General features: G+C 40.5%; 2 protein-coding genes and 2 long non-coding RNA genes across 10 annotated transcripts; all 4 read right to left on the reverse strand.

The window, feature by feature from the left end:
* Nucleotides 1-1788: 1788 nt before the first annotated feature.
* Nucleotides 1789-11732, reverse strand: LOC131937438 (prostaglandin D2 receptor). The gene is made up of 7 exons (XM_059294870.1): nt 11636-11732; nt 10759-11040; nt 9994-10138; nt 6811-6948; nt 3834-3981; nt 3379-3525; nt 1789-2517 (listed from the first exon to the last, which is right to left on the reverse strand). The coding sequence occupies exons 1-7, from the start codon at nt 11730-11732 to the stop codon at nt 2134-2136; spliced, it is 1341 nt and encodes a 446-aa protein (XP_059150853.1). The 3' UTR covers nt 1789-2133.
* A 10239-nt stretch (nt 11733-21971) lies between these two features.
* LOC131937452 (uncharacterized) lies at nt 21972-24634 on the reverse strand. Its single transcript, XR_009386228.1, has 4 exons — nt 24601-24634; nt 24308-24334; nt 22635-22798; nt 21972-22247 (listed from the first exon to the last, which is right to left on the reverse strand). It is a non-coding gene; the product is annotated as an uncharacterized LOC131937452 (long non-coding RNA).
* A 6867-nt stretch (nt 24635-31501) lies between these two features.
* LOC131937453 (uncharacterized) lies at nt 31502-43893 on the reverse strand. Of its 2 annotated transcripts, XR_009386230.1 has the most exons (5): nt 43794-43893; nt 42969-43062; nt 33231-33373; nt 32236-32303; nt 31502-31520 (listed from the first exon to the last, which is right to left on the reverse strand). It is a non-coding gene; the product is annotated as an uncharacterized LOC131937453 (long non-coding RNA). The 2 variants fall into 2 exon arrangements; XR_009386229.1 differs by lacking the exon at nt 42969-43062.
* Nucleotides 43894-52044: 8151 nt separating this feature from the next.
* On the reverse strand, nt 52045-95720 carry LOC131937445 (uncharacterized). 6 transcript variants are annotated; one of them, XM_059294891.1, is made up of 24 exons: nt 78006-78168; nt 76026-76486; nt 71968-72057; nt 71338-71406; nt 70412-70516; nt 69666-69853; nt 69335-69585; nt 67649-67712; nt 66803-66933; nt 66198-66400; nt 65307-65496; nt 64975-65135; nt 64458-64564; nt 63688-63845; nt 63077-63288; nt 62400-62629; nt 61844-62002; nt 61538-61673; nt 60862-60961; nt 60447-60733; nt 56168-58155; nt 54541-54932; nt 53971-54088; nt 52045-53744 (listed from the first exon to the last, which is right to left on the reverse strand). In XM_059294891.1, exons 2-24 carry the CDS (start codon nt 76251-76253, stop codon nt 52925-52927), a joined length of 6387 nt encoding a protein of 2128 aa, XP_059150874.1. In that variant the 5' UTR covers nt 76254-76486; nt 78006-78168; the 3' UTR covers nt 52045-52924. The 6 variants fall into 6 exon arrangements, with proteins under 6 accessions (XP_059150874.1, XP_059150872.1, XP_059150875.1 ...); XM_059294889.1 differs by having other exon boundaries at nt 77828-78168; XM_059294892.1 differs by lacking the exons at nt 76026-76486; nt 78006-78168 and adding an exon at nt 95562-95720.
* Between the last annotated feature and the right edge of the window lie 19612 nt (nt 95721-115332).

The following is a 115332-nucleotide window of genomic DNA, read 5'->3' on the forward strand; positions in this document are numbered from 1 at the left end:
ATAGCGCGCGCGGCGTTGGCTGAGCTAGATAAAAATACAAGATGTAAACAAATTCAAGTGTGCCTTCCCTCAGATATCAAAGTTCTCATGTTTACATTATGTTTGGTTGGGTGGAGTTTTAGAAATCATTTCTTTAAGAACAGTATCGGGTAAATTTAACAGTTACACAAAGTGCTTTCTAGTAACGTGTTTTTGAACCTCTCCTCCCCCCCCCCCCCCAATAGAAAAGTGAACCAACTACCGATATGTTTGACTACAGTAACGGCTGCTCAGGCTACAGTAATGGCTGCTCAGAGAGTCAGACCATAGACTGGCACCTAACGATGTGAAAACTACACAGACCTAGCATCTGCCCTAACATCTGCACCTGCCCCGATAAAGTTTAGGTTCGTTTATCATCGACCGCAAGACGGCCCGACTTTTTGACTAGCTCGTCTGCTACAATGTGTGTTTACAAAGGTTCAACTTTTATTTCCACCGCGGATAGGAGAGTAGAAGAGGGGAGGTAAGCGTCAGAAATAATATGGGGTAACCTGTTTATGACGATCTGTTTATTGATGTTAGTGGTGAAAGGTATAGTGCTTGGTACCTATGGCGTCACTGGGGGGGGGGGGGGGATGCTCTCTGTCAAGGTATACACTTATCTTTCCCCCAGGTAAATATTTAGTACATGGCTAGATCATACTGCGCAACTATAGGAATCTTCTGGAGAATCAAAGATAAGTCAGAGACCACCCCCCCCTCATCCCTCGTTGTTGTTTCCCGTGTGAAATGATAGAAAGTTTTAAAGTTTATTTTCTTCTCTTTTAGAAAAGTTAAAAATGTATTGCATTGAGCAATTGGAATATGTTTTTATAGTAATTCTTTTAATTAGTGTTTTACTATATTTCTTTTAGTTATTTACAACAATTCTTGTTATTAATGATTCTGTAGTAATTATTGTTTTATAGAAATTCTTTTAATTAAAGATTTACAGTAAATCTTTTAATTCGTGTTTCAAAACTTTCATAGCGGGACACGATTTTAGTGTTTATCTGATATAAAGATGGATTGAATAAAATGCGCACACACACACACACACACATACACACACACACACACACACACACACGCACGCACGCACGCACGCACGCACGCACGCACGCACGCACGCGCGCACGCGCGCACGCGCACGCGCACGCGCACACACACACACGCACACACACACACACACACACACACACACACACACACACACACACACACACACACACACACACACACACACACACACACACCCACCCACACCCACACCCACACCCACACCCACACCCACACACACACCCACACCCACACCCACACCCACACCCACACCCACACCCACACCGACCCACACCCACACCCACACCCACACCCACCCACACACACACACACACCCACACCCACACCCACACCCACACCCACACACACACACACACCCACACCCACACCCCCACACCCACACACACCCACACACACACACACACACACACGCACGCACGCACGCACGCACGCACGCACGCACGCACGCACGCACGCACGCACGCACGCACGCACGCACGCACGCACGCACACACACACACACACACACACACACACACTCACACACACACACACACACACACACACATACACACACACTATATATATATATATATATATATATATATATATATATATATATATATATATATATATATATATATATGATAAATTCACACACTTGCACACTTATAGAGATTAGAGGCACAATACGTTTCCAACTAATTTTATTCTTAACCGGGTTAAGACATAAGCAACTCTCTAGAAAAAATAATCACATCTATTAATGATATTCAAAGGTCAAAGTTCATGAGCCACTCTATTACAAGTGGCGTGTAGTTTACAGGCGCAGTCACTCTATTCCTTCCTTCAGTCCTTTATTCCTTCATTCATTCCACCTTCCAAGCCATTCATTTCATTACGTCATCCACAATGATCCAAAAGTTTTACTCTATCATTCAAGCATAAAAGAATACTTTAACTACACCATTTACACATTCAATAATTTCCTTATGTCATCCACACATAAGACGATAATTTCATGACGTCATCCATGAATAAGACGATATGACGTCACCCACTGGAGCACGTGAACATCTCGTGCGAGCTCGAGTACATGGACACCTCCGTCTCCCGGCGGGGTAGACCGTTGCCACCATCTAATGACGTCACGGCGTCCCGGTCGGGCGGGACCTTGACCCTAGCCCCAGCCCTGCCGTCCCTGTCCGTGTAAACCCCGGTCGTGAACCCAACCCTCAGGCCGTTGCCGGTCATCAGGTTGGGTTTCTTCACCGGGGGCCGGAACATGGCGAACAAGGTGAGCCGGAACTGCCGGTTGAAGACGCCGTAGACGACGGGGTTGAGGAGGGGGCTGAGGAAGAGGAGGCTGAGGGTGACGGAGTGGACGGGCGAGTCCTGGTGGTCAACGTCCTGGATGGTGTCAATGACAAGCCGGACCTGCGAGAGACGAGATGAGACGTGCAGGCTTAAGGGGAAGTAACTGATGTTAAATCTTATCAGACAAACAGGGGCTACTATCGTGTACATTATATCAGTTTAAGGGGACAGAGGACCAAATTACTGGTGTCTGTCTAATGGTGTTTACTGGTGTCTGTCTAATGGTGTTTACTGGTGTCTGTTGGTGTTTACTGGTGTCTGTCTGCTGGTGTCTACTGGTGTCTGTCTAATGGTGTTTACTGGTGTCTGTCTAATGGTGTTTACTGGTGTCTGTCTAATTCTGTTTACTGGTGTCTGTCTAATGGTGTTTACTGGTGTCTGTGTGCTGGTGTCTACTGGTGTCTGTCTAATGGTGTTTACTGGTGTCTGTATAATTGTTTCTACTTGGTTCTGTCTACTAGTGTGTACGGCTCTACGACTAATTCCCGAAAGACATTTGCCGGAATGCGTCAAATGCCCGAATGGACACTTCCTTTAGGGTATTTGTCGCATTCGGTCAAGTGTCCATTCAGGCATTTGTCGCATCCGGGCAAGTGTCTTTCGGGAAACCGTCCGGCTCCCGTGTGTAATAGTGTGTACTGGTGTGTACTTGTGGCTACTGGTGTCTTTCTACTGGTGTCTACTTGTATGTATGGTGTCAGCAGTGTTTCTTCCAGACGTTTTTATCCGGGGGGGGGGCGGTAGACTTTCTTCGGGGGGGGGGGGGGCGGACACTGTTAAAAGTATATATTTTCTATATAAATTATATAAATTTCATTTCGTTCGGGGGGGGGGGGGAGGTAAAAAATTTTCGGGGGGGGGGGGGCTTAGCACCCCCGAAGAGATGCCTGGAAGAAACTCTGGGTGTCAGAGTTCACTTACCACAAAGGGGGCGTAACACAGGGCGTACACGAAGGAGACGACAAGAGTGACGTGCCCGAAGATCCGGCGCTTGCCGTGTACATGTGTCCGTGTGGAGTCACTCCGGCTGTGGGTCACTTCAGACCGTATGGCGTTTCTCTGCCTCAGCTGGTGATATATATATATATATATATATATATATATATATATATATATATATATATATATATATATATATATATATATATATATATATATATATACATATATTTGTAATTTTGAAACTAAGAGCTTTTAAATCAATAAGCGCATGCAGTCAACAGTGGCTGTATATCGTGAGGCAGCCATAATTCATGGGTACTATGGGGGGGGGGGGGGGTGATGGGGGGGGGGGTTGGGGGATGTTCAAATCTCCCACAACACCCCGCTACCTACGCCTCTGCTCACCAGTCTCACTAAGGTCACGTGGTACTCACCGTTTTGACTATGGTCATGTTGCACACCAGGACGTGCACCACAGTGAGGCACCCTATGACCCCGGTGGCCCCAATAAAAATTCTTTGGCCAAGTCCAGCGCCCCCTGGTGCGAACTGTGTGGCACAGATGTGGTTGTCTTGGTAGATGCTAGACAGCGAGATAGCAAAGTTTGTAACTAAATCAAAATGCGCTTCTTAGTAACTACAAGTAAAATTAAACTACCAAACATCTACAAAAATAGAACAACTAAAGACACCGGTTATTGGTCAGTTTTTCTAATGGACAACGACCATGGTCGGTCATTAGGGTCTAATTTCTATTTATGTAAAAAAAAAATAAGTTGAATAAAATATAAATTGCAATCGCGCTTTTCGTTTTTATTTTAAGACAATTAATTTTTATTTATTAGTGCACAATTATATAAAAGATTATTATGAAAATGTTTTAATTATATTTTTACATATTTTATATAGGAAAATGTACTTAATTCTTTAAAAAAAGCCCCAATGAAACATCTAATTAATTTAAATCAGAGGAAGCAAGTTAAATAAATTCTAGTAAAAAGTAATCTGCAAACTTCGCTTTAATAAGACTGCAATCAACTGAAGTCCATTTCACTGAATTTACGAAAGCCCATAGCACATAGCTAGTCGATGTAAGTTTTATAGGGGTGAGATTTCTTTGTTTTTAATTATATTTATTAAAAGGTGTTTTAATGGCGTATTAGGCTAGTATATATTTTAAACTTCGTCCTTAAATTTTTTAACAGGCTTATAATTATTGCACGGTATAATTTTAACCGTGCAATAAATTTTAATTTATTTTAATTTAAAATTTATAATTTTAAATAAACTCAAAGTGTCAACAGTCTAGCCCGGGGCGCCAAATCGCACCATGACGACGTGCGGCGTAACCGCCCGATTCAACTTAGTAATAACGACTATAGTACCTAACTTATTCATAGTCTTTTGAACTCACTTACGCGAACGTAGGTACCTTAGCGTACACGGGAAGGCCCGGGGCGCCAAATAGCACCCTGTCGGGGTGCCGGAGGACGCCCGGATTTGATTCACTTAAAGACTATAGTAACCTTTCTTATCCATAGTCTATCGCACTGTTTAAAACTAAATTATGCAGCATAGCGCTCACTTGATAGCCCATGGCGCCAAATCGAACCCTTCAGGGGCGCCGGCGGACGCGCCTGTTTCAATGTAGTGAACAAAATTATAATACTCCAAGCTTATCCGTAAATGGAAAGAAATAAACATAGCATTTGTAGGACCTGGCTTATTAAATGTTATTGATTTAAAAAAAAAATTAGTGAACAGTATGTTCAGTGTATAGAATAAATAAAAGGCAGTATTAAAAATACCAACGACATTGCACTTAATCAATCCCCGCTAATTATGTTTCTTTTTTCTTAACACCAAAACAAAGTAATAAAAAGTAAATTCTTTCTTCCCCCGATTTAATGATTTTTTAAAGGGAAGTAACTGTGTAGTCAATACATTTCAGACACAATTTTAGAAGTTTTATAAACGTTGATACACTTTTTAAAAATCGTATGTAATGTTCATAATTAAAAATTATAATTCTAAGTATATAAAATGAAAATTGTTTTTAAAGACTTTCAATAGTAATTTTTTAACTCATAAATTTAGACCTTGAGCACTATAATAATCTAACACTTAAATCCATCGAAGTATCCACGACAAACTTATTACAAACATACAAAATTGAGCTTTATCTAATACTAGCCGTCCCGGCCAGGCCCTGCTCTGGCTTCTGTGAAAAACCTTTCTGTTAAAGACCATTACCTGTGTGTTTAGTAATCATCATAAACCCGGCATTGCCCACCCAAACCACAACCAACCAAAACCAAAACAACAAAACGCAAACATAACGCTAACACAATTACAAATACAAACGAAAACAAAAACCTAACAACAAACCCAACCACAACCACAAACACCAATACAAACACAAAGAAAAAAAAAACAAAAAAGCAAACGAAAACAAAAACCTAACAACAAACCCAACCACAACCACAAACACCAATACCAACCAATAACAACACACAAAAAACGAAAAAGCAAACGAAAACAAACCAAACCCAAACGCAAAACCAACCAAAAACACAAATACAAACCCAAAGAAAAAAACACAAACAAAAACGAAAAAAAGAAAGAACAAAAACGAACCAAATCAAACCGCTACCACTAACGCAAACCCAACCTAAACACAAAGAAAACACTAACGCGAACATAAACGCAAAGTGCTCACAGTCTAGCCCGGGGCGGAATCGCCTGTTTTAGCTTAATAAACGACTATAGTACCCCAACTGATTCATAGTCTTTTGCACTCACTTAAACGAACGCGCCTGTTTCAATTTAATGAACAATTATAATACTCCAAGCTTATCCGTAAAATACCTACAACATTTGCACTTGATCAATCCCCGCTAATTATGTAATAATTTTTTCCCCAACACCAAAACAAAGTAATAAAAAGTAAATTCTTTTCCACTAATGCAATGGTTTTGTAAAGGGAAGTAATTGTGTTTTCCTACTTTATCAAAGGGAAGTAAGTGCTATAGGACTAAATAAAGACATAATTAGAATTTTTGTAAAAGATGATATTTTTTTTTAAACTTTTGTTTAATGAACATGCCGACAATTATTACTATCAGTTTGAAAAATGAAAATTATTTCCCAACACTTTCAATAGTAATTTTTTAACTCATAAATTTAGACAAATGCGCACGATAATAGTCTAACACTTTAATCCATCGAAGTATGTCAACGACAAACATGTATTTTTACATACAGAATTGAGCTTTATATATTAGATTTAAACTAATCTTTTTCACCGAAAGATTTTAAAGAAAGAAATGAAGATCAAAAGACAAATTTCCTGATTTCTAAAACTTCTAGTGACCAAAAACTCACGTGAACAATGCTGTGACCAAAAACTTACGTGAACGGCGCCGTGAGTCCGGTGAAGGGCCAGATGAAAAAGAGCAGACAGAAGAGCAGGGTGCCCACTGCCCCCCGGGTCACTGTCGTCACGGTCACGTGGGTCCTGTAGTACAGAGGCTTGACCAGGGACAGGTATCTGTGGAGACAGAGGTTCTCACACTAACTCAAAACTACACGGCAACTTAGAGAATTCATAAATTTGTTGATGGTCATGACGACGATAATCTTTTAATCCCAGATGACCTCACGATGACGATAATCCCACCTGACCAAACGACTTACCTAAAGCTGGTCATGATGACAATAATCCCAGCTGACCAAACGACTTACCTACAGCTGGTCATGATGACGATAATCCCAGGTGACCAAACGACTTACCTACAGCTGGTCATGATGACGATAATCCCAGCTGACCAAACGACTTACCTACAGCTGGTCATGATGACGATAATCCCACCTGACCAAACGACTTACAGCTGGTTATGATGACGATAATCCCAGCTGACCAGACGACTTACCTACAGCTGGTCATGATGACGATAATCCCAGGTGACCAAACGACTTACCTACAGCTGGTCATGATGACGATAATCCCAGCTGACCAAACGACTTACCTACAGCTGGTCATGATGACGATAATCTGACCAAACGACTTACCTACAGCTGGTCATGATGACGATAATCCCAGCTGACCAAACGACTTACCTACAGCTGGTCATGATGACGATAATCCCAGCTGACCAAACGACTTACCTACAGCTGGTCATGATGACGATAATCCCAGCTGATCAAACGACTTACCTACAGCTGGTCATGATGACGATAATCCCATCTGACCAAACGACTTACCTACAGCTGGTCATGATGACGATAATCCCCGCTGACCAGACGACTTACCTACAGCTGGTCATGATGACGATAATCTGACCAAACGACTTACCTACAGCTGGTCATGATGACGATAATCCCAGCTGACCAGACGACTACCTACAGCTGGTCAAGATGACGATAATCCCACCTGACCAAACGACTTACCTACAGCTGGTCATGATGACGATAATCCCAACTGACCAAACGACTTACCTACAGCTGGTCATGATGACGATAATCCCACCTGACCAACCGACTTACCTACAGCTGGTCAAGATGACGATAATCCCACCTGACCAACCGACTTACCTACAGCTGGTCATGATGACGATAATCCCAGCTGACCAAACGACTTACCTACAGCTGGTCATGATGACGATAATCCCAGGTGACCAAACGACTTACCTACAGCTGGTCATGATGACGATAATTCCAGCTGACCAAACGACTTACCTACAGCTGGTCATGATGACGATAATCCCCGCTGACCAGACGACTTACCTACAGCTGGTCATGATGACGATAATCTGACCAAACGACTTACCTACAGCTGGTCATGATGACGATAATCCCACCTGACCAAACGACTTACCTACAGCTGGTCATGATGACGATAATCCCAGGTGACCAAACGACTTACCTACAGCTGGTCATGATGACGATAATCCCACCTGACCAACCGACTTACCTACAGCTGGTCATGATGACGATAATCCCAGCTGACCAAACGACTTACCTACAGCTGGTCATGATGACGATAATCCCAGGTGACCAAACGACTTACCTACAGCTGGTCATGATGACGATAATCCCAGCTGATCGGACGACTTACCTACAGCTGGTCATGATGACGATAATCCCAGCTGACCAAACGACTTACCTACAGCTGGTCATGATGACTATAATCCCAGCTGACCAAACGACTTACCTACAGCTGGTCATGATGACGATAATCCCACCTGACCAACCGACTTACCTACAGCTGGTCATGATGACGATAATCTGACCAAACGACTTACCTACAGCTGGTCATGATGACGATAATCCCACCTGACCAACCGACTTACCTACAGCTGGTCATGATGACGATAATCCCAGCTGATCAAACGACTTACCTACAGCTGGTCATGATGACGATAATCCCATCTGACCAAACGACTTACCTACAGCTGGTCATGATGACGATAATCCCAGGTGACCAAACGACTTACCTACAGCTGGTCATGATGACGATAATCCCACCTGACCAACCGACTTACCTACAGCTGGTCATGATGACGATAATCCCAGCTGACCAAACGACTTACCTACAGCTGGTCATGATGACGATAATCCCATCTGACCAAACGACTTACCTACAGCTGGTCATGATGACGATAATCCCAGCTGACCAGACGACTTACCTACAGCTGGTCATGATGACGATAATCCCAGCTGAGAAAACGACTTACCTACAGCTGGTCATGATGACGATAATCCCAGGTGACCAAACGACTTACCTACAGCTGGTCATGATGACGATAATCCCAGCATGACCAAACGACTTACCTACAGCTGGTCATGATGACGATAATCCCACCTGACCAACCGACTTACCTACAGCTGGTCATGATGACGATAATCCCACCTGACCAGACGACTTACCTACAGCTGGTCATGATGACGATAATCTGACCAAACGACTTACCTACAGCTGGTCATGATGACGATAATCCCACCTGACCAACCGACTTACCTACAGCTGGTCATGATGACGATAATCCCAGCTGATCAAACGACTTACCTACAGCTGGTCATGATGACGATAATCCCATCTGACCAAACGACTTACCTACAGCTGGTCATGATGACGATAATCCCAGGTGACCAAACGACTTACCTACAGCTGGTCATGATGACGATAATCCCACCTGACCAACCGACTTACCTACAGCTGGTCATGATGACGATAATCCCAGCTGAGAAAACGACTTACCTACAGCTGGTCATGATGACGATAATCCCAGGTGACCAAACGACTTACCTACAGCTGGTCATGATGACGATAATCCCAGCTGACCAAACGACTTACCTACAGCTGGTCATGATGACGATAATCCCAGGTGACCAAACGACTTACCTACAGCTGGTCATGATGACGATAATCCCAGCTGATCGGACGACTTACCTACAGCTGGTCATGATGACGATAATCCCAGCTGACCAAACGACTTACCTACAGCTGGTCATGATAACGATGATCCCACCTGACCAAAAGACTTACCTACAGCTGGTCATGATGACGATAATCCCAGATGACCAAACGACTTACCTACAGCTGGTCATGATGACGATAATCCCAGCTGACCAGACGACCAGTGCACTGCCCAGCCAGCCAAACAGGCCACAGTAGACCGGAAGTTGGAGCAGCTGGTCACATGACGCCCAGCCGGAGACCCACATGAAGGTGAAGAGGGCTGGGGGAGAAATATGTGGGGGGTTAGTGTGGTGGGTGGGGTAAGAAATGTGTGGGACAAGTGAGGGGGCTGTGGGGGGTGAGAAATGTGTGGGGCAGTAGTGTGGTGTGTGGGGTTGGGAGGGTGAGAAATGTGTGGGACTTAAGTGTGGTGGGTGGGGTTGGGGGGGGGGGGGGGTTGAGAAATGTGTGGGGCGTTAGTGTGGTAGGTGGGGTTGGGAGGGTGAGAAATGTGTGGGACTTTAGTGTGGTGGGTGGGGTTGTGGTGTGTGTGTGGGGGGAGTAGTGTGAGGGACTTTTGTGTGGTTAATGGAAGCTGGGTAAAAGACGGGTGTGGAAGTGGGGGGGGGGAGGGAGGAAGGCAGTAGCGTGGTAGTGGAGAGGTATTTGAGGCATTAGTGGTAGGTGCTGATAGGGGCGGGGGGGGGGGAGGAACGTTATTATAAGAAGAGAAGGTAACTGGTGGTGAGTTAATTTGTTTTTTTTAAAGCTGACATGGACGGTGAACATTACACATCCCCACCCTTCTATTTACATTGTCTTACATTGTCTTACATTGTCTTACATTGTCTTACATTGTCTTACATCGTACTCACGTGCAGAGCTCGGCTCTGACCTCACCTGTTGATATGAGATCATTCAAGTTGAGCAGCGACACAAGGTGGTGATCCAAGGTGTCACACGTGCCGCGCATGCGTAGCAACACGGCCAGCGCCAGCAGGTTCACGGACAGTGTTATCAGGAAGATGACCGGAAGTTCAGCTTTTCTCAGGTCAAGGCCACAGTAGCTGCTGTTGGCGATGTCCGAAGTTTCGTTTTCCGTCAGTTTCGAGAGGAAAAGCAGCGTTGGTGCCGTTGTAGTAGAGGCGGCTTCGTCTGGGTTGGTTGGACGGTTACAGGTGTCTGGTTACAGGTGGCAGGTGGTCGGTTACAGGTGACTGGTTAGAGGTGGCAGGTGGTCGGTTACAGGTGACTGGTTAGAGGTGGCAGGTGTTTGGTCGCAGGTGTCTGGTTACATGTGTATGTTCACAGGTGTATGGTCACAGGTGTATGGTCACAGGTGTATGTTCACAGGTGTATGTTCACAGGTGTATGGTCACAGGTGTATGGTCACAGGTGTATGGTCACAGGTGTCTGGCCACTGGCGACAGGTGAATGGTCGCTCGGAAAAGATGTAAGATTACAAGTGACAGGGGCTGGGTCGCAGATGACAGGTGTATTATCACAGGTGGCAGGTGTAAAATTACAGGTAACAAACGTTGGTTCAAAGGTGACAGGTGTCTTTCACAGGTGTCATATAGATGGCCAGGTGAGTGATCAAAGGTAAAGGTGTATGATCATAGGTGTATAGTACAGCACGCAGGTTATGGTCACAGGTGTGATCAAAAGGTGACAGGTGTCACGTCACAGGTTAGAGTTGTTGGTTCACAGGTGTAGGATCAGTATCGACAGGAGTCAGGTTAGAGGTGCCTGAATAGACTCTCACACAGTCTTTTACTTGAAGACAAAACTTTCCGTGGCTGTCGTCGCTCTCTTCCTATTGTCGGAGTGTGTGGAGGTCCTCTAGCATTGTCCACAGCTGTGCCAGGTGTCATCACACATCAGGATGTCTACAGTAATAGCCCAGCACACATCAGGATGTTTACAGTGATAGCCCAGCACACATCAGGATGTCTACAGTAATAGCCCAGTACACATCAGGATGTCTACAGTAATAGCCCAGCACACATCAGGATGTCTACAGTGATAGCCCAGCACACATCAGGATGTCTACAGTAATAGCCCAGCACACATCAGGATGTCTACAGTGATAGCCCAGCACACATCAGGATGTCTACAGTGATAGCCCAGCACACATCAGGATGTCTACAGTGATAGTCCAGCACACATCAGGATGTCTACAGTGATAGCCCAGTACATACAGGAACAACGCGACATCAGGTCTGAAACAACAACAAAACTAGTTTTAGTTCTAGCGTAAAGAACAAATACAAGAATAAACTGATTAAACAATTTTAAGGCACAAAGAAATGTTGACCAATCCAGACTTTGACCAATTTACTGCTGACTATTTCAGAATTGATCAGTTCACTTAGAAATTTTGACCATTCCAGAATTGACCAGTACACTAGAAATGTTGATCATTCCAGAATTGACCAGTTCACGTAGAAATGTTGACCATTCCAGAATTGACCAATTCACTTAGAAATGTTGGCCATTCCAGAATTGACCAGTACACTAGAAATGTTGACCATCCCAGTTTAAAACGGCATCAAGCAGTTGACCATATCATATTTCCCCAGTAGAACGTCCACGGTAGCTGGAGATTGTTTTCATTGAATGTTTGTCTAGAATCAATACCAGGCATTACTGCCTGTCACACGACCTTTGCATTAAAACCCTTTTGGCCTTCATTAAATGCTGGGACAAGTTGTTAGGACAGGGGACTGAATCATGATTGCCCGGTGAACATTGCGAGGATCAATGAATGAGTTGCGGGGCTTGTTGACACGGGGACAGGGGCGGAAACTCGGCTGGTCTTTAAAGCTTTGCGGGACAACTCAACCGGGCCAATCTCGTATGGATTGAGTTGGTTTATTTTCATGCGTTCTGTACCACGTGATGCAGTTGGAATCACGTGACCCAAGATACAGTCACAATGGCGAATAGGCTCAACTATGATATCCGATTTTGCAGGGTAATGGCGCCATTTTTTTTGGTCTTATTTTCTAGATCCGTCTTGCGGTGGCAATTTTGTCTTCACACGATTTTACTGTCTATCGAGTGTGCATCGCTTCTGTCTGTTCGTCTCTCGAGTCACAAAGTTTCCTTTGGTTCTGGTTTTTGTTCGTTTCTCGAGTCACAAAGTTTCCTTCTGTTCTGGTTTTTGTTCGTTTCTCGAGTCACAAAGTTTCCTTCGGTTCTGGTTTTTGTTCGTTTCTCGAGTCACAAAGTTTCCTTCGGTTCTGGTTTTTGTTCGTTTCTCGAGTCACACAATTTCTGTCGCCCCTGTCTGTTCGTCTCTCGAGTCACACGATTTCCATCGCTTTTAGTTAACTAACGTCTTACTTCCATCCGACTATTCCTGAAGGAAACCTACACCTAGCCTGTGATATTAGTCCAGGCACTGAGCGCGCAACGCAGGGACGACAGAGAAACACGATCTCTGCTGAACGCCGTCTGCACCGGAACACTGACGCTGAACAAACGCGGTTTAACGGCCTGTAATTGTCGCTGTGACGTCACTCTCGTCTGCCCAGCCAAACGGTAGAGTATCAAGTTGTCTGGCACCACACGGTATTTTCACCTGGCTTTTGATGGTAATGACGTAATGACTTCTAATGAGTCTTGCTTTCACTTAAGTAAAATTGTTTTAAAGTATCCGCGTATGTATTCCGTTTATTCATTCAACAAACCATCTATAGAAGCCACACCTTTACAGCATCCAAAGACAACATCCATATATAATATCCATTGGAGTTAGACAATACACCAACGTGTATACATCTTCTGTAAACACCATTCATTGACGTCATTTATAGACACCATTCATAGAAACCAACCATAGAAAACATTGCAGGAGGTAGTTTTTATTTCAACAATTCTATATATAATGGTAGCCCTTAAATCTACCTACATTTGAATATAGCATACCATCTCACACTGTATGCAACAATTGGCCACATTATTAGCAAATCTATCATCCGCGACGTAACATTTGGGTCCAATGGGATTTAATCAATGAACAATTTTCTTTGGTGATCTACCATCGTTTGGTGCCCTCGTGTTATTTTGTTGGTAATCTCGCGTTATTTTGGTGGTTATCTCGTACTATTTTAGTCATATTCTCACGTTATTTTTAGAGTTTTTGATATTATTTCAATGTAGAAACCTTCGATGGAACAAAACAAAGTCTCGTAGTAGTGAGTCATTGAACTGAGAAGTGAATCATTGAACAGAGATTGTAAACAATCCCACGACAGCTGACCATTAAGGAAATTTTATTATTAGGAGAACAATTGATGTCGTGTCAAGTTATTTTAGATAATACTTTAAAAATCAATTTCTGTCGCTTTGAAGTCAGCTGACCATTAAGGAAATTTTATTATTAAAATTAATTATTTAAAAGGTGTTCGTCTTTAAAAACACTGCATAAATTACAAGAGTCTTTATAAAAACAAATACGCATCTACATAACAAATAAGACGAAATAAAACCAATGGTTAAAATAAAAAAAAAATAAAAACCACTGTTCAATATTTTCGCAGAGATTAATTAGAATGACGTAATTATTTGGAGAACAATTGATGTTGTGTCACGTTATTTTAGATAATACTTTAAAAATCAATTTCTGTCGCTTTGAAGTTAGCTGTACCCGAATATGGTTTTCCTAATGGTGTAATGGCGAGATTTGATAAACAAACCCGACCAATAAGATCTTTCGTTGATGGTTACTATGGTTACCATGGCACGAAAACGCACAAACTAAATAATTCTATGGTTTGTTACCATAGTAACACATTTCAACAAAACCAAATTTTTGTAACAGCGGTCGGTCGTTTTAAACATGATGTTAAAACTAGCGGTTGAGTAAGCTTACAGGTGTAATGTAGGCGAGGGTTGTGTAAGTCTTCAGGTGTAATGTAAGCGAGGGTTGTGTAAGTCTTCAGGTGTAATGTAGGCGAGGGTTGTGTAAGCCTACATGTGTAATGTAAAAAAAAACAATGGTGTAAACCTACAGGTGTAATGTAGACGAGGGTTGTGTAAGCCTACAGGTGTAATGTAGGCGAGGGTTTTGTAAGCCTACAGGTGTAATGTAGACGAGGGTTGTGTAAGTCTACAGGTGTAATGTAAAAAAACAATGGTGTAAACCTACAGGTGTAATGTAGGCAAAAACTTGTGTAAAACTACATGTGTAATGTAGGCAAACAGTTGAATGCCACTACACATCCAGCCTAACACAGCCCAGCCCGTCCAGAACATTCTGCCATGCCTCACCTGCTCTAATGACTGATGCATCGGGAAATAATTGCTGCTGGCCGCAGGTCTTCAATAATTGATGCAACTCATTAACTAACAACCTTAACAGCCAGCAAACCCCAGCTACTGCATCAATCACTGACCCCAACAACCACCAGCCACAACAAACACCGACCCCAACAACCACCAGCCACAACAAACACCGACCCCAACTACCACTACCACTGTCTGTGTGCCTGTCTGTCTGGCTGTCCGTGCGTCCGTCTGTTTATCTGTCTGTTTATCTGTATATCTGTTAATGCTGTTTTTCATCATTATACGTACACATATCAGTTATTCGTACGTCAATTAGTCTTTCAGTTTGCCTTTAACATGAAATCAAGGTACAAGACGCATATTTTTGACATACGATAGACACTGAACTAAATATAATCGACACGACATAGAAGTGACAAGTCAGTGGCATGCTAGTGGTACATGTAACTGGCAACTACGAGAGAATCTTACCTGGAGTTATTATATTCTAATGGTGTACCAGCAATATGTAAAACTTTATCCTAAAATGTGTACTTACTACAGTTAAACTTTATCCTAATTGTGTACCGCAACATGTACAACTTAATCCTACAATGTGTATTTTAGACCCCGTACAAGTTTATCCTAATTGTGTAACAGCAACATGTAAAAGTTTATCCTAAAATGTGTACCACAACTTGTACAAGTTTATCCTAAAATGTGTACCACAACATGTGCAACTTTATCCTAAAATGCGTACCATCCTAAAATGTGTACTTACGACCCCTACAAGTTTATCCTAAATGTGTACCAGCAACATGTACAAGTTTATCCTAAATGTATACCAGCAACATGTACAACTTTATCCTAATTGAGTACCAGCAACATGTACAACTTTATCCTGATTGAGTACCAGCAACACGTACAACTTTATCCTAAATGTGTACCAGCAACATGTACAACTTTATCCTAATTGTGTACCAGCAACATGTACAACTTTATCCTAAATGTGTACCAGCAACATGTACAACTTTATCCTAATTGTGTACCAGCTACATGTACAACTTTATCCTAAAATGTGTACTTACGACCCGTACAAGTTTATCCTAAATGTGTACCCGCAACATGTACATGTTGTACAGAGTGAGAGGGCGACGGACAGCACTAGCAGCAAATGGTCGAACATGGACCGTCAGCAGAGCTATGTGACGGTCGCACGACTCACCAGACGGAGGAGGGGTGGGGGACGTGGGGAGCAGAAGACAGGGGGGGGGGGGGTAAGGCGGCAGCGGGAGGGGGAGGTTAGTGAGGATTTCGGTAGACGTCTTTCTGACCTCAGCTTAAGCTAATTAAAGATTACAGCTAATGTCGCTGAAGTCCCTCTTGTGGTTGTGTACGTTTGATGCAGCAAAGAAAAAATAAACAACGAATCTAATATATAAAGCTCAGTTCTGTATGTAATGCATTTGTATGTCGTTGGAATTGTACGATTTTAAGTGTTAGAAAAATTATCGTGCGCATTTGTCTAAATTTATGAGCTAAAAAATTACTATTGAAAGTGTTGGGAAATAATTTTCATTTTTCAAATTATAGTAATAATTGTCGGCATGTTCATTAAACACAAGTTTTAAAAAAAATATCATCTTTTACAAAAATTCTAATTATGTCTTTATTTAGTCCTATAGCACTTACTTCCCTTTGATAAATTAGGAAAAACACAATTACTTCCCTTTATAAAACCACTGCATTCCGTGAAAATAATTTACTTTTTAATTACTTTGTTTTGGTGTTGGGAAAAAAAAATAATTACATAATTAGCGGGGATTGATCAAGTGCAAATGTTTTAGGTATTTTACGGATAAGCTTGGAGTATTAAAATTGTTCATCAAATTGAAACAGGCGCGTTCGTTTAAGTGAGTGCAAAAGACTATGAATAAGTTGGGGTACTATAGTCGTTCATTAAGCTAAAACAGGTGATTCCGCCCCGGGCGTTTATGTTCGCGTTAGTGTTTTCTTTGTGTTTAGGTGGGTTTGCGTTAGTGGTTGCGTTTTGATTTGGTTCGTTTTTGTTCTTTCTTTTTTCGTTTTTGTTTGTGTTTTTTTGTTTGGGTTTGTATTTGTGTTTTTGGTTGGTTTTGCGTTTGGATTTGGTTTGTTTTCGTTTGCTTTTTCGTTGTTTTTTTTTTTTTTTTTTTTGGTATTGGTGTTTGTGGTTGGGTTTGTTGTTAGGTTTTTGTTTTCGTTTGCTTTTTTGTTTGTTTTTTCTTTGTGTTTGTATTGGTGTTTGTGGTTGTGGTTGGGTTTGTTGTTAGGTTTTTGTTTTCGTTTTTATTTGTAATTGTGTTAGCGTTATGTTTGCGTTTTGTTGTTTTTGGTTGGTTGTGGTTTGGGTGGGCAATGCCGGGTTTATGATGATTACTAAACACACAGGTAATGGTCTTTAACAGAAAGGTTTTTCACAGAAGCCAGAGCAGGGCCTGGCCGGGACGGCTAGTCTAATATATAAAGCTCAATTCTGTAACGCATATGTTTGTCGTTGGCATTTCTACGGATTTAAGTGTTAGATCAATTATCGTGCGCATTTGTCTAAATTTATGAGTTAAAAAATTACTATTAAAAGTGTTGAGAAATCATTTTCATTTTTCAAATTACAGTAATAATTGTCGGCATGTTCATTAAACACAAGTTTTAAAAAAAATATCATCTTTTACAAAAATTCTAATTATGTCTTTCTTTAGTCCTATAGCGCTTACTTCCCTTTGATAAATTAGGCAAACACAATTACTTCCCTTTATAAAACCATTGCATTAGTTGAAAAGCATTTACTTTTTAATTACTTTGTTTTGGTGTTGGGAAAAAAATAATTACATAATTAGCGGGAATTGATCAAGTGCAAATGTTGTAGGTATTTTACGGATAAGCTTGGAGTATTATAATTGTTCATTAAATTGAAACAGGCGCGTTCGTTTAAGTGAGTGCAAAAACTATGAATACGTTGGGGTACTATAGTCGTTTATTAAGCTAAAACAGGCGATTCTGCCCCGGGCGTTTATGTTCGCGTTAGTGTTTTCTTTGTGTTTAGGTGGGTTTGCGTTAGTGGTTGCGTTTTGATTTGGTTCGTTTTTGTTCTTTCTTTTTTCGTTTTTGTTTGTGTTTTTTTGTTGTTTGGGTTTGTATTTGTGTTTTTGGTTGGTTTTGCGTTTGGATTTGGTTTGTTTTCGTTCTTTCTTTTTTCGTTTTTGTTTGTGTTTTTTTGTTTGGGTTTGTATTTGTGTTTTTGGTTGGTTTTGCGTTTGGATTTGGTTTGTTTTCGTTTGCTTTTTCGTTTTTTTTTTTTTTTTTTTTTGTTGGTATTGGTGTTTGTGGTTGGGTTTGTTGTTAGGTTTTTGTTTTCGTTTGCTTTTTTGTTTGTTTTTTCTTTGTGTTTGTATTGGTGTTTGTGGTTGTGGTTGGGTTTGTTGCTAGGTTTTTGTTTTCGTTTGTATTTGTAATTGTGTTAGCGTTATGTTTGCGTTTTGTTGTTTTGGTTTTGGTTGGTCGTGGTTTGGGTGAGCAATGCCGGGTTTATGATGATTACTAAACACACAGGTAATGGTCTTTAACAGAAAGGTTTTTCACAGAAGCCAGAGCAGGGCCTGGCCGGGACGGCTAGTTTATTATAAAACTATTTTAGTCCTCACCCACTCAAAGGTAACAAGTAACCATTCAAATAAAAGAAAAATATTTCTAGGCAAAAAGTGGGATTCTTTCATTAAAGTTTCCATTGGCTCAAGGCAAGCCGTTATTAGCTGAAACAAAACGACAACATCAAAGTTATCTAGATATATTGCAATGGCAAATCAAGAATGTTTAAAATATGAACATGTAAAATAAATAAAATATACACAAAGTAAGATAAATTCCAGGTAAAATTTTGTACATTTTGTAAATCAGTGGGGGAACATGACGGGCTTTAGGCAGTTGATGCAGAGTTCACCTGTCAAAGGATTTTATGCCCAGACACCCTAAGGACTCGGTACTGTCGGATTAGTATATAAATATCAATATATATATATATATATATATATATATATATATATATATATATATATATATATATATATATATATATATATATATATATATATATATATATATATATATAACAATATGCTTTATTGGGTGACAGGACAAATTATCTCAGGATTAATTATCTCAGACAAAATATCCTAGCCATACGGACAGACGCACCTACAGACGGTCTAACAGACAGATGGACAGACGGACAAGATTTCAAACCGACACAGAATTGTGTAAAATATCGGGGTTTGTTAATAAGTGGGCTGGGTATTGATAGACTACTAGGCGAGATGGAAATAGAAGCAGTTTTCGAGATAATTGAAAACTAAATATCTCTGGATGGGGCACGTCTTAAGAACAAATCCAGATGATATCGCATGAACGGCGCTAAACTGGACACCTCAAGGGAAATGGAAGCAGGGAAGGCCAAGTGAGACGTGGAGGCGCACGGCGGGGAAGCAGCTGACAGAGGCAGGATTGTCATGGGGGACTGCCAGGAAGCAGCTGGCAGAGGCAGGACTGTCATGGGGGACTGCCAGGAAAATTGCCGGAGATAGACAAAAAGTGGAGGGAGCTTTTTGTGAAGGCCCCCATGTGTCTTGGGCACACAAGGAAAACGATGAAGGAAGGTGTTGACTCTGATGACAATTATTTAAGCACAGTGTAAAAAAAAAAATAGCATTATAAAAATGTTTTGTGTAAATGTTTACCGAAAAGAAATCAAACGCAAAATAAAACAGTCGTTATGAAAATAAGAAATATATAGATAGATGATGCTCAAATCATAATAATGTTTTTAGTATTTCAAATCTTGCCTATACAATAACATTTTTTACTCTATAACGTGACTCTAGCTATTTGTCCACCTACAATACCGTGACTCTGGCTATTTGTCCACCTACAATACCGTGACTCTGACTATTTGTCCACATATCAGACACACATAGAGCAGATGAAATAATAAAAAAAAACTATGGCTATTTTGACTTCTTACGCCAACCCTCTCTTACCTAGTCATGTGACGTTCTTGACTATCTATTTGAGTACATTAAAAAGCTACAGAGGAAAGACAACTCCACTCGTGAACTGGGTACCTCAGGAGTTGCCGATCCTGATGTCCTTAGTTCCTCGATGACCTTTGTTGGGGGGTCAGACAAGGTCGCTGACCCCGAGTGAGATCAGTGGAGTGAAGTTTCCTGTCTCCGCCTGCTTTGAATATCAGACCTCGCGCCGTCTCGAGGAAGACAAATGACAGCATCCATCAGGGCGAGTTGAACCAGATTCAGGCGAGTTCTCTGCTCTTTCAGTGGGATTAAGATGTAGATTATCTCCCTTATTCCTAGCCGCTAAATTTGCTTGATGAGTTGATATTTGCTTGATTATATATATATATATATATATATATATATATATATATATATATATATATATATATATATATATATATATATATATATATATATAACATATGTAAAAACATCTATACAACATCTCTTGCACTTAAATAGTTCGGACGGATGCAGTGACTATACTAAAACCATCCTTAAAAGCCTTTACTCCGTTGTTAGTTTGTTGATTGTTGATTGTGATCACCTCCACAGGTTTCACATCACTTTGATGATTTTTATTCATTGAAACTCTCCGCCCCCTCATACAAAACCACGTTGGAATCTTTCCTCAACTATTTTCCCTACCCCCGGGACTGAGTCAACCTGGTAGATCTGGACACGCCCACAAAACCAGATCCGACTGGCTGGCAGGCCGCCATTAATCTGACGTCTCGTGACGACATATAGTTTGACATCGTCATTTCCGGTTGCGCATCGAAGCCTTTTGGTGTATGCATAAACATCGCATCACAAGTCCACTCTAGGTGGCCGTGGTAATACAAGTTTGATGGCCATCACGCTCTTGTGTTGTGGCCAGTGTTTCTTCCAGGCATTCTACCGCCCCTCCCCCGAACGAAATGAAATTTATATAATTTATATAGAAAATACATACTTTTTAAAACATCGATATTTTTCCAAAATCTTGTCTGAATTTTGTCAAAATAGAGTATTTTAATCAATTCCTGTTACAATTTATTGAAACCGTTTTCTAACATTGCTTTTTTAAAATGCAAAAGTGTGACGTCGCACCATCTGACCCCCCCTCCCCCACACCGTCACAAAATTATGGCCCCCGGCCCCCCTACGAGTGTGACGTCATTTTTGGACGACCCCAATGTTGTGACCATCATGCTCTAATGTTGTGGGCATCACGATCTCATGTTGTGGCCGTTAATGGCCATCTGCTCTAATGGTATGGCCATCATGCTCTAATGTTGTGGCCATCAATGGCCAACATGCTCTAATGTTGTGGCCATCAATGGCCATCATGCTCTAATGTTGTGGCCATCAATGGCCATCATGCTCTAATGTTGTGGCCATCAATGGCCATCATGCTCTAATGTTGTGGCCATCAATGGCCATCATGCTCTAATGTTGTTGCCATCACGATCTCATGTTGTGGCCGTTAATGGCTATCTGCTCTAATGGTATGGCCATCATGATCTAATGTTGGCCATCAATGACCATCATGCTATAATGTTGTGGCCATCATGTTCTAATGTTGTGGCCATCAAAGGCCAACTGCTCTAATGTTGTGACCATCATGAAGAACACAACGCCACGGCCAACAAAAGCCAACACATCGACACAGATTTAAACAAACTGACACACAAACACACAGAGAGACACACTAACTTACAAATGAACACACAAAAAATGCACATTACTTCTGTAATCAAGTTTATTTGAGGAAATAGAAGACAACAATCTTGCGATGACCGAAACATGTTTATTGTGTTTTTCTTTAATGATAATTCACCATTTCATTTCAATCGTTCTTATTTTATTTGCAGACTTGTGAACATTTTAACTGTTAAAAATTAAAAGATATAATTTTTATTTTGTGAAGCAGAATCTTAAAAAATGGTTGCCTAGTTACGGATTTAAGCCTGTCAACAGCAGTTGCCATGGAGACCATAGATACAGCTCCCCAAAGATTGTGGCAATCTGCAAGGGAAATTTGTGGAAGGATTGGTCGTGTGTCACCTTTCTAGTTGGTCGTGTGTCACCTATCTAGCTGGTCGTGTGTCACCTTTCTAGTTGGTCGGGTGTCACCTTTCTAGTTGGTCGTGTGTCACCTTCCTAGTTGGTCGTGTGTCACCTTTCTAGTTGTTCGTGTGTCACCTTTCTAGTTGGTCGTGTGTCACTTTATAGTTGGTCGGGTGTCACTTTATAGTTTATCATTGTGTTAGTGATGTCTATCTCACCCTCTGTCGTGATTAACTTTTCTAGTGTCCCTGTATTATAATTAGTGTCACCTTTTTAGTTGTATTGTATCACCTGTTAGTCATGTGTCACCTTACAGTGAGACCTGTCTCACCATATACAGCTCACCTTTTCTACCAAGTGTCACCCTCCTGCTCCCTGCCGACCCTGCCAACAGGCCCTGTCAGCTGAAGCATCTCGCTCAGTTGCCCGTCATGAAGGGGAGAGAACCGACCGTTTAAACCAATCAAATCGTCGCTTCCATATCGCTCATCGGATGACTCAAGAGGGCTCTGGAATTCAAGGGAGAACACTGTGAACACTGCGACATTAGGCACGCGGATTGCTTTCAACGACTTGACGAGACATAGAGATGAGTAAAATGGGATAGCACGCAAAAATAAAACGGGATAGCTCGCTAAAATAAAAAGGGATAGCTCGCTAAAATAAAATGGGATAGCACGCAAAAATAAAACGGGATAGCTCGCTAAAATAAAATGGGATAGATCGCTAATTGAAAATGGAATACCTCTTTAAAAATGGGATAGCTCGCTAAAATAAAATGGGATAGCTCGCTAAAATAAAATGAGATAGCTCGCTAAAATAAAATGGGATAGCTCGCTAAAATAAAATGGGATAGCTCGCTAAAATAAAATGGGATAGCTCGCTAAAATAATATAAAAAATGGGATAAATCGCAAAAAGAAAATGGGATAGCTCGCTAAAATGAAATGGGAATAGCTCGCTTAAATAAAATGGGATAGCTCGCTAAAATAAATTGGGATAGCTCGCTAAAATAAAATGGGATAGCTCGCTAAAATAAAATGGGATAGCTCGCTAAAATAAAATAAAAATGGGACAGCTCGCTAAAATAAAAAGGGATAGATCGCAAAAAGAAAATGGGATAGCTTGTTAAAATAAAATAAAAAGGGATAGCTCGCTAAAATAAAAAGGGATAGCTCGCTAAAATAAAATGGGATAGCTCGCTAAAATAAAATAAAAATGGGACAGCTCGCTAAAATAAAAAGGGATAGCTCGCTAAAATAAAATGGGATAGCTCGCTAAAATAAAATGGGACAGCTCGCTAAAATAAAAAGGGATAGATCGCAAAAAGAAAATGGGATAGCTTGTTAAAATAAAATAAAAAGGGATAGCTCGCTAAAATAAAATGGGATAGCTCGCTAAAATAAAATGGGATAGCTCGCTAAAATAAAATGGGATAGCTCGCTAAAATAAAATAAAAATGGGACAGCTCGCTAAAATAAAAAGGGATAGCTCGCTAAAATAAAATGGGATAGCTCGCTAAAATAAAATGGGACAGCTCGCTAAAATAAAAAGGGATAGATCGCAAAAAGAAAATGGGATAGCTTGTTAAAATAAAATAAAAAGGGATAGCTCGCTAAAATAAAAAGGGATAACTCGCTAAAATAAAATGGGATAGCTCGCTAAAATAAAATAAAAATGGGACAGCTCGCTAAAATAAAAAGGGATAGCTCGCTAAAATAAAATGGGATAGCTCGCTAAAATAAAATGGGATAGCTCGCTAAAATAAAATGGGATAGCTCGCTAAAATAAAATAAAAATGGGACAGCTCGCTAAAATAAAAAGGGATAGCTCGCTTCACCTCTGACTGCCACAACCCACACAATTCTCTCCCCATGAACATTTTGTGACACCCCCCCCCCCCCCCCCCCCCCCCCCACAGATCACTTTGAACAACGGTCGTCACTTGACCGATGACAAGACCAATTGTACAACATTTAGTGGTTAAAAAAATGAGAATTTAAATGAACTTTGACCTACCCTTAATGCTTCAGCTCTCTTAGATGGCTGTGATAAAAACAAGGGAGGCAATTAGTAGGAAAATAAAATTCAAAATAATGCATGAATTATTTCCCTTACATTTAAAATTACAAAATTTAACTACAACTTAGTAATAGAGTTTATGACCCAGAATTAATATTTAAAAATATCATTTATAATTGTTTTCACATAACACTTAATATTAAGATTTAAACACAATGTTCTCTATAGTCAGGCTATGGGTTTGAAAAACTAAAACAGTCAAAGGTTGAAATAAAAAAAAACATACTTACACGTTCACAATTCTGCGGAATCGATAAGAAAAAGATGTTTATAAATAGAATCTAAAAGAGGAAGGTTCGGTATGGACCACACATGACATATCGATATAGTGCTTCTGATTTGTGAGATGTTGCTTCATAGGGGGGGGGGGAGACGGGGGGGGGGGGGACAGACGTTGTTTAGAAGTATATTGAAAGTGTGGGGAAAATGTTTATTTTGTCAGAATTTGGTTTTTAGGGTAGTGCAGAAGTGTTGAGCTTCGTGATATCATTTTAGACGGTGTGGCTTTTGGTGAGGGTGAATAAGGATGGGGGTTGGAGGATGGGGGATGAAGATGAAAGGAGTTCACCATTCATGTCGTAAGGTATATATGAAAACTTTCAGACATAGAATGTTAACAACAAGCTCTGAATGTGTAGAAAAGTTCAAAGGTTAGTGAAATATGTGACGTTCTACATCAATACTCGTTAGATCACACACAAAAATGTATATTTCTAATTTCTAATTTGAAAAAAAAGCTTTATATATTATTAACAGGATTCATATTTAAAAGCAAACATCAAAACATTTACATGCAAAATAACAGAATGGGAAGCTACTCTAAATTATATTTTTGTAACGCAGCAGCTGGAAGTTTTTGTACTTGAAACATCCTTGTTTCAAGTTGATTTCAGGACGTTTTTAATTAGATATTTAATGGCTATTTTTTATTCAACTATCTTTAATATTTTACAAAAATATCAAAAGAAATAAACCCATCTAAGTCATATTCATTAGGTACTAAGTGATTCGGCATAAAATTAGGTAAGCTGAATGAATTGAAACGTTGTATTAACATTTTATCAAACTATGACGTATAACATTTTAGTAACAAGACCCAACGTAAGCTTTTATAAATATACACATCATCGGAAATTCCCATATAACACAAAACATTACATAAAAGATAAAATAATCACAAAAAATAATAATCACAAAATTAAACATCGTCACTTACAGAAAACATCACCTCAATAAACATTTATCCCCAGCACATGATCACTCCAACACAACATCAACTAAATAAAACATCACTCCAACACAACCTCATCTAAATAAAACATCACTCCAACACAACCTCATCTAAATAAAACATCACTCCAACACAACCTCATCTAAATAAAACATCACTCCAACACAACCTCATCTAAATAAAACATCACTCCAACACAACCTCATCTAAATAAAACATCACTCCAACACAACCTCATCTAAATAAAACATCACTCCAACACAACCTCATCTAAATAAAACATCACTCCAACACAACCTCATCTAAATAAAACATCACTCCAACACAACCTCATCTAAATAAAACATCACTCCAACACAACCTCATCTAAATAAAACATCACTCCAACACAACCTCATCTAAATAAAACATCACTCCAACACAACCTCATCTAAATAAAACATCACTCCAACACAACCTCATCTAAATAAAACATCACTCCAACACAACCTCATCTAAATAAAACAGCACTCCAACACAACCTCATCTAAATAAAACATCACTCCAACACAACCTCATCTAAATAAAACATCACTCCAACACAACCTCATCTAAATAAAACATCACTCCAACACAACCTCATCTAAATAAAACATCACTCCAACACAACCTCATCTAAATAAAACATCACTCCAACACAACCTCATCTAAATAAAACATCACTCCAACACAACCTCATCTAAATAAAACAGCACTCCAACACAACCTCATCTAAATAAAACATCACTCCAACACAACCTCATCTAAACAAAACATCACTCCAACACAACATCAACTAAACATAACATCACTCCAACACAACATCAACTAAACACAACACCACTCCAACACAACATTAACTAAACACAACATCACTCCAACACAACATCAACTAAACACAACATCACTCCAACAAAAATCATCTAAACACAACATCACTCCAACACAACATTAACTAAACACAACATCACTCCAACACAACATCAACTAAACATAACATCACTCCAACACAACATCATCTAAACACAACATCACCCCAAAATAACATCACTCCAACACAACATCATCTAAACACAACATCACTCCAACACAACATCAACTAAACACAGCATCACCCCAATACAACATCAACTAAACACATCATTCCAATACAACATCACCACAACATCACCACGACACAACATCACCCAATAAATAAATGACACTTAAAAGCTAACTCGCTAGTCAAAAATATAAAATAAAATACTTACCCTCGGAGCCATCTAAAGATGTAAAAATAAACCATGTATGTGTTATTCAGTACTGCTGTATCTCAAATTATTGTATTTAATTTGGTTAATTAATGAACATAAGCTCGCCATAGGATATGATTAATTATTATAGAAAAGTATATGATAGAGTAACCCCATAACTAAGTACCCCCCCCCCCCCCCTCCGACTCAATGATCCCATGACATAATGACCCCATGAAAGAATGGCCCCGTGAGTACAAAAAGAAACTCACCTGACAAATCTGAAAACAACGACCGTGTTTTGAAAAAAAAAGTTAACGAGGATTAGAATGACATGTGTTTACAAAAATATTTTAATATTAACATCTGTATTAATAAATGTTTTTAATTTAACTGAATTCAGTTAACTTTTTCTACTAGGTTTTTTAAAAATAATTTCAGTTTTTTGAATTCAAGTATATTATAAAACATTAATGACCGGCTTGGTGAAATGTCAACCAAATGTCCGGTTGGACCAGAGATTAACGACAATTTTACAATAATAGCTGAGCCTACAATACTCAAGCAGATAAGTTAATTGTAAGTAATGCAGAACTAAATGAATGTTTCTTAGATATGTTGAAAATGTACATCCCTTAGTCCTCATCATAAGATATTGAAACAATTCTTTTTTAAAGTTGTGAGCAAGAAAAAAAACTCAGGCAATATCTTCTGTCAAACACTTGTTATATTGCCCGTCGGAGCTAGTGTTTCTATTTTCATCATTTTTTGGGAGTAAGAGTTTAAAGGTACAATATTGACATTTAACTGGGGAACGGGAACCCTTTGAGAGGAAGCTATCATGAGATGGCTCGGTACTTGAAACTGGAGGTCTCCTTCAAGGGACGTAATCATAAATTGGTGGAGTTGTCGGTCCCATGTGAAACATCCTCTAATAGCCGATAGGTAATAATCTTTTACTGAATCAGTTAATTATTTTGGACGTAAACAAAGACCATATATATATATATAATTATATATATATATATATATATATATATATATATATATATATATATATATATATATATATATATATATATATATATATATATGTACACGATAGGAATCAGTAAAGATGTCATGTCTATGTTCAACTAATTATTAAAATCAGTGCGATTTGTTAAAATCTTACAAAGACAAATTACTGGGACAATGATCAGTTAAAAGCTGGTTTCTATTAATAAATAATGTAGCCTAAGTAGCTCTTGCACTGAGTATGATGGTGTGAATTCCAAAAAAATGGTAACAAGATTCCAGTTGGATGACAAAATTAGAAAAAAAGTTTCACAACTTACCAACTGTAGCGGCAGGGGAAGAAACAAAAACTATTGACATTAGTTATTGGGTCAAGTTTGTTTAGTCACATACTAATGTCAGTCACAGTAGACAAGTTTTTTTGTTACTGACGTATGTCAAGTCTATTTAGAAACTTTGAATTGTTAGTTGTTTTTTTAATACTTCCAACGTTATGCTAAAAAGTGAAATACATTATATGTTTGTTGTGGATAAAGTTATTGTCTTAGGTTGTTGATTGTTAACATTTAAACAGTCGAGAAATTAGTTAGATCGTTCCAACATCAACACACACAAGAATAAAACAACAATACTTTACAACACAACAGTACAACACAACAGTACAACACAACACTACAACACAACAGTACAACACAACATTACAACACAACATTATAACACAACACTACAACACAACACTACAACACAACAGTACAATACAACACTATAACACAACAGTACAATACAACACTATAACACAACAGTACAACACAACACTACAACACAACACTATAACACAACAGTACAACACAACAGTACAACACAATAGTACAACATCCTTTTAACAAATATTTAAAGCGTCCCATTGGGTGTAGCTGTTTAAAAATCCATTTTAGAAACCAAATGAGACATAGGGGTAGGGTGTGGGGGTGGGGAGGTGAGGGGTAGGGAGATGAGGGGTGGGGAGGTGAAGGTAGGGAGATGAGGGGTGGGGGTGTGAGGGTGGGGAGGTGAGGGGTAGGGAGATGAGGGTGGGGAGGTGAGGGTTAGGGGTAGGGAGTGGGGGGTGGGGAGGTGAAGGTAGGGATGTGATGGACATGAGAGAATGTAATCATGCATATCGTTTCGGGGGGGGGGGGGCGGGGTGCACATTCTCAGGTGCATACATATACATATACCTATACATGGGTGCACATTCTCAGGTGCATACATACACTTGTACCTATACATGGGTGCACATTCTCAGGTGTATACATACACATGTACCTATACATGGGTGCACATTCTCAGGTGCATACATACACATGTACCTATACATGCAGCTGTAGATATACGTACCCATCCGCCCTGTACGAAGCCGCCAGGAAAGAAAATTTACATTAGAAATAATTAACAGTAACTTTCATGATCTTTACAAACAATAAAATGTGGCGCACATTTATTTTATGGGGGCGCTGGATATTTTCGTGGGGGGGGGGGGGGGGGGGTGAACAACACTGGGCAATGTCCAGACCAGATATAAAATATGAAGACTGCAGTTACAGACGAACACACCAACCAATAACACTTATGAGAAACTACTGCACCTATCCTGGTAACGTTAAAAGTTTTAGAAAAAATGTTTAAAAAGTTCAATGTGGAATTAAAAATAAAATCCAACACAATAGAATGCTTGCTAACAGATAGATAAGAGTATTGCATGATTAAAAACATTTTGATTTGTAGTTTGATTTTATCAATGTTTATGCATTTGTTATTTACATTTTATTTCTTTGTCGATTTGTTACAGTTGGTTTTTTCGCGCATTCTTTGTTATATATATATATATATATATATATATATATATATATATATATATATATATATATATATATATATATATATATATATATATACACATATATATATATACATAAATATATATATATATATATATATATATATATATATATATATATATATATATATATATATATATTCGTGTTTCATTGTGTTTTGTTTCATTGTCACATTATTTCATTTTCCCCAGTTTTTACAAGCTTTTATTTAACTTGTCTGTCTGTCGTGTTTTTTGTCTGTCTTCCTGTCGTCATAGATCGAAACTGCCGAGAAAAATTTCGAGTACTTCTAAATGACCGATTCGTTTCAAACTTGGTACGTGGGTCAAGACCCAATGACAATGCAATATGACATCAATTTTGACATAATTGGATGCCTAATTAATTTTTTAATGAATGAATTAATATTTTCTGAAATTAGTAGGGTGTCCAACTACTTTTCCGCACTTTTATACACGATTCATCATGTTCATTTGGTGTACGATAGTTTTTAGTCATGAAACTCAATTGTATTAACAATTATGGAAAATAAAGCGGGAGTGATCTCCCCTAAACTTTCTCGTATATAATTATGAAACAGGTGCCACTTTCAATGCAAGCGGACTATTAAATTATATATATAGAAGTTTGTGCCAAAACCATTCGGTTAAAAAAAATTAAAACAAAAATGAATTTTTTTATTTGAGCGGGTGAATGTTTTATTGAATGTATTTTATAATTTGACGGTAGTTTGCTGTAAGTTGTATTTTCATATTTTGTCTTGTGTAGATAGATCTACTTAAAATATCAATTTCGTTATTATTTTGTATTGTGTAGATAGATGTACAGATGTTTTTTTTTGTCCCTTTTCAGAACTTGTCCCCTGCTTTCATTTTTTCACGTTGTTTCTTGTGTTTTTTTACTTTCTCGTATACGAAGTATAGAGGAAGTATTGTAAACGTGAAATAAATCGAAATCGAGATTTTCACAAATCTCAACGTTTTACACCTCACTGAGTCGGAAAAACATAGTTTTGCAATTTCGTCCGTATGTCTGTCTCTGAATGTGTGTGTCTGTGTCTGTGAACACGATAACTTGAACAGCTAGGTTGATGAAATTTCATATATAAGGATTAAATTAAATATACTGTTCTGTATCATCTTTTCAGCGATTTCCGGTAAAAGAAAAACTTATTTTAATTTTGGTTTTTCAAAAGTCTATAACTTGAGTACTGTTTCAGATAGATAGACAAAATTTCACATAAAAGTAAAAGATCTAATTTTCTGCCTTCTGTCAAATTTTGAGTGATTTCCGGTGACAGGAAGTAGTACTTAATGCTATTTCCGATATCTAAAAAAAACGCATATGAATTTATAAAGTACTAATATTCTGCACTATTATACACACATTCTTAGCTGTTCACTGGGTGCGCAATTCTTTTTTTAATGATATTCTATTCTACTTTTAAAAGTTTAATTAATTAAAAATCGATCAAAAATCGTGTCTATATCCCGAATTGCTATCCCCTGTAGTGTTTTATAAGTATTATCGAGAAAGTTTAGGGGAGATACTCCCTCTTTATTTTTCCTTTGTTACATGTATTTCTCTGGTACATTTGTTTCTTCGTTCCTTGGACCAAACTATTTGAAGTACTCAGTCAGTACAAACCTACCTAAGGATAATGTTTACTTATTAAGATCACTCTTGTGAAACTACAACAGACAATACAATCTTTTAGACACAATTCAACAACCGCTGATAACCACAACAAAACTTACCCCACTTCCCCGTCTTGACTAGTAGAAAAAGAAAACAGTTTAAAATAAATTAAATATACAATATATAAATTAATGTAATTATGATTCAACAGTTATGTTAATTAATAAAATATATATAGGCTCTATGCATCAATGTGGTATTGAGCATATTTAGTTAAAATGAAACTTAGAATCGCGCATAAATCAATTCCAATTAATGGAGAAAAAAAAACGTTTTAATAACAAACTTTTATTCATGAACTAAAAGAGATTAAAGAATATTATAGAGAACCGCCCTGTACACATCTATAAAAGAGCATGGGTTCATGCATCGAACCCCCTTAGTAAAACTTACTGAGCGAACCATGCTTTTTTGTTAGACTGCTAACTCAATAGTTTCGAATTCGGATCCCGGGCTCTAGTCTGTAGAGTGCCCCTGAGTTCACCCAGCTCTGATGGGTAACTGACACATTTTAATGAAACAAAAGCTGCTGGGCATGATGCAGACCCCACTATCCCCTTGTATGTCGAGGTAAATGAAACAGATGAGCTCTACTTCAGCTGTCCCATGTGTTACTTGAACACAAACGGAAAAAGATGATAAATTAAATTTAAAAAAATGTACACCACATATTGGACGTTATCCAGCGGACGACAATGTCGTCTAGTATACTCTGAATTTTAACAGGGGTTGTACGTATACAGTTGTATATATTTTTAAGTACGTATGTATGTAACTATATATTAGTCTCACCGATCGTTGATCGTTCTTCTTGTTAGTTGTGTGGTATTGTGGTTGCACGCCATCGATAAGTATGTAAGCTGCAACATCAAGCAGTTAAATGTGAATTGTTGGAGGAACCAAAGGCACATACTCACACTTCGACATATTGTTGACATGGATCAGATTCGTTTAAAAAAATCATTTAGACTTAAAAAACAACAACTTAAGCTTAAAAATAATTAAGAAATTTAATGTTTTTGAAATCTAAGTTCAATACAGTGGTGTAGGCAGGGGGGGGGGGGTGGTAGTTAGTGGGGGTTACAACTTAGTTTGAGGCTACATTTCTATTTATTTTCATCAAGCCCAAGTTAAAACCGGATGTTTCACTTTCGTAAGACAAACATTGATTGGCTGTACAGGAACTCAGTGATCGATAGTTATTTACAAAACTTTGCAGAAAAAGTTTTTGAATAGCATAATGCTATTTTAAACCACATGACCTAGTTCTGCAATTATTTCTTTTACATTTTGTATACTAAAATTTATGCTAGTAACCACATTGCTTTTGCCAATTTAAAAAAAAAAAATGCGTTTAATTACCAAAAATACTAAAACGTCAAATACATCCACTCTTTTTTAAAGTCCGAGAAAAAAACCAGTCAGGATTTAAAACCATATTAATTAAAATTACACCATACATGCTTTTTAAAATATTGAATAGGCCTCTCGAATAGAGACTATTCTTGCTAGGGTCAACCGAGCTACATTATTTGGTATTCAAAGTATGTTTTGTTAGATATTAAGTTGTTTAGGTCAATTACCATGGATACAGTATCATGGAGAAAAATTGAGTAGCAATATTAAGAAGAATCAGAAGCTTTTATCGCCCCCCCCCCACCCCGGAACCTGACAGCGATCCCTTGGTGGGAATATGGCCGACTGCTAACTACTGGTTTACATGAGCAAATGTTGTTCTACCAAAAGTAAACATGGGATTTGAACCCATGACATGTTACAATACTCACAAGATATAGAGGGCAGCACGAGGAGACAACACATGACAACAGCAAAGACGTCAGCAATTCTCGGGTACACCATAGTTATTTTTAGTTCTTAGGTTATTTATAGCTTGAGTGTTGCTTATGTATATCTGGTAGGTCAAGTAGGACTGAAAAACAAAAGGATAGAACATGGTTAGTCCTTGGATTGTAGGATGGATGGTTATAGAAATAGGGGGTGGGTGCAAGGGGGGGGGGGGGGGTGAAGGGGGTGCAGGGGTGCTTAGCTACCCTCACCTGACCTTCAGATGGCCCATGCTATACCTAACCTAAAGATGGCCCGTGCTACACCTACTGATGGCCCGACCTAACCTACAGATGGCCCGTGCTACACCTAGCCTACAGATGGGTCAACCTAACCTACAGATGGCCCGACCTAACCTACAGATGGCCCGACCTAACCTACAGATGGCCCGACCTAACCTACAGATGACCCGTGCTACACCTAACCTACAGATGGCCCGTGCTACACCTAACCTACAGATGGCCCGACCTAACCTACAGATGGCCCGTGCTACACCTAACCTACAGATGGCCCGTGCTACACCTAACCTACAGATGGCCCGTGCTACACCTAACCTACAGATGGCCCGTGCTACACCTAACCTACAGATGGCCCGGCCTAACCTACAGATGGCCCGACCTAACCTACAGATGGCCCGACCTAACCTACAGATGGCCCGTGCTACACCTAACCTACAGATGGCCCGTGCTACACCTAACCTACAGATGGCCCGTGCTACACCTAACCTACAGATGGCCCGACCTAACCTACAGATGGCCCGACCTAACCTACAGATGGCCCGACCTAACCTACAGAAGGCCCGACCTAACCTAAAGATAGCCACATATATCAGCTTGTCTAGAGCTGATGTTGACTCACGCAGCTGAAAGGGGGTAAAAAAAATGTCACGTGATCTCATCCTACACATGTCCATGTTTAAATGAAGGAAATCTGTGAAGTGTGATAAATCACATGTGTCTCACGTCATCGATGTGTTTTCTTGTACCGAATTTGGGTTTTATTTTTAACCCGCAGGGGTCACGTCCCTGGTTGAACGGGGGTAGTGTGTTATCGGTTTTTTAAAGGCATTTGTTTAACTTGCTCAGTATGTTTGTGTGTATTGGAATATTAATTTAACCCACTTCCCTTTGTCAGATTGAGCTGACATTTGGCACAATGGTAGGTCTTGGATAACAATAAACGAATATCCGATTAAAAAAAATAATTAGATAATTAGTCATTAAATTTAATTTAAAATTACTACTTTCAAAAATGAAAGGGGAGATAAACAGATTTTTAAAAATAGCGATAGTCCGATCAGACGCCATCGAGGCTGAACTTTCTTCAGTTCACGGTTGGCTGATTTCGTCAACCAGGTATTCAGGGGCAGGTAACTGAATGACAGATATCACAAGCTACTGTAAGGATCCTGGCGCAACATTTTTTAGTCTAAGCTTAACAAAAAAAAAGTGGGAGTGATCTCCCCTAAACTTTCTCGAATTTTCTAATATAACACTACGGGGATGGCAACTCGGGATATAGACATGATTTTTAAATCCATTTTAAAATACTTAAACTTTTAAAAATATAATAGAATCTCGTAGAAAAAAATAATTGCGCACCAAGTGAACAGGAAACAATGTGTGAGCGACGTTAGTGCTTTATAAATTCACATGCGTTTAAAAAAAAAACAACGGAAATAGCGTAAAGTACTACTTCCGGTAAACGGAAATTACTCAATATATGACAGAAAACAGAGAATTATATATTTTACTTAATTGTAGGCCCTACTCAAGTTATAGGCGTTCGAAAATGACATTTTGTAAGCCTAGCTGTAACAAAACTCAAGTTATCGTGTTCACAGACACACGGACACACACATAGACACACACACAGAGACACACATACATACAGAGAAGATAACAAAACTACGTTTTTCCGACTCAAGGGGTGTAAAACTTCGAGATTTGTGAAAATTTAGATTTCAAATTTTTTTGCAGGGTTACAATACTTCCTCTAACTTCGTATTCGACAAAGTAAAAATGACTAACAAGTGGAAAATAAATATCACAAAACAATATTTTTTTTAAGGAAAACGGCTTTTATTATAATCACAAATCGCACAAAATTCACAATTAGAAAAATGGTGTTGCCTTACTAAAGTTATATGGTGGTACGACGAAAGATATAAGCCAATGCGCTAAATAATGCGAATTGAACGTCTTATAATATGCTATACAAGGGAAAGCATTTTCCATTAGTGAGCGCCCAGGATTTTATCTTGTAATAAACCATAGCCCACACATCGTGAAATAAACCCACACATCTTGAAATAAACCATAAACCCACACATCGTGAAATAAACCATAAACCCACACATCGTGAAATAAACCATAAACCCACACATCTTGAAATAAACTTTAGCCCACACATCTTGAAATAAACCAACACATCTTGAAATAAACCAACACATCTTGAAATAAACCAACACATCTTGAAATAAACCAACACATCTTGAAATAAACCAACACATCTTGAAATAACCCCACATATCTTGAAATAAACTTTAGCCCACACATCTTGAAACAAACACACACATCTTGAAATAAACCATGAACCCACACCTCTTGAAATAAACCCACCTATCTTGAAATAAACCCACCTATCTTGAAATAAACCCACACATATTGAAATAAACCCACCTATCTTGAAATAAACCCACACATCTTGAAATAAACCATGAACCCACAATCATAAAACGAACTCAAGAATTTGACTCAATTCTTTTGAGGCGCCGATTGATGCATTTTTTTTAAAGTTTAAAACTCGAGTACGCATTGGCCATCTTTTAAAACAAAAATTAATTAATCTTTCGGCGCTAATTACTTGGGAAAATACTCTTCACAGTTCATCCTGAATATCGAGTTCGATCACTCGACGGAATATAGAATGATTTTTATTGCGTCATGTTATTGTTGTCTGTGATCAGTTTATGCTTGCCCCCAGCCCCACCCCGGGCGGATACCGGTAAATAATTCAGCACTTCCGGTTGTTCTGCCACGCTGATTGGCTAAAAACTGCTGCAGTATAAATTTAACTGATCTTGTTTGTGGTGGCGTTAATTAAGCTAATTACATGCTTCATCTTGTAAATGTGTCACACCTTTTATGTTATTGATGCAGATAGATAATAAAACACTTAATTAACTAATTAAGAACGATACAGAAATTTTTTTTTCATAAAAAACGTTTTAATAACAAGCTTTTATGTAATAATGCACTAAAAAGTAGAAAATAAATTATAGACTACTATTTAAATAACTATAAAGAAAAGCGTGGGTCACTTTAGTATCTATTGGATACCTTTACTAATGTTAAAGAGACACCCACGCTTTTCTTTATAGTTATTTAAATAGTAGTCTATAATTTATTTTCTACTTTTTAGTGCATTATTACATAAAAGCTTGTTATTAAAACGTTTTTTATGAATTTTTTTTCAGTACTTTACATGTTTTATTTACAATAGAGTTACATGACTAAAAACCATTGCGCGCCTACTGAACATCACGTTCAGTAGGCGCGCAATGGTTTTTGAGCGCAGCCATTGAACGTGATGGCGCAGCTATTGAAGGTGATGACGCGTGTGGTGTGGTTGGCTAGACATGCCTACTAATTCGGTCCAAATTTTTATTAATTCATAAAAAATTAATTAGGCATCCAATTAAGTCAAATTTAGTTTCAGATTGCATTGTCTTCATGTCTTGACCCACGTGTCAAATGTGAATCGTATCGGTCAAGTAGAAGTTTCCGAATTTTCACTCCTGCGTTTCGATCTAGACTGACGACAGACTGGCGACGACAGAGGAAATGAGTTAAATAAAAGCTTGTAAAAAGAGTAGATGTCCGATTAGTTGGATCGTCGCCCTTTGATTCCACCACCGCTCATGACTTCTATGAGAACCTGACAGATCCACCCGATGCATCCACCTGACAGATCCACCTGATGCATCCACCTGACAGATCCACCTGATGCATCCACCTGACAGATCCACCTGATGCATCCACCTGACAGATCCACCTGATGCATCCACTTCCGCCTAGATTTAACAAACTTATAAATATAAACACCTTCAACCCCACCCCAATCCCAGAGACCCCTCCCCAATCCTAATCCTCCCCCACTCCTATGAAAATAGTGTGTCTTTTTAAATTAGACTTGACGGCAAGAGAACGGAAGAACAATTAATTTCTTCTTTTAAGTCTAGCTTACGTTTCAACTTTGACATCATGAAACAGTTAACATTTACTTGAAAAGGTTAACAGTCACTTGAAACAGTTAACAATTACTTGAAAAAGTTAGCATTTACTTGAAACAATTAAAGTTTACTTCAAATACTTAACATTTACTTGAATCAGTTATCATTTACTCCAATTTATTATGGTATGTCTAAACCTTTGGGCATCTGTGTTTTCTATAGGTGCATGGGTAAATAGGTGAATAGGTGTACATGTGGATAGGTATGTAGGTGTATAGGTGTGTAGATGTATGTGTATAGGTGTGTATGTGTATAGGTGTGTAGATGTATGTGTATAGGTGTGTAGGTTGTAGTTGTGTAGGTGTGTAGGTGTATACGAGTGTAGGTCTGTAAGTGTTTGTAAGAGGGTACAGGTGCGTAGGTGTATAGTTGTGTAGTTGCATACGTGTGCAAGTATATATGTGTGTAATATGTATGTGTATAGTTGTGTAGGTCTGTAAGTGTGTAACTGTATAATTGTATAGGTGTGTAGGTATATACGTGTGTACGTCTATAGGTTTGTAGATGTGTACGAGTATAGAACGACAGCGGACCATCTCTTGGCTACAGTTTGTGTACTTTTACTTCTCAGCCCCCCCCCCCCCCCCCCCGTGCCAGCTGTGTTACTGATCGCACCAGTTTCCTTACCAGATTTTCTTCCAGGCACGCCCCCCCCCCCCCCCGAACGAAATGAAATTTATATCATTTATATAGAAATTGGAGGCTAAAGTTTAAAAAGATTAAACTCAGAAAGTCCAACTAAAAACATCGCACCCGCTAAAAAGTAGCTACCCAGTAGATAAAAAAAACAAAGCATAATTTTATCAAATCTCAGCCAACACAAGGAGCCGGTGACACCCTTTGGGAATATCCGCTCTCAAACGGGAAGTGTTAAAATATACAGATGTATATCGGTCTACGAAACTAACGGCAACATATGTATGCATGTGTGCGAAACTAAAGCTGAGCTCAGGTCTTGTACCGCATCGTTGCAGGGTCAGAGCCAGAGACATGATAGATACACGTTAATGATATACAGATGGCCTTTTTGTGTATAGGGGCCATTACACGCATACAGACTAGAATATACGGGCGGTATAGGACCATTATAAGCATACAGACTAGAATATATGGAGGGTAAAGGGGCCATTACACGCATACATACTAGAATATATGAGCGGTATAGGACCATTACAAGCATAGAGACTAGAATATATGGGCGGTATAGGGACCATTACAAGCATACAGACTAGAATATATGGGCGGTATAGGGACCATTACAAGCATACAGACTAGAATATATGGGCGGTATGGGGGCCATTACAAGCATACAGACCAGAATATAAGGAGGGTATAAGGACCATTACAAACATACAGACTAGAATTTGCATTCATAGCCCTTAAGGATCTTAACGTTAAGAAAAAAAAGCAATAGGTAATTATGGTGTCTTATGAGATGGTGTATTCGTATGAAAACAACTAGTGTTATGGTGTCTTATGAGATGGTGTATTAGTGTAAATACGACTGGTGCTTATGGTGTCTTATGAGATAATGTATTCGTGTAAATACAACTGGAATTTATTGTTTTATCACATCAATCACATCAACGACTGCCGTTGTCCCTTTATTTTGATTTGATTATTGAAGACGGAGAAAAGTAATTTAGTCGCCACATTAGTCATATACTAAGAGCTATCACCCTCCTAATATCGCTTTAAGATAACACCCTCCTAATATCGCTATAAGCTAACACCCTTCTTATATCGCAATAAGCTAACACCCTCCCAATATCGCAATAAGCTAACACCCTCCTAATATCGCAATAAGCTAACACCCTCCTAATATCGCAATAAGCTAACACCCTCCTAATATCGCTATAAGCTAACACCCTCCTAATATCGCAATAACCTAACACCCTCCTAATATCGCTATAAGCTAACACCCTCCTAATATCGCTATAACCTAACACCCTCCTAATATCGCTATTAGCTAACAACAGAACTAATTTGTTGCCTATAATTCGGAACTAAATTATTTCCTGCCTATGGGACTAACACACTGCCTATACTTAAGACAAATATATTGCTTAGATTTCGGAACTAAATTATTTCCTGCCTATGGGACTAACACACTGCCTATACTTAAGACAAATATATTGCTTAGATTTCGGAACTAAATTATTTCCTGCCTATGGGACTAACACACTGCCTATACTTAGGACAAATATATTGCTTAGATTTCGGAACTAAATTATTTCCTGCCTATGGGACTAACACACTGCCTATACTTAAGACAAATATATTGCCTAGATTTCAGAACTAAATAATTTCCTGCCTATGGGATTAACACACTGCCTATACTTAGGACAAATATATTGCCTAGATTCCGGACCGACCAATCGCAATGCTAGGCGCGATAATTGATTGCACTTTAACCCCGAGTTGTCTCCCAGCCCCTGAATAAACTCTGTCACAAATGTATCGCTATTGGAAATCTTTTACCCCTAAATATAAAAAGATGTTTTCTTTCATAGACACAACTATAAAAACAAACACAAAAATTATTTCTAAAACCTGCCTCAATTTTCGTTAGATCATTAGCCCAGCGATGATTGCCGTCATTTTAAGCATATCAATTTTTAGCATAAAGAAGATAGAGAGCCTGTAGAATAATTTTTTTGTACAATCGATTCAAACACATTCATCATAAGCAAACATTAAAAGGTGGGCCTGGTTTTACAAGCATTCTGTGTGCAATCTTCTTGGCATGCTTGTATTTTATTTAAATAATAATCGCCCTTTATTTTAACTCAACAATCGTGCTCTATTTTTACTGAAATAATAGCAGTGTATTTTATAAGCTTTTATTTTTTTACTAATGTAATCCTTCTATATTTTTATTCAAATAATCGCCCATTATTTAACTTAAATAATCGGCCTATATTTCACTCAAATAATCGCCCTTTACTTCACTCAAATAATCATCCTTTGTTTCACTCAAATAATCGATATTTATATTTTCTCGATTGACCACTGTTTATTATAACTCGAATAGCCGATTTTGACTGAAATAATCGACCATTTTAAAAATTCAAGCAGTTCAACTTTATTTTTATTCAAATAATAGATATATATTTTCTCGAATAACCTCCCTTTAAATTTACTCAAATCATCAAACTTTTTTAACTTAAATAAATCGATATTTATTTTTATTAAATAGTCGACGTGTATTTTACTCTAACAACTTCTCTTTATAGTTAAGACAAAAATCGTCATTTATTTTCAACGGAACAGCCTTTCATAATATTTACTAAAATAATCTACCTTTATTTTTATCAGTTTTATCGCCCTTCATTTTAACTCCAATAATCCAAAAACTACATTTTAATTTTTACTTGGGTAGATTTTCACTATTAATTTATATTTTAATTAAAAGACGAAAACTGCAGAAAATTTTTGTCGACAATTCTGCGGGAAACCAACCAAACTTGAAGAAATCACATCAAACTTGACGAAATCACATCAACTTGAAGAAATCACATCAACTTGTCGAAATCACATCAACTTGAAGAAATCACATAAACTTGAAGAAATCACATCAACTTGAAGAAATCACATCAACTTGAAGAAATCACATCAAACTTGAAGAAATCAAATCAAATAGCTTTTAAATATTGTGGAGCGAGAGGGGTGTCAGAGCGTTTTATATCAAAATCGTATCGACTTTTAAGTGATTTCCGATAAACGGAAGTGGAGCTTTTGAGTAATTTCTGTTGACCAGAAGTAGTAATTTTCGCCATTTCCGATTATAATTTTTGATTTATAAAGTACTAATAATATTCCGCACTATATTGCACATTGTATTTGGCGTTCGCTCGGTGTGCAATTCTTTTTTCTACGAGATTCTATTCCATTTTTAAAAGTTTAAGTATTTTAAATGGATTAAAATTATGCATGTATCCTGAGTTGCCATCCCCTGTTTTATATAAGAATATTCGAGAAAGTGTAGGGGAGATCACTCCCGGTTTATTAGTTACATAAAAGTTTTAAAATAGAATAGAATCGCACAGAAAAAAGAATTGCGCACCAGGTGAACGCCATAACAAAATGTGTATAAGAGTGCTGTATATAATTAGTACTTTATAAATTCACATGTGTTTTTTGAATTTCGGTCAACGAAAATTACTCAAAATTTGACAGAAGGCAGAGAAATAGACCTTGTACTTACATGTATATATCTATCTGAAATAGTACTTAAGTTATAGGCTTTTGAAAAATTTGAAACTAGAAAAAGTTCAACTTCCGGTTATCGGAAATTGCTGAAAAGTTGATACAGATCTACAAATTTGATATAATACTTATATATGAAATTTCATCAACCTAGCTGTAACGGTACTCAAGTTATCTTGTTCACAGACACACATACACACACATAGACACATATACACACATACAGACCCTACGGACAAGATTGCAAAACTATGTTTTTCCGACTCAGGGAGGTGTAAAACGTCGAAATTTGCAAAAATCTCGATTTTCTTTTTGCACGATTTCAATACTTTCTCTATACGTGAGAGAAAAAAAAAGAAAATCCAAACGTTCGAGAAAATAATTAAAGCTCTCTAATTTTACATATTGAATTTGTAATATTAATTAAATGTTACACTTAAGTTATAATTTAAAAACTCGCATTGTTCAAACATCAATTTGATACCCAAGTTATAATTGAACCCTAGATCTTCAAGCAGCAAGCTAACTCGCATTGTTCAACCATCAATTTGATACCCAAGTTATAATTGAACCCTAGATCTTCAAACACCAAGCTAACTCGCATTGTCCTACCACCAGTTTGATACCCCTTACGGACCTAGTTCACACACATCATTTCAACACTGTCATTTAATTAATGGTGACATTTAATTAATTTAGTAATGATGGAACTTATTTGTGCACGATTCAATATTTTAAAGTTCGCGATAGATCTACTTATAATTTCGACGTTTCAACTATATAGTCTTCTAAATTATTTAGAATTCGTGTACTTATATGTGAGACTTGTATTTATTTTTATTTGTTATGTGTAAGGATATACAAGGATAATGTACTAAAATTTGCATTGGGTTTAACTCTAAAGGATAGAATTCAACGAATATATTTGATAGTTTAGAAAACCCCATTGTATAATTCTAAATAGAAAACTTAATCAACGCTTCCTAATGAGACAAATAACATTGAATGGTGAAATTAGGGCGATACAAATCGTTACAAAACTATAGCAAATACATACAATGAATAGGAAAACATTATGCATTATAGTTCAAGCTTTAAAACTCGTAATTGTTTTTAAAACCATGAGATAGATCTATGTGAAAATATATTTTAGTGACATAACAGTATATACTTTTACCTTACTGGATTGTTGATTCTTTCGTAGCAAGAAAACTTTCTTCCAAACTGTTTTGACTGATAAACGGAATCTACCTTCTTAACTAATGTTTTGTCTAAGAAACAGAATATACCTTCTTAACTAATGTTTTTTCTGAGAAACAGAATCTACCTTCTAAAATGTTTTGACAAGTAAACAGAATCTACCTCAAAAATAATTTTATAACTAATTTACAGAATCTACCTGCAAAAATAATATTAGAACTAATTAGCAGCATGTGCCTTCTAAAATGTTTTGACTAATTAACAGAATCTATCTTCAAAAATAATGTTAGAACTAATTAGCAGAATGTGCCTTCTAAAATGTTTTGACCAGTAAACAGAATCTACCGCAAAAATAATTTTATAACTAATTTACAGAATGTGCCTTCTAAAATGTTTTGACTAAGAAACAGAATCTACCTTCTAAAATGTTTTGACTAAGAAACAGAATCTACCTTCTAAAATGTTTTGACTAAGAAACAGAATCTACCTTCTAAAATGTTTTGACTAAGAAACAGAATCTACCTTCTAAAATGTTTTGACTAAGAAACAGAATCTACCTTCTAAAATGTTTTGACTAAGAAACAGAATCTACCTTCTCAAATGTTTTGACTAAGAAACAGAATCTACCTTCTAAAATGTTTTGACTAAGAAACAGAATCTACCTTCTAAAACGTTTTGACTAAGAAACAGAATCTACCTTCTCAAATGTTTTGACTAAGAAACAGAATGTACCTTCTAAAATGTTTTGACTAAGAAACAGAATCTACCTTCTAAAATGTTTTGACTAAGAAACAGAATCTACCTTCTAAAATGTTGAAATGTCTAAACCGTAGCCAGGTAAGAATTTGAAATTCCCGACGACCAAACGACTTTTGCTGTCTGGCTTCCTACTCCCACAGTGGAGAGCTCCACACGAGCCACGCCTTAAATAACGATTGCGCGCGCTGACGTCGGCAGACGATCACCGCTGGGGCGTGGGTGTGTAGGTAGGATGGATTATGCTGGGGTGAAATTTTTTGAGGGGACCTGATTGTCCAAAAGTCGATGGTTTTAGTTGGGCAGAAATAGGACCTGTACAATACAAATTATCCATAGGAGCAGCACAAACTATCCCTTAGGAACAGCAAACTATCCCACAGGAGCAGCACAAACTATCCATAGGAGCAGCACAAACTATCCCATAGGAGCAGCACAAACTATCCCTTAGGAACAGCAAACTATCCAACAGGAGCAGCACAAACTATCCCATAGGAGCAGCACAAACTATCCCACAGGAGCAGCACAAAATATCCCATAGGAGCAGCACAAACTATCCCATAGGAGTAACACAAACTATCCCATAGGAGCAGCTCAAAATATCCATACGAGCAGCACAAAATATCCCATAGGAGCAGCACAAATTATCCCATTTCCATCCTAATATATAAAAGACCATGTGCGCACTTCTCTCTCTCTCTCTCTGTCCGCGAAATATTTTCGCAAGATATCACATCAGAATTTTCAGCGATATATGGAGAACTTGATACGGACTTTTGTTGAAAATAATATGGTAGATGTTTTAAATGTATAAATAAAAATTTTATTTAAAGAAGAAAAATAAATAAAAAAGGCATATTCGAATGTAGAAAAACAGTTTTAATTATGCAACCGGGAAAGTGTTTATAGTTGGGACAAGAACGCCGAAATCGATGACGTCACATGTCATATCTTTGAATTACGGAAAGTACACAAAACCAATGGCGTCGTCTTCAAATTTTAGAATACGAAGAAATGAACTATTTTCTTAAAATTTGATTTAGATCTATAGATTTACGTTATGAAATTTATACAATTTCCTCGGCTAAAACTAATACAAATTACTTTAAAAAACAACATAAATACCACTGAAAAGCTGGATTTTTAACGCAGTCATTTAAGTCTTTTAATCAAATGTGTGCATTTAATATGGTGTTGTGTTGACTAATTATGTATATAATTTGTTATTATATTTTCTAATAGGTATTAGTAGCCTATGTTATTTTAAATGTGTCGGAATTTTAGCTGTTTAGTTATTCCTTTGCTTTGTCACTAATATTGTTAAACCTGTAATAAAGCACATTGCGTTTTGACCAATAGCTATTTTATAAAAAAATTCTTCTAACAAATGTATACCATTAAAATATATAGACCGATAATTCATGGGATAAATCAACGGCTAGTGACAATATAAGTGGTAATGGTGCTGAAATTGTATACCCGGTTCTTATATACAGTATACAGTATATATTCTACTTTCATATACCAATATTTAATTATTATATGGAGGTTAGGGTTTCATAATGGCAATAGCCTAAATCACTTTTGACGAGTTTGTTTTTACTAATCTGTTACTAACATATTCACCACTAATCTATGTACCATTTTCCTTACATATTGTGGACATATGCCTTCAGATGTTACTTACTTTCTAATGCTATACTAGTTACTTTTCAATATATATATATATATATATATATATATATATATATATATATATATATATATATATATATATATATATATATATATATATATATATTGATGTCCTCTCATGAAGTTAGTGACCATTAGGAATGAACCGCACCAATCGCCAAAAAAAAAAAAAAAAAATCCAATCTTTCATTTGAACAGAAGCAACAAATTATCTTCCCTTGTTATAGTCTCCCTTCAAGAAAGTCACATTAGTAAAGTTTAATGTGAGACTTTCGCCCTGATTTGCATACATTTATTGTCCATGGCACAAACAAACAAGCAATTGTGTTTTGTGGGTGAGTGGCCCGGGGGTGCTTCATGTCCCGACCACACGAAAAGCGGCCGTTAACTCGTCATGCGTGGTTGGGGTAAAGACATTGTTTCAACGTGTGCAGTCATTAAGTCTTGTGTTTGTCGAATGGGGGCGTTAGATACATTGGAAGGGTCCAAAATCCGCAGTCGGTGTAATAGTACCTTTTTTTTCGCAGTCTACAAACAAAAATATCTATAAAATTACCATTGAAGCTAATGAAAGTATCAATACAACTACCAATGAGATCACCAATCATCTTTTCCATTTTGTGCCCAAGACACTTTGGGTCGCTACTTTGGCCTATCTCCGGCAATTTTCCCGGCAGTCCCCTATGACAGTCCTGCCTCTGTCAGCTGCTTCCTGACAGTCCCCCATGACAGTCCTGCCTCTGCCAGCTGCTTCCCCGCCTCCACGTCTCCCTTTTTTACTTTTTCCTTGAGGCGTCCAGTTTAGCGCCGTTCCTGCGATATCACCTGGATTTATTATTAAGGTGCCCCATCCAGCGCCATCTTCTTTTTTAGATATGTTCGGAAACTGCTTGCATCTCTCGTAGTACTCTATCATTGGGGATGGTGTTAGGCCAGTGGATGCCTTTTATCTCTCGCAAGAGCCAATGATCTGTTGGTGGCGGTTGTTACTCTCCAGCATTCTATGCCGTGTGTAGGACGCTAAGGACATTACTTTTAGAAGGTCTACATTTGGTCTTGGAATTTTTTTTCGATCGCCATGTTTTAAGGCTTGCTTGGTTTTGGAGATGTGTACTTTAATTATTTCAGCTTTTGAAGTCTCCGTAAAAATTAACAATACTGCCTACATTTAAAAAAAAATATTATCAGATAATTATTGTTTGTTATCAAAGCAGATACAGATTGCAGAAACAGAAGTAGATATACGAGCTTAACAGTCCGCCATTTTAGGCACTACCTCACCGTTTCTGTCGGACCCAAGGGATATTACCCAGCGTCCGGAGTCCCAAACTACCAACATGATCCACCCCTGGGAGGGGTTTTAAGACATTGGCGTCTTTTTGGAAAACAGAATTAAAATCAACCGAAAACAAACCAGAGCAACCATTGATAAATCTTTAAAATAATTAATCTGGAGTGTGTTACGTCCATGACATGTAGCGTCTCCTGATTGTGTGTGTTGTGTGCTCGAACGACAGGTACCCACTTTTTGTATGTAGTTGTGGCCCTTGGTTGAGTGTGTTTGCATTAATCGAGAGGTGTTCACGAGAGGTGTTCACGAGAGGTGTTCACGTGAGGTGTGTCAGTTGACGGGCTCTGCCCCTTATCCAAAAAGATACCTGAAAGAAACTCTGCATGCTGACCACTTTTCCGGCTTTAGAACTGTACATGTTTCGTTTTGAAAACTTCCTATATGTTCCATGTGACCTCAGTACCTCTGTTGGTTAATGAAGGCGCTTACCTTGTAGTGGACGTCTGTACAAATCGATTGGTTAAATGGATGTCGACGGTGGTGGAACATTTCAGGGACCCTGCGACCAATGTGTAGCTAGAAGTAAAACTGTTGTTGAACTCAACCAATCATTGGCGCTGACCATCCTATAATACGCATGTAACAGTAGACTTGAGTGGGGATACTATCTAATTTTTAATTAAAACACGACATTGAATTATTATCTGGCATTAATTGTATTACTTAATGTCATTCTTTAAGTCATTATGATGAGATCAAACATTTGCAGTAGCCTTAATGACCAATGGTCATGCACTCTTCTCCTATCTAGGGGAGGCAACTCACCTTCATTGCTACTATTGTCACGTGACCAAAAACTCCACATCGAGGCTGACGACTCATGAAAACGAGGTTAGAACTGAGAGCAATGCAGCCGGAAGTAGCGACACGTGACTCTAACGTCTGCTCCCGTGGGACGTAACGAAGGGCCGGTCAAGAGCTTCTTGCGCCCTCCTTAAGTGGAGGTAACTTGTTTTTTTAACGGGAATTTCCGCAAAGGTTTATTAATAGAATCGAACAGCGCGGTTTTTCCGCTGTTTAGGATTTTGCGCGCGTGTTTGGAGTGTCTGTAGGAGGGTGGGGTGGAGGGTGGGGTGGAGCGGCTCTCCAGGACCCGGGACAATTCTGCTGGTGGAAGAACTGGTCATTTGGCGACCTGAAATGGCGTCGTTTAGAAACGGGTCATTTTTTTTTTATTTGGCGCGTTTAAACGGCGTCATTAAAGACCTCTCATATACAACGTTATATGGTGGGAAAGGGTGTGTCGAAATGTCAGTTTGTATTATACGAATATGCATATAATAGGTGCGTTATAACGAGTAACAAGTATCAAAATCTAAGAAGAGGAAATTCACGATAGTGTGTTGGTTATTATAAAATTAAATGGTTTTCGGAGTGTTATGTCCGACCTCCGACAGCCGCGGAGGAAGCGGACGCCCCAGGTTCGTTTGGTATGGTACCGATAGAAGACGTTGTAACGGAATCTCAACAACTTGCCGTGAGCTCGTTAATTCAGTCTAGGGGTAAAACACGACAAATCGAAGAGACTCACACGACTTAAACTATGAATACCTTTTTAATTTATGTACAAGATAATGACACTAGGTAAGATCAAAATGTACAGATTCTCAGTGTAATATAAATAAACTCAACTCCAACTTACAGTTTGGGGAAAAATCACAATACATCACAGCTGTGATAAATCATTAATACACACAACTGAACTGGCCTCATAATAACCACAACAAAAGACCAAGGAGAGACAATTTGCCTCTATAACAATAGAAATCCTTATACAGGTTAAACTATCACCGATAGTCAAAAAGGTGTAATAATACACCAGAACACAAATTCAGTAAACTACAACAAGTCACATAATTCCTTATACAAAAGGTGAAATCATGTCACAAAATAACAATACTGCAAAATGGCGTACCTAACCACAGGCACACCTCTCCTGGTCCCTAGGTCAATCTGGCGGCCTCTGGACTTGAGAATCCCGTGATTAAATACAACTCAGAGTAAGGGGAAATAACTCAAAAGTCTTACGACTATTGGTTGAGGGTCAGTCAAGGATCCTCATGGTCGCAAGTCCATTGGTTGAGGTTCTGCCAGGGATTAAACTTACAATCACATGATGTGACAGCGTTCAGTTGACCGGGTTGTACCAGTGAACTGACAATTCTCCCAAGGACAAATACATATCTCAGGAGATTGAATATACATAAAGCCAAACAGACCTAAGTAGGTCACATCCCCTCCCTTTTAGAGAGGCATTTTTGTTTCACAAAAATGGCAATCACTATATGGAACAAATCTGACATAAAAAATGTCCAATTACAGTAATGAACAAAATTTCTATATCAGGAAAAAAACATCCTCAGACCGCCTCCCCCCCCCCCGGAAATATCACCCCCACCCCCCACCCCCTGAGAAGAAAGTCTGGAAGAAACACTACTGCTAATATACCGTGAATTTTCAGACACATCAAGAATTTTCTGAACAACTACCATCACAAATTGTGGACAGCTACCATCACCAACTGAAAACGTAAAGATGCTGACGGTTTTATTTCCCAGCTGTCAACGTATACGTTAACACCTGGTTCTAGTAACTCTATTTTTGGAATCACGTTGGTTAATATCAACCCGTCATCACAGAACCCCCCCCCCCCCCCCCCCGTCTCCAATCGATGACGTCATCAGTTTTTGAACTACTCTCCCATCCTCTCTCGGCGGTATGAAATTTCATGTACAGGCCCTAAGCTATAAATAGCACAAACATTCCCGATTCCATCTCGCCATTATAGTTTTCTTCGTTCCCATTTTATCAATAACCATTTTCCGTTGTCGCATTAGTTCTATAGAAGACCTCCGTGATGAAACATCTATCGATGAAGTTGTATTTAGCAAGTGTTGTTCTGGTCGAGCATTACACAATTACCAGATCGTATTAACCGCTGAATACCTGCGAGGAAGGAATACGTAGATCTATAGAATATTTAATGAAGGGTAAAACTGTTTGTTGTATGGAGCGTTTCGTTAACTTATAAAAAATAAATCAAAAGAATCATCCGCTCAATTACGTGTGCTGGAGACACGCAGTGCGTTAGATTTAGCCGGTTAAACTTCGCTCACGGAAACATTGATTAGCCTGTTTGTGGGGACAGGTGAGGGTCTAATGTGAGGGTCTAATGTGAGGGTTTAATGTGGGGGTTAGGTAGACCGTGATTCGCCTTGGTATGTGGAAATGTGAGGGCAACAATGTGTGGGAATATGATTGTGAAATCTGTAGATAATGGAATGTAGTATTGTGAGACAATTAAACATTGATTAAGATATGATTATGTCAAACAATGATTGGGTGTTGAATTGTGAGATATGCTGGTGATACATGATTGTGTTTGAATGCAAGTCGCAATCTATGTGTTACTGACCCTAAAAATGAGTGCAAGGCCAAAGGCCATGGCCACTCTCAGCGAAGGTCAAGGCCAATGACACTCACAGCTAAGGTCAAGGCCATGGACACTCTCAGCGGGTTTTCCGGTAAGAAAATTCACTAGAAGAAACACATTCTGGACAAGAGACCGCCCCAGTGTGACAGGCTGCTGTGGTTTGCTAATTATCCTATTTTTGTAAAAAAAAAAAAAGAAGTACTTTATTTTGGTTTTAAAATCTACTCTTATTTCCTAATTAAAATTTAAAAAAAATCGATTCTTCTATTTTCAAGTTAAAATCAAAGAATCGATACCCGTGTCTCGCTTCTCCCTCCCCCCCCCCATGCCCCTGCCCCCCCACGTCCCTGGTGTTGAACGGACCATTTTCTCTCAGGACTGTCCGTCTAATGTGTGAGCAGGGACGGGGACGGGGGACGGTGGAGGGGACGGGCGAGGTTATCGCTCGGCGATGACCGATTTTTTTGTCAAATTTGAGCACAATTATCGTCACATCTGTGGGGGCCAGAACACGCTGTAAATAAAAGAAAACTTTTAAAACGGGGGACAGAACACGCTGTAAATAAAAGAAAACCTTTAAAACGGTCGCGTTGTAAGTTTGCTGGCAAGATGGCGGACGTTGTGAATTGTGTAGTTTGTGAGGTGGAGGTAGTGCTGGTAGGGTTGTTCACAGTTTTCTTAGTTTAGCGGTTTTAGTGGGTCTTTCTGGGTCATTGGGTCATAAGGTTTTGGGTCATTTGAAAATAGAGTAGTCGGTGGACATGGGTCAATGGTCTTGCGTCAGCTGGTAATGGGTAAACTGCTGTATGGTCGGAGAGTTATGTGGATCTTTTAGTTCCAGGCTGCACCGGTCGGTGTGGGTTGTTTAGGGGGCGGCGTGGTAGAGCAAGAGATTGTTCATCCAGAAGTCACAAGTTCGAATCCTAGGGCCGAGATAGACCGGCAGTATATGGCAGTAATTAGCAGTCTCTTCTGGGGGAATGTGATCTAATTAATTTTAGCCTGTTCTGTGTGGGTTAATTAATTTTAGCCTGTTCTGTGTGGGTTAATTAATTTTAGCCTGTTCTGTGTGGGTTAATTAATTTTAGCCTGTTCTGTGTGGGTTAATTAATTTTAGCCTGTTTTGTGTGGGTTAATTAAATTTAGCCTGTTTTGTTTTGGTTAATTAATTTTAGCCTGTTTTGTGTGGGTTAATTAATGGTAGAATATTGTGGGTGGGGTTGGATTAATTAGTGGTAGCCTGCTCTGGTTAGGTGTGGGCTTAAGCCTGATCTGAGTTGGTTAATTAGTAGTAGCTTGCCCTGGATAAGCGTGGGCTAATTAGTAGTAGCTTGTCCTGGCTAAGCGTGGGCTAATTAGTAGTAGCCTGGTTTAAGTGGGTGTTGGTCACTGGAAGACACATTTCTCCTAGATCTTAGGGGTCACCACATAACATACCGTCCAAAAAACGTAGAACCAGAGGCGTAGCGATGGGGGGGTATATATGTCCCCGGGCGCCGACCTCAGGGGGCGCCGAAATTGGTTGGAAAAACAAATTGAAATATAATTTTAGCTGCAGTTTTGCATTATAAATATAAAAAATATATGGGGGGGGGGGGGAAGGTGCGAATGGAAAGTTTGAGGGGGGTGCAAATTGAAAGTTTGAGGGGGGGGGGGGCGCAAATGGAAAGTTTGAGTGGGGTGCAAATTAAAAATTGAAAGGTTGTTCCCGAGGGGGGCGCCAAATTGAAAGTTTGTCCCCGGGCGCCGGGAAGGCTCGCTACGCCTCTGCGTAGAACAAACACATTTCTTCAAACAAGGATAATTTTCAACACTGGGCAGACTTCTCAGGTTTATTTGTAAAACACTTTTTTATGATTAATTTTAGTAGTAAACATTACATATTGGCAAACATAATAGTACACAATCAATCATTTTAGTAGTAAACTTTAGATAATGGCAAGCATAATTGTACACATTCAATCATAATAAATTAGTAACCTATACATATCAAGCTTAAAGATTTACGTTTTAAATATTATGATTATAAATATATTTTAAGATGTGTTGAAAAAAATCATTTTGTAATACTGATGTGATTACAAGGAGAATAAAATACTGAATGATTGTAAATATAGATAATACTGATTAGACATCACATTCCATTTGTTAAATAAGTATCACGACTTTCACAATGCTGCAGTACTAGAGGCCCACACATCGCACAAAAAAGAACAAGTTACTGTATGTAAGCCTGGCTCTGCTTGAGTCGAATAAAGTGGGGCATTTTAACCACGCTACTGCGGTCACTCTATAACCAAACATTGCTCAAGAATATTTGAAATAGAGTTTTAACTGAAGGGAATCTTGATTCTATCATTTAACTGTCTAGCCTAGATATAATCAATTTTCTATTCAGGTAAATTGTAAAAAAAAAAATGATTACATTTTTTTGATGAATAGTCTTGGGAAGTTATTTGTTAATTTTGTTAGCATACAATGAATTTTAAATGACGATTGGGTTTATGCGGTAACGGTACGGGTCTTTATAAACTAACTGGGCTAGAATCTATTACAGATTCCCATTACAAATAGTTCATTGTACGAACTATATGACTAGCAGAAAAGACTTTAAATGATCTCCCCTTATTGAAAGCGGAAGTTCATCATATCCAAGCTTTGAATTATTTATACTCCACTCAACTCACATCTTCAAAGTTTATTTGGTTTTACTTTTTTCTGCTTCTTCCTCGTCGTTTTCATCTTCGTCGGAAGTGTCGCCTGTCGTCTCGCCGAACAGCTCGACACCCCCGGTGTCCTCCGTCTGCGGCATAGAGCCGGACATGAGCTTCAGGATGACCAGCTCCGGCTTGTCGTACATGCCGAACACGACGAGCTGCCCGCCCAGCAGGGTGCTGCACACGGTGATGCGGGTGTCCGGCGTGAACACGGACAGTGCCGTCCCCTGGTCCAGGTCCCACACTGACACGTCCCCGGCAAACACGATGGCCTTGCTGCCGTTGTCCACGACAAAAATTTTCGAGTTGATCTCAAACCGTAGACCGTCGTAGCCTTGAATCCGTCTCAGGGAACTCGGCTTCATCGGGTCCCATATATGGAGCTCGTTGACGGCACGCCCTATGACGATTCGCTGTGCGTCATCTGTGATACCAATAGCCGCGACTTTTGTCTCCCTTTTTAATCTTCTCTTTACCTCCCCTGTCGTGCAGTCCCACAGAGTGACGTAACTGATTTTGCTGTCCTCGTCATAGTTTGCGTGTACAAGATGGCTGCCGTCGTGTGTGAGAGCGGCGTTGTGCAGGAACATCATGGAGTACTCAGTCTGTAAGGTCTGCACGTGCTTTCTGCTAGGGACGTCGAACACGCACAGGTGGTGTGAGTAGAAGGAGGCCACGATGACCTTCTGGTCGCCGCTGATGAGGAAGCGGTCAACGGCGTTGTCCTTCTCCTTCCTCAGCTCCTCCAGCCTCTGTTTCTCCCTCTCTTTCTCCTGCTCGTGACGTCGTGTCTTGGCCGACCTGGAGGTGGACACACAACAGACACATTCAGCATGCTAGTTAATTGATTAGCATTATTTTAAATATTTTTTACTTCAAGGCTCTAATGATGTATTAGACTAGGAGACAAAGAAGGCCTACGCCAAGATTGTTACAAATATGGCCGCCAACATAAATGTGACTAATATGGCCGCCAACATAAATGTGACAACTACGGCCGCCAAATCGATGTGACAATATGACTCACGTTGTCTCGGCACGTCTCTCCCACGGCGTCATAGACTCCGAGTCACTTCTCTTGAGTTTTGGGGCAGTGATCAGTTGCGTCCCCTTGTCCAGCCTTCTCCGTTCCAGCTCTTTGAAACCTGAGAATTTGTTGCTTTGTTAAACAATAGATAAAGGATGTGATGGTTGCTTTGTTAAACAGTAGATAAGGGAGAAATGTGATGGTTGATTTGATAACAGTAGGATGCCGGAGAAATCTGTAGCTTGTAAAATTCAACTGGTTTATATAACCTTGCTTTCTTGATAATATGTTCTACGACATACGAATAATTAGGTAGTTATATTAGGTGGGATCTCAATCAATTAAAACAAACACCTTTTATAACTGATTCAGTTCACGTTTGGAGCCCCTCTCCCACCTCCATGTTAAAACATTGGACCACCCCCAATGATGACGTGTGATTTAGTGTACCCTTGACCCCTTGACCCCCTACCTGTCTTGATCCTAGCCACAGCATGCCCAGACTGCAGGCTCCAGATGATGAAGTGTGTTTTAGTGTACCCTTGATCCCCTTGACCCCTTGACCCCTACCTGTTTTGATCCTAGCCACAGCATGTCCAGACTGCAGGCTCCAGATGATGAAGTGCGTCCTGTTGTCTGACGGCCCCAGCAGGTTCTCACTGTCCAGCAGAACGTACTCGTGTGACGGAGCCGGCACGATGTAGCAGCCGGTCAGCCGGCGCGTGTACCTCTTGAGCTTGAGGTCGTAGACCAGCACGGTCTGGAAGACGGGCCTGGAGTCGTCCGTGGCGCTGGAGATTCCCTTGTCCGTCAGGATGACCAGCTGGGTGTTGCGCATGACCATGGCGTCCGTGCCTTCAGCCAGCCCTCGCTCGATCCTCACGGCGGCCTGCAGACACTTGCCTTTTGCCACGTTCCACACGCTGATTGGTCCGTTGTTGATGGCCTTGGCTACCACATATCTGCAAACACAATGTGTACATGAGAGTAAACACAATGTGTACACGAGACCAAACACAATGTGTACACGAGACCAAATACAATGTGTACATGAGACCAAACACAATGTGTACACTAGACCAAACACAATGTGTAAATGAGACCAATGACAATGTGTACATGAGACCAAACACAATGTGTACATGACACCAAACACAATGTGTACATAAGACCAAACACAATGTGTACATGAGACCAAACACAATGTGTACATGAGACCAAACAACATGTGTACATGAGACCAAACACAATGTGTACATGAGACCAAACACAATGTGTACATGAGACCAAACACAATGTGTACAAATATAAAATAAACCGGGAGTGATCTCCCCTAAACATTCTCGAATATTCTTATATAAAACAACAGGGGATGGGAACTCGGGATATAGTTATGATTTTTAATCCATTTTAAATACTTAAACTTTTTAAAATAGAATAGAATCTCATAGAAAAAAGAATTGCGCACCAAGCGAACGCAAAACAAAATGTGCATAATAGTGCGGAATATTATTAGTACTTTATAAATTTACATTAGTTTTTGAGAATTCGGAAATAGCGTAAATTAGTACTTCCGATCAACGGAAATTACTCAAAATCTGAGAGAAGGTGGAAAAGTAGATCTTTAACTTACATGTGAAATTTCATTTATCTATCTGAAATAGTACTCAATTTATAGGCTTTTAAAAAATTCAAAGTAGAAAAAGTACCACTTCCGGTTATCGGAAATCGCTCAAAAGTTGATCAGGATCTACGATTTTGATAAAATACTTATATAAGAAATTTCATCAACCTAGTTGTAACGGTACTCAAGTTATCGTGTTTACACACACACACACACAGACACACACACACAGAGACACACAGACTTACGGACAAGATTGCAAAATTATTTTTTTCCGTATCAGTGAGGTGTAAAACGTCGAGATTTGTAAAAATCTCGATTTTTTTTTTGCACGATTACAAGACTTTCTCTATACTTCGTATATACGAGAAAGTAAAAAAAAATCATTGCTGAGTGTGCACTACTCTTAGATTAAACTAAAAATCATTAAAAAAAAATAATAGAAAATAAATAAACGTGTGCCTTAGAAAAGTTCCTGAGTAATAGGTTTTCTTATTCAATGTTTTTTTTTTAAATATCATAGTTACCAGAATTTATATGTAAAACATTAATTATGTGGTTAGGTTTAGCTACCTTGGGTTATCTATCATGGGCCATATGTCAGCGATTCCGTGTTGTTTCTTTAACTTGGGCACTGGCTGGTTGACCTTTGAACTCAGGTCCCACAGCCGCAGGAAGTTTTCGTCTTCAGCGCCTGTCAAGCAGAACCGGAAGTCGAGACATGCGCAGAGGGGGCTGACGCAGGGATGTGAGGCCAGGTGCTTGTGGTCCTCGGTCTCCAGGTTGTACAGGACCACGTCTGATGTTTTGTTGGTGCGGTTGACGGAGACAGCGATGGCGTGACTTCCGGCTAGGTTCACGAACAAGTTCCTGATGCTGTCTTGCGGACAGCCGCGGATGCTCCTGATGTACGTGCACTTGGCCGCGTCAAAGAGTTCCAGCGTGTGGATCTCGCTGAGCGTCAGGTTCTGCTGGCGGCAGCAGATGATGAAGTACTCCCTAGAGATGGCCAGCGCCACCACGGCCGACGACTTGTCGTGGCAGTCCAGATTTTTGACAATCTTCCCCGTCCTCGCGTGATGCACAGTCGCGAAGTTGCCGCTCCTGAACGCGTGCAGTACCTGGTCGCCGGAAGAAGAGTCTGCGATTAAAATGGAATTGTCTTTGTGGATGCTATGGTCGGGAATAATTTCCTCACATATTAGACCAAAATTGTCCAGATTCCAAGAACGGAAAACGTTTGACCCATCAAAGACGGCAACCAGAAGACGGCCGTCAGACGCCAGACATATACTGGCTGGGTCGATGTAGCTATCGATGACAAAAACACATTTTTCATTTTGTAAATTCCAAATTCTGATAACGGAATTTTCAACCGTGACAGCTAAGGAATTGGCCATGGCAGTTCGTATAACGGAAATGTCCGATCCTTGATCTTTCATTGATTTTAAAACTTTGCCGGATCGAATGTCCCAGAGTTTGATGGTTCGGTCTCTGGATGCGGTCAGCACACGAAGTCCGTCAGTGGTCAGCGTCAGGGCCGTGACGGGCGCTGTGTGTCCGGACATGACGTCATACATCATCCCGCCCGGCTCACTCAGGCACGTGGTGGACGGGATGAGAACGGGGAGGGACGACTGCTTGGCGGCCGACAGCAGCACGAGCAGGGTGGGGAACTTCTTTGGGTCCCCCGGGGATTTGGGGGCGTCTGCTGTGATGATCCGCTGGAGTCTACCGACGATCTGAGAGCCGAGCTGACGAGGGTCACGCATCAGTGCTTTCCGAGACAGTTGGAGAACCTCCGAGATTACCCTCAGCTCCACCTCCCCGGGCTCTAGAGCCAGTACCACGTGATACTCCTCCAGCAGCGCTATGAGGGAGGTGCCGCAGAGTTTGGCCAACATCCACTCAAAGCTACACAGACAGTGCTGCTTGAGCAGGGCGTTCTGCTGGGACCTCAACAGATGGAACGGCAGCTCGTTCACCCGCCTCAAGTTGTACACGCGCTCAGTTTTAGACTGCTGGGGCTGGAAGTACAGCTCCTGGTGCGATATTAGCCGGTCGCTTCCTTTCTCATTCCCGGTGAAAGGTTTAGGCGTGCCCGCCCACAGCCCCAGGAAATACTCAGAGAGAGCCTTGTGGTAGGACGGCGCCTTGTCTCTCTGCAGCAGGTATCTTTCTTCTGCCGCGTCGTGCATGTCCGCGTGCGCCCACCTGAACGTCTTGACGCCATCCGCCCTGACCTCGGCGACCAGATCCCCCATGTCTTCCAGCAGCCGCACCCACAGCAGTGTGGGCAAGCGCCGCCTCTGCATCCTGTGTGTGGCCACGACATCATCCATCACGACATCATCCAGCGACAGAACATCTTCCATCTCGTTGAAGGTCAAGCCGCTCCGGGCCGCCGTGATGTAGCCGAGGGCTCGCCTGACCAGAGGCTCCCCGTGGTCTCTCTCCAGCCGGCCGAACCGGAGCGTGGCCAGTTTCTTGACCGTCTCGCCCAGCTTGACGGCCTCCAGCTTCATGTAGGACGTCCACGTCACCACCTCAGTGAAGGCGACCTGCGGGGACAGGTGTAACGGCATTAGACGGAATGTTGCAATGGTTTAGGAGCCGGTAAATAATGCCGGTAATGTGTAAACCTACCCTAAACTATGCCAAACTACATAATATTCCATATATTCCCATCTCTAGCCCTGACTTTAACCCCACTTGTCAACTGCTAACAGTGTTACTTACTACAAATACCATTAATGATGATTATTGTATATTGTAGAAATTTAAAAGATAAACATACTTGCTAAAAAACGGGTCTACGACAAATTCCCGAAAGACACTTGCCCGAATGCGACAAATGCCCGAATGGACACTTGCCCGAATGCGACAAACGCCCGAATGGACACTTGCCCGAATGCGACAAACGCTCGAATGGACACTTGCCCGAATGCGACAAATGCCCGAATGCCACTTGCCCGAATGCGACAAATGCCCGAATGGACACTTGCCCGAATGGGACAAATGCCCGAATGGACACTTGCCCGAATGCGACAAATGCCCGAATGCCACTTGCCCGAAGGCCGTTTGCCCGAAAAATGTTAACATTATATATTACTAAATAATCATTTGTAATCAATTTAAATTTAAAATGTTGGTAAACAAAACACATCTACGCAAAAAGAAAGTGAAAAAATAATATTATATATTACCAAGCAGACATTTTAAATTAATTTGTATTTGATATTTAAAAAGTGTAGAAACATACTTTCTCTTCCATATATGAAATTAGACAAAAATACAATTTTCATTCATCTCCGTATTGTAAAATGAGTTTTGCTTTCTTTATTAAGTAATCGCTTTAACACATTGTTTTAACAAGGTGCATTAAATGGAGATCAAACATATTTGACTAAGTTTAGTTTTTAAATTTGCTACCTAGACCTCGCCTCATTCTTTTGTTAAATGATCACCACACAAGTTAAGCATAACAAGATAAACAAACAAACGCGCTTCTGTTCAACGTTGCGAGACGCCGCGCCGCTTACGCCGTGTCATAAAAACTATATAACCACGGCAACACGTCGGCTAAACAAGGTGTTCCAAAACATTCATCAAAAGAATGTTAGAACACCGCCGCCAACATCACCTTACATTTATTGAAGAATAAAGTTTTTCTTACTGCACTTTTTCAGTTTTGAAAAAAAAATAAACCGGGAGTGATCTCCCCTAAACTTTCTCGAATATTCTTATATAAAATAACAGGGGATGGGAACTCGGGCTATAGACATGATTTTTAATCCATTTTAAATACTTAAAGTTTTAAAAATAGAATAAAATCTCGTAGACAAATTAATTGCACACCAAGTGAACGCGAATAAAAAAGCGCATAATAGTGCGCAATATTATTAGTACTTTTAAAATTTAGATTAGTTTTTTGAGAAATCGGAAGTAGCGTAAATAAGTACTTCCGGTCAACGAAAAATTCTCAAAATTTTACAGAAGGTAGAGAATTAGATCTTTTACTTACATATCAAATTTCATCTATCTATCTGAAATAGTACTCAAGTTATAGGCTTTTGAAAAATTCTAAGTAGAAAAAGTACCACTTCCGGTTATCCGAAATCGCTCAAAAGTTGATACGGATCTACGATTTTGATAAAATACTTGTATATGAAATTTCATCAACCTAGCTGTAACGGTACTCAAGTTATCGTGTTTACACACGGACACACACACACACACACACACACACACAGACACACAGACATACGGACAAGATTGCAAAATTATGTTTTTCCGTATCAGTGAGATGTAAAACGTCGAGATTTGCAAAAATCTCGTTTTTTTTTTTTGCACGATTACAAGACTTTCTCTATACTTCGTATATACGAGAAAGTAATAAAAGCTAAATTTAAAAATATAAACAACTTTGTTTTATGTTTAGAATTGTATTTATAATCAAAATTTCAAACGGAAATTGATTTAAAGAATGTCTATTTGGAAATATTATTTATTATCTAATATTAACATTTTTCGGGCAAACGGCCTTCGGGCAAGTGGCATTCGGGCATTTGTCGCATTCGGGCAAGTGTCCATTCGGGCATTTGTCCCATTCGGGCAAGTGTCCATTCGGGCATTTGTCGCATTCGGGCAAGTGTCCATTCGGGCATTTGTCGCATTCGGGCAAGTGTCCATTCGGGAAATCGGCCTTCGGGCAAACGGCATTCGGGCAAGTGTCTTTCGGGAAAACGTTCGGCTCCCCTAAAAAAACTAAATGGCTTAACTCGATAATAAATAAACCAAGGACTATAACTCTTGTAAACACTTAAGCTAACTTTGTCAAAAGTTATCTCACCTTAAGAAACAACGGGTAGGGACACTTCCTGAAAGCCTCGAGCAGAACCTTGTACTGGTGGTCAGTGATGGTCCGGTGCTGGCTCTGGAACCAGTTGTCCAGTAGGGCTTGAGCCGCGTGTTCTGGCAGTGGACCGACTTCCAGGAAACTTCCGGCATGACCGTCCAGCAACTTCCGTGCGGCCGGCAGACATTCGAACCGGTCGTCAGACACGGTGGAGATGATGATCTTGACGTGAGGCGGCAGGCACGTCGGCAGCCATTGAAGTTTTCTACCATCGAACTGACCTGCGACACAGAGGTAAGCACGGATTGAAGGTAAGCGTATAATTTAATACATTATCGGTTAAAGCTCTGTTGATTTTTAATTCTCTAATTCATTTTCCGATAGTGTAAAAACAAAACAAAACCCGCACCTGTGAGCCGATCCACTCCATCAAAAATAAAGATGAGCGGATTTTCTTCTGTAGCGTTGGATATACGGCAGCTGAAATCGTTGGACACACCTTTGATATCCTGCAAGACAAACAACAACACTTTAATTTTGTCTAATGCTACACTAAATGTCACAAGAATCTGTAGGAGGGACTTATTACACAAATTAGATTGGATTGTGTGTTACTTTAAGATCATATTGTTTTACGTATTCTTATTAGTATACAGGGAAAAAATTGCATTTCATTTGACTCGAATAAAAAGGAAGGAAAAATAAGGAAAATAACGACAGTAAACTAAATGTGTTCGTCGTTTGGCGGCAGGAGAACTAAATACAAATACACATGGGTTATGGGGGCATGTACAAAACACACATGACAAAACACAGACAAAACACATAAGGCCCACAGAAACCTACAAGTAGAACATACACCAAACATATAGTCCACACCAAACACACGAGGTCCACAGAACCTTGCATGAAGAACATACACCAAACATATAGTCCACACTAAACACATGTGGTCCACAGAACCTTGCATGAAGAACATACACCAAACATATAGTCCACACTAAACACATGTGGTCCACAGAACCTTGCATGAAGAACATACACCAAACACATGAGGTCCACATAACTTTGCATGAAGAACTCACCACAGGAATCTCGGCAGGATTCTGATCAAAGATGTGACATAACTGCTGACACACGTGATGTAACATCAGTCTGACGTCAGTAGAGTCTACCGTGGAGCCGATGACCCGAACTATGACCCTGGGTACCAGATCATCACTGGGGAGGGAAGGGGAGGGGTAGGGGTTGACTGACACAGCATTCAAATAACAAGTTTTACTTCTACCATAAAATGTTGGATGTATTTGACTAACTCAATACTTTCTAATCAAACAATTTGTATTTCTAGTTTGACATGTTGCGAAAATACAATATGCTACGTTTAATACCTTTTAAACCATTTGTTAATTTCTTTGGCAGTTTTCCCCAAGATGGCCGACTTTCCACTTCCGGGTTTCCCGAAGAGCACCAGTGGTGTCCTTGAGTCAGATCTGAGGTAGGCTTTGATGATGGTCAGCTCGTCTTTTCTTCCTTCAAACTTGCTGGCCCTGTAGACGGAGATCGAGAGTCAACTCAAGCCGATGTTCTCGCTATATCAACAGCTAGGGTTGGGTTGGGTTAGGGTTTTAGTGTGTGGTGAAACAAGACATGGTCAGATGCTGATGTAGCTGCGTGTAATGTGAGGTCGGTATGCTAAGCGTGAGTGCAAGACAGAAGTCAAGGATTAAACTAATCCGCTTCAACCAATATCTATACATCTTTAAACTAATCCGCTTCAACCAACATCTATACATCTTTAAACTAATCCGCTTCAACCAATATCTATACATCTTTAAACTAATCCGCTTCAACCAACAAAAATATCTTTCATGTCCTTTATCTTTGATATAAATATAGCATCACTTTCACACGTCATGTGACTCTACTTGAACAGATCTCGCTTACTTCTCGTGACAACATCTCACGTGCTGCGAGACTTCTGGAAACAGTTCCTGCTGCCAGTGTCGCCCCTCCCCTCCCACCTCCTCTGCCGTTGTGTCCAGCTCGTGCAGGGTCAGGTCAAAGAGCGTCCTGGAGATCCGGTCCACGTACACGCCGTGGTCTCGCCGGATGCCGGGCTTGATGCCGCCAGGCGACCACTCCAGCAGGTAGCTGCTCACGTGATTCTCTGGAACCTGAAACGGTAGGTAGACATTTGCTTACGTCATGGATAGGTGGACATTTTCTTACGTTATAGATAGGTGGACATTTTCTTACGTTATAGATAGGTGGACATTTTCTTACGTTATGGATAGGTGGACATTTTCTTACGTTATGGAAAGGTGGACATTTTCTTACGTTATGGATAGGTGGACATTTTCTTACGTTATGGACAGGTGGACATTTTCTTACGTTATAGATAGGTGGACTTTTACTTACGTTATGGACAGGTGGACTTATTGTTTACAAAATTTAACACAAATTTAGTAGTGTGGACACTGCATTAATCATTAAGGTTATTATAATGGAGGCCAAAAATACTTAAGTTGTATATTTACAACAGTGTGCATACGGGACAAGTCGATAAAGTTCACAATTTTTTAAATACTGTTTTAAAAACAATTAACAAAAGGACAACTGACCATTCCCTTGTGCACATCTTTTCGAATGTTCTGGATTTTGTTCCACGCCCTCTCGTCTAAAGATGGCGTCCTGTCGTTGGTGAGGTCAAGGTAGTCCTCAGCCGCGGCGTCCTGCAGGTGGTCAGCCAGCTGGTCAATTGTCCTGATGACGCAAGCCGTGTGGGCGGGTGACGTGTCGTGTTCCAGGATGTCTTCCAACTGCATGCCGAACACTGGGGTGGGGGGGGGGGGGGAGGGAGATCATAGCGTGTTAGGGTTGGGGACACACAAGTTTACGTCAGTGAAATATTGTAATTATAATTTTTTTTGGGTCAGGAGTTGATGTTATTTAAATGAATTCAAAAAGTCGTTATGATAATAATAGATCTAAGTTTACTGCAAGCTTATTGGAGACAAATTATTCAGTGTTTATATTTATGATAAAGGAAAATGGAGTTTTTTTTAAAGTCGAGTTCAAAGAAACTGTTGAACTCTACTTCATTAGCTCCATGTGCCGTGAGTCTCGAAAGAGAACTGTACTTTTGTTTGGTTTAAAATAGAACTTTAATTGAAGAATTCTAGACAGTTGTAGCCTCTCAAGAAAAGACTTCAACTAGAAGGTGTGACGTTACCTGATGACGTGTAGGTGTTAAATGTCTTGTCGTTCTTCAGGGCGAGCGGGGCGAAGGTGTGTATGATACTGAGAAGTTTGTTGGCCATGGCCTGGAATGATGACTTGGCCATGGCCCGTTTGGTGGCGTCGTTTCTCAGGATGTCCTTGAAGACATTTCTAGAAGCAGGAGACAAGCAGTTTGTTATTGAGTTTTAGATCAAGCACTGCAAGCTATGGCTATAGGTCTAGTCTCTGTACGTTATAGCTATAGGTCTAATCACATCACCTGTCCACCACATCACCTGACCACACCAACTGTCCACACCACCTGACCACCACATCACCTGACCACCACACCACCTGTCCACCACACCAACTGACCACACCACCTTGCCACCACACCACCTTGCCACCACACCACCTGTCCACCACACCACCTGACCACACCACCTGACCACCACACCACCTGTCCACCACACCACCTGTCCACACCACCTTACCACCATACCACCTGTCCACCACACCAACTGACCACATCACCTTACCACCATACCACCTTCACACCACACACCTGTCCACCACACCACCTGTCCACCACACCACACCACCTGACCACACCACCTGTCCACCACACCACCTGACCACACCACCTGACCTCACCACCACACCACCTGACCACACCACCTGTCCACCACACCACCTGACCACACCACCTTGCCACCACACCACCTTCCCACCACACCACCCGACCACAGCAACTGACCACACCACCCGACCACAGCAACTGACCCAATGTTCTGGAGTCTGTAGACTGGCGGCACCGAGTTCTCGTCCAGCTGGTACCACTGACGTAACAGATCCAGGTCTGGCAGCTGGTCCTCGGCTTCTTTGATTTGCTGGACACAAAGGTCAGAGGTTAGTGATTGAATAAACATATTAAAGGTCAGTGACCCACTCAATATATTACAGGTCAGTGACCGACTATAAAATAAAATATTTCAAAGACAGTCTATAAATGTAGCAGGTTAACGTACAATTTAAAATGTTCTTAACATTCTTCAACAGTAGCTATAAAATACGTTCAACGATTTAATTAAAAAATTGGGGAGTTGAAAATGTATACTTTTTTTTCTCTTATTTAAAAACATTTTGTTTCTATTGAAACAAATCGATACTTCTCTTTTTGCTTTGATCAACTTCACAATTTGCGATTACAATTCTGTAAAACTCCAGTGGAGGCAAGGTGTGGGGGTTTGGGTGTAATGGGGGGGGGGGGGGAGGATGTGAACTCAGACAATCCTCTTACTCTGAGCGCTTGCTGCTCCTTCTTTTGTGCAACACTTCTTCTTCTTCTTCGTTCGTCTGTGGCTTCTGTCTGTGGCTCGCTGCCATTTTTGTTGATACTCGACTTCCGGGACACGTCATCACCAGAGTCGGTGGAACCGTTGGGCAGTTTCTCTGTTGGCTCTGGAGGTGTGGAGATGTGAGTACATTGGGTCAAGGTCACACAGGTAATGTTAGATGGGATGAGATGACCTTGCTACCTAAGTATGCGCAGGATCTAGAAATGCTGGTGATCTAAACTGGTGGTATGTGTGTGTGTATGTGTATGTGTATTATGAGTGGGACTAAACTGACCGGAAGCCTCCACCCCGTTGTATTCACGTTCCCGTTCGGCCTTGAAGCTCTCAATGTCCGCCATCTTGATGTTGAGCCGCCATTTTTGTTCCTCTATATAAGCTGAAGCTTCAGCCAAGATGGCGTCAAAGTCGTCTTTTGGAATCTGTTGTGGCAAAACTTGGGCGCCAAACTTTTCTCCGAGGATGATCTTCAGAGCAGACGGTACATCCAACATTAGGATATACAGTACAACATTTTATCCAAAATTAAAATACACAGTACAACACATCCAACATAAGGACACACAGTACAGCACATCCAACATTAAAATACACATTACAACACATCCAACATTAGGACACTGTACAAGACATCCAACATTAGGATACACAGTACAACACATTCAACATTAGGATACACATCCAACATTAGAATATACAGTACAACATATCTAAAATTAGGCTACTCTACTCAGTACAGCATATCAAATATTAGGATACTCAATACAACATATCTAACATTAGGATACTAGGTACAACATATCCAACGTTAGCATCGATCACAAAAAAAATCTGATTACATTAGTAACACATTAATTACACTGCTACACATTTGGATAGTTAAATAAAACTTTTGGGAAAAGCATTACAAAAGCACAATAAAAATAATAGACTTAATAATATTTCATTTATTTAATCTTTCGTCTGACCACAGTTTGAGCACAATCATCCAGTAACCATAGCGGGTTTTTAAAATAATAAAATTCGGAAAATTATATGGAAAGTAACCTTTGTCAAACTACCCAGACTTTTTGTTTACAGGTTCATCTTTTAGGTATCATGACCGTCTATACACTTACCATCCAGCCCCCCCCCCTCCCGACCCTCGAGACAAGATTCCATGAGTTACCATGAAGTTGATGCCAAACGGAGCCTCCTGTGTTCTGGCTATTGACTTTCTCAGAACTTCCGGTACCCCGTGGTCATCAGAGAGCACGTCCTTGAACCCCCACTGAAGGTCATAGACTCTCAGCTCATGTCCTCTCTCTCGATACAAGTCTCGGAGCCTGGGGTACAAGACTTCCTGCAACATGTTTCTCTCGGCGTCGGAGTCTGTCAAATTAAGGGGAGTTAACAAAAATGTTTTAATTCAAGGGAGGCTAACATTCGTTTTAAAAAAAGGGAGCCAATAATTAAATACATTTTTAAAAATATAACAACAAAATAGGTAATATCATCACAATATTTCCGTAAGATTTAGATAAGATTTTTTCACAATATTTCCGTAATATTTAGGTCAGATTTATCACAATATTTCGAAAGATTTAAGTAAGATTTTACTACAATATTTTCGTAAGATCTGTGTAAGATTTTGGTAGCATGTTATGCTATGTAGCTAACAAGACTGACCACAAGCAATGACGAAAACAAGACTGATCACAAACAATGACCAAAACAAGACTGACCAACAAGACTGACCAACAAGAATGACCCCCAAAGAATGACCAACTGTACCTGAGACCTCAGCAGCTATGTACAGGTGAACGACCGTGTGGTCAGGCGGACATTTTTTCTCCACCGCCCCATCCAGCAGGTCAAACATCCGCTCCCCCACCGTGTAGCGGCCATTTTCTTGGGTCAGGGGTCTGAGGGGAGCAAGTTGAAATACAATTAGACTCTGTTAGGTTTATGTGCTTTTTTAATTAACATCGGGGTGTGTAAAGTATACATCATTAAGTGTGTAGAGTATACATCATTAGAAGTGTAAAGTATACACCACTAGTGTGTAAAGTATACATCATTAAGTGTTGTAAAGAATATAATATTACCAAGATATCGTTCTCGTAAAATAGCAATTTTTATAATTTCGAGGAGTTTTTAAATTGTTTGCCAAACTTTTGTTTTCAAACATCACTTTTGCATTAGCTTTACTTTTGCGGAAAACTTGACTTTTAAAGTCGAACTTTACAATTGCGTCAGACTTTACTTTAAACTTTACTTTAGTGTCAGCGACAGACTTTACATTTGTGACAGTGTCAGACCTTATGACAGACTTTACTGACAGACTTTACTTTAGTGTCAGACTTTACTTTACTTTAGTGACAGACTTTACTTTACTTTAGTGACAGACTTTACTTTATGACAGACTTTACCTTATTACAGACTTTACTTTAGTGTCAGACTTTACTTTACTTTAGTGACAGACTTTACTTTATGAGAGTGACAGACTTTACTTTAGTGACAGACTTTACTTTATGATAGTGACAGACTTTACTTTATGACAGTGACAGACTTTACTTTAGTGACAGACTTTACTTTATGACAGTGACAGACTTTACTTTATGAGAGAGACAGCTTTACCTTCTGGCTGTGGGGGTCTGTACGGGGCTGACGACAAGACGACGGAAGTCCTGGGTCTCGTCTGCTGGTACAGAAAGTATTTTGTTATAGAGGCTGGTTGGTAGGTTGGCTGGTGGGTTGGCTGGTGGGTTGGTGGGTTGCTGGGTTGGTTGGTTGGTTAGTTGGTTGGCTGATTGGTTGGTTGGTTGGTTGGTGGGTTGGTTGGTTGGTTGGTTAGTTGGTTGGCTGATTGGTTGGTTGGTTGGTTGGTTGGTTGGTTAGTTGGTTGGCTGATTGGTTGGTTGGTTGGTTGGTTGGTTGGTGTGTTGGTTGGTGGGTTGGTGGGTTGGTGGGTTGGTTGGTTGGTTAGTTGGTTGGCTGATTGGTTGGTTGGTTGGTGGGTGGGTTGGTGGGTTGGTTGGTTGGTTGGTTAGTTGGTTGGCTGATTGGTTGGTTGGTTGGTTAGTTGGTTGGTTGGTTGGTTAGTTGGTTGGCTGATTGGTTGGTTGGTTGGTTGGTTGGTTGGTTGGTGTGTTGGTTGGTGGGTTGGTGGGTTGGTAGGTTGGTGGGTTGGTTGGTTGGTTAGTTGGTTGGCTGATTGGTTGGTTGGTTGGTTGGTGGGTTGGTTGGTTGGTTGGTTGGTTGGTTGGTTGGTTGGTGGGTTGGTTGGTTTGTTGGTTGGTTGGTGGGTTGGTTGGTTGGTGGGTTGGTGGGTTGGTGGGTTGGTTGGTTGGTTGGTTGGTGGGTTGGTGTGTTGGTTGGCTGATTGGTGGGTTGGTAGGTTGGTGGGTTGGTTGGTTGGTTGGTTGGTTGGTGGGTTGGTTGGTTGGTGGGTTGGTGGGTTGGTGGGTTGGTTGGTTGGTTGGTTGGTTGGTGTGTTGGTTGGCTGATTGGTTGGTTGGTTGGTTGGTGGGTTGGTTGGTTGGTTGGTTGGTTGGTGGGTTGGTTGGTTGGTGGGTTGGTGGGTTGGTTGGTTGGTTAGTTGGTTGGTTGGTTGGTTGGTTGGTTGGTGGGTTGGTTGGTTGGTTGGTTGGTTGGTGGGTTGGTTGGTTGGTTGGTTGGTGGGTTAGTTGGTTGGCTGATTGGTTGGTTGGTTGGTTGGTTGGTGGGTTGGTTGATTGGTTGATAAGGTTGATTTGATGATGATTGTTGTTTATGATGTATTTTTAAATATGTTTTTATTCGTAGAAATTTGTTAAATCATCTTTTTTAAAGTTGTTGTGAAATTCGATTAGAACTAAAGATCATTTTTAGTTACAGAATTATTATTGTTTGAATATTATGTATTTTTCAAATTTTTTTTGTCAGAAACAAAATATGCACATTACCATTCAGTGGCTGTGAATGTAGGCTTCTATAGATATGGCGATCACATATATGTGTATTGATAGGTATTGTTATGAATTTGTGTGTATCGATGACTACTGAAGCGTTGTGATGACTATGGATGTGTATGGATGTGGATGGATGTGTGTATGGATGTGTATGGATGTGTATGGATGTGTATGGATGTGTATGGATGTGTATGGATGTGTATGGATGTGTATGGATGTGTATGGATGTGTATGGATGTGTATGGATGTGTATGGATGTGTATGGATGTGTATTGATGTGTATGGATGTGCATGGATGTGTATGGATGTGCATGGATGTGTATGGATGTGCATGCATGTGTACTGATGTGTACAAGTCCGAATGATGTCTCACCACTGATGTCCACATCGCCGCCATCATCCACGGGTACATCAATCCCAACATCCGGCCCCAACATGTTGGTGACCTCAGTGATCAACATCTTCTCTCGGAGTTTACCGGCGTCCCCGTGCTTGATAGCATCAACACTCACCCGACCGCCCGACCCCTGACTTCTCGACCCCTGACTTCCCGACCCCTGACGGCCCGATCCCTGACGGGCCGACCCCCGGCTGTCAACATCTGATACTGTGTTGTCCAGAGGCCTGTAACAAAGATGGAGATACGAGTTGTTGTGTGAAGCTAGTTTGTACAACGTGAGACACTCAGTGAAACAAGAACTTACGAGATCTGCAGCCTGTTGGGAGAGTCTCTGGCACTTCCGGTGTCGCCGTCCCCGTCCCATGCAATGGTGTTCTGGTGGTGTAGGGTGTAGGGCGAGGTCTGAGGAAAAGGGTGTCGGGACTTGTCTCGTATTTTCTCGCCGATCTCGGAGTAGCTCGAGAAGAGACGATCTCGTCCTTCCGCACGTGACTGGCATACATAGGACGATATTTCAACAATTATTTCAGTAGTCGAGCTTTGTTAGTATACGGAGGATAAGGTAGGTCTTAACACATATTACACTATACAACACTGCTTGTTTTTTAAACCCGTTAAGATCTCCACAACACACACATGTTGTATTAAGTACACTCTACTTGCTGCTTGTGGCAATACAACGTAATAAACACATCATTTTAAGACCACAAGTAACCCAATGTTTGAGCACCATTATATGACCTCAAGCACCCAATCTCTGACTCCAATAAACGACCTCACACCTCACACCCAACACCCAAAACCCCAGGCTCATCCCGGGACCTCAGACCTCGAGAGTTTCACCCACTAACTTTCACTCAGTGACCATAATCAGTGACCTTCACCAATCGACCTTTACCGATTGACCTTTGCCAATAGACCTTTACACAATGACCTCCAACGAGTGACCTTCACTCAATGACCTCTAACACGTGACCTTCATCCAGTGACCTCTAACCCGTGACCGTCACCCAGTGACCTCTAACTCGTGACCTTCACCCTGTGACCTACCTGTCCTGTCCTGACACTCCCCCTCCTCGACTCTGCATCAGCTCCAGCCCCACCCCCCGATATCTCCGTGTCCTCACGTCTGCTCCCCCTTTTGTTCAAGTTGCGCTGGAAATAAAAGTTCGTGTCAAAATTCAAGGCCATTACTGACATTAGTTCAATCTTAAACACACCGTTTTAAAAATTACAGTACAAACAAACCACTAACCATAAACCGGTGTTTGAACAAGTGCGACATTCACAAGTGCGACATTCACAAGTGCGACATTCACAACTGCGACATTCACCAGAGTGACATTCACAAGTGCGACATTCACAAGTGCGACATTCACAAGTGCGACATTCACAACTGCGACATTCACCAGAGTGACATTCACAAGTGCGACATTCACAAGTGCGACATTCACAAGTGCGACATTCACAACTGCGACATTCACCAGAGTGACATTCACAAGTGCGACATTCACAAGTGCGACATTCACAAGTGCGACATTCACAACTGCGACATTCACCAGAGTGACATTCACAAGTGCGACATTCACAACTGCGACATTCACCAGAGTGACATTCACAAGTGCGACATTCACAATTGCGACATTCACAATTGCGACATTCACAACTGCGACATTCACCAGAGACATTCACAATTGCGACATTCACAATTGCGACATTCACAACTGCGACATTCACCAGAGTTACATTCACAATTGCGACATTCACAAGTGCGACATTCACAAGTGCGACATTCACAAGTGCAACATTCACAAGAGCGACATTTACTAGTGCGACATTCACAAGTGCGACATTCACAAGTGCGACATTCACAAGTGCGACATTCACAAGTGCGAGATTCACAAGAGCGACATTCACAAGTGCGACATTCACAAGTGCGACATTCACAAGTGCGACATTCACAAGACAAAACTCACCCGGAGATGTGTGATGATTTTTTTGTCCATTTCCACGCTGACTCTGTGGTAGTTTTTGTCCTCGTACAGCTGTGGACAAAATGTCCAGGTAAGTCTTGACCATACAAAATTTAACACAACGTAGCAAAATATAATTACGACATCGGCTGTAATTGATACTTTGTGTGGCAAGAAGGTACCCTCCAGGACCGGGCGGTCCATGGAGCAGATGAAGTAGAGCTTACCTTTTTGTCTGTGATATGGTCAGCTCTATGCCGAGCTTGTTTTACTTTCCCTAACTCGAGTTAGATACCCGCTGGGTGGACTCAGGAACGTCATACTAACGCACTCTCGGGAACCGAACTCGAGTCTTTTGGGTTAGCGGTGGAGAGTTCTACCGTCCGGCCACTCCATGATTGGGTGTGACGGGTGAAGACGATCTATAACCCAGGCCCAGAACTTGTTTCTTGTCAATGGCCGCCTCTACTGCTCAATGTCTACACTAGCATCTATTCTCAAACCTCGTCCTACCCATCTTTACCTTAAGCCACCGTGGTCGTGCATGTTGACCCTGAGGCTACACCCACACAACATGGGACCCGCCGATCGTGTCGCTCTGTACATTAAGGTAATTAAAGGGCAACAACTTACATTCGTGTCCATAGACGAGTACACTCCCCTGCTCTTTGTCCCATTTTCCAAGGGAGGTAACAAATGAGACCGTCTCACATCCCCAGCGATCTGTAACATAGACATTAAATATCGAAATGATTAGTTTAATGCTAGATATATATATATATATATATATATATATATATATATATATATATATATATATATATATATATATATATATATATATATATATATATAAAATTTGCTACAAATATATTTCTATAGATATACAAGTCAAATCTGTACCAACTGGCCTACTGTCTCCGCCTACATACCAAACACGCGTTCAGATTAACCGGACAACGAACCACGGACGAGTCAATACAACGTCGTATCAATCACCGTATCGATGATCGTCAGACACGGGACCCTCACACAGGGCCCGCCCGCCGTGAAAGGGGCTGTCGGTCCGATGAAAGGACCACGGTGGCCTTGGGATCAATAGCCAATCTTGAGATTAACGTGTATCGATTGATTAGCAGCCATTGATCAGTGCTAGAGATCAGCGTAACCCGTCAAAGACTGATCAAATGACCCCCTGATCAAATGACCCCCTGATCAAATGACCCCCTGATCAAATGACCCCCTGACCAAATGACCCCCTGATCAAATGACCTCCTGATCAAATGACCCCCTGATCAAATGACCCCCTGATCAAATGACCCCCTGATCAAATGACCCCCTGATCATTACTCGATTTCTCCTCGTCAAAATCAATCGGATCGTTTTGTCGATACCATTCGATCTTCAGGTGAAGGCAGGTGTGAGGAAACTAGTGGAGTCTGCCTGCTGGGGCGACTCACTAATTGATCTCACTAGACTCACTAATTAGGCTCATTAGTCGCAATAATTAGTCTCGTTAATGACTAAAAACAATAGCAACTCCTAATGATGCAGCAAACAATATTTTTTCTCACTTTGTCTTTCGAACATTTCAACGCTATTTGTGACGTTGTAATGTTGGTCGAAGTGCTGATCTGAGGATCTCATCTAAATGTCCTCATCTAGAGGATCTTATCCGATGGTCGTAGGACTAATCCTTGCCAGTTCCTAGGCTAACCCATACATGACCATAACGTAGCATGTTACGAGTAAATCAACGACAGTGGCGTTCACTTCTATTCAAATAACTGAAACCTTTTCCCAAACAAAACATGTTCCATGGAACTAATTAGTTCTGTAAAACAGATTTCATCTGTTTCTACAAGCTTTTATTTAACTTGCTTCCTCTGGCTGTCTTAATCATGTCTGTCTAGATCGAAACGGGAGAGCGAAATTTCAGGCACTTCAAACGGATTAATTTCTTTGAAATTTGGCACGTGGGTCAAGACCCAATGACAATGCAATATGACATTAAAGTTGACTTAGTTGGATGTGTAACAGACTGTACTTTTGGCATTTTGTATCTATATTGTATTTAGCATGTACTTTGTACGGAAGAAGCATACCTGGCCAACGAAGGACTGTGTGTGTGCGATTAATCATGTTTTCCCAGGCTTTTTGTTGAAGTTAGGGGAGAGAATGAAGGGTATAAAAGGGGGAGTGTAAGGTGTACAAGATGTGTTCCTGGATAGAAGAATGTAAGCCGTCAACATGTCACTCGGTTCGTGGACTGTTCTAGAATTATTTCAACTATGGTTTCTTGTTTTTATTTATATCTTTTACCACACCTTTATTTAGTCACCTGTGTCTGAACGTTGTGTTCTCCCAAGCGTTAAAAATAAAACCTCTTACATTTTTACCCACAGTTTTCTGGTTCGGTGGGCAGAGTGCTGAGTGTAGAGATGTAGCTTCTGTAGAACAATAGTTCACCAGACCACGAAAAGTTCTATAGAGCAACAGTTAACTCAAGCAGACAATGTTCTATAGAACAACTTATATTAAGTCACCGATGTTCTATTGAACAACAGTTAAACCAAGCCACCAATACTCTATAGAAAATTTGGTAACCCAAACCACGAAAGTTTTGTAGAACAACCGTTAGCCACCACTATTACCCACCACTGTTATATGGAACAATTGTTAACCCATAGCTACGAATTTCTATAGAAGAAATTTTAAACCATAGCCACCAATGTTCTATAGAACAATTGTTAACCCCAAGCCATCGATGTTCTGTAGAACAACCGTTAAACCAAGCCATCGATGTTCTGTAGAACAACCGTTAAACCAAGCCATCGATGTTCTGTAGAACAACCGTTAAACCAAGCCGTATGTTCTGTAGAACAACCGTTAAACCAAGCCATCGATGTTCTGTAGAACAACCGTTAACCCAAGCCATCGATGTTCTGTAGAACAACCGTTAAACCAAGCCATCGATGTTCTGTAGAACAACCGTTAAACCAAGCCGTATGTTCTGTAGAACAACCGTTAAACCAAGCCGTATGTTCTATAGAACAAAGGTAGGCGCCAGTGAAGCCTACAGCGACTCTATAAAATAATGGGGACAGTTTTATGTACTGGCCTATTGATTAGGGTCCTTGGCTGAGCTCCCCGCTCATTAATGACCCCATAAAGATGTCACTTCCATTGATTGGTCACCGGACCTTCGATTGAGTCACGGGGTCATTAATTGAAGTTTACGATGTCGCCAGAAATTTGATGAATTCGCCTCGTAGTCGAGTGGAATAACGATCCCAGGTTTACTTGAAGGTGAGGGTTCGAATCCCGGACGGACGGGTAGGACTGTCTCGTGCTTTAGGTGATAGATCTGGACAATCGCATGATTGTGTGGATAGACCTGGACAGTCACGTGATTGTGTGGATAGACCTGGACAGTCACGAGATTGTGTGGATAGACCTGGACAATCGCATGATTGTGTGGATAGACCTGGACAGTCACGTGATTGTGTGGATAGACCTGGACAGTCACGTGATTGTGTGGATAGACCTGGACAGTCACGTGATTGTGTGGATAGACCTGGACAATCACGTGATTGTGTGGATAGACCTGGACAGTCACGTGATTGTGTGGATAGACCTGGACAGTCACGTGATTGTGTGGATAGACCTGGACAGTCACGTGTTTGTGTGGATAGACCTGGACAGTCACGTGATTGTGTTGATTGTGTAGGACGTGATTATTTAAATAATTGAACACCCATTTTTACGTCGAATCTTGGATCGTGGTGTGGGTGGGGAGTGTGTGTGGGATTGTGTGGCATTGTGTGGGTGGGGTGGTAACATGACTGCTTGGTCTGTTGAAGTTTGTGAATGTTAGGTAAAAATAAAACGAACAACATCACAAAGGTTGGTGGGAGGTCGTAAAGTTGTAGATCAATAAAGTTGTCATGTTCAGGCTTCGTTACAACAATATGGACTGTAGAACAACTCCTCAATATTTCATTAGCATTCAGAGAGGCACAGCGGGCTTCAGAGTGTAACAAAAACATTTTACTGGCATTAAAGTCACATCTTTCGCCGATAGATTGATTGAACCTGTCTAATGGAATCGTGTTTTTTTTTGTAGATGGAATATCTTTGTGTTTGGTATTTTTTTAAATTTTTATTTTGTGTGTGATAAAGTTTATGTTCTGTCGAGTGTGGTAAAGTTTATTGTGTCGAGTGATTGTTTCAACAGAAACGATGTTAGCAGACGAGAGTGTATACAAATTGTGTGACGTCAGCCACGGTAGACTAGACGGCAGATGAGCCTGACTTAACTTTGTTACAAAAATAAATTATACATCGGTAGGACATTGAATTAACTTTGTTATAAAAATAAATTATACATCGGCAGGACATTAAATTAAGATACAATTAAATAATCAATACACATACCGAACGAGTAATGCTTTGTCTTGAATAACAGTAGGTTTCATTGAAACATTTGTTTTTTAACTATAGGCCTAGTACAATGGTAGGTGAAACATGTGGCCGAGGGTCGGTGGGGAAGGGGTGGGGGAAAATGTTTTAGGGGTCGGGAAAGGTAAGGAGGGATGAGGCTATACATAATCAATGCATGTAGACTAGTGTAGAGTTGACCAACAGAACGCTGACCATTGACCAGAGTCCAACGCTAATTAAATAATTACCTTAATGAGCTGCTGGACCCTCTCAGGGCCTGCTATTTTTGACAGTTTGAGGATAGCAAGTCTGCTCTTCTTAAGATTGGTTTTCTCCCTCGTCCTCTCCACTTTATCCACTTCCGGTTTCATCCCTTTTCTCCGGCCTTTTCTCTTACTTTCTGGCAACTTCTCCAAGGTCACGTGACCGCCAGGGTCTGGCACTCGTTTCGGCCTAAGGACTTCGGTGGCCGGCATTGTAGTGCGCTTAATCCATGTTTACTGTGGGCACTTAATCATGTTTGATCCGTTCATTTGTCCGGCAAACTTTTTGTTGTTGTTCTAGATCGCACATAAATACATTTCTTGCTGTTGTTTTAGATCGCACATAAATACATTTGTTGCTGTTGTTTTAGATCGCACATAAATACATTTGTTGCTGTTGTTTAAGCACAGTAACACAGTCGGTATAGCCAGATGTCTACAGGTTTCTGTTATATTCCGTAAAGCACAAACATGACAAAAACTTGATATATTGATATATAATGCGGATGGAATATATCCAGTAAATGGATTACAATCTAAAAATCTAATTATCTAATTATCCAGTAAACTGATGAAACAGAAATCCACTGTTATAAAGTGATCCAGGAAATGGATAAATACAAATACATCTAATGTAAGGATCCAACTCTACAGACGTGACGGATGGTACAAGAACAACAAGCAGACGACCGATTAGGCGATCACCACAGCAGACGACCAATTAGGCGATCACCACAGCAGACGACCAATTAGGCGATCACCACAGCAGACGACCAATTAGGCGATCACCACAGCAGACGACCAATTAGGCGATCACCACAGCAGACGACCAATTAGGCGATCACCAAGACGCTAGTCAACACATGTGGTCACGGTGTCGGCTGTCACACCCCCCCCCCCCCAACACGTTTCCGGTTCACTGAAGTCATAGACACACTCCACAACGGCACTGAATCCAGTCAAGTGACGTCACATCCAGTCAAGCGCGGTCAAGTCACAAATGTATTTCTGTCGCCGAGAGGCAGAGGTGAGGGGATATTTTGGTCGGGGTCAGGGGTCATAGTGTCAGGTTACTGTGTACACAGACCCGTCGGTCTACGGGGGAGAAAAATCAATAGCAGCGATTAGCAGGTGTAGGCTTTAAACCTGCGGGAATCTACGGCCTAAAGCCTGCGGGAATCTACGGCAAAATGATACATGTCTCTAACTATTTGAAAATTATTATTAGCTTATAGCAGAGTCGTGAACGTACGGGTATATATGTATATGTATATGTATATATATATATATATATATATATATATATATATATATATATATATATATATATATATATATATATATATATATATATATATATATATATATATATATATATATATATATATAAAATTGCATCATCTTGAGGGAAATATAGCCACACGATTAAATACTCCAAAGAAGATATTCCATACACCGAGAATCGTAAATAAAAGTAAACGTCAGAGTTTTAACAGTACACAAATTACACGTACACATCCTTATGCCGATCGAATCAGTAATGATGTCACACAGACAACACGTGACGCCAGTCTAAGACAGACATAACTTGACGCCAGTGTAAGACAGACATTACCTGACGCCTGTCTGAGACTGCCTGCCACAGACCCCCGTCTAAGATCAAAGCCCTGCCACAGGCCAGTCATGCCTAACGTTTTACGGAGTCAAGCTTCAAACACGACAAATCGATGAATCAAACCTAGACAAGTTTCAAACACGACAAATCGATGAATCAAACCTAGACATACCTGAACGCTAACTTTAAAAGCAAGACAAACTTTAGATTAAGCTTAAACTCAGATTATAAGAAATGGATCCACATGAAAACAGGACATGCGAAGTCAGTCGACGCACGGATTATTTAATCCAGTGGATATGTTGCTTATCTCATCCAGTGGATACAAGTTTCCCCAGCGTGTAAACTACCGGTCATTTGTCAAAGCTCCAATCTCCTGTCAGCTAAGTGCAGTAAATGTGTGTTGGATTTCCGAGTCTAGTAAACAGCAGACGACACAGAAATCCGCAAGCCTCGTTTTGAAAGCCACGTTTGGCCGCGACACAAGTAGATCATAAAAGATCTTTTAGATCGGTCTTGTTATGCCACCAATGTCAAGCACACGTCAACCGAAAACCTGGCCAATGACACAATCTTAACTGGCACTAGCTCGGGTCTACTGTTTTAATTTCCCCGTACCCAGGTGCGACACGTCATTACACCTGTCCCAGCACCTGATACAGGTGTGTCCTCACGGTTCCGTTATTTGAAAAGTTGCATGTAATGACAACGAAACGAAGTCCAGCTGCCCAGCAAACTATTCTAATCCATAATGTCCAACTTCTAAGTTCTAAAATTCAAACTAAAATCTGTGATGAAGCAAGCTCTTCTAGTATACTTTACTTATTTAGACGAAAAAAAAATTATACAAAAATATACGCCGCCCAACATACAAACCAACCTACAACAATGAACGCTCCCTTGCACACACTATTATAGCTGAAACCCAACAATGAACGCTCCCTAGCATAGAGTATTTAATTATGCCAACACCCAACAATGAACGCTCCCTAGCATACGGTACTTAATTATGCCAACACCCTACAATCAACAATCCCCAACAAACACTTTATTATTTTACGTTTCTTTTCTTATCTCCTGGCCCCGCCCACTTTGATACAGACAGATCAGCCCGTACACAGCAGACACAGAGCCTCTCTGACGTCTGCCAGATCTCCAGGCGATCTAACGGTGCCGGAACTAGAGCAGAAATTTGGTGCCACTGCAGGCGGTCGATAGTTTAAAGACACGGTAGCTGGGACGGGGGGGGGGGGGGGGGGCAGGTAAACTGGGAGGTGGGGCAGGGTGGGGGGGGGGGGGCAGATAGTCTTGTAGCTGGTATAGAGTGGGCATAAAGTCTTGTAGCTAGCATAGAGTGGGCAGAACGTCTGTTCCGTGCTGTTAAGTGGGCAGATAGTTTTGTAGTATGGGCAGAGTGGGCAAATAAACTAGTAGGTGGCAGATATACTGAAAAATAGCAGATTGCGGGCAGATAGTGGGCAGATCAGTTGGCATGTTTGTAATAGTTGGACCTGCTCAAGATTGTTTTTAATAAATTAATTTATGTAAATTTGTATAATTTAATGAACGTAATGAATGCGAGTGAACTTGACTCATGAACTAACCAAATTCAAACAAACACATCGCTAATACCAAGACAGTAGACAACGTCATTTGTACCAAGACAGTAGACAACAACATCATTAGTAACAAGACAGTACACAACAACATCATTAGTACCAAGACAGTAGACAACGTCATTTGTACCAAGACAGTAGACAACAACATCATTAGTAACAAGACAGTAGACAACAACATCATTAGTACCAAGACAGTAGACAACAACATCAATAGTACCAAGACAGTAGACAACAACATCATTAGTAACAAGACAGTAGACAACAACATCATTAGTAACAAGACAGTAGACAACAACATCATTAGTACCAAGACAGTAGACAACAACATTTGTACCAAGACAGTAGACAACAACATTAGTAACAAGACAGTAGACAACAACATCATTAGTACCAAGACAGTAGACAACAACATCATTAGTACCAAGACAGTAGACAACAACATCATTAGTAACAAGACAGTAGACAACAACATCATTAGTAACAAGACAGTAGACAACAACATCATTAGTACCAAGACAGTAGACAACAACATCATTAGTACCAAGACAGTAGACAACAACATCATTAGTACCAAGACAGTAGACAACGTCATTTGTACCAAGACAGTAGACAACAACATCATTAGTAACAAGACAGTAGACAACAACATCATTAGTACCAAGACAGTAGACAACAACATTAGTACCAAGACAGTAGACAACAACATCATTAGTACCAAGACAGTAGACAACAACATTAGTACCAAGACAGTAGACAACAACATCATTACTAACAAGACAGTATACAACAACATCATTAGTACCAAGACAGTAGACAACAACATTAGTACCAAGACAGTAGACAACAACATCATTAGTACCAAGACAGTAGACAACAACATCATTAGTAACAAGACAGTAGACAACAACATCATTAGTACCAAGACAGTAGACAACAACATCATTAGTACCAAGACAGTAGACAACAACATTTGTACCAAGACAGTAGACAACATCATTAGTACCAAGTCAGTAGACAACAACATCATTAGTAACAAGACAATAGACAACATCATCATTAGTACCAAGACAGTAGACAACAACATTTGTACCAAGACAGTAGACAACAACATTAGTTCCAAGACAGTAGACAACAACATCATTAGTACAATGACAGTAGACAACAACATTTGTACCAAGACAGTAGACAACAACATTAGTACCAAGACAGTAGACAACAACATCATTAGTACCAAGACAGTAGACAACAACATTTGTACCAGGACAGTAGACAACAACATTAGTACCAAGACAGTAGACAACAACATCATTAGTAACAAGACAGTAGACAACAACATTAGTACCAAGACAGTAGACAACAACATTAGTACCAAGTCAGTAGACAACAACATCATTAGTAACAAGACAGTAGACAACAACATCATTAGTACCAAGACAATAGACAACAACATTTGTACCAAGACAGTAGACAACAACATCATTAGTACCAAGACAGTACACAACATTATTAGTACCGAGACAGTAGACAACAACATCATTAGTACCAAGACAGTACACAACATTATTAGTACCGAGACAGTCTACCACAACATCATTAGTACCAAGACAGTAGACAACATCATTAGTACCGAGACAGTCTACCACAACATCATTAGTACCTACAACAGCCGACAACGTCAATGCCCTAAGACAATAGCTGTAAGCCTCGGCGACATTTTTCATGGGACGAAAAAAAATCATTAGGGGCAGTTACATGAGGAATAGGGGAAGGGGGGTGGGGGGTGGAAGGTGTCGGGTTATTTAGGCGAGGCGGGGGAGCGTGGAAGGTATAGAGTGGAGTGGAAGTGTTTATGTGTGGTGGAACAGTGGAGTGCGGTAGTGGAGTGGAGTAGTTGCAGTAGGGTTTAAAGAGTTTCGTGGTGCGTGGATTACACGATAAAACAAACAATAGAACCGGTGTTAGGGCGGTAGTCTCACGGCAATAAATGACTTGAGCAAGCCATCAATGACTTCAATGACTTCAGCAATCAGTCATTGGCTGACTATAACAGTCAGTGATTGACAACAGAGGAAAACAATCGGCTATACACGACAGTCAGCACCTGACTAGCAACAGACTGACGGTGATTGTGTATATGACAACAGGATGTCAATAATTCAGTACATTAATTATACTGATGATGATTGTGTGCAGAACAATAGACTGATAATGATTGTGTACATAACAGACTGATAATGATTGTGTACATAACAGACTGATAATGATTGTGTACATAACAGACTGATAATGATTGTGTACAGAACAACAGGCTGATAATGATTGTGTACAGAACAGACTGATTATGATTGTGTACAGAACAGACTGATAGTGATTGTGTACAGAACAGGCTGATAATGATTGTGTCCATTAAATCGTTAAAACCCCCACCCTACCCTCTGTCACCAGCGGGTTTTAGTCCCCGTTCAGAAACCTGATCCAATCATAGCTATGTAGTGGTGGCTAGAGTGGGGTGGAGGGTGGAGAGCGAGGAGTGGTGGGTGGGGTTGGGTGTGAGGTGTGTAGGGTGGGTTTGGGTAGGAGGTGTGGGGGTGGGGTTAGGTATGAGGCGTGGGGGGTTGGGAGTAGGGTTGGTTTGGGTGGGAGGTGTGGAGGGTGGGGTTGGGTAGGAGGTGTGGAGGGTGGGGTTGGGTTGGAGTTGTGTAGGGTAGGGCGTAAGGTGGGGTTGGGTAGGTGGTGTGTACGGTGGGGTTGGGTAGGAAGTTTGGGTGGGTGGGGCGTAGGATGGGAGGTTGGGTAGGAGGTGTGTAGGGTGGGGTTGGGTAGGAGGTGTGTAGGGTGGGGTTGGGTAGGAGGTGTGTAGGGTGGGGTTGGGTAGGAAGTTTGGGTGGGTGGGGCGTAGGGTGGGAGGTTGGGTAGGAGGTGTGTAGGGTGGGGTTGGGTAGGAGGTGTGTAGGGTGGGGTTGGGTAGGAGGTGTGTAGGGTGGGGTTGGGTAGGAAGTTTGGGTGGGTGGGGCGTAGGGTGGGAGGTTGGGTAGGAGGTGTGGAGGGTGAGTTAGGTAGGAGGCGTGGGGCGTAGGGTTGGGCCTAGGAACAACACACGGCGCCCCGTGGTCAACCGGTTGCCACAACACCAGTCACGTGGTCCACGCCGGCTTCACGGCAGATTTTTATTGCCGTTACCGTCCCAATGGCGGACATTAAACCAGGCAACACGAGATGAAAGACTTTTAAAAACCTGGCCAGGCGGGCCATGGATTAGAAAACAGAATCAAATGATCAAATATCAATAAAATATCAATAAGTTGCGGCGCTATCATGTTTGGGGTGAAACAAAGAACAACAGATCGAAAGCTGTAAGAAACAATGAGTGTTTATATCAGCCGAGGTTTTACGACATTCCTGGTGAATAGCTTTATTTCAGGCAGTTGTAACAACATGGTGAATTGATTTGAATAATTTGTCTCATTACATGGGTGTAGGCCTATTTGTCGGACATGCTTTCTGTAGGATAAAATAAATGGTCCGTGACCTCTGACCCTCGCCCTATAGGTTCTATTAATAAGTCAGAAGACTTCATGCATGACATATTGACGACTGAAGAGGGAAACTTGTAAACGGAACTCTAAGGATACAAGTTTGTAGACGGGGAGAAAAAAATAAAAAAATCCTTTTTATCTGGCAATATTGCTTTCTATCTCGTAGACCTGGAGGGTTACCAAGTTAAATACAGACATGCTGCAGTCGTTCACAAGCAGATGTTTATGACAAATCATTGGGATAAGATTGCCAGATAAAATGTCCTTTTTATTATAAACAAGTTTATGTAACTTATTTCGGTTTATATAACTTGTTTTGGTTTATATAACTTGTTTTGGTTTATATAACTTGTTTTGGTTTATATAACTTGTTTTGGTTTATGCTACTTGTTTTGGTGTTTAGTTTTCTTCCCCGTGTGGGTGTTAGGTACATGGTTACTGTAGAACCAGTCAGGTCTGTGGATCGAGTCAATGCCAGAGTTAGGGGGGGGGATCTTTAAATTTCACACACCAATTGCTGGCGGCAATAGGTATCTAAAATCCTTTATGTCACCACTAGCAGTTTTACCCACAATCAGAGGCTTAGCAAGGGGTTGAAGGGGGTACATATGTCCCCGGCGCCAACCCTAGGGGGTGCCAAAATCAAAATGGAATGAAAAAAAATTAAAAGCTCATTTTAGCTGCAGTTTTGTATTAAAAATATAAAAAAATATATGGGGGAGGGCGCCAAATTGAAAGTTTGTCTCCGGGCGCCAGGAAGGGTCGCTACGCCTCTGCCCACAATCCTTTGATGTCACCACTACCAGTTTTACCCACAATCCATTGATCTCACAGCTACCAAAAAATGTGACTTTGACGAAAAGATCTGAGCGACAAGATCCCCGCCCTAATCCAAAAGTAAACAAACGAATTAATAAAATTGTCTTTGCCTTCTTTATTGAGCTGGAGATATTTCATTATTTGTTCGAGACATGTTAGCGTTTGGAAACTAATGGTTGAAATTTTGGTACGTAAAAATACTGTATAGCTAGAAGTAGGACATTATGGGAACAGCTTTTAGGACTGGGACATTAGGACCACATACGGTAGGACAAAGACAAAAGTCTTTGAGATACAAGAAACATTTCACTAGGAGAAATACCAGAGAACGCAATGTAATAAATTGTGTTGGTTAATAGAAGTTTGTTGGGGGGGATAACACATGACTTTATCCAGTTAATCCAAATAATCCAGTTAATTCACGTAATTCCATAAATCTGATTTATACTTCAGTTGTCAGTGTTGTTATCATTCAACGACGTGGTTTCAAGGTTTCATTATCCGCTGTGTTGTAAATCATTGCACTAAGACCGGGCAGTGAGTTGAAACGTCTGGTGTTGCCTATGTACCAGCCCGCCCCTCAACACATAGCTAATGGACCCACGGGAGAAGCACCTATACATGTTGACATGTACCAGCCCGCCCCTCAACATACAGCTGATGGACCCATGGGAGAAGTACCTATACATGTTGGCATGTACCAGCCCCCCCCCCTCAACACACAGCTGTTGGACCCATGGGAGAAGTACCTATACATGTTGGCATGTACCAGCCCCCCCCCCCCCTCAACACACAGCTGGTGGACCCATGGCAGAAGTACCTATACATGTTGACATGTACCAGCCCCCCCCCCTCAACACACAGCTGATGGACCCATGGGAGAAGTACCTATACATGTTGACATGTACCAGCCCCCCCCCCCCCCCCATCAACACACAGCTGATGGACCCATGGGAGAAGCACCTATACATGTTGACATCAGCAGTATCGCAGAAGTTGCCGAAATGAGATCCTATCGTCTAATGGGCTCCGCTCCTGTTTGATTCCGGAGGCTGCTCCCCTACACGGGTTGCTGTCCCCAGCTAGCGAGCATTCTCCTCTAGACGGGTTGCTGTCCCCAGCTAACGAGCATTCTCCTCTAGACGGGTTGCTGTCCCCTTCTTCCCTAGACGGGTTGCTGTCCTCTTCTCCCATAGACGGGTTGCTGTCCCTTTCTCCCCTAGACGGGTTGCTGTCCCCAGCTAACGAGCATTCTCCTCTAGACGGGTTGCTGTCCCCAGCTAACGAGCATTCTCCTCTAGACGGGTTGCTGTCCCCTTCTTCCCTAGACGGGTTGCTGTCCTCTTCTCCCATAGACGGGTTGCTGTCCCTTTCTCCCCTAGACGGGTTGCTGTCCCCAGCTAACGAGCGCCTTCTACCCGGGAGTCGAACTTAGGATTAGCTAGAAGGCGCACTCCCGCCCACAACAAACAACCAATCACAGGCTCGATGTCTCCCTACTTCATGTTGAGCCTACACAAGCTGTATGTCTTGATGTGATTTCGTTCTGTTTCATCCGGTGTCCAACCATGCTGATCTATAAAGCCGTTATGGATACATAACATGTATGTCTTGATGTCATTTCGTGATGTTTCATCCGGTGTCTGGCCTACAAGTCCATTCGTGCTGATCCTTATAGCCGTTATGGTTACACCAGCTGATTATGTGTGGGTTTAATTCGTGACCTTAGACATGTCGAGAAGATTAGAATACAATATGGCAATATGCGAGTGATTTATTGCTTGCCTAAGTTACTCGTGCGGGCTGGGTAATGGTAACTTCAATATGCTACCTTGATGGCTATTTTACTAGTGTAGGCTAGTAAAGGTAACTTCAATGTTCTACCTCGATGGTTATTTTACTAGTGTTGGCTAGTAAAGGTAATTGCAATGTGTTACCTCCATGGCTATTTTACTAGTGTAGGCTAGTAAAGGTAATTTCAATGTGCTACCTCGATGACTGCTACCAGATGGTAATATTAACTCTTATTTTATAATGTATAATTAGAGTACCCTTTCAATTAGAAATTTAGCATCTAATTAGAGTACATTTTAAATGAGAAATTTAGAATCTAATTGGAGTACCTTTTTAATGAAATATTTAGTATCTAATTAGAGAGCAAATTAGAAATGGGTCAAAATTATATTACAAGGTGTGATGAAATACAGATGGTGATAAAGAAAAGATTGTAACTTGTTGTAGGTCATTGTCAATTTTAGCTTCATGGGATTTTTGTAATTGCGTAGTTGTTTTTGTTATCTTAAGTGATATTTAATACGTTCTATGTAACATCAACGGCCGCGTTGGTCTGGGTGGTGACGCTATTGTCCTCTATAAAATTTGCCATCGATGGTGAATTGGAATATCAGTTTTAACCATGTCGTTGCCTAGTGTTTTTTTTTGGGGATGGGATGTTGTGAGGGGGTTGGATATGGGTGGGGGTGTTGCGGCCCTTGAAAAACAAACCATAGAACGATCACACGAAGTCTAGAGCAAAGAAAATTATAATTACTTAACCTAACCTTGACCCACAGTAACCTTGACAACACAGAAACATTTGGTCCATTTTTGTACCTTTCATATTTAGCAATATTGGCATTTAGTGACGTCAACATGTTTATCAATGGAATTTAGTGACGTCAAGATCTCAACTAAACCAAGCAAGACTACCCATAGAGTCGCCATGTTGTAATTATGTAAAACACCTAATTGGAATCAGGTAGTGTTTACCTAACCGCCACACGGACTAGATAACTCTGGTTAGGGGAAGACAACTCTATGTCCTCGAATTCCGTCCCTTTATGGTATGGTTACCTTCGAACAAATCTTGCTAGCAACCAACTCATTGAATATCACGATTAGTTGGTGGGATTAAAGGAAGCCACTAGTTAGTCAAGTGGTTAAAAAATGTGTTTAGATTATAATGTGTTAGGGTAGGTAACGATCTTTTGTCATTAATTATATATATTCATATATATATATATATATATATATATATATATATATATATATATATATATATATATATATATATATATATATATATATATATATATATATATATATATATATATATGAATATATATAATTAATGAATTATGGTAAGCTCATAACTTCGTCGTAATTTGCATACGTACGTCATATTTATATCATAATTAACGAGTCAACGTAAGCTCATGACTTGCGTCAGAGTGTAATCATGTCGTCATTAAGAGTTAATTAAGATGTCGCCATTACGTCATAATGAGTATATATAATCATGTATATATATGTGAATATATATAATTAATGAATTATGGTAAGCTCATAACTTCGTCGTAATTTGCATACGTACGTCATATTTATATCATAATTAACGAATCAACGTAAGCTCATGACTTGCGTCAGAGTGTAATCATGTCGTCATTAAGAGTTAATTAAGATGTCGCCATTACGTCATAATGAGTATATATAATCATATATATATATGTGAATATATATAATTAATGATTTATGGTAAGCTCATAACTTCGTCGTAATTTGCATACGTACGTCATATTTATATCATAATTAACGAGTCAACGTAAGCTCATGACTTGCGTCAGAGTGTAATCATGTCGTCATTAAGAGTTAATTAAGATGTCGCCATTACGTCATAATGAGTATATATAATCATGTATATATATGTGAATATATATAATTAATGAATTATGGTAAGCTCATAACTTCGTCGTAATTTGCATACGTACGTCATATTTATATCATAATTAACGAATCAACGTAAGCTCATGACTTGCGTCAGAGTGTAATCATGTCGTCATTAAGAGTTAATTAAGATGTCGCCATTACGTCATAATGAGTATATATAATCATATATATATATGTGAATATATATAATTAATGAATTATGGTAAGCTCATAACTTCGTCGTAATTTGCATACGTACGTCATATTTATATCATAATTAACGAGTCAACGTAAGCTCATGACTTGCGTCAGAGTGTAATCATGTCGTCATTAAGAGTTAATTAAGATGTCGCCATTACGTCATAATGAGTATATATAATCATGTATATATATGTGAATATATATAATTAATGAATTATGGTAAGCTCATAACTTCGTCGTAATTTGCATACGTACGTCATATTTATATCATAATTAACGAATCAACGTAAGCTCATGACTTGCGTCAGAGTGTAATCATGTCGTCATTAAGAGTTAATTAAGATGTCGCCATTACGTCATAATGAGTATATATAATCATATATATATGTGAATATATATAATTAATGAATTATGGTAAGCTCATAACTTCGTCGTAATTTGCATACGTACGTCATATTTATATCATAATTAACGAATCAACGTAAGCTCATGACTTGCGTCAGAGTGTAATAACGTCGTCATTAAGTGTTAATTAAGATGTCGCCATTACGTCATTACCCACATCTAGATAGACAGGGATATATCCCGATGACATTAGGATTAAGATGTAAACAACTTACGTCAGAGCGAGGCCGGGTGGTCAGGTAGGTAGTGATGCGGATCTTGGACACGGATCTGAAGGCCTCGGGGAAGTCCTGCATGCTGGATCTGAACCTAGCAGAGCAGTACAGGTTCAACTCCGACCTAGACGGACGCAGCGGTGGCCTGCTGGCGTCTTCCGTCACACGTCCCGGGGCAGGGCACAGCTGCCAGAGTGGGTCGCCATTTGCCCCGTCCGGCATGTGTTGGCACGGCGAGTCACGTGACCGCCGCCAGCCTGACGGTGTGTTCCGTCCGACCGTTTTCACCGGGGACTTTTGTCTATTCATGTTCTGGGTGAAAGGATTCTGTATCCGGGTCACTTGATTACGTCACTACACGCCACGAACCTACACATCAGGTGTCTTGGGCTATTTCAGGAAGTGCTGTCCACTTCTGGCACCACAACTTCACCTGACCAGTCGCCACTGGACAGACTTGACATGGCCGGCTGTGAGAGCTTGACCAGACCGGACCCACCACTCCCTAACCAATGTCTCGCCGCGCCTTCTATCTGCACGCTTGACTGAATCGTTCAACAAAATGCCGCGTGTAATGAAGCGTAAAAGGAATATGAAAGTATCGACTTTGAGGGATTAGTAAAAAACACAGTGTCAATTGGGCTGTCTCGTCAAGTGGTATATACACACGTATCTGACATTCTTGTATGTGTAGCGACACAGTATGGTGGGTGTATGTATGTGTGTATGTATGTATGTGTATGTATGTCTGTATGTATGTATGTGTTTGTATGTGTGTATGGTGTATGTATGTGTATCTATTTGTCTGTATGTTGTATGTGTGTGTATGTGTGTGTATATGTGTGTGTGCGTGTATGTGTGTGTGTTTGTGTGTGTGTGTGTGTAGGCTAACGGCGCGCTGAGAAGAGAGAAAGCTGATCGTCTCCCCCTGCCGTTCTGTGATTGAAGAATAAAAAATTCATGTTGCTATTTGTAACCAACGCTGTGACAACATTGGCGATGTTGCTAGTTGCTACTGTCATTGTTACAACTCGATCCGTGTCACACATCACATGTATGCGTATATGTATAATATAGGCTAATTATATAGCCGTATGTGCTACAGTTTTAGGCTCTATAGGCCTACTCGACGAGTCTAACATAGTCAGGGATTAATGTTGATGTAAGACCAACATGGGCTGTAATGTTGAGTGACGTTCAGGTCAAATCTAAGCAGACGGCAAGGTTTTGAACCCTGGCAAGAAAGTCGTCTGCTGTAAGTTTGGGCAGGAATCGGGCTAAAATTAGAAAGTTGCCCTAAGCGCCACAGCCATATTTCGCCTATGTTTGTCTGAGATAATGTAATTGGGTGGACATAATTACATAATTATTTTTAAGTAATTAGTGTCAGCTTGTGCCAGTTGCTGAGTGTAGACTATGCACACACACACGCACACACACACACACACACACATATATATATATATATATATATATATATATATATATATATATATATATATATATATATATATATATAGGCCTATATATATATATATATATATATATATATATATATATATATATATATATATATATATAGGCCTATATATATATTTATATGTATGGGTGTCTATGTGCATGTATGTCACTGATTATATCAATGTATGTCTATGAGTATGTCTCTGAATATGTTTATTGCACTAAAAAGTGAGCGAAAGAAAGCGATATAAAATCTAACACAATACGCGATATTCCACAATACCACTGTAATATCCACACTAACATGTACCTATAATCTCCCAAACTAAACTTCTAGAATAATCCAAAGAGCCACACTGGGACGTGTCACGGAGCCAGCTAGATTTGAAATGACCATGACGGTGTCAGTCCTAGCTTCACGTGCCGACAACACGTGCTGGTAGATGTTTTAGGTCGTAAAAATTGAGGTGATTTCATTTTATTGATTGCAATTACAGGTGAGATTCGCCCGACCCAGTCATCCGTGCTCCCCACAGTCAGAGGGCCATTGTAGCAACAGCTTCACAAAACGGTGCCCGCTAGCCCCTACATGGAACTTTTAATGTGCCCCTACGCTAGACATAAGACAGTTTTTTTTATCTCATGAAATTGTGTAGGGGGAGTTTTACAGTGTGGGTACGTATAAACGACAAGAAAGGAAACTTTTAGAGATAATCCCCATGAAAAGATTATTAGCGTGAAAGTAAAATTGTAAGCTTTTATTTCGTTCATTTTACGACATGGCGGGCCTATTGAGGTTTTTTTTTCGGGGTGTCGGAAAATATGGCGAAAAAAAGTGCAATAAAATCGAACAGTAACGGTTGTTAAAGAGTTAAACTTGCAATGAACGTGATACGTTATACGGATAACTCGCTACAACATGTGTTCATTTGTCGTTTAGTTGCGGCTACTAAAATAGTTTCTATACAAGCCATTCTGATTTAATGGATACTTTATAACGACATGAAACTTCTAGAACACGAGTTTGTATGAAAGAATAGAATGACGTCATTTTGTGTGTGTGCTTGTTACAGATTGTGTCAGAAGTTTCCATCAAAAGATGTATTAAAGTATCATATGGTCTAGGTAGCGTTGTCAAGGTAACGAGCATGTAATCGTCCTCGAAACCCTCAGAATAAAAGAATAACCAGCTAAAGGGACTTAAGGCAACCAGAGAACAGACGGTAACGGATTGTCGAACGCCAACCAAGCAGACGAAAGCTTAAGCAAGCATGTTTCAGGATAAGTAGCTTTTAGACACGGATTAACAGGCGTTTATAGGGATATAGACGCAGGTTTTCTACAGGGAATAGGCGCAAGTTTTCTACAGTGATTCAGTCGCAGGTTTTCTACAGGGATTCAGTCGCAGGTTTTCTACAGGGATTTAGTCGCAGGTTTTCTACAGGGATATAGTAGCAAGTTTTTTACAGGGATATAGGCGCAGGTTTTCTACAGGGATATAGGCGCAGGTTTTCTACAGGGATATGGACGCAGGTTTTCTACAGGGAATAGGCGCAGGTTTTCTACAGGGATTTAGTCGCAGGTTTTCTACAGGTATTTAGACGCATGTTTTCTACAGGGATATAGGCGCAGGTTTTCTACAGGGATATAGACGCAGGTTTTCTAGAAGAAAATAGTCGCTTGCTTTCCATATTTCTACGAAAAAAAAACCCACCAACCACTTTACATGGTCTTTTGTGTCACCAGTCAGTTCTAAAGCTGTCAATGTACTTTTGTCTCACCATTCAATATTAAAACTGTCAATGCACTTTTGTGTCACCATTCAGTCCTAAAATTGTCAATGTACTTTTTTCTCACCATTCAATACTAAAACTGTCAATGTATTTCTGTATCACCAGTCACCAATAAAACTGTCAATATACTTTTGTCTCACCATTCAGTACTAAAGCTGTCAATGTACTTCTGTGTCACCAGTCACCAATAAAACTATCAATGCATTTCCGTCTGTGTCCCTGTCAATGACGTCATTAGTCTACCTGAGCCTACCTGTGTTCCTGACTTAACAGAACAATCTGGAACCACTTAGATCGGGAACCACTCAACAGGAGCGATAAATCATCACAGACTTTGCTGGCATTAACAGGAAGTAATGGTCTCTGAAGTCCCAGTGAAATGTTGTAAGTATAATATATTGGACGTCAAGGCGTCATACTGACTCTGCCACGTCGGCTATAGGAACTACATGACAGCCGGTTGACGGAGTCAATGTCAAGAGTCACACGAACTGAGTCACAGGAGTCATAGGAATAAAACATTCTATAGCCGGCCTGGGTCACATGACTGGTACAGTCGTGTAATGATGTCGTACAGAGTCAGACAGAAGAGTCAGCGACAAGAGTCAGACGGGCACAAGAGTCAGACGTACTTAACCATCAGATGATTTCAACACGTCATTCAAAGCAGTTTCTCGAAACATTGCAGACTGACCTCCTTTGTTAAACAATACTTAACAAAGCACTATTTTCTTAAACAATGTACGTAGACATGTAATAGAAAACAAAACTTAACCAAAGAACTGTTTCTCTAAACGATGTAAACAAACCTCCTAACAAAGTTCCTAACAAAGCACCTAACAAACCTCCTAACAAAGTTCCTAACAACCTCCTAACATAGCACATAACAAAGCTCCTAACAAAGCACCTAACAAACCTCCTAACAAAGTTCCTAACAACTTCCTAACAAAGCACCTAACAAAGCTCCTAACAAAGCTCCTAATAAAGCTCCTAACAAAGCACCATAACCCTAATCAAGACACACAAGTTATCCAGCACTTGTCTCAAAAAACTTTTCACCAAACCGGCGTTAATTATGTTGCCGGTTTGTTGCCGGTTTGTTGCCGGTTTCATCTGCCCTAATCAACCGGTCGTAAAACAAGACTGATCCATCACCCGGGCACGGGCACCTCTCCCCACACAAGTCACGTGCTAGTCCCCTGGGTCCTCATTGATTAGCCCTCCATATTGATTGCCCATCACTTTGTATCGACTGGCAATCAAATTTCTATTGATTTAAATCTTTATAAACTGTTCCATCAAACGAGAACAAAATAAAAAACGAGTGAAATACAATCTGTTATAGGACACCCACTTGACGTCACGAACATTGCATCAGGGGCGTAGAGAGGGCGGGGCGGGGGATGCGGGCCGCACCGGTAACACCATTTGGGGGGGGGGGGGGGGGTTGACACCAAGGCAAAAAATTGCAAAATTTATGGGAGAAAAATACTTTTGTCGCAGTTGAATTAATAATTCATTAAATTTCAATCGTCTTTTAAGTACAGATCGACAATTATAACAATGGGGGGGGGGGGGGGGGGGGGAGGTGGCACCATGACCTAAAAGTACTAACTTCAGAGGAAACAGTTATACATACTGTAGATTAACATGGTGACTATCATGCATGCAAGGTCGCGTATGTGGCATGTATCTAAATTATAAAGCGATATAGGCCGACACACACACACACACACACAGACACACACGCACGCACGCACACACACATACACCATACAGACAAATAGATACATATACATACACCATACACATACATACATACACATACACATACACACACACACACACATATATATATATATATATATATATATATATATATATATATATATATATATATATATATATATATATATATATATATATATATATATATATATATATATATAGGTCTACTTTTTTTTGGGAGGGGGGGGGGGGGTTGAATGACTCGTCGAAGTGCCGCACCCGGTGACACCCGACCTAGCGACGCCACTGCATTGTATTTATAAAAACCATTTTTTTTTCACGAATATATTTTAAAAAAAAAAACGTTTTTTTTTTTCATGAATTTATATATTAAAAAAAAACAGTTTTTTTCACTATTCGGAACAACCTTTTTTTTTCAAGATATGGAACATGTTTTATTTTCGTGGTAGTTATTAAATGTTTTTCCACGACTTTTAAAAACCAGTCATTTCACGATGTTGAAGAAAAGGTTTTATTTTAATTGTTGGTATTCTCCAGTTTTTCACTCCTAGTATCAGCACATCCAGTCTCTTTTCTTGCTAAACAGTTCGTTTTATCGTTGTTAGAACTTGGTTATTCCGCGAGATAACTAAGAGGTTTACTAGATTTATTTCCCTTTGTTTACATCCCTTGTGACATCACGTGTCACATGAACAAAAGGCCGACAAGGTTTGAAGGCCATTTTAATTGAAATATAATTAGGGCCTCAGACGACCGAGGAAAGGCCATACTACATAAAGTATACAGATATAAAGCATATTGTTTTACATTTTATGTTGCTATAAGTCACGTATATCTCCTAGTGGATCTAAATGTCCTTAACTTTGTTTATAAATATTTGTATAATAAAATAGTTTTTAATACATACACCATGGGTAGCCTACTAACGGATAGGTAAACAACTGAGTTAGGGTAGGTTAGGGTGAGATTTGGGTTAGGTTTGGTGTTAGAGTTAGGTTTGGGTTTGAGTTCAGTTTGGGTAGAGTTAGGTTTGGCTTAGGGTTAGTTGGTTCAGTTGAAACAATATGAAACATATGCCATCTGCACATATATGTGGCGTGTTGTATATAGCTCTAACATATGTCTGTATTATGGATGAAATATGTTGACAAATCTCTTTGTTAAGACAATATTTTATCTTCTTCTTCATTCTTTAGGGAGGAATTTGCTCAAACACAATTATGCCCACCTGTCATACACCCTTTAATCAGATATCAGCTTGCTTTTCTTTAAAGATTTGTTACAATGGCCTTTGTCCAACCAAGAACAAACTACAAGGCAGCAGTTGTTTGATTTTGGAGTTGTCTCTCCTAGGTAGTCTGCTGTCACCCCGCCCACCCCAACATTAAATATAACAAAACGTCAGACGGCCAACAACAAAACGTCAGACGGCCAACTAAACTGACGAACGTCCAACAACTAAACTGACGGACGTCCAACAACTAAACTGACGGACCTCCAACAACTAAACTGACGGACGGCCAACAACAAAACGTCAAACGGCCAACTAAACTGACGGACGTCTAACAACTAAACTGACGGACGTCCAACAACTAAACTGACGGACGTCCAACAACTAAACTGACGGACGTCTAACAACTAAACTGACGGACGTCCAATAACTAAACTGATGGACGTCCAACAACTAAACTGACGGACGTCCAACAACTAAACTGACGGACGTCCAACAACTAAACTGACGGACGTCCAGCAACAAAACTGACGGACGTCCAACAACTAAACTGACGGACGTCCAACAACTAAACTGACGGACGTCCAACAACTAAACTGACGGACGTCCAACAACTAAACTGACGGACGTCCAACAACTAAACTGACGGACGTCCAACAACTAAACTGACGGACGTCCAACAACTAAACGTCAGACGGCCAACTAAACTGACGGACGTCCAACAACTAAACTGACGGACGTCCAACAACAAAACGTCAGACGGCCAACTAAACTGACGGACGTCTAACAACTAAACTGACGGACGTCCAACAACTAAACTGACGGACGTCCAACAACTAAACTGACGGACGTCCAACAACTAAACTGACGGACGTCCAACAACTAAACTGACGGACGTCCAACAACTAAACGTCAGACGGCCAACTAAACTGACGGATGTCCAACAACTAAACTGACGGACGTCCAACAACTTAACTGACGGACGTCCAACAACTAAACTGACGGACGTCCAACAACTAAACTGACGGACGTCCAACAACTAAACTGACGGACGTCCAACAACTAAACTGACGGACGTCCAACAACTAAACTGACGGACGTCCAACAACTAAACTGACGGACGTCCAACAACTAAACTGACGGACGTCCAACAACTAAACTGCAACACTTACCGACAACCTCCTGGTGTGACGTAACTTCTGGGGCTCCGTGACGTAGATCTGGGGTAAGGAACATCGTCTCGCTCTGCTGGTCACAGGGAGGTCGGGGGTGTGTCTGTCCATGTCCCACCGGAAGTTGTGGACAGTCCAGCTGGCTGGTGCTAGACCGTGTCCAGCACACGATTACTTGGTAGATCACCTGTCCAAGTGCATTGGCAATACGCTGGCTACCTGCAGCGTGAGGTCACCTGTATTGTACCTGGAGACTTGGCTACCTGAGCTAGGTCACTTGTTGAAATGTTCAGTACTTGGAGACTTGGCTACCTGAGCTAGGTCACTTGTTGAAATGTTCAGTACTTGGAGATTTGGCTACAAGCGCTAGGTCACTTGTTGAAATGTTCAGTACTTGGAGACTTGGCTACAAGCGCTAGGTCACTTGTTGAAATGTTCAGTACTTGGAGACTTGGCTACAAGCGCTAGGTCACTTGTTGAAATGTTCAGTACTTGGAGACTTGGCTACAAGCGCTAGGTAACTTGTTGAAATGTTCAGTACTTGGAGACTTGGCTACAAGCGCTAGGTCACTTGTTGAAACGTTCAGTACTTGGAGACTTGGCTACAAGCGCTAGGTCACTTGTTGAAATGTTCAGTACTTGGAGACTTGGCTACAAGCGCTAGGTCACTTGTTGAAATGTTCAGTACTTGGAGACTTGGCTACAAGCGCTAGGTCACTTGTTGAAATGTTCAGTACTTGGAGACTTGGCTACAAGCGCTAGGTCACTTGTTGAAATGTTCAGTACTCGGAGACTTGGCTACAAGCGCTAGGTCACTAGTTGAAATGTTCAGTACTTGGAGACTTGGCTACAAGCGCTAGGTCACTTGTTGAAATGTACAGTACTTGGAGACTTGGCTACAAGCGCTAGGTCACTTGTTGAAATGTACAGTACTTGGAGACTTGGCTACAAGCGCTAGGTCACTTGTTAAAATGTTCAGTACTTGGAGACTTGGCTTCAAGCGCTAGGTCACTTGTTGAAATGTTCAGTACTTGGAGACTTGGCTACAAGCGCTAGGTCACTTGTTGAAATGTACAGTACTTGGAGACTTGGCTACAAGCGCTAGGTCACTTGTTGAAATGTTCAGTACAATGTTCAACAATACATTGGCAACATGGACCGACCAATGAACAGCAGCACAAGTCAGACACAAGTCAGACACAAACAGACACGGTAGAGATAAGACCTCTCTCTCTAGTCGATTGGCGCCTTGTTTGTACAAGGAAGAGAAGTCACTTACATACCAAGATTTATATCTATTGCTTACATCTATACATTCAAAGATTTATGGCTAATGCTTATATATAAAGAAATATATATTTTTCCATATTTCTCATACTTAGGACACACATCCTATATATAAACATGTATAGATTTTTGGTCTATTTCTCATTCATAAACAGCTTTAAAAAAACAAAACAAAAAACGGTAGCGCTGTATACTGAAGATTATGATAAAAACGTTGTTTTGATTAGCTTTTGAAAGGGGAGTTAATCGGCTTCCGCTTTTTAAACCCAGCTACTTGAATATGTTTGAACATCTGAAAGCGGAAGTGAAGTTTATTTTCACGTTTGTTATCTACGTACATACAATTATAATCTATTTTTAGATTGTCCTTTTTTTTTTAAAACCCTGCCAGGATTTGAACCCATGTCATCGTAACCCACCAGTATGTCTGGTTCAGAAAGTTCGAGCTTATACACGTAGTCATAATTCAAATGTCATGTCATCTGCCACCTTATGCCAACGGACGATGACATTCTAAGTCATGAGACTGAAATCACGACTAGCCTACCAGACGCTACTGACATTTGATTCTAGACTATTCGGCTGTTGGAGTCTAGGGTCATGATGACCTCTAGGATAGCAACACATCCAAATGGTGGCGGCATTTGCCGTCTTCGGCACAATTTCTTTAAGGCCAATATTGTCACAACTTCCGGCGTAAAAACTGTCCTAGCTTATCACACCAGTCTGTTTTATCAAAGTAGACCCGAGGTATCGTGTCAATTCCAAAATCAACAACATTTTATTTGCGTTTTAAAAAAATTGATTGTCGGATTTTTTAAATGTCATTAACAGTTTTTACTTAACTAATAAGTATTTAGACCACAGGAGTTGATGTAGCATGTTGTGTATGCTCATGTATATGGTTCCACCGTATGGCTTCATATCGTAATCTCGAAGTTTTTTACTCGATGTGTAGATGAAATTAAGCAGATCATATGTTCTTGGGGACCAAAATACAAGCTCACAGGGCTAAGTGATTTGTCTTATGTGATGTTTTATAGCATCAAATCATTTACATTATGGTGTTAACGTTCATGTCATCCTATACATGTTGTTACACATATGTCATTGTCGAAATGTTACTACGAATGTCACGCCCGCACATGATGTGTCACACTCATATGTCACGTCAATATGTCATTACCAAAATGGCTCGCAACCGAGCTGTGTCACGACTATATGTCATTATCCATATGTCACGTTCATAAGTCACAACCATATGTCATAATAATCAAGTCACGATCAAAAGTCATAACCCACATGTCACACCATGTCATAATCCACAGGTCCACAGGTCATATGTCATCACTATATGTCATACCAGTCTACAGGAGAAGGGTAGATGACGGGAGTGGGGGGGGGGGTGAGAGAAGGACTAGGGACGAGGCCAACATTTACAACACAGCTACAGGCTATTCAGACATAAAATATTGATTGATTTTTCTCATCGATTTTTAAACCGTGAAAAACGTAGCAAAAAAAAAAAGTGTGAAGCGTTTAGAAATAATGTCATTGAGTAGAGGCATATCTTGGGTCGATAAGAATGAATTACGGCCCTTGCCAGGTATTAAACTTAGTTTTATAACAGTTATTACAAACTTGTTGAGAGGTTTGGCGCCTCTTACAACACTTTTGTGGCTAGCTATTGGGGGTGCGAGTATCTCAGTGGGGGGGGGGGGGGGTCTGTAAAATATCAGTGGTAGCTTTTAAAACCGGGGGGGGGGGAGAGGTGGGGGGGGACTCAGATGCTAGAACATGACATTAACAGGTGTTAAATCATGACGTCATCAGGTGTCACAACAAAATGTAAACTACAGGGACATACAGGAACATTTGGGGATATTATAATATTATTTAGTGACAACCTAACCGGATATTTGATTGTGTATTTGCTGTAGGTATAACACACTAATAAGTGGGAATAGGAGTGGAGAAATTGGAAGAGGTGTGGATGTGTGGGAGGAGTGGGAAGAGGGGTGGATGTGTGGGAATAGGAGTGGAGACGATTATCTGCTACTTCTCTGGCCAGAAATCAGCCAACCGTGACCAAACAGTTAACCGTTGACGAGCATTAGGTAGAGAGATCGCTAGTATTTAAAATTCTTGATATCTCCTTTAGTAGTTTAGTAATTTATTCATTAAATTTCAATGGCTAACCTCAAGTCTAATCAGGTTAAAAAAATTAAATACCTTCATTTTTTGTTGTTAAGAAATCGCTGCATTAGAAATGGGTTACAAGATTTGGTGCAGACATACAAACAAACAAAACGAAATAAACAGACATTGGGAACTAAATAAAGCTTATAAAACGTATGTAAGGATTTTTATATTAAACAAATGAAGGGGAGGTAACACGATTATCTCTCGATCATTCGGGTGAGCTGATGTTCACAGCTGTGGTTAAATCAGAGACCGACAACAAGGGGCAGATAACTGTTGTTTAGGATGACTGGGTGTCGACTTAATGAACACGACCGAGCTAGAAGAAACGCCCCCGATCATTACTTTTGACATAAAATAAAAACCGCGTTTTTGTCAAATTTTTTGTCATGACAAATTTAAAAGTTGACCCTGAAAAAATATTCAGATATTTAATATTTTAAGAACTTATGATATTAAGAAAATCTAGAGAAATTTACGTTGATTACACGGTTCAGTAAACAAAAATATTCCCATGGTAAACTTTGCCATTTTTAAAAAGTGTTTCTATTAAATATTTTACTTCCGGGTGAATATTTTTAGCGCAATTTCCATTCTGGAGAATTGCGTTTATTAACCCGTCATTTCTGGATGGATGAATGGATGGATGAATGTATGTGTGTCCGCAGCTTTAAGTCGTATCTCCTCCTCAACGAAGCAATATCGAGGACTAGTTCCAAAAGCAATTATGTTAAGCAAGTTACGAGGATGAACATAGGCCATAAAAATTCCGGGTTTCTTTCATGGATTTCCCGGAAAAGCCAAAAAACCTAAAAAAAATGCAGTTTTTGGCCCATATCTCGGCAACCAGACCACTTAGCGACTTGAAACATGTACCAATCGATTCCTGCCATAATTTAGAACAATATTGCCGAAGAAAGTTTCCAAAAATATCCTTTCGTTCGGTCACAAATTATTTTTTGAATTAATTAAAATTTGGACCGAATTAGTAGGCATTTTTATCCAACCACACCACACGCGTCATCACGTTCAATAGCTGCGCCATCACTTTCAATGGCTGCGACATCGCGTTCGGTAGCTGGGCGCGCAATGGTTTTTAGTCATGTAACTCTATTGTAAATAAAACATGTAAAATACTGAAAAAATATATTAATAAAAAACGTTTTAATAAATAACCAATGGTTTTACTAACCCTGCTCTTGATTTAAGCAACGACAGAGCTATTTTTAGATAACATAAGGAAATTGCGCTTAAATGTCACTAGACTTTTTAATTAACTTGTTTAAAGGATCGCGTCTGAGAAATATGCAGGATATTTGTTTATGTTTTTATTACCACACGAAGACTAGGAAAAACCAAAAGGTATTTAGCTACTGAATATACTAAAATAAACAAATACATTTATTGATTTTAATAACATCGAGAACTATTTTAAAAATATTATTTTAAGGAAACGTTCTATAAGTTTCACGCATGGGACACTGAGGGCAAACAGAAAGAGTTGTAAGCCCCTACTGTACTTATTGTTTTAACAGCTAGGTAAAGATGTACTGTTATATCTTTGCAATTTTTAAAAAGTACAAATTAAACAAATCTTTATTGGAACAAGGTTATAAATTCATAATAATACCGTGATATGATCATGTAGTAACATGTGACATTGTCACGTCATGTGGTGACACATCACATGGTCATGTGGTGACACGGTGATGTGGTGACACGTCCATGTGGTGACGTGCGACAAGGTCAAGGTCATGTGGTGACAGTATGAAAGAGTCACGTACTGATCTGGTCGACAAATGTTATCTTCACGTCCTGCCTGTTCATTTATTCGAATAAAGGGAAATAATATATATTTTTCAAAAACTGAAGGTTTTAATAGCTTATTACTTCCCTTTATTATAAGTTTATCAAATTGGCATATTTAAAAAAAAAACGACATTCAAACTAACAAATACGGGTTTCTATAACAAAAAAAAAAACCCAACAAACTAATATTTGACAAGCCACCAACCATACTAAAAAACTAGCAAAAATCGGGTTTTTACAACAAAAATCTAGAGATGGGGTAAATAAAGTCTCCTTTTCAAACCTGACGGTCTATAGGGCAAGTGAAGTAGAGTGCACTTGTACCTATGACATCGGCATATGAAGAGATAGTGTGGTCAGCACTATGCCAAGCCGTCTTTACTTTCCCTAGCGTGAGTTAGGTACCCATCAGAGTTGGGTGGACTCAGGGACGGTCTACTGACTTGAACCCGGACCCCCCGTCCCCTAGAGATAGGGGTAGGGGTATATAAAGACAAGGTGGAGAAAAATGATAGTGTTATGATGAGTACTGTTAGTTACATGTGCTTTATATTGTAATATTCCGTAGGTCGATGTGTTCTATTGTAGTGGTCAGTAGGTCATTGTGTTCTATTGTAGTGGTCAGTAGGTCATTGTGTTCTATTGTAGTGGTCAGTAGGTCATTGTGTTCTATTGTAGTGGTCAGTAGGTCATTGTGTTCTATTGTAGTGGTCAGTAGGTCATTGTGTTCTATTGTAGTGGTCAGTAGGTCATTGTGTTCTATTGTAGTGGTCAGTAGGTCATTGTGTTCTATTGTAGTGGTCAGTAGGTCATTGTGTTCTATTGTAGTGGTCAGTAGGTCATTGTGTTCTATTGTAGTGGTCAGTCGGTCATTGTGTGCTATTGTAGTGGTCAGTAGGTCATTGTGTGCTATTGTAGTGGTCAGCAGGTCATTGTGTGCTATTGTAGTGGTCAGTAGGTCATTGTGTTCTATTGTAGTGGTCAGTAGGTCATTGTGTTCTATTGTAGTGGTCAGTCGGTCATTGTGTGCTATTGTAGTGGTCAGTAGGTCATTGTGTTCTATTGTAGTGGTCAGTCGGTCATTGTGTGCTATTGTAGTGGTCAGTAGGTCATTGTGTGCTATTGTAGTGGTCAGCAGGTCATTGTGTGCTATTGTAGTGGTCAGTAGGTCAGTGTGTGCTATTGTAGTGGTCAGTAGGTCATTGTGTTCTATTGTAGTGGTCAGTAGGTCATTGTGTTCTATTGTAGTGGTCAGTCGGTCATTGTGTGCTATTGTAGTGGTCAGTAGGTAATTGTGTGCTATTGTAGTGGTCAGCAGGTCATTGTGTGCTATTGTAGTGGTCAGTAGGTCATTGTGTTCTATTGTAGTGGTCAGTAGGTCATTGTGTTCTATTGTAGTGGTCAGTCGGTCATTGTGTGCTATTGTAGTGGTCAGTAGGTCATTGTGTTCTATTGTAGTGGTCAGTCGGTCATTGTGTGCTATTGTAGTGGTCAGTAGGTCATTGTGTGCTATTGTAGTGGTCAGCAGGTCATTGTGTTCTATTGTAGTGGTCAGTAGGTCAGTGTGTGCTATTGTAGTGGTCAGTAGGTCATTGTGTTCTATTATAGTGGTCAGTAGGTCATTGTGTGCTATTGTAGTGGTCAGTAGGTAACTGTGTGCTATTGTAGTGGTCAGTAGGTCATTGTGCTCTATTGTAGTGGTCAGTAGGTCACTGTGTGCTATAGTAGTGGTCAGTAGGTCTTGGTGTGCTATTGTATTTGGACACAGAGTTCAAAGTGTGTATTGTTGTGGTCGGTCGGACATTGTATGATATTGTTGGAATTAGGAGAACATTTTATTATGTTTGCTAATTTTTTAATTTTTACTTCTCGTTTAAAAATTAAAATATTTAAATTAAAAAAAAATCTTTAAAACTTTGCTAATCACAAATTTTAAATGTCTTCAATTTTTAATTAGGAGGGTGTAATTAGGTGTCAACGAAATTGAAAGATTTAAAAGTTTTTTTTTCTAAAGCAACAAATTACAATGGAGACGGTTAATTTTTGGTTGGTTTTTAATCATCCCCAACAAAATTGATTGGACGATTGGTTGTTTATTAATTGTGTATCGATTGTTATGACGTCATTTATATCCGTCACGAAATGTAGTTTTTTTCACGTGTTAGTGTGTGGGGGGGGGGGGGAATTACAATTTGTGTGTGTGTTTGTGAATGCAACTTGTATGTGGAAAATTTGCAGCTTGTGTGAGTGACTTTAATTGAGCGTGAGTATGGCACTAAACGTGTGTGTGTGTGGTACCACGCGGAGTGTGTGTGTGTGTGACATCACAATGTATGTGGCACTACACCTCGTATGTATATGTGAGTGTGTGTGTGTGTGTGTGTGTGTGCTATTCATTTCCGTGTGGTCAGAGATCTCACCAATGTTGTAGTTCATTGTGGAACCCTGAAGCTAAAGGTCCCAACAATCCAGGTCCCAACAATCCAGGTCCCAACAATCCAGGTCCCACCAATGTAAGTCCCACCAATCCAGGTCCCATTAATCTAGGTCCCACCAATGTAGGTCCCATCAATATAGGTCCCATCAATGTAGGTCCCACCAATGTAGGTCCCACCAATCCAGGTCCCATCAATGTAGGTCCCACCAATGTAGGTCCCACCAATGTAGGTCCCACCAATCCAGGTCCCAACAATCCAGGTCCCACCAATGTAGGTCCCATCAATGTAGGTCCCACCAATGTAAGTCCCACCAATCCAGGTCCCATTAATCTAGGTCCCACCAATGTAGGTCCCATCAATATAGGTCCCATCAATGTAGGTCCCACCAATGTAGGTCCCACCAATCCAGGTCCCATCAATGTAGGTCCCACCAATGTAGGTCCCACCAATCCAGGTCCCAACAATCCAGGTCCCAACAATCCAGGTCCCAACAATCCAGGTCCCACCAATGTAGGTCCCATCAATGTAGGTCCCACCAATGTAAGTCCCACCAATCCAGGTCCCATTAATCCAGGTCCCATCAATGTAGGTCCCACCAATGCAAGTCCCACCAATCCAGGTCTCACCAGTGAAGGTCCCACCAATCTAGGTCCCACCAATGTAGGTCCCACCAATCCAGGTCCCACCAACCGAGCCATCCCATTACACCTTACATACAATTATTGAGAATATTTCTAGACCGTAATCGCCGTGTTTAGAGTCGATAGAGGAAATATTTACGTCTAGTGTTTAAGTCTCTGACAACCAACATCCAACAAGCACATTTGAATGTCATCCACTGAAATTACGTAGTCGTGTTCTGTTTGTAGTTTACCAGACAAGTGTTAAACGGGAGATAAGTAGAAAATTGTTTGTGGATGATTGCAACAGTAGCTGAGGATGTACCGACAATTTGAGATGTTGCCGTGACGTGTTGATCACGTGGTGGATGACGTCAGAGACAGAGCTGGCTTTAATAGGAACATGTTGTTGTTGTAGTTGTAAGTTGGTGGTCATGGTACAATGTAATCGGTGCTCATTGCACAGGTTATGGTTATTGCACAAGTTGGTGGTCATTGCACAATGTGATTGGTGGTCATTGCACAGGTTATGGTCATTGCACAAGTTGGTGGTCATTGCACAAGTTGGGGGTCATTGCACAATGTGATTGGTAGTAATTGCACAATTTAATTGGTCATTGCACAAGTTGGTGGTCATTGCACAATTTAATCGGTTATTGCACAAGTTGGTGGTCATTGCACAATTTAATTGGTGGTCATTGCACAAGTTGGTGGTCATTGCACATGAAAGTAGCACGATAAGATAAAAGCAATATTCCTAGTTAAAATTAAAAGAGGGGATCGTGGGTGGGTGGATGGGTGGGGGATCGTGGGTGGGTGGGTGGGTGGGTGTTCTGTAAATATAATTCTTGTTAACATTTTCATTGGCTTGTTCAATGTTTTAAATGTTGGTTGGCCAGGGAAAAAAAACAGAAATATTTTGGAAGGATAACCCTGATTTACTACCATCTAAAAATAAATAAAGCAGTAGAGTTGTCGTTCCTGTGACTGGTAAGTTCCAGAGAGAAGATAACGAACCGCGGTACCGGAAACAGAAATAATGAAGAGTCGTAGATTAGCCTCCCCTCTCCAGTCGGCTGGCTGGCACAGCTTGCTGCAGACGTCCAGAGATGTTCAGGTTGAATCAGAACAACAGCCACCAGCACACACAAATTACTTGAAGCTTCAATGGCTGAAATTTTCATGTGTCACGCATGAGTGATTCAATGAGTCACGTGCTAAAATTGAAACGTAGCTTTGTTTATACAGGAAATCTTGGGTCACTGGTCATTGTGGACCATAGATACCGGCAATTTTATAACAGACGTATCAGAAACCGGCAATCTGTAAACGAAACTGTTAGAACCGGCAATTTCAAAACACACGTATTGGAGACCGGCAAATTTAAAACCGGCCTTTGGGAGTTCTGCACAACTTACAGACGACACAGACTGCACGGTACCAGGCGGCGGCAAAAAACGTTCCTGCCGGGTCCGGCTTTTTCCGGCAATTTGCATACACGGACACAATTTCTCGCTCAGTGATGGGGAGGGTTGGCCACGTGAAAGGAGGTGGGTGAGGCCGGGGGGTGGGGGTAGTGGGGGGAGGGGCGTCATGGTATGGGAGGAGACTGGGAGTCATGGGATGGGAAGAATTTGCGTCATGAGTTGGGAGTAGAGTGGGAGTTATAGGGTGGGGAGAGTTTGCGTCATGAGTTGGGAGTAGAGTGGGAGTTATAGGGTGGGGAGAATTTGCGTCATGAGTTGGTAGTAGAGTGGGAGTTATAGGGTGGGGAGAGTTTGCGTCATGAGTTGGGAGTAGAGTGGGAGTCATAGGGTGGGGAGAATTTGCGTCATGAGTTGGTAGTAGAGTGGGAGTCATAGGGTGGGCAGAGTTTGCGTCATGGATTGGTAGTAGAGTGGGAGTCATAGGGTGGGGAGAGTTTGCGTCATGAGTTGGGAGTAGAGTGGGAATTATAGGGTGGGGAGAGTTTGCGTCATGAGTTGGGAGTAGAGTGGGAATTATAGGGTGGGGAGAGTTTGCGTCATGAGTTGGGAGTAGAGTGGGAATTATAGGGTGGGGAGAGTTTGCGTCATGAGTTGGGAGTAGAGTGGGAATTATAGGGTGGGGGGAGTTTGATGAGTTGGGAGTAGAGGGGGCGTCATGGGGAGTAGAGGTGGGAGATCATTGGGCCTTATGGGGTGTGAGAGGGGAGTGGGAGTCGTGGATTGGGAGTGGGAGTGGGCGTCATGAGGGTGGGGTGGGAGTGGGCGTCATGAGGGTGGGGTGGGAGTGGGCGTCATGAGGGGTGGGGGTGCGAGTGGGCGTCGGTCAGCCATTTGTGACAAACTTATTTCAAATGAGTTATGTGTCGGGTGGTTTCCATGCGACCAAATGGGTGGGCGTTTGTTTACACCACGTCAGAGGGTTTAGGGTTAGGGTCACGGCTAAGTTTGGCTCAACTCGTCGATAAGAACAATACCCAACGTTCTTTATTTTCTCGTGTCTAATTTGAAGAGGCCGGGAGAGCCCACAGTTTAGTGTCTCGCGTCGGCGGCCGGCTCTAACGGGTTTTTAGTTGAAATAAAAACGGTCGATTAAAAGTATCGCGCGGCCGCCCAGCTGTGTGATTGGTTTCAAGGGACGTTAAACACGTCTGATGTTACGGACACCACGTGACTTCACGTCTGCCACTTTACTTCCACGCCTGCTAGTTTGGCGCCGGGTCCTAAAAATGTCCTAAAATGTCCTAACAAATGTGCAGGGGGAGCAGGAGTTAATTATTTCTAAGGAGGGGGGCGGGAGCGTTGACGCCGAGTCGTCATACGGGCTACGGTTGGGGCTATTTATAGACTTGGTGAGTACATGAAGTTTTCAGTCGTGCGAGGGAGGGGGGGGGGCGTGAGTGGTTTATGGCGATGACGTCATGCCGCCCAGACATGACGACGGGGCGGGGGAAATAGGGCGTGTAAGCAGGTAACAACGTCAAAGTTGTCGCCCGTACAAAGGGGAGGTAATATCAGGCGCTCATAAACCCACGTGTAGCTGAGAGCCAATCAATGACAGGATAAAGGGCACGTGATCAAAAGCGAAAGTATGAAATGTCGGTCTAACGGCCAAAATATTATATCACCTTGGTCCAGGTACAAACACAAGTGAACATCTGGTCAGTTGACTACAGGTACTGCAATAGAACCACACACACACATTCACTCTTCACTCTCTCACACACACACAGCTCCCACACACAGCCCCCACACCTCAACTCTCACACAACTACAGTATGGTCCTATCGTATGTTACTCTCCTCACTCTCCTCCACACAACAGCTCCCACACAACAGCTCTCACACACAGCTCCCACACTCACACACAACAGTCCCCACACTCCCACACAACAGTACCCACACTCCCACACAAAAGACCCCACACTCCCGCACACCTTAGCATTAGAAGCGGCCCCCATACCTCTTATATCCACATCACACTACACGACACTCAACAGTTTCTGCTGTACACCAAACAACAGGCCTCCCAGGAACTTAAGTCAAGAGCAAGCTCAGTCCGTCTCTGCCTAGCTTCAACCCGTCTGTCACTAGAACTTCCCTCAGCTAAACGGAGTCAGGTGGACAAAATAGAAGACCTATCGCCCAGATCAGACTCAGAAGTTTGCGTAAGTTTAGTCAGCAAGAGTTGTCTGTTTACAACAGTTGCTTCCCATGACACCATAACTTGTCAACTTAAAACCAAAAGGCTGTGCACCAATTACAAATGTTGGGATACAAACACGGAGAGTCAACTTTCCGTTAGGTGCGCCGTCCTGCCATAATGAAATTAACATCAAGCATCGACGCTTCGGTGGTGTTCTATCCCAATAGACTCGTCCAATGATGACACCCACAGTGGTCCGCTCCAGCCCGTCCACCCCTTGACAACCAAAGTGGACTCGTCCATTCCCTACTCGCGCTGAGAAGAATGAAACAGCCCTCGTAGCTGACGTTTGTACACCGGCCTGTCACGGTATAGAGGGCGCTTTACCGGAAATGTTGAGGCCATCACACAAAGCGGCGATTGCAGAAATCGAGGGTTGGTTGGATGAAAAATATTTATTGTTTCGGGAAATGTGTCAAGGTTTGTCATTTCAAGCCTTCCGACATTTCCTCATCACCCAGTGACTGCAGACGTAGACTGGTTGCTGCAGACGTAGACTGGTTGCTGCAGACGTAGACTGTTGCAGACGTAGACTGGTTGTTGCAGACGTAGACTGGTTGCTGCAGCCGTAGGCTGGTTGCTGCAGACGTAGACTGTTGCAGACGTAGACTGGTTGCTGCAGACGTAGGCTGGTTGCTGCAGACGTAGGCTGGTTGTTGCAGACGTAGACTGGTTGTTGCAAACGTAGACTGGTGGCTGCAGACGTAGACTGGTTGCTGCAGATGTATATCAAAACAAAACGCGTTACGTGACGGAGCAAACCTACAGTGATTGTTGGAAAAAAAGTCACAGGAAAAAAAGTCACAGAAAAAAAAAAACAGAAAAAAATCACAGGAAAAAAAGACCGTTATACATATAATATATGATAGAATTGCATATAAGGTTCCAAACTTCTCGGTTTTCATCGTGTTTTTTTTTTTCAATACTATCTTTAAATTATCAAGAAATGGCATAAAGACGTAGTTAATGTTACTTGCTGTCCTCAATTCATTGCAACAATAGTTCAACCACCTTTACTGCCCACATTTATCACGCTCATTGCCTAATAAAGCATGGGATCAAAACAGAAAGCCAAACCAAAAAACAAAACACAACCCATATCTATAAACACCCAAACTTTTACAATTCTCAACAATTAAATAAAAATATTTCTTATAAGATTTTTGTGACCTTTTTTCTGTGACTTTTTTTCTGTGACTTTTTTCCTAGCGCAAACTGTGACTTTTTTTCTGTGTTTTTTTTCCTATGACTTTTTCTCCGTTCACCGTCTACACATCGCAATATATATATATATATATATATATATATATATATATATATATATATACGTAAAATATCGTTTAGTCGGCAGTAAATGGAAGAATTATACAAACTAAATCACTAATGTTCAAATAAATTGAATTTTTTTTTTATTATTTATTAGCAAATAATGAGGTGCAAAAAGGATTTGAGCAAAGATATTTATAGAATAATCCTATCAGGAATGAGATCGGGAATTACCGATTGCTTGTTATCACCAGCAGGAAAGTTGGTTTATTTGTCAGCAAACTGATGGCCAACATAAACTTTTTATACCATGGCCAACACAACATAAAATTTTTATACCATGGCCAACACAACATAAACTTTTTATACCATGGCCAACACAACATAAACTGATGGCCAACACAACAACTGATGGCCAACACACCATAAACTGGTGGCCAACACAACATAAACTGGTGGCCAACACACCATAAACTGGTGGCCAACACAACATAAACTGGTGGCCAACACAACATAAACTGGTGGCCAACACAACAACTGATGGCCAACACACCATAAACTGGTGGCCAACACAACATAAACTGGTGGCCAACACACCATAAACTGGTGGCCAACACAACATAAACTGGTGGCCAACACAACAACTGGTGGCCAACACAACAACTGATGGCCAACACAACAACTGATGGCCAACACAACATAAACTGGTGGCCAACACAACATAAACTGGTGGCCAACACAACAACTGATGGCCAACACAACATAAACTTATGGCCAACACAACATAAACTTATGGCCAACACAACAACTGGTGGCCAACACAACAACTGATGGCCAACACAACATAAACTTATGGCCAACACAACAACCGATGGCCAACACAACAACTGGTGGCCAACACAACAACTGATGGCCAACACAACATAAACTGGTGGCCAACACAACAACCGATGGCCAACACAACATAAACTTATGGCCAACACAACATAAACTTATGGCCAACACAACAACTGGTGGCCAACACAACAACTGATGGCCAACACAACATAAACTTATGGCCAACACAACAACTGGTGGCCAACACAACATAAACTGGTGGCCAACACAACAACTGATGGCCAACACAACATAAACTTATGGCCAACACAACATAAACTTATGGCCAACACAACAACTGGTGGCCAACACAACATAAACTGGCGGCCAACACAACAACTGATGGCCAACACAACATAAACTTATGGCCAACACAACATAAACTTATGGCCAACACAACATAAACTGGTGGCCAACACAACAACTGATGGCCAACACAACATAAACTTATGGCCAACACAACATAAACTTATGGCCAACACAACAACTGGTGGCCAACACAACATAAACTGGCGGCCAACACAACAACTGATGGCCAACACAACATAAACTTATGGCCAACACAACAACTGGTGGCCAACACAACATAAACTGGTGGCCAACACAACATAAACTGATGGCCAATACAACATAAACTGATGGCCAATACAACATAAACTGATGGCCAATAAAAAATAAACTGGTGGCCAACACAAAATACGCTTATGGCCAACACAACATACACCGATGGCCAACACAATATAAACTTATGGCCAAACAAAACAACTGATGGCCAACACAACAGCTGATGGCCAACACACCAAAAACTGATGGCCAACACACGATAAACTTAGAAAGGTCTCTATATTTCAATGTTTTCTCTAAAACTCGATGTGAGTAGAAAACGTTTTGTCGTGTGATGTATTCTCTCTGTTTCCCTAACCTCCTCAGTCCCACCGAATATTGGACTTGTGCGCATACTCTCGGCTCCGACTGGAGACAGCCCACATTACCCTAATAAAATGATGGGATGGGGGAGGAGGGGGTGTGGATTTGTCCAAGTGGCATAAGCTTGTACCGACAAGTGTACATCGATACATCACTGGTCAGACAACGAAATTAGGCTCTCTCTGGTACAGTGGATCTCACAAATGGGGGGGGGGGTCATACTTTACCTCTCTAGGACAGTGGATCTCACATTATAGGGGGGTGGGGGGGGGCTGGGTAATATTTTACCTCTCTGGTACAGTGGATCTCACAATACTGAGAAGGGGGGGCTGGGTAATACTTTACCTCTCTGGTACAGTGGATCTCACAATACTGGGGGGGGGGGGGGGCTGGGTAAAACTTTACCTCTCTGGTACAGTGGATCTCACAATACTGGGGGGGGGGGGGCTGGGTAATACTTTACCTCTCTGGTACAGTGGATCTCACAGTATAGGGGGGGGGGGCTGGGTAATACTTTACCTCTCTGGTACAGTGGTCAACAAAGATAAGAGGAGGGGGGGTGTTAGGGGCTTGGTAATGCTTTACCATTTTGCTTCCTCACTACGTTGTTGAATTCGATAAAAACCAACTTGCACTTACATAATGCTCAGATATGATCCGAGTCTTATGTGGCCTCAACTATTGATGCGCTAAATACGATTTTAGAGTTTAATGGAGCTAATTGTAGAAATACATTTTTTTTGTGAAAATATTTTTAAAACTAAAAATATAAAAATCGATTTTTTTACGATTGATTCGACAAAATAATAGAGTTGTGTTCTGTGAGTTGTAATGGGCGGTTGGTGATGTAATTGTTGAGTGGTGTGGGTGTTAAACTAGACGGTTGGTGATGTAATTGTTGAGTGGTGTGGGTGTTAAACTAGACGGTTGGTGATGTAATTGTTGAGTGGTGTGGGTGTTAAACTAGACGGTTGGTGATGTAATTGTTGAGTGGTGTGGGTGTTAAACTAGACGGTTGGTGATGTAATTGTTGAGTGGTGTGGGTGTTAAACTAGACGGTTGGTGATGTAATTGTTGAGTGGTGTGGGTGTTAAACTAGACGGTTGGTGATGTAATTGTTGAGTGGTGTGGGTGTTAAACTAGACGGTTGGTGATGTAATTGTTGAGTGGTGTGGGTGTTAAACTAGACGGTTGGTGATGTAATTGTTGAGTGGTGTGGGTGTTAAACTAGACGGTTGGTGATGTAATTGTTGAGTGGTGTGGGTGTTAAACTAGACGGTTGGTGATGTAATTGTTGAGTGGTGTGGGTGTTGAGCTTGGGCTTTGATCGTAGCGCATGTAATGTTTGAAGAGAAATATCGAAAAATCTTAGCAGTTCTGAAATGTTGATTGTAATTTGCATCAAAGAATAAACAAATACTCCCCTAGAAACAAGAACTTTTCATTTTTAGAGAAGGCCGTTGAGGCAGGTGAAGTAGAGTTCATCTGTGTATCATCTGCTGATGTTATCATGCTATGTTATAATGTTATAAGTTCGTATTAAAACGAAACGTTCTAAAGAATGTTACTATGACAAAAGTTCAAATGGTCGCCACCCCCTCCACCCCCCTCCCCAAGGGCTTTCTTGACTCACCGGGAATCACGTGACCGACCTGCTTAAAACGATGACGTCACGAGTATCTAGACGGCGCTGGACGAGCTGAAGTGGCGTCATGCAGGCGCCTCAAGTGGCGGGGTGAAACAAGTCGCCCTCACTTGACCAGTGGTCAAGTTTGCTAGCTGGACACCAGTTGGCAGGTCTCCGGCCAGATCTTCACGTCAAGGGTGGACGCAGCGTGGGCGGGTGGGGGGTGGAGGCGCGTGGGTGGGTAGGTGTGACCGTTAGAGTTGAACACAAACGTCAGCAAGGAACATAACAAATTTGCCCCGTGTGTCAGTCTGACCACTCTGAGTTTTGATGAAAAAATTGTGTCGTGAAATTAGTTTCAATATTTTCTATAAGATAAAATATAATTTCTAAAATAAATTATAAATAAATTATAATTAAAAATACATACAAAAATTATAAATCTAAAATTCTTACATAGCAAATTTTTAATGCAATAAAATTAAAAAATTAAAAATATTTTTTTATGTTAAAAGCTTTGGTTGCTAAATTGTGTTGAATAAAATTCAAACTGTAAAAACCGCTTTACTTAGAGCTAAAATTGCGTTTTTTAAATTTTTTAATTGCATTAGTTATTTTTTTTTACTAGGCTAAATATTGTTACTAGTTACAATATTTTCTAAAAAAAAATATGCTCCCTCTAATAACCGCAGTAGAAACAAGTCTCTAAATATAGCCCACGCACAATTCTGCCGTGGTAAGTACCACATAAACTAGACACAAAGATAACACTCACTCACAACACGCTTACACCATCCACCCCTCCCAACCCCTGCCCCACCCATGTCCACACCAGCCCCGCAGCAAGCGGCCATTATGTCCACATAACGGCCCCGGGGTGGCTACTTTATGGGCCCCCGTGTCAGGCCCGGCTGATTAGAATTTGACGGAGTGGCCCAACGCCCAAACTTCCAGACACCAAGGGCCAGGTCACCGTGACCCTGAGCCACCCCCACATAATAGACTACATGACTTCTGACTTTTCCAGTCATCTTTTCAATTGACTGCTCACTTTGCGGCAACCAGCGTTAAGAATAAACGCACATCAATGGCTGAATGGTAAATAATTTAACACGGCAGATAAGTCAAAGATATAAGGGAGATAATTTCTTCGATTTTCGGACTCCCGCTTTCAAGGTGCGAAAAATAGATTGAGTTTTTAGAAAACTTGTGGTCAAATATTTCATTTGATGAGCAACATCAAATATCACGGGAAAAATAATTTCATTGAAAAAATCCTTTACACCTAGGGACACTGTAGGTAATTGTTTTCAAAATTTGAAACACAATGTGGTATTTTAATGTAAGAGCTTCCTGGTTTAGTCGCCTTCGACTAAACTACATTTTCATTTTAAAATCCTGACATAAACGAAAATCATATTTTTATTTCGTGTTGTTTCATAGATAGGAAAGAAAAAATATTTTTACACTTTTTGTATAGCAAATACAAATTAATTTACAATGTCTGCGTGGTAATATATAACATTATTTTATTCTTTTCTTTTTGTTAAGATATTTATTGTTTACCAAAATTTTAAATTTAAATTGATTACAAATGATTATTTGGCTTTATATAATGTTAATATTTTTCGGGCAAACGGCCTTTGGGCAAGTGGCATTCGGGCATTTGTTGCATTCGGGCAAGTGTCCATTCGGGAAATCGGCCTTCGGGCAAACGGCATTCGGGCAAGTGTCTTTCGGGAATTTGTCGTAGACCCATGCAAACTTTATACGATTTTGAATTAATCCATCTTTTCATGAAATTGAAATCAGTTGGTTAATTTTGTTGTTGTTGGATGAGCAGCTAGATGGAGGCGATTTCCTGTTTTGGCAGTCTTACATTTTGTCCAATAAATTTGATAGCCTTACATTTTGTCCAACTTCCTAAGTTTTGGTAGTCTTACATTTTGTCCAATTTGCTGTTTTGTATTACATTTTGTCCAGTTTATGATAATCTTACTTTTCGGTCAGTTTCATATGTTTGTCTTAAAGTTTGGTTATCTTAATTTGTGTTTATTTTGTGATAAAAATGAGCGGCACAAATGGCGATAATTTATCAAATTAAAAGTACGCTTTTAAACATCGGATAACTCCACAAGCTATTTTTAGCAATGGAAACTAAACCCAATCATCGATCGAAATTTTCAGGAGCAAAATGGCGTTTGAAAATAACAAAACGACACCAGGCCTCAGTTTAAACAATCCAAGAAAACTATTTAGTTCGTGACTAGCATTGCGTCCCTTGGATGATGACATTTGTTGAAATGGTGGTGATGAGTTTCGGGACTTAAAAAAAAAAATGACCTCAAGCACTTAATTAAAGATGTTTGATGTTGACCTTGAGAGAGATCATCGTTGATGGCCAGATTTATTCACATTTGTCTGCTTAACTATTTTATCAGCAGAAGCTGAGCTGTTCGAAATAAATGCTCAAAAAAAAAAAACGATGCGGACCATATGGACACTGGTGTGTTGTAGGCTATTTGATATTTAATTAAAACAAAATCTTTAAGTATACCTGCTATATTAAAACAAAATGTTTACGTATACCTGCTATATTAAAACAAAACATTTAAGTATACCTGCTATATTACAACAAAATCTTTAAGTATACCTGCTATATTAAAACAAAATCTTTAAGTATACCTGCTATATTAAAACAAAATCTTTAAGTATACCTGCTATATTAAAACAAAATCTTTAAGTATACCTGCTATATTAAAACAAAATGTTTAATAAGTATAACTGCAGTTAAATTTCACGTTCATTTCAAGTTGGTCCATTCACTCAGTTCACTGCTTGTGTTTACCAATGTTTTATGATAGTCCGCATTGAGTCAACTTGCGATTAGGCAATGGGCATTGGGGGCATATACCCGGCACCTTTCTGCCCGGCCCCTAGTACCTTAGCCACAAACCGACCACGATCGTGGAAAGTCCGAAATCTTTTTTTAACTGCCTTTAACCCCCCCCCCCCCCCCAGCTGGAGTTG

Source organism: Physella acuta, unplaced genomic scaffold, assembly GCF_028476545.2.
Source record: "Physella acuta isolate Inbredline_101_S28 unplaced genomic scaffold, ASM2847654v3 ptg000210l, whole genome shotgun sequence".
NCBI classification, from domain to species: Eukaryota; Metazoa; Mollusca; class Gastropoda; family Physidae; genus Physella; species Physella acuta.

Coding starts and splice junctions, on each gene's coding strand:
- LOC131937438 (XM_059294870.1), bottom strand. CDS start 11,732: ATGACACCTGGCACAGCTGTGGACAATGCTAGAGGACCTCCACACACT. Junction 10,139..10,758: donor GAATGATCTCATATCAACAG/GTGAGGTCAGAG, acceptor TTTCTCCCCCAG/CCCTCTTCACCTTCATGTGG. Junction 3,982..6,810: donor GGACTCACGGCGCCGTTCAC/GTAAGTTTTTGG, acceptor CTCGCTGTCTAG/CATCTACCAAGACAACCACA.
- LOC131937445 (XM_059294887.1), bottom strand. CDS start 88,464: ATGAATAGACAAAAGTCCCCGGTGAAAACGGTCGGACGGAACACACCG. Junction 66,934..67,648: donor CAGACCCCCACAGCCAGAAG/GTAAAGCTGTCT, acceptor TGCTCCCCTCAG/ACCCCTGACCCAAGAAAATG. Junction 53,745..53,970: donor GAGAGACGTGCCGAGACAAC/GTGAGTCATATT, acceptor GTCCACCTCCAG/GTCGGCCAAGACACGACGTC.